Source organism: Pyxicephalus adspersus, chromosome 1 (genome assembly GCF_032062135.1).
Source record: "Pyxicephalus adspersus chromosome 1, UCB_Pads_2.0, whole genome shotgun sequence".
In the NCBI taxonomy this organism is placed as follows: domain Eukaryota; kingdom Metazoa; phylum Chordata; class Amphibia; order Anura; family Pyxicephalidae; genus Pyxicephalus; species Pyxicephalus adspersus.
The window spans coordinates 97570013-97709088 of record NC_092858.1 but is presented as its reverse complement, the minus strand read 5'-3'; the positions used below and the strand labels follow the sequence as shown (position 1 = coordinate 97709088).

Genomic DNA, 139076 nt, shown 5'->3' with positions numbered 1-139076 from the left:
CCCTCCTTTTGCTGAGCTCATCTCCCAAATAGTTTTTTGGTAACCTTTGTTATCAGTTCTCCCTTGCCACTGTTGATAGCACAATAAATCACAAGCATCAGCTCCTATATATTGGGACTTCTTAGTTTATATCACTGCCCCTCACCCTCTGTATCAGTACATTGGCTTTAAGGAATAAGCTGCATTTATCTATGGACCTCCCTGAAAACAAACGATCAACGGTTATTCCCCATTATTTTGAACAATCGTATTGTGCACAATTCTGTACATGCTGTAACAATACCTTCATTCAAATATAATCCACCAATAATGTACACACTAGATAGGATCGTTCAAACCATGCAGGAAGTGACATGTACAGGAGAAAGTGTATCACAGAACAATCCACAATCACTGAATGACTGTACATAGATTAGAAACGATTGTCGTCCAATCAGATCCGCTGGGACGGTAGTTTGTGTTCCAGCGAGATTCCTCCTTCGTCTGCGTCGTTGACCAGTCGTTTTTTTGTTAACAATTATCAAATGATCTGTCATTGATCGTTCATTACCAACGTCAATAATTGCGTACGAAGCCTAAGAAACATACACACATCAGGATAATAATTACTGACTGACAGGGTAAAGAACAAACATATAAAAGGGAATAATCAGAGAAGCATGGGATGGGGAGGAGTGGGGGCTTTAGATGACTGGTGCAGCTTCTAATGCTTGTATAGTTGAAGTTGCAGTGTGTAGGGAAATAGAAATAATCATTTTTAGGACAGCTGAGGACTATCTACAAATGTACAAAAAGTATGGCTAGATCACAGTTTATAAAAATTGCAATCACTTTCTCAGCTTTAATTTGGGAACAAAAAAGCAATGCCTCCATGTCTAATGTAGATTAGGCAAGAAAGGAATGTATTTGAAGTATAAATAAGCAGAATTCTCCACTGACTGCTCCACCACATATACAGTGCAGTAAGTTTGTTTGTGAGTTTAGATATGCTTTTATGTTGTAAATCAGGGCACCAATCAAGGTTGGTGACACAAATCAGACAGAACTACCAAAGCTCTCTTGATAAAAAGACTTTCTAATTATCAGGAGAATATCTGGCTCCTAAGTTGTGCATCCTTCGAAGTTAGTTGTTACCTGGACACTTGATACACAACCCTTACTACAAAATTATGTTATAAGAATAATACTGTTATAGCCTATTAAAAATTTAATGCCACCACTGCTGACTGCTATGGTTCATATATATGTATATATATATTTATATATGTGTGTGTGTGTGTGTAAAGGTGTGCAAGAAGATCCCATGCCGAAATAAGTACAGCTTTTTATAGTTTTCCCACTTGATGGTTTAGCCTGTCAATTCTCAATTTCTGATATTGGCCACTTCTGAGCTCAGCCTTTCTCTCAGGCTCATCAATAATCAATCTGTCACATTTGTCCAGGTCACTTCTGGATTCACAATCCACAATCCTGGGGCCTAACTCACCACAGTGCCAGTGGAGTTAGTTGTATGTTATTGCTAGGTGAATTGAGATGCTGCCATGCACCTAAATTTAACATTACTAAACCTCTTAATTAAAAACTATATTAGTGACAATTTTGTAAAATATTATTTCTTTATAGGATTTACCATTATTTGATAAAATAAAGAGGGTAGGTTGTGATGTTTAGATACCAGAACACCCTTATAGTCCCAGTCCAGGTCAGGTAACGTAGCAAATGGTCTTTTTTGGAGCATATGTGTTAAAACCCTAAGAGAATTCCTGTATTACATCAACTAGACACAGCTATTTATTTCACAGGCTTGATAGAATGAATGCATTTAACTTGTTCAACATCTACACATAATCTGCAGCAAACACGTAAATGTATTACATGGAAGCCTTATAATCATAGCCTGTCAATATTCTTGAACTCAACTAAGAAATTCAAATGCCATTTGTTCCTTCAATGTTTTTGTATATCCAGTAACAGGATCCCTTTTATAACCCAGCATAATAGTCTGATTGGGAGTTCAAGATCTGCAGCAAGATGGGTGGGGAGTCTGAAGGCCTGTAAGGTTGCATCACTCAAAAATAACACACACACTAGATTTGTACAAACTGCCAATCATACTGTAGCTGGGAATTTATTAATACCTTGTCAAAATGTCATTTGTATGTGTCTTATAAGCATGGCACAGCGTATGATAATAAATCAAATGCAATGTTTTCTAACCTTATAGTTGGTAAAATCCTTCAATATTGATTAATTTATTCTCTTACTCTTTTTAAAAAAAAAAAAAAAACTGCTTTTCATGTACATTAAGTAATGCAGTCTTTAGGTTAGTCATATGTTGCCACAAGTCATTCCTCCTTGGATGGAAATAGGTGGTCCTTACTTATAGACTGAGCATTACTATTGTTTCAATGTGAAAGCACTGCTCTGTACAGGGGTATTGTGACCCCGCTTGGAATGATCAGATACCTACAGGGAGAGCGTCCATGACACCTGGCCTCACAAAAAGCAGGATGGATGTGGTTAGACTTCATTTAACTAGGAAGAGGTCTGATGTTTAACTTTTAAGTTTGTGGGGGGTAGCAGCAAAGCTTTCACAATTATTTGATTTCACACTTTTCAGCCTAGTGTATGCTGGACACAGGCCAGAGGGACAGCAACACTAAAAATAGCAAACAAATATTTATGTAAAACAAAATAAATTTTGCTAGTTTATCCAGTATTCATTTGCATAATAAATAATTGATATACTTGCAAACCAAATGGGTTACAGTTTTTTTTTTTACTATTACTAGATAAGTCTAATTGATGTATGTAAACTAAGGGCAAGTTGCTTATAAAAAATCCTAGACTGAATATTATGATTTGCAATGGCTTTAATTATCTTAGAAACTAACCTAAAATGACATGTTGAGTATTGATGGGTATTATGTGGCTGAATCACCATTAGGGTCTAATGTCTTTGGCTCTCCATTCCTCATCATAATATGTTAAGTCCTACTTGTTCTGTTTCAATACCCAAAGTGAAAAATGATTAAACAAGTTAGACTAGACTGCATTGAGTTTGAACGGTGCACAGATATAAGAACACAAACAAAAAGGAGCTGAGAGACCCCAAGAAAGAAAGAAGAGGATACAGGGTATATATTCTTGCCATAATCCACAACCTGACATTTGCTCAGTCAAGGTTGTAGAACACACAATATAATTTATTAGTTGCCATATTCCTCTGGTTTTACGTTAACCAGCATTTAGAACTAAGCCCCATCCCTTGAATGAAAACACAAAAACTTACTTTTTATTAACACAGATGCCTCTACACACTGCATGCAACTTTCTAACAACTTTGCCTAACTGTTGGGAATGTGGTAAACATTGGGCCAATCTGGGATAAATTATTTGATATGTGCCAGGCATACATTGATCTGATATCCCTCATCCCTGAACCCAATCCTCATATCTCTAACCCTTTTCTACACTTCTTCAATGCTGCAAAGTTTTTCACTGTTTGGGTGTTGTACTATTGGCTGAGATGTGTTGGCAGTTTCTACTGGGCGCCAGCATATAACTAATGAATGGAAGGAAATTAAGTATAGAACTTTGTAGAGGAAATGCTGGACTTAGTATAGGATGTGGCACCAACCCTTCCTTACTCATTCTTCATGCTAAGGCGATCACCCATGTACAGCTAACCCTTTCACCTACTTATGTAACCATAATATCATTCTTTTTTCCTTCTAAAACTGTTACAAATATGATTTCATTTTCTCCTCTTTTTTTATATTCGTTCACATTGTAATGCATATGCAATGTAGTACCCTCAATATGAAGACAAACATTTATTTCTGTCTAAACAGTAACATTATTAGCATAATGGCAGCGTAGAGGAATACTGGAAACCATATATATATATATATATTTTTTTTCTGTCCAGTGTGCTTTATTAGTTCTGGACAATGATTATCAAAACATGATTTATTATTCTTTACTTCATCACTGACCTGAAAACTCATTACATGCATCTAATGACATAAGGACATAGGAAAGTTCAAAAAGCAGCTAAAAAAAAAAAAGTTGTATTAGTGTACCAAACAATATATTTTTAAAGAAATAGTAGTGAAACCATTTAGGTGCAACGTGCAAATCTTTCACAAACTGATACAAACTTCTATTACTTTGCAGCCTGTTAAATAGATGATGCCCTCTAGTGGTCAAGTTATTGATGTGCTCCTGACTAGCTCCATGATAATAGCTGCTGAAGAACTAAGAGCTCCCATAAAACGTTTTAGAAAATTTACATTAAATTACATTGGATTTTTAAATACTTAAAATATACTTGTTTGATAGATATGAATGTATGACTTGTACAGCTGCATGCAATGACAACACACAGTATATAAACAGACCTTTGCTACATATGTGTTTGGAATATAAAGTTACTAGTGATTTGTTGCTTGCAAAACCTTGATGCCTTAAGCTAAAGCCATGTATTTGTTTCCAGCCGCTTCAGCGTTTTTTCAGCACAGGGCTTGCAGCTTGCATAGTTTGTAATTCCTATCACAAATAATAATTTAAAGAACATATAAAATTAGTTGTAGAGCTGAGTGGTCATATGCAGAAATTTACAGCACATTCAAAATGTTGTAAATTAGGCAATGTTTCTTTTTTTATGATCACAATCCTTTTCAAAGCACTAGGAATTGCTTGCAGCCACGACCCAATCTCATCAAAGGCCTCTACTATTCTCATGGGTATCTCTGGACGCAAACACATCATTACAAGTGATTGTAAACACTCTTCATGGTCTAACATGCAGAAAAACACCCTCATGGGACATCTCACTTTAGCACAAAGAAACATTTATATCCGCAGGCCCAGACCCACCCCAGACTCCAGAAGGAAAGATTTGGATAAACTTTAGCTTTTGCCCATGAATCAGATGGTGTATGACAAAACAGTCTTGTTGTCATTATTTGTAGAGTTCTTGAGTGACACAATGTTAAATCACAACATGACACAATTGTAAATGGATCTGTGGTATAAACTAGGGAGGAAAATCATTGGGTGGATTGCAGTGAACATAGTGGTGGGTCTTTTACTCTGTGACTAGTTCATTATTATGAAGGTAAGTGCAGATGGAAAGTGTGCTGCAATGTTCCAAGGTTCCCTCCCATACATTGCCGTATACATAGCCCTTAAAAGATTTTTTTTTTTCATTACATCAAGGTTAACCTGGCACGGCTTACATGCTCAGGGGTAATGTACAAATAGTTGTGCTTTAGTTAGGCTTTATTCCCTAAAGAAAGGTAAATTCAAAAGGCAATTATCACAAAGAACAAGGATACCCTTGTCCTGCCACACGTCTGGCCAGTGTTACACATGTGTGGGTTTCGTCAACCAAAATCCTTAGAACAAAGCAGAAACTACTGAAAGGTTAACTTAAACCAAAGCTTGCATCGTAGCAAAAGGGTTTTTTTTTTATTAACTACTTAATTCTAGAAATACAGTGAATATTATAAATGAATAATATGTCACTGTTTTGGAGTATGAATATATGTGACTTATGACATTTCACTCAAAGATCAAAGCCTTGATCTTACATCTAATGTGTGCAGCCTATATGCTACTTGTAATTTTTCCTATTCATACGTCTGCTCTGTGTGCTGATTGCCTCTATACAGTTGTGCTAGGATGCAGACAACAATAATGTCCTCATCTTGCTCTCACTGATGAATTATAGCATGCTATCTAGGCAGTAGTTCCCAGCCAAGACACAAACAGTTAAAATTAGGTTGTAAGCCACAGAATTTGATATTCCATGAGAAAATGTACAATATGAAATATCATTATATTAGGCTAAAGTCAACTGTCCTGGTACAGCAGTTGTGCAGAGTTTGTAAATATGATGCAGATATGCAGGCCCGAGGAGAGGGGGGGTGCAGCCGGTACATCGCTCCAGGGCCTATGAAGCTCAAGGGGGCCCATGAAGCCCAACGCTTCCCATAATTTTTATTATAATTTGAACATTTATTTATTTATTTCATTAATTTAATTGTATTGGGAGAACTTTTGCGTACAAGATTGCAAATTGATGAGTGAGCGCAAAGCAATAGAAGTCCCTGACAATGACAAAATACTTTTAAGTGACATAATATGGTACATTCAAGATTCAACAAATAAAATCTTGTGGAAGTGACTATCAACGAGTGTTCTAACGTGTTCATTTCTAGCTTTAAACGTATTGCTCAGATTACTCCTTCTTGCTTTCCCAACGAATCCCGCAATGAAGAAGAAAACGGGACACTAGCCACGCTGATTTATTGTAGACTGCAGCAAAGACTTTACAGGACAGAGAAGGAAAAAAAAAATTCCACAGGTAAAGGTTGTTGTATATGCTGTAATTGTAGCATAAAGGACCCACTGACATTGCATGCCTTTTTGTCTACAATATAGAGAGATTGGAGACTATAAACGGCTTGATGGTTAGTGGACTTTATTATTATATTTATACCTATACATACTTATCTAAATGTATCAATGTAATCTACGGTTGTTAGAAATAAATAATAATACTCACACATACATGTGTGTAGAATTTTGTATAAGGGCCCACTCACCTTCTTTGGACGGGGGCTCGAATTTTCTCTCAGTGGCCCTGCAGATATGTGCAAAGATCAACGTGGTGCTCTCAGTAATCAGCACTTAATATTGGACTTGGTTAGACGCACCCATTTCTCCTTCTAATACAAGTCTGTGTAATGAGTTGTGTGAGTTGTAATGAGTTGTATAGATCACTATAGTGTCAGTAAAGTAAGCAGCATATTTATTAGGAGAAAAAAGGTATGTCATTTGCAAGTAAAATCTGTCACAACTCATAATCTACAGGGACAAAAACAGTAAAAATGTGCAAGACTTTAATTCAGATTTAAAAATAATAGCCTTTAATACCATTTACATTGTATAAACACAATTCAATGGCTCTACACACTCATTGAAGTTACCCTATGTCCTGATTATGTACACTAAAACATATTCCTAACAGGAAATAAAAGCATAATGAAACACTCCTTCATTCATCTCTGTATATAAAGGTATTGTAGGAGAAATTTGATTTTAAAAGTCACTGATATCTTTGGTATTTTTCGGTGTGAACAGATTTCGACAGCCTGCCAAACTATAATGATTCAGATACAGTGCCACCTGCTGTTGAAATTTAGTATTGTGGCCAATAGGTACTTTATATTGTAATAACTTATATTTTATCTTTTGTAGCAGTGTTCCTGGATGGTGTTACTAGGGCTAATTCACAGTGAGGTTGTGGTGCGTTTGTGGCTTCTTCACCCCAGGAAAGGCTGCTTCTTGGGGGGAGGGGGCACTGCATGTAATGTCTCCCTGCAGTAGCCCCCAGAGGGAATAAATAGGGGCTGCAGTGAGTGGTACTAGTACCGCTTACTGCCATCAGCTGTCAAATGTTCAGATGCTGGTTCTTATTGAGCCAGTGCTACCAGGCTGGTGCTTGAGCAGCTGTCAAGGTGCCAGCTCTATAGAGTCATGAGAAATCGTGCACTAAAGAGGCAGGTGTGAACCTGCGCCTAGTTGGTTTTGTTTTAATTTTGAATTTGTAAGTCAATTCTGTTTATATTGTTGTTTATTAATATTGAAATTCTAATAGGAATGTATTGAAATGAAATTTAGTATTCACATTGGAAACATTGCATCTTCACGATTAGATCTTAGTCCTCAAATAACTTCTAACAACTGCAGTTTGTCTTAAAAAAAAACATATTTTTATAGCTCCAAACTCTATAAATATACCTTGTTCTTCTTATCTCGTATCTGTATTACTGTACTTTATATTATCCCATATCTTTCCATATAGATTTTCCAAAAGATGCCTAGAGTAGCTGAGCTTCAATGGGGGCATGGTACATTCTATAACTTGTTCACCAGTAGAAGTGTCGAGCAAAACCTTGACATATCTCCAAACATGGTACAAATAGGGGTGTAGTTTTTGTGTATACATTGAAAGGAAGATGAGCATGTAATTATGGCCACAACCCCATATAGTAAATTAGAAATAGTACGAGAGGATAAGCCTCAAAGAAAGGATATAAGGGTGAATCCAACAAGTGGCCTTCCAGCGTGAATCTAAATTATCGTCGTGTCTGAAATGATATAGGGTAACAGACTTCCAACTACTTCCAGGTATGATATAGATGAAGTGTTTTGTAAAGAAAGGCAATATTCCATAAACAGAGTTTAGTTGATACAGCAAACAGACTGCATGTCAGATTGAAATCTAGCCAGGAGGCAATTGATGCCAAGAGCTTTAGTAAACATCATTCATTCAGTTTCATGCCTTATCTTTTCCTCCTTTTCAGGGAGTCCTGAAGGTTCTCAGACACTTCTGCTTACAAAGGGAAATGTTTTCATGTTTGCTGGCCATGGGATGTCTTCCTTTGTTACATTAACACCTTTCCCTGCAGACAAATAACTCCCTTGCCCAGTGGATATAAACATCTATAGCAAAATATAACTGATTAAAAAGGCAGTCAGGTCATTTTGTATAAAATAAATACAAATAGAGATCTTCAACAGGTTTATTTTAATAAAAACAACTAAAGCTAGTCATACATGGGTCTATTTACTAGTTTTGACATTTGATCTTAGTATAGATTTGGCCACAAATGAATTCTTTTTTCAGAATTTGATCAACCATGTGATCATTATCCAGATCAGAATCAAAAGAACCTTGATAGGTCCGGTTGGAAAATTCCCTTTAGCATACAAGTTTTTGAGACCTTTTCATTGCACACATATGTATATTTTTTTTAATTGGTTTAAACAGTGAATAATTTTCATTCTGATCTATTCCGGAAATGTTATTGTTTTGTGTGATAGTATCATCAACTGTTTATTAAGTTGAGGGTTGATATTTTTGACCTGGTCAATCAATCCATATAAAGTGGTTCTTTGTAGGACTAGTGATTGCATTTGTAACAATGTATTATGCACAATCAAAATATCTCTCCGTATGTATTTCAATATATTTTTTGTCCGAATAAAATGTATTAACACTAATATACCACTATGTTTTAATGGAAAATATTATCAACAAAAGTAAATTAAGCATAGTATTTCATTGATTTAACCAAATGTTAACCTATTTTTTAAATTACTTGGGTACTTATGTGTCCCTATAATTATGATCTTTTTACAAATATACTATAGGACTTAATAATGTTTGGAACCCTTCCTCCTCATTGCTTCAATACGATTGAATCAGCATCATTCTAGAAATAACAGTTCTATTTGCTTATCCCCCCCAACATTGTTTTCTAAGTAAGTTCTACATATTATTATCTTCTTGTCATGTACAATGATGCACTATATCTCATACTGATGTATCTATATCCTATTAGGTCATTTATAATCCTACCACTGAACATAGAAGGATAGAATTTACCTCCAACCACATTGCAATCACTCACTACTAGTATTGCCAACCAATAATGACTCATTACCAAGTAAGTTGAATGTTTTTATTCCATGCTGAGTTATGTTAATATGTTAAGTTGAATTATGTTCATATTTGCACATTTCGAAGCAAAATCCATCATCATATTAAAATACTATTAAAATGGAATCTTTAGTAAATTAATCTAGCAACTATATAATTACACTATATCTCATACTTTTGTTGTTAAGGTGATTGTTCTCCAAACCTTTTTGAAAACATTGTTTTCTATATTTTGTCAACCAGTATAAGTCTCTAGGAATGCCCTGAAGAAGCCAAATGGCGAAACGCGTCGGGGTAGAGACCTTAATATGAGTTATATCATCAACCAATCTGATTGTTAAGATTGGTACTGTTTATATACCCAATATACCACATTATTGTTATATATCTGCACATAGATTAGTTGGGCTTGGTTTAGCCTAGAAGGCTTTAGTGAATGATTTAAGTAAACTACTTTATTGTTCCCTATCTATCTTCTATTTTTATTTTATGTGATATCCACAAAGGTAATTAGGAATTGTCCGATTAAAAAGTTATCAGTCCTTTTGAGAGATGCACATTACGAGAGTGTAGTGAAAATAGTCTGAGAAAGGCTGCCATATTGTTAGAAGATTTCATTGAAAGACATATGTTATCAGAAGAGACAGCTATGAAAATGATATGACTCCAGGAAGTGCTGTGGATTTTCATATAGACATGCAGGAGAGATGCACATTGTCAGATGAACTGTGCACCTTACCAGGCAATGTGTCTGAATGATAGCTTACATTATTGACATATCTGTCAATCTAAAGTTGCTACTGAGCTGTGCTGCAGCAATTCTCAGAGGCTACCCATGAAGCTCTGGAAGAAATTTAGTGGCTCTGGTACACTCATAACAATCAAGATTGTGGCATTTCATTGTCTAGTAAAAACAATAATGTAAATTTACTTGCATAGCTTTACTAGTAACTACAGGCGGCTTTCACCCAAAACAAGCCAAGTTTAGAAATTCGAATTCCAAAAGTAAATGCTAGATATGTATTAATAGTCCACAATGGAGAACTTCAAAGGATGATTAATAAATCTGGCTAAGGGCCATTGACTTCTACTTTATTTAGTCGTTAGTAATAGTGGTGTAATGACAGAAGGCAGCCAATGGCTAGAAGCTGGGATCTGCTGCAGTACCATAATAGTCCAGCCTTTTTTCACCCTTTTTTACCTGATTTAACATCCCAGGTTGCCATGCCTTCTACACACCCATTGGCCCAACCTGTTGGTGATCAGTAATCTCATAGTTAAAAATTAAAGAAAGTTTACATGTTAACACTAATATTCATTCAAGGACATTAGTATATCATAAACCATACAATCATCAACTACAAGGTGATGTGTACCAAGGTTTTACTCTAGTATTACGATGTAATCCATCACAATGGTAAGCTAAAAGTGAGCTAAGCAGAGAACTGATTTCAGTAAAATATCCAGTCCTTGCAATGTATATCATGTTGTTACATATATCCATTTAGGCCATTGCACATGGCTCTTTAGTGTATTTTTTGGTAAAGTGCTGCTACCAAACCACTGGGTCATAAGACCTCAAGTGTGGGGTGATTTCCACATGATTTTCTGTTGATGTATCATTTATAAATCATTAGCATTGAACATTGCACTCGACTGGCTAGTGATGTAGCTAAAAATTTTTGGCCCAGATGAAAAAACTGAATCATGATTGCAAAATTCTCAACCTACCATATACACAAATGCTTACATTAGGTTACCAACTTGTTCTCTTCATATAGCTTGCATTCTTCATATAATAATGATGCTTTCAGTAAGGGAGTACATTGTTGGAAAAAAAGCTCTTAGGAAGTAGATGGTCCCTCTTTTGCCTACCCTACAGGTACTGGCATATCTGCAGAATCAGGCTGACACACTTGCTTCTTGAGATGTTGGAAAACAAGCACAAAAAAGGCAAAATGCAAAAAAACTACTACTGCAAATCACACAGAGTTTGTTTTTTTAGGTATTGGTCTCTAGTTGCAGGTAAATACATGTCCAGGTGGTTATGCCCCTTATATTCCCAATCTCCATATACATTATATACATTTCCTTTTCAATTCATAGAAGGCACAACTGAATATTGAGAGTTAGATGCCCTTTCTAAGTAAATCTGGCAAACTTTACTTCCTATTGCTTGGTCTTATTATTAAATGTAATGCCAACTGGGGCTTTTCCGAACTTTCTTGGAACCAGCTGAGCAGATCATGCCAACAAGGGAGAGGATCAGAACAACAGTGAGATCATGGCAACATGCCCAGTCTCTAAAACTGGAGGAAAAGACACACCTTACCATAGGAATTATGTCCTTGCCTTTAGATGGCTTACTGCCATTATTCTCTTGATTCTTATGACAATACTGTTTAAGGTGACCATACAATTTGTTCAGAGATGAGCCACACCAGTTAATAATAGATTCTTCCACATAAGGACAAGTATTTATAATCATGATAATAGCATTGTATACAATTATTTTGGAATTTATTTGTGGCTACCTGCCATTTGCATGAATATGGATACATTTGTAATGTCTGACCATTCTCATTTGTTTATGATTTGAAATAAAAATGGACAGCTTTCCCTACATTTCTTCTGCAGGTGCAGATATGTCCTAGACATTTTACTGTACAATTGCCATGAATTTCAGCAGTAGAGCTGGACTCATATTTCACTTGATTAGTCAGCTTGTACCCAAGAGAGGTTTCAGTTGGTTACATAGGGAGCCAATTCTTCGGTGCTGCTGCCAAGACCTGTCTGTGGAGGAAATCATACCAAATTCCCTTACAAATTAAGGTGGATAGTTAAAGAACAATGGAGACCATTTAATGGTTAACCCATGGAGCTTTCAAAGACCTTCATATGTAATGCTGTTCATATTGATTAAAGTTTGTTAGATGTCTGGGCTTGTTAAAGTGTTCTCCCCCACTAAGCCTTTTAAGAGAATAAAACATTGTAAAATTGTTATGCTGTAACATTAATATGTTTATGTATATTCAAAATGAATTAGTTAAATGAACATGTTTTATATATAATGCCTTTGCTTTTTTGTATGTACATATGACTGATTATCTTTTCTCATTAGATTGGTTACCCTAGTCTATGCATGGTGTATTTAAAGTGCTGTCCCGTATACACTGCATTTACAGATAATCCAAACATGCTACATAGAACTTTCACTGAACTCTGTCTTATTTAACCAGAAGTCACTTCTGATAAGTCTCTGATTTCCCCAATCTGCAATTAAAATGCTGTGATTCTTGAATATTTGACACCCACTAGAGAAGCTAATGTTTGGTTTAAACCTTTAAATATGACTTTTCCAAATGAACATATTTCAAGATAAGGGCATTGATAAACACATTTTACCCCCTGAATTAAACAGGTTTACAGAACACCTATTGAGTAAGCAATCCAGAAGATGACTCTTGAGACTGAATCATACCAGCCAATTAGATTAGCTAAAAGTATATACTTACTGTATACAGTATACTCAAGTATAAACCAAGATTGTTATTTAGCTGAAACTGCGTTTTGAAAAAAAATATTAGATTAGTTTACTTACCAATAGATGATGCTCTGTTCTCTTAAAAAGTGTGTAAAAAACTCCTGCCAGCAGTGCAGTGCAAGTGCAAGATCTTGCAGTGCAAGATGAGTTGACGTAGCAAGGAGATCGAAGACGATGACGGTTGGGTCAAAGGAAGATTCCAGAATGGCGTGGGAACGATTCAAGACCAGGTATGGAGGGATCAGGGGCTCTGCGTAAGTAAAAGTAAGCGGTATTATTTTATTTATTTTTATGACAGTTCGACTTTAAGAGCAAGTGACCTATCATAACCAGCTGAAATGTAAAAACTACTATAACCTATAGAAAGAATGATAAACAGACTGAGCCCAAATGTGAGTTAAATTCTTCCACTTTCAAATAAATGTTTTAAAAATAATGCACCATGGATGTATTAAAGTTCAATGTTATTGATTACTGTTTGAAAGTAAGTAGCAATGGTTGCTCTAGGGTTATAATCAAGTCAGTGTACTTTTCCTGTTTTTTCAGGTAAAGTAGTTACCTTAGTCTATATTAGAGTATATATATGGTAGCCTTCTGGTGGCTTTTATTCTGAAATGTTTCTGTGATGCTGCTGCCTGGCTGCAGCAATTTTTAAAAACTTCCAAATGAGTGGAATACCTGTTTCCTTGCTGTACACTGTGATATCTTGCCAGTTTTTCAGTACAGGATGAATGGAATGGCCAAAGAATGCAGGAAAGTGTTGCACCTAAACAGGTATTTAAGTTATTTAACAGGTTAAATATGTACAGTAGTTGGGGAGTGGTGAATCAATGGTATTTCAACACATGGGCTTTCAGCAAGGTAAGTATAGCCCTCTCCTTTAAGTAGAGTTGAATGACTGTGCTGACCAAATACAGTCTGGTTATGGACCTGTCAATTTTTTTTAAAGAATAGTAAACAGGCAGTGGAATGCTAGTGAAGTCATCTATGTACATTCTTTTTCTATAAGTGGTGTCTAAATGCCAGAAGTTTTGCATAAGGACTGAGAATCATAGGAAGTCACTCACATGCCAGGGATGTGACAACATGCTATGTATGATCACTAATGTAGCAGCACAGCGATTATGATGTGGTCGGCCATATACAGTATATCATGTGTAATGTATTATAGGTTTAGAAAACAAGGGCTTTCAGTGCTCATTACAAGTTCATTAAGAAGTAAGTTAGAAAGATTTGAGGCGTTACCTAAGCTTGCCAAGGCCAATTCTAAAGGGAAATGAAAGCCACCTCTATCAGTGACTAGTTCACTCATTTGAGCATTAGAACATCAGTTGTGTGCTCAGTGCTGTAAATGTTATTGAATCCAATGCTACCTGTAAAGTGAGGATTAAATGATTTATTGGGATAAACAATATGTATAGATACCTCACCTGCTCTGTCTTCCAGTTGATTGTAAGCTGTGCTTGTGCAGAAAATTAGGAATATTGATCCCCAAGAATAAGAATTGACCCAAAGTTGTTGTGTCAGAGCAGAGGAAGTCAGCCCTGTCACCTGTGTGGAGATGTAAAAATATGAAGAGGTTGTGTGTTCTACTGCAGGGGCAAGAATCATATCTATCTCCTGGTAAAAAAGGCCAGAGATAGTGGTGGAGAAAAGTGTGCTTCCATGAACAGAAGTCCCATCATTATTACATGGCAACCACAAGTGCTGCACAGAATTAAAATGGACTGTCACTTCTCCAGTTTGCACAGACACCCTTAGACAGTCAGCATGACCATACAGACTCCAAAGACAGGTATTTTGGATTGGGAAAAGTCAGTGACCCAGAATACCGGGAATCACCCAGAATACCATCTGTGTTGTCTATTTTATTTAAATGTAAAAGCAGAAATGAGTCATAGAAACATGTTCAAGGACAAAGTCTAGGCACTAATTCCTAAATAAAAAGCTACACAAATTGAAAAACATACATATGGTAACAGACAGGACCAATTAGATGCAATGATCAGATGACTTGGCAGGGTCTATTTTGAGAATTAGGCTCAGTAGGAGGAAACAAGGACTAAGCATCTGACAATAGGCTGAATTACAGTTTACCACAATGCTTCTTGGCAATATAGTTTGAACTCACAACCCTCTGTCAACCTAAACCTGACACAAAAGGTTTAGACTTTCTTGAATCCTTTACTTATAGCATACACGCCAACCTAAATTTTTGGAAAACCCATGCTCAACCAACTTCTCAACAGACAGCCCCAACAATCTACTGGCAACTTAGGGAGGAATTTGGGTATAGTGTACAGTATGTTGGTTGTCTAAATATGGTCACATGGAGGAAGAATAAAGTGAAGCTCTACGGATTTATTTTAGGTATTGGAAGATGTTACCAAACATACATGCATTTTTAGATAATCAGTGAATATCATCATCCATTCATTTGAGAGGTATTTGTTTGATGAAGCATTCTTGTCATTTACTGGCACCAATCCTTATCCAGGCTTACAATGTAAGGTACATGTCTCTATTACCTAAAACCAGCATATTTAAGACTTCCCATTGTTATTTTAAGCCCAAGTACAAGACAAGCTATATGTAATACTTCCGTAGAACAGGGTGCATTGATCATTATGCTTTTGTTTCTTATCTCTGCACAGTGTCAACAATCACATACTGAGTGCAGACTTGGCAGTTGGCTTGGCAAGGAAGTTAACATCTGTCTTTGAAATCTATGTGATTCTATTGGAAGTGGATATGAGAGAAAAGTTGCTAAATGAGGAGCTGAACTTGACCTAAGTGGATATAATAAAAAAGTGCTAAACGAATAGATAAACTTGACCTTAAACCTGTACATATAATACTCATTGAGATGACAGTTACACTTACCTTTATAAGCTTGCTCCATAAGTTAGTATTTAGTACTTTTTCTTCACCCAAAATGTTCTGATCAGGTACATGCTGTAGTGCTTGGTGCTTTAAATTTAAGGACTTTAAACTTAATTATCAGATTTTAGTGAGATCTCCAACGGCCTAGCATTGTGTTTTTACTAGCGCCATCAGGCCGTTCCAACCACATCAATATTTCCCATGGCTTGACCGGTAATCTATCTGCTGCCAATTCAAGGCAGCATCATACATAATCACCACTCATGCCTAGAAACCTAGAAAAGCTAGTGATGGCTTCACATGGCAGATGTGAGTTGGGACTACTGAGTTGCTGGGGAAGTATACAGAAAACAGATGTGCCATTGGGTGGATAGGTTCAATGTTAAGACTGGATTGGAATTCAGTTTTAAGTCTGTAGACATATAAGTAGTTAGTATTAGTTATTAATACACACACAACATTGGGAAAAATAAAAATTACATTTTACTTCACTGATAACAGATGACAAGTTACAGGAAACAGCAGACTCAAGTCTCACAGGGCTTTCTGCACCTGCAGACATCTCGTACTACAGGCTGATGATTTCAGTGTTCATAACATGTCACCAATCCTTTAGCCGATACCCAGGCAAGGTGTGAATTTCCATTTTATGCTTCTAGGTTTATAACTTAACAACCACAGTGTGCCGTACTGGGGCTGTGGAGCCTGTATATAAAACTGTCAACTCCAATTCTTACTTTTAATATACTATTTATGTATTTTCTGCGTTGAAAGAAGCATCACTTCCAGTGTCTGTGAGTGATTTGTTTATAACACTCTGCTCAACAATTTTACATCCATATGAAAATGGTGTTTGCTTTTGCAGGACAAATTTCCACTGGGCTTTTATCTGGTGCTTACAAAGGCAACTCTCCAAAGACAACCTTTATCCTCCAATAGTTTAGCTGGACTTCACACTAGCGAAATAACTACTTACTGGGCTTTATTCCTATAACATCCTTTATCATGACTATTATTTGTTAAATTGGAACATAAAATAAATATAACATCAACAATAATAAAAGATTGCATTATTTAATTACAATTTATTAGGAGTTGGAGTCAGTGTATTTTTGCTGACTCTGACTCCAGGCACCCAAGAATTTCATTCTGACTCCATGATTCTGACTCCATTTCCATAGCCAAGTGATTTTACTTCCAAATTTGAGATACTAATCCAGAATATTATTAAAACAGTGAGCTACAAGATCAGAGAAGCCACTGCTAATTGTGTTTCTTTGAAGTAGGCAAGATTGTTGCTCTATGAAATCGTCTACTGGCTTCAATACCATCCTGCAATCCAAGCAAATGACTTGATATGAAGACTAGATATTAACCCAGCATCTTTAAAAGACTGCCAGGTTTTACCTCTTATGTGTGCAGAAGCCAAGATGGTAGTGCCAATTGGGGAAAACTTGTGGGCACTACTAAAGCTTTGAAATATTTCATTTTTTTTCTATAAAATACATTTATTAAGATGATGTAAAATTTGTCACAATTGCTAGCCTCTATCTAAAAAGGCTTCTTCCCTGGCTTTGTCCAAGTTTAGTCACATACCGGTATTTAGACACCATTAAAAACAAAGTATCAGCATAGCAGCCAGGGAACTAGCATTCTAAAAAAGAGGTCAGCAATCTGGTTCTCCTATATCTCAATACATTTCACATAAAAAATATATATGGGAAAATACATACAAAAAAATTACCAAAATGCCCAATGCAAGTGATATTGTAGTGTGTATATCACTATGATATCACTATAATAGTGTGATTATAAATCTTGGAGTGACTTAAAAAAAAAAAGCTGTACCCAAGGAAACAGAAAAAGTATCTTTGTAAATTATATAAATTTATGATGGAAATGAATCAAGCATGTTATTGCACCTTGCGCAGAGGAGTAGTTTCTCTATTTATGTTTATAAAAATACAAAATGTGTTTTTGGCATAATGTGATTTTTATTTATTACTAGATATACAATATTCACTTGTAACTACAAATCATCTGGTGCATGCACACACACAGCATTGTAAAATAGGGTAAGTAATCCATATATACCGTAATCTAATTGATTGTTGAGGTTGGAATATATCTGATGGGCATTGATAAGGCCTTGATTGTCACATATACAAAATTGTTTTATAATATATGGGGCATTTCCCATAGCAACCAGGTTCCACCCACTATGTTTCAAGTGCAAGTTGGAAAATAAAAAAGTGACTCTATGCAACAAGGACATTATTTTCTTTTTTATTTTTTTGGCATTGTGATAATGAGGTTTAGGTAACCAGATTTCTAGTGCATTAGCACAGATTATAAAAATGCCCTTTCTGTGCCACACTAGGTTGTGTGGATGACATCAATTCTCCATATAAATAAAATGTAATGGCTTGAATCATTTTCCTTTTTTTCTCTTTGCAGTAACTGTGGACTACATTATACTGCTGTATTTCTCATGTAAAGTCAGATCTAAATTTATCCAGCTTTCTGACATTACACCTTGGGCAAGGTCATTTTATCCCACCCAAAACCACCCTACTTCAATATTGTCCACCCCTCCAGCTCCTTGTAGTCACACCCCTCTTTTAGAATTTTGTTTTTCCTAAAAAGAAATAACAAGAAGAGGGAAAAAATAAACTTTTGGGTCTGTGAAACTGAAAAGTAATCTGGGGGCTGGAATCCACTCCAAACCTCCTGGTCTCTGCCCCTTCTCTCTTCTTACACACTCCCACCCCTTGGTCTTAAAGAGAATTTACTCATCCTGAATATTCACATGTTATAAAACTCTCTCCTTTGCTGAGCTGGGCTCAGCTGACTGCTGTGAGGCTGCAAGGTGCCACTAGTAGCTGAGCAGACATCCAGCTGTTCCTGCAGGAGACAATCACATCTGCCCTCTTTAGGCACCACAACTAACCTGATGCCACACTGATTGCTGACACTGCAACGGTAAGCTCCAGCTATTTTATAACACTTTTACCCAGCATTTGGGTTTAACCATATAAGTGTTAAAGCACTGATATGATGTAGTAACCGACAGCAACAAAAAGGATTTTAGATTTCCATAGCCATGCAAGGTTGCTATGGGTTACTGCTTTTTGTAAAATAAGATCAGTTTTTGAGTATTTATTCTTTATTCTGTGCAAGAATGCAGACTGAACTTTTTTTGCCCCAAAGAGAGGGACACGGAAAGAATAGGAAAAATTACAAATAGGGGCTAGGAAAAAAAATGTAGGAAACAGTTGCTTCCACAACTGTGGTAGACGTTTTAAGTAGAAACTTGTGTTTTGATATTATCTTGAGACCACATAGTAGTCTAGATGAATCATCAGGCTGAATTTGGAACAGGTGCACGGATCCTTACTATAAACTTTTTTTCGGCCAGCTACCTGTTTACAGCAAAAGCTTCACATTCCAAGGGCAAGCGGGCTTTTAGGTAAAAGTAGGAAGTGCCGTAACCTATAGCAACCAGATCTTATTGTGTTGAATCGATAACAGATAACATCTCATTGGTTGTTGTTTGTGGGAGATGCTGCTTATTGTGGTACTCTCTGCACTTACATTAAATAAATGGAAAACGGGTTCTGATTTACCTAGCTACCTGTCTATAGCAAGAATAAAGCAAATAAAAATGATAAGGCTAAAAAGGCTTTATCTAAAAAAAAAAAAATAGGTGGAATCAGTCTAGTCTGTGAAAAGCTGGCCACTTGTGTTACAATCTGATTGTACAATCACAAAAAGGAACGATAGTGACTTACCTAAAGAATGCTGAGTATATTTCTACTCAGGTAGGCCCTACAGAAGATTGTACAATCAGGTTGTCCAATGTGTGATACTCTTAAGAGATCCTGCAACATAGATGATCCAATACCTTTGTATTTTCAGGATGTTTACTGGTAGGTAGGTATCCGGGAGTGCATTGGGACCTTTAGTGCACTTGCTAATCAAAATCAATTTACCAAAATTTGTTCTTGTTCTGACTATTTGAAACTATTGAACACTGAATCTGGTTGCTCTTAGATAATGCACTTTTTTGCATTACCTTGGAAGGTTTGGTCTGCTAGAAAACTGAAATATTGGTATGTAAGGATGATGGTTGTTCCAGTCAATTATTGGCTTCTTTTATACCATTTTGACACTATAGATGATCTGAACTCATACTATCCTGGTTTTGCATGACCAGCCATGGAGTTTCACTAATTGTACTACATCCTGCAATATTCAGTCCCTCTACTATAACTGTGTTAAGAAACATCAAACATGATGGCCAGGGCAGGTGGGTACAACCTAGATCTTGCTACCTTATTCTATGAGGGATTGAGGAATCTGGTAAATGGTCCAATACTATTTTCTACCCAAAAGGCAAAAATATGTTCTAGGTGGATGAACCCTTTAAATATGCCCAAATATAGTTAGTTATGTGCCGAGTTAGAAGAATGTGGGTGAATCTGTATATGTTACCAAATCTTTGAAGCTTGAAAATGGACGATATCAAATATACTTTGTCTATAAATGTACAGTCAGCAGGAAAAAATGTATACATAGGATTGAAAAGTGACCCTGAGGACTATGTGTTGGGCCAATGATGTATTTTTATTGAGTTGGAGGATATTAGCTGTCATATTATATTCTTATCATTTAAATAAAAGGTACTAAAGTGGCTTCAAAGAGAACTAATGAGATGGCCAGATCTCTTCTAGAGTCTGTCATTTGTTCTCATGGGGTGCCCTAGGTTAAAACAATTGAATTGGAAAGTTGGAAGACAGACAGTGTTTCAACTCTGACTCTACTGACCCCCACTCCTCTACTTGATAAATGTCTGTTTTCAGATTTCTATCATGACAGGTTCTTTTTAGGGTTATTTCTTAGATTTCTTGTAAAATGCTATATTGGGTTTCTGAATTTGATTGCACAAATGGGGAACCAATGCACAAGTTTAGGATACCAGTACCTACCATATGTACCTATTTCTCTTCATTTGTAAGCTTAATATATCTATTTAGACTATACAGTACATTTAGTCACTATTATAACAATGTTTTGGTGGAACATTTTCCATCATGGACTTTTAATCATATTAACATGGACCATTTATGCTGCTGGTCCCTACCTTCTCTCATTTGCTTTACATGTCCTTTCAAAGGTACCGCCCATGCGGAATCATAATAACATTATTTCTTTATATGCTTATAAAGACACTCGAGCCTCATGCTGCAATACTAATTTAGTGTTTATTATATTTAATATGTTTATTAACCGCTATTTTTTGAAATATAAATATCCTGCTGTTAGTGTACTAGAAATAAGAAATAAAGGTATTTGGTCATATACTTTATATATATATTTAGAGACAGGAATTATGTTTGTTGTATAATAGATGTAGGTGAGAAATACTTGACAAATGTAAATCTTTGTCCAACATTGATACTGCCACAATCTTAGTTTAGGTTTACTTATTAAAACCAAGTTTCTAATCTTACATTTTTTTTTCTTTATTTCTACCAATCATATATTCTATTTTGTCAGTGCATTCAGTGTGATGTTTATTAGTGTATTATGAGGGAATTGGGTAGCTCAAGCTTTTTTTTTTGTTAGCTTTGGGGTAAGCAGTGCAGAGAATTGATCCCAAAACTAAGGTCATGTCTCCATGTTCCGCTCCTCCTGGCCATTCACAGTATGAGACCTGGGGCAGTGGATTTTATGAATGGCCTGGAGGAGGTGGAGACACAACCATAGCGATGGGGTCTATAAAAAAATGAAGAGGCTACATCCCATTGGCCTGGAAATACAGCGGGAGCTGTAATCATGTTGGCATGTAAACAAGCAGATTTGCAGGATGTAGGAAAAAGCCTGCTTGATAAGAGATTGCTGTTGAGGAATGTTTAACTGCTTTTGCCCTGGAAAGGTTATTGTGCCTGGAGTTGGGCGTAAACTTAAGCTAAACATGAAAAAGAAATAGGTTGATTGTTCACATCAGTTTTAAGCAGTATTCTACATAGTATACCCTAGGGCACCAAAATGGCAGTGTACCTACGGTATATCGCTGTCCATTTACAGGATGTAGTGGAAGCAAGACTACGTCATATTTTACAGCACTTACTGTACATTGTTTGTAATACAGCTTAGCACCATAACCATTTGCTGTTTTATGGCTCAGAATTCTCCACACTTCTCCCGATTATCATATATATTTAAAGCTTTTTTGTGCCTTTTTTCTTTGTTTTTTGGGCTTGTAGGCAAAATGATAAGTGAGAAGATATTTTTACACAATGAGGTAAGTCCTCTTTTGGACAGATCTCACAGAAACCAAAAGATTTCTCCTCTATTTCTGGTTTGGTAGCAACTCAAAGTTTTGGATTTTACCTCTAGCAGTTATAGGACAAATAGAGAGGTTATATCTCCCCAATGGAACTACTGAGAGCATTAAAACCTGAAAAAGGTTCTAACTCCTCCATATTTTAAAACGGGAACAAAAACTTGAGAATTTATACACCATTAAACTGGCCCTGTTGCTTTTATTTATTTACAGTCCTCATAAGATGTTAATATGAGTATTAGGATAAGTTAAACAACAGCAAGTGTATTGAGCGCTCAGACAGAAAAGGGGAACTATAGTAACAATGCGTCCAGCTGATCCTCATAAAGCAGCTTATGCCACCTTTTACCCTAATCTGAATACAGTGCCTATGTTGTGTTTCCCATGCTGACTGCTTGCAACGTGATTTCTTACAGTGCTAACATTAAAACATTAACACTTTCAAGTGCTGAATATAAAGGCGGAGGTTTGTTGACCATAAAAAAGTTAGCAGAAGTTTAAATACAAAAGAAAAAAAGGAAAGGATAGAGAAAAGAAGAATGAAAAGCCTAATGTTTGGGCAGACTGAATGGAAATGTGATGATAAAAAAGGTTGGGTTGTTTGTCCCAGTGTCCTGCTCCTATTCTGGTTGCCACGTGCTCTGGAAGGAGTCTATGACCGCTTTGGCAAGGACATGGGAGGAGGTGTTCATTAGGAGTCTGGCAGTGACAGGGAGGCTGTGAAGTTATACAGAGGAAACTGTGTATTCAAACTAAGGAAATATCCCTAGCTCAGCATGTAATGTACAGTATAAAAGGAAAAAACGTAAATGTTCTCAATGACGGGAAGCATCATAATATGCTCCAGTATCACATTTAACTGAATTATAATTATTAGAACATTATAGCCCCTCGCTTGTATAGCCTGCAGGTACCTTTGTGCAGAATGGGCTTTCTGCTGTTTCATTTGTGGTGTGTCAGAGCTATAGGAAATATGTAGTAAAGGCTGGATAGGAAATAAAAAATTATTACATTCTTTCCTATGTGATGTTCTTTTTCAGAAGGACCAAGATTTTTTACAAAGTCCTGAAGTTAACACTATCCAAGTGAATATTTTACAGTGAATACTGATTAGTTGTGATGAAAAAAAAACACACGATAACTCAATAGTTTGCTAAGATTAGAAAGTCCCCAAAGTTCCTTTGTTTCTCACCTGTTGATTTTTTGAACTTCATTGGACAATTTATGGCTCACTTTAGGTTAAGGTTAAGTGCTAGGGAAAGGGTAAAGATTACTGTAAGTGCTCAAGGGTAAAGCAAACCTGTCCATGCAAGGTTTATTTTAAAACCCTTATTCCAGCAGCACAGCATTAATTGGTCACTGCCCTATTCAGCCACTGGGAGTGATGGCTAAATCTGTTACTTGTTCTGGGTATGGAGGAGCATGGGGTTTGCCCGGCCATGTTTAAGCTCTAATTGGAAAACTGGAGTTGTGTTTTAATACTCCCATCTATGTTTTAGAAGAAGAGCAAAGGCTAGGTAACAATGTGCTGCTGTGTTGGGGGAGTTTAGGTTTTAAGGCATAAATTTAAGGATAAGTCAAGGGGAAACATAAGTGGCAGAAGAAATGTTAGTGTTAGGGACCCTTTGCAACAGAGTACATAAAAAAAGCTCAGGAAACGCTCAGAATTTTTACTTTTCTTGGTGCCAATACCTTGTGGCAAAAACTACCAGCACTAATAAGTAACAACTGTAACTCGCTAAAACATATCACTGCCAAAATAACATGCCAAACCGCATAGAGGCACAAAGCAGTAGACTCGACTTTAACAAGACACGAGTAAGTTATGGCAAAACCTTTATTACTACTAATACCTATCACAGTGGCCAATTCTGCTGCCCCCTGTTTATTACCAATAAAATCTACAGGTACCCAATGACACAAAACAGCTACACAGCCATTAAAATAGTACATTGACTAGAATATAAACCTTCATGATAATATTGGCATTAGACCAGTTGAGTGGGATTGAGGACCAAGCTATGATCTTTTGTGACAAATATTGATTTCACAGGGCAATCCATCCCAAATAATCATCTTTACCCTAAGACCCGTGGCTAGGAGTGTCTGCCTAGGTTAGAAGTAGTTCATTGGAAAAAGATTGTTCGGCAAGGATGTCATTTTGCCATGTTTGTCATGTTTTTTGTTGTGGTAAAGAAGAAGTCTTCCTAGTGCTAGTGTTGTGCCACATATGCTTCAATTACACTTATCAATCATTATAGACACATGCATATAGGCAGCACAGAAAAATAAAGTAGGCTGTTTTTGTATTATTACTTGTGAATCACTAGTGGGTATATTAATTTTATAAAATTATAGTTAGACTAAGATTGGTGGTGGGAACAGGCATTCACAGGCATCTCAAGGTCATTGCATCAACTATTGCACTGGTTCTTAATGAAGAAGAGGCAGCATACAGAACCACTAATTACTGCTCCCATTCATACCCTATGGGCAGCCACAGGCTAGACAATACATGTAGTATCTCAACCATGGGCATGGTTCACAGGAATTAAAGTAATAACTACACCACAACCTCACTGCACATCTGAATTGGCCCTACTCAATATTCCAATATTCTAAACCAGATCCAGACCAGAAAAACAAGGGCATGTCCTGGTTATCCTAACAGAAGTGCTAATTAAGGTGTCAAACATAGTATGCCTACAGGCTCTTAATATTAAAATCGACCTATGAACGTGCACTAAACATATGTAGCAAATAAATGCATATGAAGCAAATAAATTGATATTTTGGTCTTTTTTTTAATATTGTACGCCTAATCTGAATTTTCAAACACGTCCCCTGTGGGTATACATCTGCTTTAAAGATGGTAAAAAAAAAAGTAATGCTTTCCTATGCTTTTCCATTCTTTTAATAAAAAGAATGACAAAAAGCATGGTCAGCTGCTACATTAAGCATCACAACAGCACAAGTGGGATGGGGTATGTTGGATATCAATAAAAATAAATATGGATTTTCTTTTTTTTTAGACTGTTCAAGGTTCTTAGAATTTGAGGAATGGGTTTAATGCCTAAATATATGCATTACTAAATATATTCAATTAACTAAACTTGATTATGTAATATATATTGAAGGGTCATGTTCTATAAATAATGGTTGATATATAAATAAATTTAACAGCCTTGTTTGACCTTTTTAACATGATGAAACCTTGAAATAACTTTTAGGGCTTAGGAAACCCCTGATAAAATTATTATATGCACAGCTCACAGTACAGTAGTATGATAGTCAGAGGAAGAGTCCCGTTTACATTACTGGCCAGTGGGAAGAATGCCATCTCTACAGATAGCCAAACATTTCACTGGTGCCAATTAAATTGGGTTCAGGGGCACAAATTGCTCATGGGACAAGGAACCCCTGGCAATCTCTGGAGGAAACTTAGTTGAGAACCACTGATCTAGTAGTCTTATGTATAGTTCCCAATATCTACATAGTTGTCACTCTTGCTATGCAATGACAAGACACTGGGTCCCCTTTCCACTAGGGATGTTATCTACATAGATTCATTTTTTTAAAGTATCTTTAAGTTTAAATTTGTTCTCTTTTTTCTGATTTCTTTTAGAGCTAAACTGGTAGGTTTACTAACTACTGATTACACTAATCCTAAAAAAATGTCTGTGTTTGTTTGACACCAAGCGCCAAGTGGGCAGAGATTGTGAATAGGTATGTGTTAAGTGCTATGGAACATGTTAGTGCCTTTAAATGTGCAAAATGCTAATATTAAAACAGTGAAACTACTTCTTTGAAAACAGGGAAATGCATTTTAAAAGCTGGTGTCGAGACAAGCATCTAAATACAGAGCTAAAATACATATATGGCAGCTGTTTGCATGCCAAAATGATTTGTCATATTGTGCAGTTTATGGAATTTGGGTAAAAAAGTTTTTTTCCAGTTGAAGAGGAAAGACCAACCTCTTGCAAATGAAGCTTTTTTGGACATCACGGGGCTGACAGTTAGCAATTTAATAATTTGAGAGTCAAGTAGGCCTAAAGCTGAACAGCAGATTACTAAAATGTACCAGTAATGCAGTTATATTTTAATATAATATTACATGTATTTGAATGCAATTAGTATACATACCGTATTTTTCGGCATATAAGACGCTCCGGCATATAAGACGCACCCAATTTTAAAGGAGGAAAATCTAGAAAAAAAAGATTCTAAAAGATTATTCCCCTTCTGATCACCCTGTGCCAATTTATCCCCTTCTGATCACCCCCCCAGTTTTGGGGAAGAAAAAGTGCGTCTTATACGCCGAAAAATACGGTACTTAAATTTGACTTGACTTCACCCTCTTGTAAACCTCTGACCAACAGCACTCAAACTGGAAGAAGTATTAACAGTGGGGTAAAGATATCAGTCTACTGCTCCTTCTCTTTCCTAATAGGCATAGATTTTTAAAGTGTAGATGTGTAGGCAGCATTAAAACCATTCCTACATGAATTCACATATAGTGCTGCAAGCCATTTCTATACAAAGCAGTAAGCCTAAATGAAGAGTGCCCCACATGTAATATGATGCCCTTAACAGTCTCCTATTTTTCTTATATACAAGTCTGCAAAATGACTAAATTGTCATACACACACCATCCTTGCAGGATACACTGTTAAATAAATGTTGCATAACCTTTGCTGATTGTTATTGTAATATATCAAACGTAATGGAATTCCTGCTCAGTCATTAACATTTGCCAACCAGCAATAATTTTTTGTAGACCAAATTAAAGGCAACAGTGTGCTGGAGGCAGTTAAATAAAACCTCTGTAGTTTAAATACCCATACATTTCTTGGATTCCACATTCACATTTAGCTAAGATTAATGTGATTGCTTTGCAAAGGCTAAATTACATTTGGTAGGGTAATCCATGGCAATTCTAGTTGACACAAAAGCACAAATGAACACATACTGACACTTACTCTAAACTACATTCCTCCAACTTATTCACAAGTTGAAGGAGCAGTTCTATTTCCTCTTCTCCAAATGTACAGCTTTTTAGAAAAATGTAAATATAATTACTGAAACTAGACAAGAATATTTATGAGCTTTTGTAACATATGTGCAAGATTTGGAAAAAGGAGAAGCATAGGGATCCGGACTGATTCTTGTAATGTTGAGGATGTTTTACAGTTGTGAAAAGCCTTCCACATTACAAGAAGTCCAGGTAAAGGAGACTAACTACTACTAGATTTACTGTACAATGACCTTGATGAACAAGAACCTTCACAGGCAATTTAAAAACTACCAATTTGTTTATTTTATGTGTCATTAGAAGTGCAAAGTCTAACTTTAATAGTGAAATGACTAAAGTATGGACTGGCTGGAGGACCTCCAAAGCAGCCTAATACAGCTGGGTGGGCATACCAATAAAAATGTGATCATTATTGACAAAACAGCAGCATGGAACCCATCAGAGAACTGAGAAAATTAAAACTCAGTGATTAAAAAACTGTGTAGTTACTGAAATTAAATATACAATTAAGTTGTTAACCAGGTCAATAGAAGTCATTAAAATATTAATTATTAATTGTAGAAAGAAAAAAATAATTTTTAAGGAAGTTTTGTAATGACATTCTGCTAGTTTGCTAGAAATCGTCATAATTAAGTGGTATAATAATAATAATATTAAAAAAGTTGATCTTTAAGAACAAGAGAAAGAAAACAGAAAATATTATAAATAACAAGTAGAAATCTGGAACATTTTCAGTAGTATTCTCAATCATATCCCTCCCATAACAATATTTTAGAATTAATTTTAACTCTGGGTTATCACTATATAAGAATAAAAAGCTTAGTGAGTGTAGAGCTACAAATTATTATTGCCTCATGATCATCATCAGCTGCCCACCACAAGGTATCCCCAGTCTTAATACAGAGGAGGTGTACATAACGTGGGCAGAGAGAAGTACTGGGACCTGACTTTACTCTTTTCAGTGTAAATGTTGAGGATGAATAGCTCCACAGTGGCTGTTACTACTTAAGGTTTATTTGAAAGCCTTTATAGTTCTTAGTAATATTCAAACATTTAATTATCCACAGCCTGGCCACAGTTACACTCTGAATTGCTGACCATTTTCTGTCATTCTCTTGAGAATGCAAAATGAATAGAATTTCTTACTTGTACTTGTTTCCTTGTGTTAGTCAGTTCGTTGGACTGTGCTGTGTCTTGGCCAATTGCAAAATCTGTTTTTATTAAAGCACCATTGCTTAGTGAGATACTGTAAAGAACTTGACATGAACAGTCCAGAACAAACAGAGCTCCTACTGACCAGCCAGAACATAATGGGAGAGTGAACTAGAACAGTGCAGTCTTGCAGCACGGTAGTAACTACTAACATGTAGTAGTGATGCTAACCTTAGCACCACCTACTGTACAGCCAATGTAATCCTGGATAAATTGGGACTCTTTAATTCCAAAATGTGTTCTTAGATGTGAAAACACTTCTTTATATTGCAGTGTACATGAGATGGAACAGACTGGTCTTTAATTCTATTGCATTTCTACTGCTAGTTCTGTAGCCAGCAGGTTTAGAGATTTAGTTCTATACAGCTCTCAATAAAACAGCCCTGGGGCATTTAAAACATACCAGCAAATCCTCAGTGTTCTTGGCGGACCACAATGTTTTTTCTGTACTGGCATATTGTGAAGCCAAATGTCAGAAGTGTACAGACTGCCTTTAGTTTTGCTGTAAAACAGTGTTTGCATGGCTTATCCACAGGAGTTCACGATAACTTTGTATTCTTGACCTGTATTCCTGCCAGAATGGTCAAGTGGCAAGTATAGGTTGGAACTACAATAAAATCTACTACTGTGACCAGTTTTAATAGGCGCCCTGCTTGTAGGCAATGTGCAGGGACATCAACAAATTAAATCTACTTTCACACCTTTGTTATATAGCACAAGGACTAATTGTTAATTGATTTGTTATCTCTTTTTTTATCAGTTTTTTTTTCCGTTTCCAAACTTCTAGATCAACAGTTGTTCTCCTATTTCACTTTAGTCATTTTTCTGGACACACACTGCTAAAAGTGCAAGGGTTAATGTCCGCTTCCTAACAAAAGTATGTGTTTCAACAGCATATAATACATGCTTCCTCAGTTTAAAAGTCACCTAACCATGACATGTGCCTTGCCTAGCAAAGACAGCAAGTAGTGAAAAAGGAAACTCACTAATAAGTTCATCAGCCTGCACTCATTTGCACCTATAAGTCTTTCCTGTGTGATAAGTCACTTACTGACGATATATTCATAGCTACATAGTAAAAGTAATGCCCAGCATCAGGTTTTCTGGGCATTCCTGTTTCCCACTTCTTAGACTAGCTGCCCACCTCAACGACACTCCCTCTCCTTCCTGTTACATTCTTTTGTGAAATGTCCTGAAGGGAAAAATGACTTTGTGTTGATTTGTCTGGGTTGTGTGTTCACCTCCAAATTAGTCTTTTATGAAAAAGCTGGGCTCAGAAGACTTAATTTCATTAAAAACATTCTTTTCATATTTTTATAAAGCCCGGAAAATCCACGGTGCTTACGCAGGGAATGCAGTCGGAATGTAAATGGGCTTATTGTGTATTAGGTACTGTATCATATAAAGCAAGTGGGTTCAGGAAGCATGAGAGCAGAAAAAAATTAACTATATGGAGGTCTGCATCTTAGAATGTCAAATGCTCTTGGTAACACCCTTAACACCTAATGCTGATAACATAGCCATATCTACACAATTTGCCTGAATGTTATTGATATACATATATATGCTTGTAAGAAATGCTGTATAAACAGCAAACAAAATGAATATGATGTGCTACAATATCTACTAAAAAGTCATGAAGGTCAGGGCCTACTAATTTATTGTAACTTTCCAATGTTTGTTATCCAGTGACATTTCTTTTTAAGGTAAAACTGCACAGATGAAACTGGAACCTGTAATGGGGGACGTGTAGAGATGCCTTTAAGCTCTATGTGGTGTTACAAAATAGTGAGATTTTCACATACAGCGTCAGCAACACCTTACATTGCAACCACATATTTTGGTTATGTAGCTGAGTTTTTAACTTTTACATTTAGCTTGGCTTAAATACAGTAACAGCACACAAATTAGATTCATTTGAGCTTGAAAAAAAGGCTTTTTTAGGTAGTTTTACTGAAAAAACAAAAACAATTTAGATAAGAAAATGGTAAAAATTGGCTTGCGTAGAAAGTATGCAAGCACTTATATATGCAACAAGTAGAAGAAGGCAAAGGAGGTTGAAATAAAATGTAATATTTAAGAGACAATATCTAGAACATTGTTCTGTTTATGTACATTGTTCTGTACCTTGTTTCAGTTGTAATAAAAGAGAGGGAAACAAGACAGGTTTTAAGTTTAAATAAATCTTGCACTGTATTGTTTGTGGGACAATAGCTACAGATATTGTATATTAGATGGACAGCAGGTAAACAACTTGGTAAGGCTGCAATATGGTGGGTGTGACAAGGTAGGTTTTGTCTTGGAATAAATATTAGAGTGTATTTTTTGAGACAATTGCCACAAATATTATGTTGCTGCTAGACAGTTTTATCTTGAAATAAATGTTAGGATGTATTTTTTGAGACAGTATCCACAAATATTGTGAAGTAGTTAGACAGCATGTAAGGCTATAACATAGGTGGGGGAGGCCTCAACTTTGTTATTGTAAAATTATATTTTATTAGTACATGTTTTATTTGTTTTTATAGAAGATTGGTTGCCACTTGGTTTTGCAAAGACAATTGGTTGCAAGGACAGACATTAGGTTGCTAAAACCAAACAAGGGCCATATATAACTTGCAGCTGACCACAGCACTCTACTGCAGACTCAATCACAGTCTCAACCACTCTCGTTCAGTTGACATATACAGTATACAAAAACAACGACACCAGTATTGCCTATTGTTCTAGTTCATGGAGGTATAAAGGTTTAAGAAATGAACTGGCTATGGTTCCCAGCTCAAAAAACTATTTTTTGCAACAAAATATCCATAAACAAATCTTTGTATGTAACTTAGGTTAATAGAGAACAATAACTTCAATATATCATAAAATTGTGGGCTTTTGATTTCAGCTGGGATTTGGAAATCTATATTTTGATATTAATTCTCTTTTCAGCTGAATTAATCTAATCAGATGCCTAAGCAAATATTTATTTTGCCATCTTCTGTGGTAAACTTTGTCAGTTTTAGTAAGTGTTACAAGGCTTTTTTTCACAGTTTATCATTTGATCTAAACAGACTGGCCACACATAAGACAAATATTTGGGTAATCCAATAAAGATACAACAAACCTTATTTACTTTCAAACATTCAACGCTCATGAGAATGGAGGTAGTGGCAAAGTTGTTAACACCCTTACCTTGCAAAGCTAGAGTCCCAGGGTTGCACCTCAGCCAAGTAACAGAGCTTGTATGGTTTCCATGTGTAGGCTACTTCTGGGAACCAAAATAACATACACATGACTTGAGTCTCATGAGGGAAAATGTACTTTACAATTATTGGTTCGGCCCAATACTGGCAAATATTATTTGTAAGAAAATATTTGTAAGAAAATGCTTTACTTTTTCAATGGTGATAGTTTGTGCTATTCAGTGTTTGATTTAGTTAAATTTTCATTAGATCAAACAAAAATGCACCCACTCTATATTCTACAGTTCTAAGTTTATGGGTCTTCAAGAGAAAGATCAGTAAATGAAACAAGTACTGCAAATCACTTAATCCTTAGCATAGCTTGAATCAATTCAGATGTAATTTTTTGAAGAAATGTCTTTAACTATGTGTTCTTCTTATAACAAGATGGGAGTATTTGTGGGACTGTAAGTGTCAGGAAGGGTTAAAGAACGACACAAAACACTCAGGCTTAGCTTAATGAAGGTATTACTTATCTTTATTGGATGCGACAATGGTCCAAAACAGCAAAAGTTCCATCAGCAAGATCACAGGACTCGGTTTACCCCAGGGAGTGTCCATTTCCATATCATCTAACGGAGAAGAGTCAGGCAGGGAGAAGCTGGCATTTCTTTACACTTATCTAGAAAATGTCAGCATCAGCACTCAATTCTATAATGACCTGGAGTTAACAAATATACACTAATCTCAACCAATCAACTCGTTACACAACCATTGCTAGCTCATTTTGACCTAGTATGAGAATATATATATATTTATATATATATATATATATATATATATATATATTGTATATTACCAGTTTCTTTCTTTCTTATGACCCATCAGGGCTTAACAGCCATAACTTTCTTCTTATCAGGTCACTCCCACCCAAACTAGGAAGGATGTTCACAAGGGCACAGACCAGACAGTTTACACAAATCCACCTGTACATTCACATCACTCTCCAGGGGAGTAATCTGAAAGACTCACCATTCCAGCTACATTTCCTGTACATTTTACAGTCCTACAAATGACAGTAGGTCTCCTATATTGTAGAAAAAATTGTAGAAAAAAGAAATGTTGTCTAAATTCTTTCAGGTACCATTTTCTAATACCATTTTTTTATATTTGCTTCTGATTTGTAGATCATTACCATTTATTATGGACACCATTATTCAACTATACAAAAGCAACTAAATGTTTATGTCAAATCACTTATCACTATTGGAAACCTGTGAAATGTGGAACCTATCATGAATGACAACTTTTTGTAAATGCTAATTGCTTAGATGTGTCTTGTTCCAGTGTTTTCTGAGTTACTGACCTGATACTAACATCTTACACTTATTTCAGCCCAGTGTCAGTGGGCCTGATTTAATAAAGCTTTTAAAGACTGAAGAAGATAGACTATCACCGAAGAACGTTTTCTGTGTTTTTTTTCGAATGTACTTCCGACCACAACCTTCCTTGTAACCTTTCTAACTGTGCAGCTTTAACTTGTATTGAGGGATGATACTTTGAAATACCCAAGTGCCTTTCCCTGTAGACCTTCTGTAAATGCTTTTTCAGGGCCAGGTTTTAGCAATTAGGAGATAAGAGGTCTATCAGTGTCTCTGTGTAGTTTGTTTGGGTGTTTAACCATAAATCATATGGGCTAAAGTTGAACCACACATTTTCTTCAGTGCAATACTCTAGGCCAACTTTTCTTAACCTCTTTAGCATGAAAGGGCTGTTGAAAATATCCCTCATGTCTTCTATAATGCTATAATTACGGTATCCATAGCTCACAGTACATTAGCGTGACACAGTAGGAAGAATGTCTCTTACATTTTTGGGCAGTGAGACGAATGTCACCCTTACAGATAGCCAAAAATCTATTTAGTGTCAGTTAAACTGACCTGATAGGCACAAATTGCTCATTATTAAAGGACCCCTAACAACCTCTGGAAGAACCATAGGGTTCCATGAAACCCTGGTTGGGAAACACTTCTCTAGGCCAAAGCATTCCCCAACACATTTTTAGCAGAGAAGCTAAACCAGATGACCATATCCCAAGCTATAAAGCAAACAATTGTACTGTAATTACCTGTATGTCCCTAGATAGCAACAAAATACCATATAGCAATCAGGATGTAACTGTACTCACATTGGCATGTTTAATAAAGCATAACTGCTAAACTGACTCTTTATTTTAATTGGCATAAGTCCACAACCTGATAGTGCCATTTAGAATAGAATTTATTTAAACACATTCCTAAATGTAGACCTTATGCGCTTAAATGCATTGGTATATTTAAGCAAGTGATAACAATTTCATCACGTTAGTAAATTTGGCAACCACAACCAAGTTCAGAATACATTGGCAAATGCTATCTTGGATGATGACCTTAAACCGGAATCATGTGTAGCTTTTATAATCCCCAACTATTTCCAGGCAGCCTTAGCATACCACTTCTCACTCTCTTCCCAGTTATATATGCCTAAATTGGAAATTTACCCACCCTTTTCTATTATACAATAAACATATCTTTTGGAGGGCATTCATTATTTCCTGAGACGTTGTCACCATGTTTGCTTTAAGGAATGCATTCTGTTTATAGTATTTGGATATTCCATGAGCTACTGGTGATAGTGTCACTGGGTTTTTAGTTGAATATCTAAAGAGATGTATGGGGAATGCATTCCACAAAAGGTAATAATAAAGTAAGCTCACAGGAATGCCTAGTGGGTCATTGAGACAGGAAGTGATGGGAAATCTCTCCAGTGAGATAAACTACTTTTCAAACTATTTATTTTGTGTGTAGTTCTATTTTACAGTCTAATACCTTACATCTGAAGTTCAGGTGAAACATTTTTAAATAGTATTCTTGCGTGCATCTTGGTGTTTCTATAGTTCTCTGTTTTCTGCATAGGCAATATGCTCACTACTTTACATAGGGTTTGTAAAGACATTTGGCCTTCCCAGTTTCTCTTTTGGAGATATTGAGTAGGGATGAGCGAGAATGCCTCTGACATCTGAAAATTTCCTCGAACTTCCAATGGGTCCGCAAAATTTCGGCGAACCGATTTCACGGACCCATCGGAAGATTGAGGAAATCATTACAAGATGATTCTCATGGCTGCTTTCATGAATGCAGCCGTGGGAATCCTCCTGTGTGCAATCCCTGTGCACTAGAGGTTAAACGAGGGCTTAAATGAGAATCTCTATCCAAGAACACATACTACAGGGCTGCAAGAGCAATCAGGGGAGCAGAGCTGTCAGCTGTTCTGTGAGCAAGAACAGCCCAATTCCCGGTGAGTTCGAATTTTAAAATCTCGCTCGCTCATCCCTAATTTTGAGGAACCTGTTTAATAATGAGAGACACAGAAAACACAAAATCAGCTCTTACAAAAGGTTTTCTCCTACAGGTGATAATTTTCACCTTCCCTCTGGTAATAGGCCTATCTAGAGGACTTGGCCAGGAAGGCTCTTTAGAAGATAGGCACACTGGATACATAATGTCCTGACATTGGAGAGTTAAGTCTTGCTCATGATCAAAGCACTAGCCTCTGATTCCTAGAATGCTGACCAGGGAGGTCAGATATACCTGCTTCACAATCATATGGGAAATGGTTGGCTTTCTGGTATACAAATACCTAACATAGAAATGAGGGAACAAATTGTATTTCTCCCCACTTTTTTGTTCCTGAGTTCCCACCAATGTTTTGCCTTCCAGCCAACTTAATGAGTATTAGGGTAGAAGTGCAAGGTAAAACTATTAGCATAAATTTATTAGCTTTTCTAGTGTGAATTCTAAGCCCTCCTACCACCTCTACCACCAAAGAAAACATGCTGGAAGAAGTAGTCTACTAGTTACTTAAAAAAGGAACGAGCTGTTCAATATGTAAAGGTTAATGCTTATGTACACAAATCTTTTATAACCCCTATACAACCACTATACTTGGCTGGGCCAAGCATCGATAGGATCAACAGGTATTGTGAGCTCCTATAAAACAGCAACTACAATAAGCTATATTAAAGAGATCAAGAGGCAACTCATAAGACAATGTAATTGCATGAGATTACATACACTTTAAATGTTCTTTTAATAGAGAATGTGACAATTGTATTCTTCATTTAAAGCAAAAAGAGTTCACATTGTGCTGATTTGGGCTCGTGGTGGGTATTAAAAATACCTTCCTGTTCTATGGGACAGACGAAAAGCAGGTACTGTTCTCAAGCTGAAAGAGAGATCTGATGAACATATTAACAAGCATTTTTTCAAAATCAACAATCGTGTTAAGATTTATAATGTATATACACTGCAAGTAACATGCCGTACTTGCCAGATAGGTCGATCATATTCATACACTAGCACTTTTTCTGTCCATTGGTTTTGGCTGGAAAGACCATTATTTCACCCTAAAATGTTCAAGTAAAATGAGCCTGCTATTTATTAAAAAGAGTTTATAATGAAAAAATAGCCAATTCTAAACCCAAATTAAATGAGAAACTCAGGATTTTCAAAACCTAGTGTCTCATTGTCCTACTGATAGGACACCACACCTTGCTTTCTTTTTTCTTTTTTTTTTAACAATTTATTGTAAAAAAAAAAGTGAAAGAGTTAGGTATAACTTTTTTTCTTGTTGTGTTTTCTCTTCGTTTTTACAGAAGTAACCAGTTGCTTACTTTGGCGTTTTCCCAGCTGGTTCTTTCAGAGTTACAATAAAGCCTCATTTTGCTGCTGTTTTCTTTTAATTCAAACCAGAAAACGCCAGTCATGGGTCTAGCCAAACAGGAAAAAAACGTTCCGATAATTGATCGACTTTTACTAACGGCTGAAATTAACCCTCCAGAATCAAGCCAGTACAAGCCAGCCATTCTTTGGTTCTTATAGCTGTTTTTTAAGTTGCATCTGTAACAGCACACACATATATAAATAATGGCAGTGATCACAGTAAAATAGTGGTGGTTGGTGCTTAAGTAGAACTAGGCCAAAAGTTCTTCATACTCTATACAAGAGCGTAATGAAGAGTTACAAATCATTTTATTGTTGTCATTCTTCTCTTTTCTTTTACTGATGACCAAAGGCAACAGAATAGACTGAGAATCAATAGGATATTGGAACATCTTTCCTAAAAGTCCCAGTTTAAAGCTAATTCACAGGCAGGAATACATTTCTGTTCTTCCATTTCTTTGATTTGCACAACTCTGGCACACAACAAAGCCCCGTTTGGCAGAGCAGGGTGCCTGATTTTTCTTCACACTTACACTTATAGGTCATCCCCATCCTATAACCTGGACTGCAAAAAGAGAAACAGCAGACTGATTAGCTCATCTTGCTGTCACATGCAAATAACAAGTCAAATGATTAAACTGACTATTTTGAAAAATGTATCTTAGGATACATTGGTAATAAGGAGCTGCACCAATTAATAGCTTTTATAACTGAATATAATTCAGCCAGTGTTTATTGCAATAAGTATAACCTAATTCCATATGGTATTTTTACTAGACAATGTATGGCAAAAAACTGTAGACTAATAGATCCATGTTCCTGATAAAAGTACCTGTCAAACCTGTGGAGCTTTATAAAGTCACTAGCTGTCAGGTTTTGTTCCTGACAGGTGGTAGCTTTCTGGTCCCTTTGCACTTTGCCATAAAAATACAATTTATAAGACATGATAGTTTCTGTCCACTTAAACTCTCACTGAGCTTTACTCCATACAAACTCCCTACACTATGCCCTTTCTTTTCAATGCGAATAAAGAAGCTGTCTCTTCTGAACCATATGAAGCAAGACTATGGGTCATAATGCCAACATTTTTGTTTAATTAAAGCTATTTTTCCAAATACAGTATGTTTTGCTTGGATGCATTATGGATGTATGGATTCTGCACAACACTACTTCTATTGTTTTGTATGCTGTACGTAATATGCCAGTATTCTGTTCATATGGACGCTAAATGGTACCATTATCCTTCTTTCTCATACTGGTGTAATTCTCAGAATTTGTTCTTGTTCAATGTGTGCGGAAGGTAAACTGTGCCATTTCTTTCAGAATGCTGGAAATGATTCTCAGTATCTATTATTTGTATGGCTTCTCTTATTCTGTATCCTGGGTATAATTTGTAGAATTTGTATTTATGGACTTCTTAACATCTGTTATTAACTACGTAAATGTTCTGTACAACTTACCAGGTTGCTTAATGTGAATCTTGGCATTTACATTAAAGGCTAACTTACTTAGGTGTTGTGGTGAATCACAACCACACACACCATACCTTATCATATCTTACAATAATGCACAGGTATAAAAGGACAGAATGAATGTCACCCCTAACATACATATGATACAGAAAAATGCACCTACCCTATAGTGCACTGCTCCACATGGTTGGAGATCATCCATTTGTACAATATTTGTCTATGTATCTGTTCAGTGTGTCAAATCTTATCTGGAAGCAGTGCAGTCTAAGAAGCAGAATAAATAGGTGCAACGGTTTTGCTGTATAAATAGGAAGCTTGTAGTGGTTTTTTTTACTCTATTGTCTAGTTTTTTTCTAGACAGTAAAGAGTTATTACTCTTTTTCATTATTTGTTACTAATGCATATTATCTATACACATATGAAGTCCACTTCTATGCAGGGTTGGATTTTGCCTCTCCCTAAGCAATGCTCTCTTTAAACGTTCCCCATTATATGATGATCAATTTGGCCTGGTGAGTCACTGTCCTTTTGCATAGTGCAAAACAGAAATGTCATAATGCCCAACTTTTTTCTGTCTACCTGGGACTTTTGGGTGTTCCCTTCGGGTTTTATATGTGCCACATTCCTTCTGTTCTTTAAAACATAAGGGAAATCCGTCAGTTATTAGGATCACGCCAGGTATGAATATGGCCACTTACATTTACTTTCCAACTAACTTCAAATATTAGACCATCAATCTTAAAAAGGTCTTCAGAAAAATGTACAATGAATGTAATACCAACATGGATTGTGTGACAATGTTTGAATAAATGGTAGCAGTCACAGTAATTTCTGCTTCCTCTTCATACACTTATCCCAGGTAAAAGTTTTCATACTTAGTGATTGTTTATTGGGACTGAAGGAACAAACAAACGCTATACAGACAGTGCTGTTCTATGAAGAGGGTAGTGGAGAAGACAACCCGAAAGCTGCATCCTACCCAAAAGTCAAGAAGAGTGGTTATTAATAGTCTTTTATTATATGATCCAGCAGAGTGGATCACTAAACAACATTTTGGGAGAGATGTACTAGCACTAGATTTTACCCTAAGAAGATCACAAATGATTGTCATGGGTGATTTAAATCTAGCATATGTAAATCTGGTCCCTTATGAGCCTAATGGTCATACTTGGACACCATAAACGACTGATATACCAAGAAAGTGGCAGTAAGTCCTAAACTATGTTAGTGCAATGTCTGTTTGGTTATCTCTAGTAGCGTAATTTCTGTTGGGTTTTAAGCATTGGAAATTGCATTTCATTTACGTGTGTGTAACAGCAGGCAGCCACTCTGTGTATTGAAAGTTTGATTTGAAGGAAACAGTATTTTAATAAGTGAAGGTCAGTGGAAGTTTATTTTAACAGTCATATACCAAGTAGGGTTTGTGCTTTGCTAAATGTTTGTTTTATTTTTTTAAGACATTGAACAAATAAAACTTATGAAAGCCACCAAAAAAAGTGTCATAATATGCTTACAGATGGAGAATAAAGCACATTAACTCAATCAACAAACATAAAATGTCAAGTTAATTACAAAGCAAACATCCTGGCAATTTACATAATATTCTTCCTAGAGAATGTAAATATACAGAAAATCACTAACCCATGATGGGCTACATAACATCTTCCTAACAACTAACCATCATTCCCACTGACAGAGGCACTGTTGGGGTGAACATATTAAGACATGTAAAGAATGCTATGCCATTAAAATGTATTCAGCTGGTACTGAATCAGCAGAAAACATTGCATTTCAATTGAACCTAAAATTATGTTTTCTTTCTATGTGACCTACTTACCCTGGAATGATTTAGAAAATAGTGTTATAGGTATAGTGTTGGAGGTATTGATAAAGTAAGGTAAGGGAAGGTCTGTCTCTACCATAACAATTTAAACTAGCAGTTGTGATTTGAAAAGATTACTGAGGATCCTTGTATATATTGACTTCATGCTCTTCACACTTCTGAAAAGGAAGCCAGCCACTTGGTCAGGTAATTGAAATTTCTGAAAAGTTATGAGTACTTTAAGTACCATTGCTATGCGTGCGAGGAATAACCTTTTTTTTAATCTGTCTTTTGTCTGTGCCATCATGTTGCATTTTGCCTAGGAATAATGACAACCACCACTTTTTGATAGACTTACCCATATTGATGGCTGGTATAATGATACAATAGACAAGTCTGGATGTAGTGTGCTATTTAAATTTACTGTGTCAGGTTAAATATAAAAAAATGAAACAAAGGCTCATGCAATATAAAGATTATATATACACACCCCTTCAGGAACTTGTATCACCTGCCCTAACTCCATTAACAGTGATGCAACCTCTTCTAGAAGTGGCAGAAGCCCTTGTCTCTGTCCATTGTTTAATCATTTAGGCTTGGGATCACAGCTAAGTCTAGTAATAGGTAGGGATTAGAGCAGCCTTTCCTAATCTTTCTAGCAACCTCTAAAGGAACCCTGGTTAAAAAACAATTGGCTAAAGAACTGAACCATAGTGAGATTTGGGGGACACAGGCATCCATAAATCCCAAATGTCTTGAATGCAGAAGAGAATATTGAGGGCTACAAAACTGTTATGGGCCCCAGACAAAATGATACTTGCATTTGTCCTGTAATTAAAATATGTCTGAAAGAGAAAACATTCTCACAAGGCTACACTATTGCTCAGGCACTATTTTCCAGGAAGATTAAAAAAATTAAAGAGAATGAGATCCAGAGAATAATAAAAATGGATGAAGGGTTTGCTTTTGTGAGTGGAAGAACTGGTAAGAGAATGGTTAAGATATAGGCTCAGTGCAAAGGCATGTAGGTCTTACTGGATTGGTGGTTAAAGTTGAGGGGAGCGGGGAAAAGCTACAAGGGTTGTTCCCCTCTCCCTACTCTCCCTTTAGGTAGGGAGAGGGGAGTTTTTGCACTCACCAGTTCTTTAAAATGAAAATAAAAAGGGTGCTGTGGCCCTTTGAACCCATGTAAGTAAATGTCATTATTTTAGGAGGACTAGGAATGCCAAAAGACAATCTAGTTAATTAAGTAAAGCAGCTTACTAATACTGTGAGTGGCCCTTTTTATCTGCCTTTTAGTCTTGCCTTTTTAATGCCTTTAGTCTTTATATATATATATATATATATATAAAGACTATATATATATATATATATTTATATATATATATATTGCAGCGCAATGAGGTAAACAAGATAACAAAATGGGAAGGTGACTTTTGTGTTGAATTCCAAGATTTTGTTGTCATCATGCTTTAGGCCTTCAGGAATGCCTAGCCTTAACTTCTAAAAACTAATGCCTTTTTTTTTTTTTTGGAAACTCTTTGTACTGTTTTCCTTTATTGCTCTTAAATGTTCCATTTTATCCAAACCACAGGCTCCTAGGTTCTTAGAAGAAAGGGTGAAATGATATTTCTAAAATACCCCAAAAGACTGCAGTATAGTTAACACTTATTTTCTGCCTGGCAGCTGATAGTAAAAGAGGTGTGATCAGATTGCAGGCCCTGTATGAAAGACATACTTCACCTTTTAAAACCGGACAAGAGCCTAAACCAAACACCATGGACATAGTTAAACATTGTGGCTCCCAAGTGGTATTGTTGTAGAAAAAACACTACTTTCACACTAAATAGTTGATGGCCATAAAGGTTTTAAATAATCCCTGACCTGCCAAGAGAATTTGCTGTTTCAATTGAAAAGTTTGGTCCTGTTGACAGTAATGTTACTATGGAGGTGGTTATATGAGGGGGAGTTATGCATGTTTTTGTTCTGTTGTCTGAGATGCAAAGGGTTGGTTGCATGTTTTGTATAGTATTATTTTACAAATAGCCCCTTAAAAAATGTAAAGCTTCTGATCTGAATATTCTAAAAAGAAAAAGTGAACCCATGGTTTTGCTAAAGTAGTTTGTTAAAGCACAATGTATCATATTCAACTGTAATTTTCAAAGTAAAACATACATGTTTTCACATTTTTCATCATTTGTTACATAACGAGGCTATTGATTCGCTGCTTTCTTGCTGTCATGTCACACCATGCATTCATGCATGCATTCCAGCAAAGGTTGGATGGCAGTTCTCTAATTGTGACAACAGTGGATTCAACTTGTGCTGAACGTAGTCTCCATCTGAAGCCTGTGTAACATTGTTACAATGCTAAAGTGCATCTACAGTATGAAGTACTTACCTTGTGCATGCATGGGGGTTGTGTTATCCAAACCCAGCCAATACTGATGGCCAAAAACTTCAAACCTGGTGTAAACACAGAAAACACAATAATGGAGGGTTGATTTTGGTGGGTAAATCTGCCAAAATCTGCAAATATACTATTCATGCATGCAGATAATAGGGATATCTTCTGGGGATCCAGCACCTCTAACTGAAAAAGGTAAATTCTGCTTTAACTATACACAGGTCTTCATTTGCATAGGCTCTCTTATTTGGCAAAATATTTGTTTAGACTTCTTTTCTCCACCAAATGCTCACCTGTACTTAGAATACTCCCTGGCTGTGATGGTGATCTGATGGCTTCAATACATTCCCTGAACCAGAAGTATGCAGACCAGGTGTTCTGACTGATTTTCCCTGTTTGATGGCTTGTTCTGGATCATTTTCAGTTACATACAGGCAGGGAACTAGCAGAAAGCTTCCAAGATAGAGAAGCAGATTCTACAGATAGTAGAGGATAGAGAAAAGGTGGGAGTACGGCAGCAGGGCAGTTAGATAAACATCAGGAGGACATAATGGAAGTGTCTGATGCCTCTTTTTATAAGAGGAGGAAAAATGCAGTAGGTGCCCTCTGTCTAGGAAGGTTCGTAAGTTGTCTCACCTCTCTAAGGCTGGTTACATTTACGAGACACATACTTTAAAAATAAGCAGTGTTTCATTGGTTTCTAGATACACAATCTCAAACATGGGCCTAAAAATATATACAGCAACATTTCCTGAAGATCACTTCTCCAAACATGCAGTGGTATTTAAGTTAATAATAAAAACAGTTATAGTTCTAAAGTGGTAACTTGAGCTACTTAAGAGTAGTTATTTCTTATTCTGCCATTACTTGATTATACAATGCAAAATAAATAACTGGAAAAACATACACAGGTGAATTCTCACATATACTGTAGGCTGTATGTGGTCTAATATATACTGTAGACGTTTATGACATGTTTTATTAATGTATTTGTAAAAAAAGGCACAGAAAAAATCAGTGTCAGACAGTGGATAATAAGTATTAAAATATCTATTTTAATAAAGATCTTTGTGCCTTGATGATAATTATAATAAAATGTTTAGAAATAAATAGGAATGTAAAGTGTTTCTTTTTTAATGTTGCAGTGAAAATCTTGAGAAAGTTTGATATTGGTAGCAATGTTCTCAAATTTTCTCTCATTTTACTCCCTCTAGTGGAAAGTAGGAATAGCAGCAAATGTAAAAGGAAGGCTAGTAGACAAATGTATTAGCACATGTACAAAAACATATTACCTATAACTTTTTTATATATTGAAATATATATATTTGGTTCCTTTTATTATTAAAATATTTTCACTAAATTCATAACAATTTGGGCAACCCAAAGAGCTGTAAACTGTTAAATTGCATTTTGCAGGAATTTAAATGCCAAATAATACTAAACAAAAAAACAGCAGTTCTGCAACTGTGACATCTGGAAGTTCAAGAAGAAAGAATCAAATGACTGCAGACTAGACTGTAAACTGCTAGTCCTGTCCTTTAACTAAGGCTCTTGAACTAAAATACAGTGATTTAATTTTTGCACTTTTGCCATGCAGAAGTATTAAAATGAAAATGAGAAAGTACTGGAAAGGTATAACTGCAAAGCTACCTATAACGGCATCCTTTAGCAGAAGCATTTTTTTTTTTAGCCCTATGATTATATTAAAGAAGACCTGACTTGGGAGAATTGCTAGGTGACGTTGGCATTCATTTCTGACATTTTCAGGCTGATCCCCCGCCTTCCATATGTTGATCTGGAACAAGTATGTAGATAAAAAACACAGAGTATTATCGGGGTCACCAATATAGTTCTCATATGTCTGCTCATTTATTTTTTATAGTTTGGTAAGCAGTTATCATGACCATATTAACATGCACCCGGCAATAATGGGTGTTATGCTCCAGAGTGTTTTCTTTAGCTATTCAATCACTTATTCTCCACCCACAACACAAACTTTCTCAGGAGGTCCAACAGACATATTTACAGAAATCTGTCATGATATTAGGAGCTGCCATTGCCATCCCTATCGTTGCCTTCCGCTTAAAATAAAAGATTTTTCCATATTTGATGCATGTATGGCTAGCTGCCATCTAATGCCTGTAGGCATATCATCTGTCAAGTACTCTGCGAAAAATCATCTACCATTGACCCAAACTTTCTTGCTCATCAATTACTAGTCATGTGCACTTATTATCTGTCACTTTCTTCAGCTGGTTGGCTGGCTGAAAATAAGGACTGTGTTAATATTTGGGCAAGGGGTTTATTTACCCCATTGCCATCATCTTGCCCAATACTCTAAGGCAAATCATTTCTGAAAACCTGAGTTACTTTAAAAAAAGTCGCCACTAAATCATAATTATTTCCAAGATATCCTTAGCCAAACACAGGGAAGTCGGTTTAATGCTTTAGAACTACTGTATAAACCTTTGACAAAAGCTTACCAAGCAAGTATCAGTCTGTCCTAAATTCTCAAGATCAAAAACACTTTTAGTATAATTTGTTCAGAGGCTATAGCTACCAAGTTTTTACTCATTTACTAGCTTGGTATAAACTGCTTGTGTCATTTGTTACACCTAGAATTTAGTGCAACCAATGTAGTAAACATGAGTAACACATACCACACATAAGCAAAAACAGCTTGTTCTGAGTGCAAAGTTCTGATCTACTGACTTCTAGTTGGTTGCAAAAGTTTGCTTTACTTTGTCTTTAAAACTTTACTCCTTGCAGTAGTTATTAAATAGGTATGTTGATATATTATCAGAAGTTATAGTATGCCAAATTATTAAGGTAAAATGGCTTGGTATCAGTCTGCACGTTTGTGGCGCGTTTGCTATGGGGATATCAGCAACTCTGCTTGGTATGAGGCCTACGGTATACTCAAAGAAAGTGCAGTCATTATGTTTTCTTTTTAATAAAAGATAATAATGTATTGATATCCCAATCCTATCATTTAAGAAAGAAGGATCAGCACTGGACAGCTCAGCAAGTACAGCCCCTTATTGTTTATTTTAAAGTGGAAGTAAAGGTTTGTACACACCAGCTGTCTGGCATTGCCCAATGCAGTGCCAACTTTGACTGCAGTTGGTGTACAATGAAACAAAATTAGGACGTGTCATATTTTTGCAAAGTACATTTCAATTTTTATGAGCCAGTTTTCTAACCCAGACATCGCAGTCACACAGCAAAGCCAGGATCTGACTTTGGTTTTCACTGTTGCAGTTAAAGCAAAACATGTTGGTCAAGGATCAGCCTAGACTGTGATTGGATAACACAGAAGCACACTGGTGAGGTCTTATTTGTACTTATCCTTTCTATCAATGAACCCCTGGTACATTGTACAATATATTAAAGCCTACGTGGCCTATGGTGCAACCTATTCCTTGCACAGTCTAAATCATGCTGTGCGCAGGGTACCATCAGAAGCTAAGATAAAAGACTAAATAGTTTAAATTAAAATATATTTAGGGAAACTTGAGTATTTTATATGTATCTACACTAGTACTTTAAGCATGGTACCTTCTTATAGAAATCAGGGTTTTAGATGTAGGATCAGCAACTCTTGTTGCTTGCACTAATTTATTTTATTGCGCATAGACTGGTAAACAGTAATTGCCAGAACATATACCAGTCAGCTTACTGCTAATACATTTACCCTAGTTTATGGTTTACAAACTAGATATCCTCCAAAAGTGATTTCAAGTGATTGGATATTATTTACAGTTAGAGCTTACTGTGCAGTTTAGGGTTTTGGAAAAGTAATGTTTCCTGTGCACCTAAGAAAATCTCCAAGACCAGATACAGACATCCAGTAATCTTCTTACTAATCAAAGTTCAATGTTTTTCCATGGGCTTGTGTACATAGGTATTTGTAAAGCAGCTTAAAAGGATTTGGAATGCAGTGTTTGAATTTTGATTTGTTCAGTTGCAGGTATTGCTTTATTTGCAATTCTTTTTGTAAGAGTTTTGGTTAATGCAGCATGTTCTGAACGTAATGGTTCTGAACTGCTTCTTCCTCCCATAGCAGTCAATGTTAATGCAAACAAGTAGCTCAGAATGAACTGAAAAACCTGAAAATTATTGACTTGATTCTTAGTGTGACAACTGTATCTGTATAACTGCATAAAACCTTTTGGCCTTTTAGTCTATGTAGATGTCAAATTACATTGCAAAATTGCAGGTAGACATGCTAGAGCTTTGAGCTGAACTAAAGTTCAAGGATTTCTAAAAGTGTAGTTCATGGTTATGGGGCTTCCTGAGCACCCAAGGGAGGTCTTAATTCAAAATACTGCCACTGGTGTTACCTTCTTTGATGGTTTTCCACTAAACTTTCTCTCCTTTAAGGAAATGCAGCATACACTTGGGCATAAAAAAAAATGATCATTGTATTTAGAACCATTGGACCAATGATTTTTTTTATATATATAAACCATCTCTCTTGACTAAGCACTTAAGATAAAGTACCGTACTTTCTTTTAGAAATGCTGTGGCAGCCATACTAAAAATACTTTCCACTTGAATGCTAAATCTATTCAAAATGTAATTTCTACTGGTTCATTCTGCAGGTGTTCATAAACAGCTACAAAGGCACATTCTGAAATTCATCAGTGTTTCAGAGGAGCAATTCCTGAACTTATTAAATTTACATGCATTACGCTTATACTGGACAAAGAGAAGCACAGACAAAAATGCATATTTCGTAAATTCCCTGACTTACGATGAATAGGGTATTATTAAGGGCTGGCTGGTTTGGATTAAGGAGTTGTTGGAGCTAAATTGCCAATAGTAGGTAAATATCCAGTCTGTATATTCAGAAACAATATGGGGTTGTTAGGTGTGATGGTTGAGCAACTTTATCCTCCTGTAGAGCTGTTGTGTGATATTAATTTGACCAATATGTAAGCATACACTGTTGAAAATTGTGAGCATGCTACATTGAAGGGGGGCTTCCAAGTTCTTGCCCCCACTCTTCAAAGTGTACCCTAACCTCCTCATGTTTCAGAGCATCATAATAGCTGAGGTACCAGGATAAAAAAAATCTTTTAAAAGTGTCATCAACCTATATATGATTATTGATACTGTAATATATTATTTTTATCATTTTTTTGCTGCTTGGAAAAAATGGCTGCCCTGAATGGCGCTACTTTTACTACTTTTTGTAAATCATTCACATCAAGTCACATTGTCTTGCTATTCGAGGTGACAAAAAAATCTTTAGCACCTGACAGTTATGTTGAATCCCAGCATCTTCCAACAGCCTGCTGCCTCCCGAACCCCTCTAGCCACTAAATCACTGGTTATTCTGCAGGCAGCAAAGATTTATTTCAGTGAAGGGATTGATAATGCTAAATATTAATATACATATATAATATATGTATTTTACAAATCTTTTAGCTCTTCTATTAAAGGGTCTGATTTATTAATGCTCTTCAAGACTGGAGAGGATACACTTTCATCAGTGAAGCTGGGTGATCCAGCAAACCTGAAATATATCTGGTCCAGGATTAAAAACATTTGCAAACAAGTAGTAAATAACTTTTAAGAAATTCATTCCAGGTTTGTTAAATCAACCAGCTTCCAGCCTTGGAGAGCTTTATTAAATCAGGCCCAAAGATGGAGCTTTACTTTAAACATTCTTTTAGAGGTGCAATAATGCCAGCAGGATGGGGAATTAATTTGGCCATACCTTGACTTCATTCCCTTGTAATATACATTTTTCTGCACTAAGATCATTCTTTCCTGGATCATTGAAGCATGGGTTTTTAAACTCAATTGATACTGGTGTGTATTATAGTTATACATTAGTAGATGATCCTAATGCCAAATTGTGGGTGAACAAAGCTGTACCTTCTTTGTGGTTTGTTTAACTTAGAAAGAGAGTGTCCTGAGCTAGGTTAATTTTCTATTGACATGATTTTGCAGTCAGGATACTGAAATAGTTTGTTTGCAGTCTGTGAGCTGCAAAATTCAGCAGCATTTTTTAACATAATCAGGATATAGGAATCATGTTTATTGCATCTAGCTGTATTGCAGAATTGTATTATATATTGCATAGGGCATACTGAGTTGGCTCCAACCCCACATTTTAATCTCATACACGCCAACAGTGCACAAATGCACTCACAGCCACCTGTAATGTATTACCTGATGTTTACAGCAATACATTACACTCAAGGGTTATTAACAATCAAGTACAAACTATTCTTGGAATGGGTTTTACAAGCTGCAAAGTATGGATAATTTAAAGGCTAAAAACATTAATTAGAACCCTTTGCCCACCATGCCACCTTTACAGTTAAAGTGACCCTTTAAAAGTCATGCCACCAGTATATAAGTATATAAGAAAGTACCAAGTTTTACATTGTGAGAAAAAGGAAGCAGCAATCTAGGAAGGCTTTACTTTACTGTGTATAACCTATTTGTTTTCTAACTAAATCTACCAATAGAATGTCACCACATGATTGGGAGTTGTTCTTTTTTTAAAATGTAAATGTTTTTTTTTTTGTTGCAAATTTACAAAAGCATTTTCAAACTTTGTCTAATTCCCATGTCTCTGTTCTTGACAAGAAAAAAAATATTCTTTCCTTTATTTCTCTGGAAAGAATTTTTCCCTAAAAAAAAAACACATTTCAGAAGTACACGGTATAGGTTTTGGCAAATGAAATGTCTTTCCACGAGCCGAGGAGGGGGTGAGAAGCAAAGACCTAGATTTTTTTTCCTGTTAACATGCTGATTGAAATTCCAGAATTTTCCAGTCCTACTAAGTTTTATGTTGTGGTCTCTCCCGGACACATCAGGGACTTTAAATGCATTTCCGTATTTTTTTGCTTTGTCTTTGAGGTCATTCCCAAAACCGATTAACAAAAAAGGAGTGCTACGGCATATAAAAACACGGCGCATTTAACTGTGAAATCCAAATAGTATAGAATGTTCAGACAAAATTTATTTAAACTTATTTGTGTTTTATTTTTTTACATACACATCTTTGTTCAATATGGAGCTCATATTCTAAAGTTAAAGTGCATTAATCTTTAGCAACAAATCAAAACCCATGTTGAACTAGACAGACTTTAGAAAACTAGTTGCTTTGGTGATTGGTTGCTCTGTGGTACTTCAGTTAAGAGAAAGCATTTTAAAGGGCATTTTTTCATTTGTTTTTTTTTTTTATTCTTCACATCTGTACAGAAAAAAACATTATAAATCTGATTAGATTTTATGTTCATCATAGACTTTATAGGTTTTATACCTCACTTCAATGTAAACAGTTACGCATAATTGTACTTATATGAGAATAGGAACGTACCGCTCAGTAATGTACATACGTAGGCCTACACTGTTTCCTGATGCCTTGCAGTAGGTATAGAAACCTTAAAAAATGGGGGACCTCATATCTTATCAGTGGCCCGTGTTCAGGTAACAACATTGGTACCTCCACTGATTTTCATTGTTTGGAAACAATCATTTTTTTCTTTATTTCACCAAGAAAAGTTTAGGTTTACACTGTTGAACTAATGAAGGCCTGGTCTGGTCTAATCCATTTCTCTAGTTCAATTCTAGATACGTCTTTTACATGCTTTCTGCTCCGAATTACACCAATAGCCTGCTTCAAATTCTACCAACTTTTTCAACTTTATTTTCTGCACCCATTCCACCTTGATCACACTTTATGAGCTGATTTTATTTCTTCACTACATCTTTCAAGTTTTCTGTGTGCACCTTCTTCTGTCCATACCACCTCTGGCCTCTTGCTGTTCACACTACAACCATATTCTGTTTATTCTCACCAAATTCTATTTCCCTTCACCTTTTAACTAATGTTTTGGCTACAGTCTATAGCAGGTCAGATGAAACTACTTGATCTTGCATGACTTGTTGACAAAGTGTGTAGTAGGCCAGCAGTAGGCTTGGATTTGTTCAGAGGAAGCTCTATTGGTGGCCTGCAACTTAACATTGTATGAGTTTTCCTGTGGCAGGTGCAGTCAGTTTATAGAGCACCAGTGACCAATCAGGAGTTCACAAATGGGCAAAAAAAGGAATTGCTTACAGGTGGAATATAGTTTGGAGTGTTGAAGATGACTCTCTGAGAAAGCCAATTAGGCCCCTTTATATAATGGTCTTCCAGGATAATGAGTGCCCAATGCTATGGACTATATATGCATATCATGCAGTAGTTTTGCTAAAAACATCTCATTGTCTTTTTTTAACAGATCTGAATGCCAGTTTGGTCAACCCAGAAGAGCACTATAATTAAGAGTGACAACACCAGGTAAGAGTAATACATTTGTAAATGTACACTTCAAACAAACAAAGCAATTTACAATTGAAAAAGACTTACACGTTTACAGATATCACTGAAATGGTTCCATAATAGTTTCTAGGAAGTAGAAAATTATATTTCTGATATTAACATTGTGGCATTGTTTCCTAAAAATCAAAATCAAGTAAAAAAATAGTTGTTGTGTTAAAATTTTTTTAACATGGTCCTGTTACCACAGTACAAAAATAGTCCTGTAACGGAATTGGCTCTCTCCCTACTTTTCTGGGAGCCCTTTTCTGGGTGTCTTGAAACACCTCTGCCTCAGTGCCCCCTGGCTCCCGCAGAGTACAAATTTCAACTCATTTCCATTCTGTTTAAGCAAAACTTGGCAAACTCTATCTATACTTTGTCTTTTGCAGAAAATATACATTTATGCAATTGAGGACATAGCTTGCTTTTAGAACCAGCATTTGAACATTTTACAGTGTGTGGCAGCAGGAGACACTTAACTGCTAACTGCTGCCCTGATTCATTCTCATCAGGGAGCCATAGGGGATACATTACCTAAAGGGCCCGATTTATTAAAGACCTCATATAAGGTCATACTCAAGACAGAGCAGGACATGCTAGTAAATGTGTGTAAAATAATTTTTAAACCAAAGACCATTTATACCATTAGTCTGTGATGAACTCTATTTATCTGATCTGAACCAAGTTAAAAAAAAAAAGATCTCCATTCCCTTAGAAGAACTTAGAAGTCAGTTTTTTCACGATCTCTTAGATTGTAAGCTCTTCGGGGCAGGGTCCTCTCCTCCTCCTGTGTCACTGTCTGTATCTGACGGCCATTTGCCACCCCTATTTAATGTACAGCGCTGCATAATATGTTGGGGCTATATAAATACTGTTTATTATTATTATTATTATTAATAATAATAATATTAATAATAACAATAATAATAATACAATAATAGTAATATTTTATTGTGGGCATTTGTTGACTTTCTTCATTGTCATTACTGGCCTCAACTCTTGTCAAGATATGACCAAAAATGAGTCAAAATCCTTAGAAAACACTAAAATATTTACACGTTAACATCTTTCCAGATGTCTGTACTAGCGCATGTGAGGAAACTAAACAGGGAAAATTTAGTTCCTAAATTTCCCACAAATTGGAAAATGTCACAATTCATAGTGAAAAGCAAAAAAAGGTGAGGATCAGAAAGATGTCTGGTAAAGCAAATTTCCAAAAAATATTTACTCACAGTTACTTAATTTTTTTTGTTCCATATACTGTGTGTTTACATATGTTAAAATTCTCTGTACGAGTGTCAACAATAGATTTAGAGATATTATTTCCTATTGGTAACATGTTCATCTCAAGGGTCCTGATTTATTTATGCTATCCAAGGCTGGAGAAGATACACTTTAAACAGTGAAGCTGGGTGATTCAGCAAACCTGGAACGGATCTGGAAGGATTTGCTAACAAATAGCAAATGACCTTTAAGGAATCAATTCCGGGTATGCTGGATCACCCAGGTTTACTGATGAAAGAATTGGCATAGGTCCTCATTGATGTCCATAGTGAATATGCCATGCTTAGTACCTAGCTTATTACTATACCACAATATCTATCACTTTTCATATTCCCTGATCTACCTTAAAAACGAGAACAGCCATCAAGAGGGGCCCCAATCAAAAGATCTTGACTTTTGCAAGGCTGGAACTTTCAGACAAACTATAGGGGACCTAGCAAGTTTACCTAGTATGGGGCCCAGAAATATCTGATGGCATTCTGTAACAATCAGCAGCTCTCTGCTTATACATGTTGCAAGGAGGGAGCGAGGCTGGTGTGGGCTGCCAACGTACATTGAATGGTGGTTGAATGTTGACAAGAAAATCCAACCCAGTCAGTCGACTTTGACCAGTGGATTTATGTACAAACAATTCCTCCAGTTCCTATGCCGATTCCTCCAGTTCCTATGCTTGTATGAACAGTCAAACTGAAAAAAAAGGAAGGAGAATCTGAAAAAGGGGCTGCCCTGCACATACATATCTGTAAGCTCACATGTGACAGTTTATATGAACACACTTTCACAACTGGACCAAAAAATCACAGAATCACCTGCAGTCCTTACATGGCCCAAACACAAGGTGACATTTGAAGCCGATTATACACAGATTAGACCTTAGACGCAATTCATCTTATGATTTGGGTAATTAGCATAGAGTACTGAATGGATATTTAGGGTCCGTAGAATTAAGGTGTAGCCCCATAGAAGTATAATAACAGAACAACAGTTCTAACTTTATTGCTACATGTCTATTCCAGATACATGACTCAGAAAGTACCTAAGCAAGAGATTAAGTAGAGAACTACCATTTTTAGAAAAAGGCCAGAAATATTTTTTTAATATTTCTCCTAGTGTAGGCTTTATTTTAGATACAGATTTTCATATTCTAATTAGTTTAGCACTTAGAATAAAGAGAACAAAGAGCATACTGAATAATTTGTGATATATGGAGCCTACTTTACTCATCTGATACATGGAGTCTACTGTACTCTTCCTCTCTATAAGTATTCCTCTTTGTGCCTTAGATGTTCCTTAGGATAAGGAGACTAATCCATATCATCCATATCATACCATCCATTTTGGAAATACCCAAATATAGCCATGGTTATACTGAAACATCCCTCAGATAATCTCCATTTGAAACTGCAGAAGCCAAAGCCTTATGTTTAACAAGAAAAATCCTCCATATTGTCCAACAAATCACCAGTGGATTGATACAATAAATGCTCTCTTGCACTTAGAAAAGCTCCCAAAAGGCAGTTCCCTAACATTTTTCAATTCAGAATAACTGATCTCATGTAATTTTTCAGTATAAGGTCAAATCAGAACCCCAGATAAACAGCTAAAAACATACATAACAACTGTTTTACAGGCTAATTTTCACGGTAAACTGATAAAAAAAACCGTGTAGTTTTTCTGAAAATCAAAATTAAAGTGTAGTTGGAAAATACAGTTTAAAAATGGAATATTTAGTTAACTGCAAAGCCCCTGGACAAAGTATTGTCACCAACATTTCTGGGGTAGAAAGTCAGGGGGACCTATGGGAACATGAAAAGCACAAGAAAAAAGCTGATGGTAGGGGCTAATTTGCATCAGAATTTAGCTAATTAGCATTCCAATATTTTAATTAACAAAGATTTTTGGTCCTAAATAAATTATCAGTTTTCCTTTGAATTTGACAATATCAATATTGCATACATTTAATTCAGGAAAAACGTCTCCCAAGTTTAAAGTATCAGTTCACTTTCTTACCAGTGTGCTGTGATTCCGCTAGCCTCTTTTATTGGTTACAATGTTTCCTATAGACAGTCTCCCTCATCTCAACCTTCCCAATATCCTCTTACCTTTATATCTCACATATAATCTAAGTTCTGCACTTTTAGCTGTCACTTGTGTCTGTTATCATCCATGTAACATCCTGTGCCAAGAAAGGGTCTAATCATATTTTTTTATGAATACTGATCAACAGGTATTCATAAGTAGGTGACAGACACCTTACACATTATTATTATAATTGCTACACAGTATTTATTTAGCGCCAACATATTACGCACTGCTGTACAAAGTCCATAGTCATGCCAGTAGTTGTCCCTCAAAGAAGCTCACAATCTCACAATCTAATGTCCCTATCATAGTCATATGTCATTAATACAGTCTAAGGACAGTTTTAGAGGGAAGCCAGTTAACCTAACTGCATGCATACACAAATTTGAGATAATATGAGAAAGTAAACAATTATAATGCACAGTAAGTGGCATACGTGTTAGTTATTAGTTTATAAGTATATCTAATATGGTGCTGTATGCATGTTTTATGTATGACTTAAACTATACCTGAGGCCATTTTTTGTAGCTTTGATAGGGTGGGCAAGGATTAAATGTTTAAATTGCTGTTTGTGTACCTGCTAAGGGGATTCACCATCTCTAATATACATTGGGACTGTTGTCAAAGAGACAAAAAGTAATGGGTAATTCTAGTTCCTACTAGAACAGGCGGTAAGGGGAAAAATTCCTATGGGGACACCTGTTCTGGTGTGATTCTCTAAGAGTGAATTCTTGGACAGACTGAGAAATATTCCCAATGGAATACAGCAAGCACAAAAAGACATGTCAGAGGTTATACATACATACAAAAAAATGGTGTACATTTGGGTGTATATATACTTAAATAATGCCAGACACTCTCAGTATCAAGTTATGCTCCAGCATTGCAATATTGTAATATGTAAATAATCTATGAGTTGCTGAGTGATATTGTACACTACCTACCAAATACTTCTATAAACCAAGAAATGTAAGAGTTTTGGCAGTTATAAATTATAATTTCAGATTTTATAAAATCAGAACAAGAATTCTACTGCCAAGACACGCATGCTATAACCTTGTACATGCTACTTTTCTACAAGCAGGGTGTGTACAAAGCATTAGAGGATAGCCTAATATTTTGATGCTGTTTCCCCTGCGCTCTCTGACCCCAAATATGTGCTTTTGTTGTTATGAAATAGCTGGACAAGTTGAGTGTTACTTTCTCATTCTGAGTTTACACACCTAGCAGCAGGGCAGCCTCTCCCTTTTTATGTCTCAAGTCCTCCCAATGCCCAGCAGACCGTATTGTCCCGCAGAAACTTATTTGAATGTAAACCGAGTTCCTAGGCAGCTTTTTCTCATTTTCAAACTATTTCATATCAGACCTTGGCCTGCCGTTTGTTTTCTTTGAATTTGGTGGAGAAAATGGTCTACATTTTTAAGGATATATCTGCCTAGGAATCTTGGCAGCCGAAGAGACATATATCTAAACACACAGCAAATCTGAAACAGGAGGCGCCTATTAGCAAGGAATAAACAAGATTTTCTGCTAGCCTTGGAACAGGAGCATGATGGAAATAGATGATACTGACTATTGACAGATGGTTGGTTCTCTTTAACCAGTTCTTACTTGATTAGAAACTGGTGCATGTACACAGCTAGTAGTAGACATAAGTGAGAGCAACACTTTTTGAAGAGGCAACCTTGGAATTTTTCTAATGCTTGTTTTTGATCCACATGTGCACACTATTTTTTATTTGTGCCAGAATCCCTAAAGTGTAACAGGACACAGGCTACAAAAAATTACGGACTGGTATTTTAACCCTTCCCTATACCAATATTAAATAAGGTTTTTGCTATAAACATTAAACAGGAAAACATCATGACTTGAATTTGCTTCTAAATGCAACTGACGATCTATGAGAGGTCTTTCTATCACAGATACCTTAATAGTTAGGGCCCTATTTATAAAACAGGAAATCAGACATTCCCCCAAACATTCCCTGGTTCATGTGTTTCAATGGCAGTAATTGATTCCAACCAGGGAATATTTGAGGGAATGTCAAATTGCCTCTTTAATAAACAGATCCCTTACAATTATTTTGCTGGATTCACATAATGAGAATGAATGGGATGTATGTAATCCATTTTTTATAATAATGTAATATTTATTATATTAGCCAATTAATTACAAATGTGCATCACACCGATATTACGTTATTAATGTTTTAAGCCTGGTGTTCATTTGAAAATACAATTGTACCTGTTATATCCCAAATATATTAGATGAGAGATAATGGTGGTGGGCCAGTCCTTTGGCTTAAATATTTCCCTTGGCTAAAAGCTACTCTAACTGGTTGCATATGAGATTCTATTTTTACACCCAAAGACCAAATAAACCATCTCTTTACCACTATACAGGACAAGTCTTGCTTTTCTGTTGACATACTGTTATTGGTAAGATAAATATAAGACTGTAGTTAAGTTATTATCAAAAACATTAGCCATTTATCATTGTGGATAAATGCTGAGCCCGCCCTATGTAGAAAGAGTTTGTGGGTTTCTATTGCATACTTTAAAGGATGAACTTAAAGTTATATAAATAGTCAGGATGAAGTCTATCAAGTTAATTCACAAGGAAAATAAATGAACATATTATAAAACCTGCATGTTCTAGACAGAAATCTACATGCACAGTTATATGCATGGGTGATCCAGAGGAAGGTTAAAAAACATTACAAAGCATGGGTAAATTTGCTCCAACAGGGAAAGAATTCTTTCCTGATTCCCCAAGGCAATTGGATAATCCCTGGATCAACAGTCTCTAGTGTCAATACTTCTAAAATGTAATACTTAATCATATTCTGTGCATCTAGAAATATATCCAGCTTTTTTCTAAAAACAATCAATTTGGGCTTGCTTACGGAGTCTGTTCCACATTTTCACAGTCTTTACTGTGAGGGCTTCTTACTGTATGTGGAAATTAAATCTCCTTTTCTTCAGACACAAATAGCGCCTCATTGCCCTTTGCTTTACCTTTAAAATAATTCTTTTGAGACATGTCAGTATGGACCATTTATATATTCTTCTGAAGGAAAAGTAAATTCAGTTCAGCTTATCTTTCTTTATAGCTGAGTTCCTCTATGCCTATGCCTTATCAGTTTAGCCGCCCTTCTCTGCACACTCTCCAGTTCCATGATATCGTTTTAGTAAACTAGTGCCCAAAACTTGTTTATCCCAAAACAGCAAATCCTACATATGGTCTGACCAATGCTTTGTACAGGGGCAGGATTATGTCTCAATCTCCACAGTCTATTCCTCAGCTTTGCAGCTTAGCATTGCATGCTGTTATTAAGTCTATGATCTACCAGAACCCCCAGATCCTTTTCCATTTCTGACTCCCCAAATGTATTCTCCCTAGAGAGTATGAAGCATGCATGTTGTTATCCCCCAAGTGTATAACTTTACATTTATCTATATTAAATGTCATTTGCCACTTGGCTGCCCAATCAAACAGTACATCCAGGTCTGTTTGTAGATTATAGACTTTCTGTATGGACCTAATTCCATTACATAGTTCTGGAAACACGGAAATGATACTTTTATTCCCAAATTCCATATCATTTATAAAGATGTTAAACAGTAAAGGTCCTAACACTGAACTCTGGGGTACACCACTAATATCCTTATACCAGGGTTGTCAAACTCAAATACACAGAGGGCCAAAATGAAAAACTTAGACAAAGTCTAATAGCACCGCTACTACAGTTCCCAGTTAGAGTCATGAATAAAAACAGTCCAATGTGGCGCTTAATGTTATGAGTGGCTGGAACTCCCTCTACTGAAATAGCACCGCTACTACAATTCCCTGTGTCTACAAAACAGTCTAATGCGGGGCCACGCATAGGCAGAGAGACCACTGGTCTATAGAGGCGAGTGATGCCCAGAATTGTAGTAGCGGTGCTATTTCAGTGGAGAGGTGGGCAAGCTGCAATTCAGATTTGGGATTCCTTTCAGGGCCAAAAAAAAAGGCGTTGCGGGCCAGAGTTTGACACCCCTGCTTTAGACCATTCAGAGTATGAATCATTATTCACTATTGCGTCAAATGTTTTTTTTTTGCAATGTCCAAGTATACTATATCCACAGTTACTCTATTATCTAATTGTTTACTTACTCCTCAAAAAAAAAGATGAACACTACAGTGTTTTTTGAAGCTGTGCTATCACTTTATTTCTTAGCAAAAATTATTTTAAATTTATATGATTCAATAGTATCTTTCCAACTACACAACTTAAACTCAATAGATATAACACATTTAACCTGTCAATATGGTCATTTAATATCTACTGTATTTTTATCGCCCTATAAGACGCTCTGGAATATAAGACGCATCCAATTTTAAAGGAGGAAAATCTAGAAAAAAAAGATTCTGAAAGATTATTCCCCTTCTGATCACTCATGTGCCATTCAATCGGGTATCGGGTGAGTATCTTATTTTAATTATTTTATAACACATTTGTCGTATAGGACGCACCAACTTCCCCCCCCCCCCAGTTTTGGGGAAGAAAAAGTGCGTCTTATATGGCAAAAAATACGGTATATGTTACTCAATTTATGCAATAAATCTTCCCGTAGTCAAGCACTGCTAATTTTTTGTTAAAGCTGAACTCCAGCTATTCCTTTTTTTTTTTGGACATTTGTAAATAGTCCTTACTTTTGCTATGAGTAATTACTCCCATTACCTTGCACAATGTGACTTCCACATAACAAACTTCAGTATCTTATGTCCTCATGTGCTGTCTGCTGTACAGCCCACACTCTCCCCTCTGTGTTGTGCTGGCCCTTCCCTTTCAGCTGTTTTATTTCTGTCCTGCCAGTCATTACTATCCTCTTCATGTGTGGGTATTATCTAGGATGTCTGCATGCAGGAATGTCTTTTCAGGAATGGTTATGACCTGATACAGTGTGTGAGATATGTCCCAGCTATATTGTACTATTCTGCTGTCATTGTGTTTATTTTACATAGAATGTCGCTAAAGTTACAACAGGGTTGTACCTTGTACCTTGAGGTTTGCTGTCAGCAGTGGCAGAGGAGAATTGATAGCAAAGGTTTGTGAAAGGAGACTAGCATAGCATAGGTAAAAGGAGTATTAACACAAGAGGAAACACTGCCAATGTTGAAGGAAGACAGAGGTTGGGGGTTGGTTTTCCAAGGGGAAGAAGGCTACATTTTGCCTCCTCCCTGTTTTGGCAAACCAGATTCCAGTGGACCCGTTTATGGATAGGAGGGGGGCATTTACACACACACAATAGGTGTCCCATTGGTCCTGATTCTACCATAATTCTACTTTTAAAAAATTACCAATTTTACTTTCAGAGTGTTCTGGATTCTGTATCGCTCCACACAGCTACTTGATTCTGCTGTAATTTAATGTAAATGGTTAATTAAATAAATTATTAATCCTTTTAATGCAATTGGCACAAATGTTGAATCAGATTTACTCAAGTCCAATTGATAGACCTTTTGCAATTCCCATAATGACCACACAGGGGCAGAATGTGGATTTACCGGTACTTGTTTGAGATATTTGGGTAAAATATCAATCATACATTTTGGGAACATTATTTTGTTGATTGGTTAACCATTGTAATAAAATAAGAGATTTTTTTTTATTAAATCTGCGTTTAATTTGCCAAACTTAGTTCATGCACAAATCATGAAATCTGTCTGTCTAAGTGATTGAAGATTAGACAAACATATCTCCTAGGCCTGATGTGTAAATATGTTCTAAGAACTGGACTAACTATTGTTCTGTTATGCAGAAACTTTTCACTCTGAACTTTACCTGAGCCTTTAAAAAATGAAAAAGTTTCAGACAAAATGCATATATTCCTTTAACAGACAGTATTATACAAACAAGGGATGTTTCTAAAATGAAATATTTCCAGTAGAAGAAGATAAAACATTGCATTTTAATGCTTTATTAGGTGAAAAAAGTGCTCTACTTTATTGGATAAGACCCTATATATTTCCACCCCCGTTAGGGAAAGAAAGCCAAATGGCCCATACAATTTTAACCCTATTTTGGCCACGTGTTCCAGAATATGGATTACTTGGTCTGGAGTTTGAAAGAACAGTAGAGCTAAGGGAGTATTTTGGCTGCCTACCTTCCCTCTATGTAATCTTTGAATCATTGTTCTCTGCACTGAGACATGAAAGCCATACGGCAAACCTTTCCACATTTGTGCCGGATCTCTTCCACTGTAAACAATGGAAAGTATTCTAAGTCTTTGCAAGAGAGTGTAAATATGCATGTGGAACACAGAGAAGGTCTTCTGGCACAGCCTGTACACAGGTGAACATAATTCACTGTGGCACAACGTCTCAAACTTTTCACCTAATTTCTGTATTCAATACAACAGCACCCAATATTAATGACATCACTGTGGCACAATGTCTCAAACTTTTCACTTAATTTCTGTATTCAATACAAGAGCACCCAATATTAATGACATAACATAGTTTATCAATATCAATAATAGGCATGATATATTTCAGTACCTTGCTTATAAGCAACGTGTCCATGGAGAGTATCACTGTGATCCCAAGGTCCATAATAAGATCAAAGGAATTTTATCATTGCACAAACTACATAAGATCTAGCATATGAAAGTGTTGTGTCTTGTAACCTGGACTTCAAATATTTAGAGCTCTTCCTTACTCATACAGGTTCATTTACCAAAGGGTGAGCGGTCTGTTTATAATCAAATAACATGTTTTTGTTCACTCAAATTTTGAAAGTGATGATTATCTCAAAAGTTTAACACTTCCTAGTTTGTCAGATAGTGATGAACAGCTTAGGCTACAGTGGAGATTTTAGGTGTCTGTTTTAAAAGTAGCAATAAATGGCAGAAAAGTAAACCTATGGCCACTTATTGCCACTTTTTAAAGTGCATATAAGGCAGCTGGAAAAAGTGGCAATCAGTACTCTATTCAAGTGAATAGGTTGAGCAATCAATCACTAATGGCTCGTGAATTCAAAGAAAACCCCTTCACAAATGTGGTCATCAGGAAGAATTGGGAAGTGATTTGCCAGTTTTGTTTACAGGAAAGCAAGACAGCGCTCACGTATTTTCTTCAATTGTGTATTTATTGTTTCTCAGTAGTCCAGCTTTGATATCTATAAATATAGATAAATATAGATATACATTTCCCTGCTCCTTCTCCTTGATCTTTCCTCTGCTTTTGACACTGTTGATCATCCCCTTCTAATACAAATCATGCGCTCCATTGGTATCTGTGACACTGCTCTCTCTTGGTTTGCTTCTTATCTTTCTGACCGCTCCTTTCAAGTTTCTTTCAATGGTAATTCCTCCTCACCCACTCTCCTCCCTGTTGGTGTTCCCCAAGGGTCTGTCCTTGGACCGGTTCTCTTTTCTCTGTACACCTCCTCTCTGGGTAGTCTCATATCCTCCTTTGGCTTGCAGTACCATCTGTATGCTGATGACACTCAAATCTATCTGTCCACCCGTGACCTGTCTCCCTCAGTCCTGGATAAGGTCTCATGCTGCCTATCAGCCATCTCATCATGGATGTCTGACCGATTTCTGAAACTAAACCTGAATAAAACAGAACTCATCATCATCCCCCCCCTCAAATTCCAAATCCCCCCCTGACATATATCTAACTGTTAACAACACTGTTATTCGGCCCTCCCCTCAGGCACGTTGTCTTGGTGTCACCTTTGACTCGGCCCTCTCATTTACCCCTCATATTCAGAACATTTCCAGGTCCTGTCACTTTCACCTACGCAACATCGCCAAAATCCGCCCCTACCTGTCCCCTGAGACCACCAAACTCCTTGTACATGCTCTCATCATCTCCCGTCTGGACTACTGTAACATCCTCCTCTCTGGTATTCCACTTACCCGACTCTCTCCTCTACAATCTATCATGAATGCTGCAGCCAGACTCATCCATCCTTTCCTCCGCTCCTCTTCCGCTGCATTTCTTTGTAGTTCTCTCCATTGGCTTCCATTTCACCTTAGAATCAAATTTAAGCTCCTGTGCTTTGCCTTCAAATCCCTACACAGTTATTGTCCCACTTACATTTCTGACATGGTTAAAAAATACTCCCCCTGCCGCTCTCTCTGCTCCTCCAATGACCTACTAATGACTTCCTCACTCATAACCTCATCACACACACGGATACAAGACTTCTCTAGAGCTGCTCCAACTCTCTGGAATGGTCTTCCTCGTCCTATTCGGCTTGCTCCTACTTTCTGCTCATTTAAAAGAGCACTCAAAACCCATTTTTTCAAACTTGCCTACCCATCCTCTTCTGTTAATTGAAACCACCACTACTTCCCACAACTACATATCTCCCATCCTATTGTGTGTGAAATTCCCTCACCTACTAGATTGTAAGCTCTTCGGGGCAGGGTCCTCTCCTCCTGTATCACTGTCTGTATTAGTCTGTCATTTGCAATCCCTATTTATTGTACAGCGCTGCGTAATATGTTGGCGCTATATAAATCCTGTTTAATAATAATAAAATAATAATAAAATAATAATAATCTATAAATATCCATGGATAATAAATTGTAATTAGAAGTCCATCCTTTATTTTAACTGGTATTCACCTTGTCTTACATTTGTTATTTCTGTAAGCATTTTACCCCTAACAAGTATTGCATTATTTCTACATAGTGGATGTTCTATTTTTTGTATACGCATTCCCTTTTTTCTCAAATATTTATTGAACAAGTTTCTTTTCTGCAGTTTTAAACTTTATCTACCATCATTACTGATGCAATTATTTTCATACCAGGTACATTCATATCTTCAAATCTTTAATATGTTTTCTTCTAGTCTAGTGTTTTTAATAAAAATATAATATTTTTCTTGATAATTGGGCTTTCTATTCCAATGAGGTTGCCATTTTTACTTTCTTATACTTGAAAAGATCACTCTTAATTAACTTCAGTCTTGTTTCTTTTCTCCTATACACAATTTTCCAATTTTTTTACTTCCATTATTCCTGTTCTGCTACCCTCCAACCCTCTTTACTTTTAGCTTCTCTTCTTGTCGCTCTTTATTCCTTTATATTTGCCCTGCAACACCTGTTAGCATTTTCATAATGCCTTTCTTAAGATCATTGAGATATATATATATATGCGTGTATGATTTATGAAAGCTCCTAGTTTAGTCTTTGATCTTTTTTTTTTTTACATTTTTTCATATGTGTTACCTTGTGTTGTGTTGTTTTACCTTGTAACTGTAGGTGTAGTTTGTGGGCACAAGTGTAACACATGTGCTATACATTCCTGGATACCCTTTTATGTAAGTAAAACTATTTACATTACATAATTTGCAAAAGAAGATATGTGCCCTGATTTAAATAGTACTTTAGTGGGATTGGATACAATTTTTCAGTCTACCAAAACATGAAATTTCATGCAGGGATGTTAACAATTATGCCCTTGCTTTAAACAATGCCATTTGAAGCTATTTCATATGATACTTGACTATAATAGTGTTTTGAGGTGCTACAGATTTAAGAATGCAGATTTTAGCTTTTGATGATGAATAAACAGTCTGTTAAGAGAGATTAGGAAATATAAATTACATGTAAAGTGGAAATGTTAGAACTTTTATGAAAATAGTGAACTGATAAATCATTTTTAAAGCCAAATAAAATGATAAAGCCCCATGTTGAAAGAGCAAGTGATCTGAGCTGGCCAATTGGGACTAAATACAACTGTTGCGTTATACTGAGTTGAAGCCCAATATACTTTTTTGTAGATTTATTATATGCTACAGGAAAGTATTTTAGTTTCTGTTTTATGTTTTAATCTCATTATTATGCAGATATTCTAAGTCCTATTAATTAAAATGTTAACACTATTATACACAGCATGTAGACCTCAGTAAAGCAAGTTCAACAGGGATTAAATGCTGAGACAGTAAGACACTTTCACAGACATCTGGCTGCTGGCTGAGAAAGGTTAAGAGCCTGCTGTGGAAGAAGAATTGAGCATAATGAGACACTGGTAGGCCTGCCAGCAATTCAGAGATGTATAACAAGTATATAAAAATAGAGGTTAATTTAGGAAACCTGTTAGGATAAAAGTGTGGAAGCTGCCATTACTAAATTTTATTTTAAGGATGACAGGTCCATGTCTGTCAATGAATCTTCCTGGTTAATTCTTAACATTGGTCCAGCATGCAGTAAGCAAAGTTTGAGTAGTTCAAACTCTCCTGATAAACTTTGTTTCAAATTATTATTAAACATGACTTATATAGCGCCAAAATATTAAGCACCGCTGTTTCAAATATGTGGCTCACTAGGTTGTGACTATAGGATAAGAATGACTTCCTCAGAGCCTACATCTTCTAACTACAAATCAGCAGTTACAGTTCACATGTTTCTTTACTGTGTCTTTAAAGACTGGTAACATAGAACAGGACTTTAAATGTTTTTTACATATAGTCATTCTTGGCAGTGGTAGATTAAGAAGTCATTGGTAATTGAGATGCATTTGCCAATTAATTTAATTTTTAACTGCACTATATTGTGCAAGACACCGGAATGGAACATGCTTTATTCTTTTTTTGTTCAATGCAATTTAGTCAGTGCACTATTTCCTAAACCATAGAGATTAAATATTCTTTTCATGTCAACCAAACCTAAACTCATAAATAGATTATGCAGAATAAAAGCACCCTAATTAGCAGCATGTTTATACCTTAATGCTAGTCACTTATGCATATAGGTGACTAGCATTAGGGTACACGAGCAATAAATAATAATTACCTGGTATTGCCAAGTCACGCATGTGTTTTAATAGTAATATATTTTTAAAAATGCACATACTACCCATACCATTCTTTGCTGGTTATGAAAACTGACATCTGTGGCTGTCTATACTAACACAGCTTTATGATGAGGTAAGTATTTAGCAGGCAGGAAAGTGTATTGTTTTGTGTCCAGGCACCAATGAGGAAAATAAATGTGTCGGTGTTTTATATTGTATCGCTAATTTATTCTTAGTAGTATGTAATGGCGTCTTGTATGTTCCCAAATGTGCACATGCTTGTCTTTGCCCAACATGCTTTTACACTGTGTCTGATATGCCCACACTTGAGACGTTTTAAAACTTCTGTGGCTCCATCCATTAATCCCACAGACAGTACCTGTCCTCCTGACATCCTGAGAGCTAAAGTAGTAACTGCAGTTTAAGCATCATTAATGCTAACTTTGGAAAGTGTTCTGACTTTATACAATTGGGTTTTCCTGTCTGAATGTCATAGGATCTCATCTTCTATTATTATCATGTATTTATATATGGCCAACACATCATACAAAACTTTACAGAGTCCGTAGCAATGTCATGTCCATGTCATGTCCATAGCAATAATTAAAAACTAACAAGGACCCTAATTCTTCTTCTGGACTTATGGCGGATGTTGGATCTACCTTCGGCCCTTTCGGTGTCCAAAGCAGTATATTCCATTACTCAGATATTAATGGGCAATGAGATGAATATATACTATGTATATTTATGACACTATTAATATACAACTAATACCTAGTAGTTAACATAACCTTAAAATAGGAATGTGCAGTGTCTTGGTACAGCAGAATGTTGTGGTGGCAACATGAAAAGCCCTGTTACATGCACATCTTATGTCTGCATGAGCATCCAGGTCATTAAATGTCTGCTCGGCTGCTTAAGTAGACACAGAGCCAAGCACGGGGCCCTGTTGCATTTTTGTGGCTATTCAGACCTCCATGTGGTTTGTCTGCGGCGGCTGCCTTCACAGATGTTTTTTTCATCCAGTGGTTACCTTTCCTGGCTCTTAATTAACCCCTCTTCTGTTGGAAACAAGCCAACTGAGGTTTGCCAGGCAGAAGAAAAAATGCCTTAGTCGTTAGGGGTACAACAAGGAACCAAAGGAAGGCTCAGTACCACTGGGCACCTTGGGAGCCACTGATCCAGCAAGTGATTTTGTAGAATGTATAAAGCAACCAAGCCTAAACATTTCTAAAATTCACTAGGGCATGAGATTAAAAGTCCCAAACCTCAAGCATAGCTCTGAGTGAAATGTCTGGTATGGATATTCAGAAATACCCGGCAGTAACACAAGAACATACAGACAGAAAGATTGAAGGAAACTAAAATGAAATTTAACATCTCCCTATTGAAATCATGTCTCTGTTTTATGTGGAGATAATCCGCAAAGTATTTAGTGTTACCTGTCACTCATTTTCACCTCCTGGTTGTATATCTTTTTTCTGGTTTCCAATGTGTTGAGGCAAACTTAAGTCATTTTTTGCATAGAAGTTCCTTTATGTTTTGTACATGTCATTGAAAAAGAAATATACAGTCATGATGATAGCTGACATAAAAGGCACACTTTTAGATTGCCATTATGATACTATTGCAGATATATATGTAAGTGTAAAAACAATGAAAACATACACAAAAATGGCACACTTTTTTCTAAAGCATTCCTACCCAACATACTAACATATGTGTAAATATTCCTTATTTCCTTTTTGCTCATCTACTTCCTAATGGTGCCATTATAGATAATTCTGAAGTTATATTCAGGGTCTTCAAGAAACATTTTGACTACATTGTTTATAGGTATGCAATTGTGGGCACATGAGCTGCTTAAATGTGAATATTTTAGGGCTCTGATGACTGAATGTAACTGGATTCCTTGGTTTAAGGTTCAGAAAAGCTTTACTCCAGCCTTATCTTTAAACCCCACCAACTGTATAACTTCTCTCTCTTAAAAAGAATCCATCATCTTTCATGACAATAGAGGCAGATAGTTATATCCTTTCCTATTTAGAGTAGATGACATATCATGCGGCCAATTCCAATTCAGCCTGGCTGTCAATGGGCCAAACCTTTGAGATAATTGGACAGAAGTGGAGTCAGTAAAAGGAGGTCAACATCAGACATGGGTCTGTTACCAAGTGGTGGGACCCATTACCCGGATGGAAGTGGCCCAAATACTGCACCTGCAAACAATGTGGGGGTTATTTGTTCATCATAACCACTGATACCAGTGCAGATGGTAATATAGTGGCAACTGACACCAACAGAGTTAAGGCGCCTGATTGATTAAAGCTAATATAATAAACTTTGTATTTACTAATCACAGGCTTTACCTTCTAACATATGACGAGGAATAGGAGCTCTACCTGCTAACTGCAAATTAATAATTACCAAGTGTCGTCTGGCCAGCATGCATTAATGTATTACAATAAATACATACAAAAGCATAATTGTCCTGTTTTGGCATCAGGAATAAACTGGTGAACCCCAAGTGTCTCAGTCTAATGCAACCCATGGGGACAGTAGTTAGATATCCTGTTGTACCCGGAAGTTCTTAATGGGTGGTATTGTTGTTGAATCTTTCCACATAGGCTTTTTACTTTGGAAGGATATATTTATAATGTTTAAATGCTATGAGAAAGTTTCATCCTATACATACTGTTTTTGATCTGTGTCTACTCAACAATATCCTATATTACTAGTTCTACTGAACAATACTCCTTTTAATAATGTCAGTTTCCGACTATTGCTATATTTTAATCAGAGAAATTCTTATTATCAAATGTGTTTAATTTGTTTACAAAAGGAGTGTGCAGGCAACAGTTAGATCCCCGGGTCGTCAAATGACTTGCATTCTCTTCTTAATTGCATGTGCTATTACTTAGTAAGGATCGCCTTTCTATAAGGTCATCAAGGACATGCTCTGCTGCTTAATACTTAGCTTGACCCAAGGCACCCAGTCACTGCAGATTCCAGGCTGAGCTTACTGAATGTAGAAATTCCAACTATGCAGACAGCATGTCCCAGTCACCTTTGCAATGGATGATGTCGGCATGTGGCCCCTGAAAGGCTTTACTGTGTAGCTAACCTGCCACCTATTGTACAATAAGAAGTCTTTTTGTGTTTGCTAATAATTCCTTCTCAGACAGGCTATTAACAGTTTAAATATACAGTCACATTATTGTTTATGATATAAATATTGGTGCTTGAACAAGTGATACAAGTGATGATCTTGGGTGTGCTAACAGGGTGAAGTTGTTGAAATAAAATTTTGATGGTATGACTATATTAGTAACAATAACATTGTTACAACATGATGGTAAAATTTCCTAGGGGACCCTAAGGGTTTAAAGTTTGGTCACACATGGTAACACATACATCTTTTGGTAAAACAATATTTGCACTTCTTGAAACAGGACTGTCTCTAAAAATGCATACAGCTGGGAGTAAATGAGTAACTACAAGCAAAACTGTGCTTTGTACATGAGGAGTAAGGTTGTTGGGTTCTTATTTAGTCTATAAAGACAGATTCACTGTCACGTCTCCCAGGTTGCTATCGCTATTAGTTTTTTTTTTTCAATACAGGAAATTTCCCAAAAGATAACTTGTTTTATCAGCAGCTATCCAAAAAAGGCTTTATATTATTTTGGCGAGGTTTTGATTTAGTTCCTGTTGAGTCTTCTGGAGAAGAAGTGACAGTAACTCTCCCCAATAGGGACCAAACAGCAAATGGATTTTTTTGTAATCTATGCAAAACTTCTAAAAAAACATGTTTTCAATTAACATGATTTATTACTGACTCTGTAAGGAAGTCTGATAAACTTAAGCTGTCATTTTTGGAAGTGTTTTTTTGGAAGCAGTCTTTAATGCATTGTGAAAGTTGCTAACTGAGGAGTTGCAGGGAAAACTGAGGTTAGCCTTCGAGCACTCTATTAAGTAATGCCAACCCATAAAATAGGTGAAATGTCTTTTTACATTTTTTTTTCTTTGTACTTCCTTTATACAATGCATTAGAGGAAAACACCAAAGAGAACACAAACATGTGACCATCTGGGAACCCCAAATGCATTGACTGGTTCAGACACGTTATTTATCCATTTAAAGATTTGGATGGAGACTTTTGCATGCTATGCTAGTTGGTTGAATAATTTCTAGGATATAGCTGTGTAAAATGCATCATTAAATAATTTCAAGAGTTAAGTCTGATGGTAGTGCAGAGGTCTAGAAAATGTTACCAGCCATATACCAGTTTATAAACGATTATTCTTATCAGTCAGTGTTATGAACTGATAAACTAGGAACTCCCAGGAACCCTGAACCCTCAGTGTCTCCAGCATATAATGTTGGGTACCATGTTTCATACTGAACAAATGGTTTTGTGGGAGGGGGAAGGCAAAGACATTTGGAGAAAGTTGACAATTGTGAAGCATTTACATGTTGATATATCCAGATAGAAAGTTTTTGTATTGAGCTGAAAGAATCTAAGCCTTTAAGGTCAGGATCAATTGATTATATATTTTGGGTTAATGCTTATTATAATCATCTTATGAATGAACTAAACCTTCTCTGTCGGATTCTTTAAAATGCTTTGGAAATCTACTTTGAAATTGCAGGGTTTCCAACCTAATTTCTAATTTTTCATGAGCAGAAGACCAAAAAACTCGGGACACTCACATTTGTTTAATGGGCACAGCAACACACTCTATGGGGCAATTATCGGGAGGATAAGTTATGGGCATGGACACACATTTTGCATTTTGTTATCCCTGTCTGTGTGCACTGCTACTCCCTTTGTTACTATCCTATCCTATTAAAACTTCATTATTATAAAGATCAATTTCCCAAAATGGATGCAGATACTGGGGACTGATTGGGCCAAGGGTCTCCTTGTAAATTGGTCAGGTATAATCTAAGTAATGCACCAGGCCAGCAGTAAATAGCTCGGAAATAGAACTATGTGAGGGTTGAGTTCTGGGCTGGGGGTGCTCCCATGCTGAGAAAGATTAAAATTTTATCCTTTGAGACTGAGACCCGTAGTGCACTTTTCACATGTCCCCCTTGGTTTATCAGGCTTAGACAGGCCACTCAGATTCAGTATTGTAACAAAGTCAGCTCAGTGTTTCCTAGTATTCAGTCGTATCATCCTGTCATGGTTTAAGAAGTTGGCAACCAATGTCAGAGTGTGGCAGCCTACAGGCAGTTTGTGGCACTGTGCCAGTTAGTGAATCTGGTATAAAGGTTGATTCACTGGAACTGTAAGTGTCTAGTTGCTTTGTCTGCCCTTCCTCCTGACTTCTCATGATTGACTGATGATCTGTTATCTTCTCTCTTACTAGCACCTATTCATATATATATATATATATATATATATATATATATATATATGTATATTCCCCATGCAAATGATATCATCAGTAGGTGTCGAATTAGCTATAGACAGGAACCACAGAACCCTGAAAAAATGTAAAATTTTTAAAGTGGCAGAGTGATTGTAAAAAAAAAAAAATCTCCGTGGCTAAAATATAAATTAAAATTTATAAAAATTCAATTTTTTGCAACTTCCCTGCAAAAGAAGATGCATTATTTAACTGTCCTACTTCCCATCAGTCAACAGTTTCAGACATTCAACAGTATCAGCTGCCTTTGGTTCCACTGGCTAGCCATGTTCTCACTACTTTCCATACAACAGGTGAAAAAGGAATCCAATACTCCTGAAAGTGTGTTAGGTGCTTAGATTCTCCTTTGCTTTACAAGAGTGAAAAAACACTGAATGGGTGGTGGGAAAATATTTCTGTTCTTTTGCAGAGCATTTTTTGTTGAGTTTCACATGTCTACCTTTAGCATGCACAAGTAACTCTACCATATAAAATATAGTAAGGAAGCAATAAAAACAATATAAACATATTGCCACTCTCTTCTCAAAACATGGCATCAAAATAACAGATTGCCAGTCTGTATGATAATATAGTAAAACATATGTACGGTATACAGCTCCAGATAACAGTGCATTCATATGGCAAGAAAGAGTTAATTGGATTGTTAAAAAAGCCTTTGAACCCAATGAGCTACTCCCCCCCCCCCATCATTTCTTATGTACATATGTGTATATTTATGCATGTGATCATGTTTGACAAATGTTTAATTTGAATTGTCTTGTCAGCTGTCATTTGCTTATTAAACAAGTTGCTAACATTTAAAGACCCAGACTCCCTTAGACAGTAGAAAAATATTTTTCTTTTTCAGATTTTTCTAATTCTCCCACCACACTCCCTCCTTTTTTCTCTTCCTTTTCTTCCTGTCAAGTTCTCCGTCAGGCTCCAGTTTCAGAGAAATATTGATGTCAAATAATTTTACCGCTGGGGGCCTTTGGCATGAAAGAAAATTAGGTTTCTGTTTATGTTCTCTCACTATAGACTTGAGAATAAAACAAAATGATCTAAACGAATAGTTAACAGTTTGACTGCCAGGAGTACCAGCCTATGCCCACTTTTTCTCCTTTGTTGTAGTGACTGAAAGTCATTTGGAGACATGGATGTTTGCCTTTTTGTTATAGCACTGGTGGCTTTTTGTTATGTCAGAGGTTTGGCAGATGTGTGAAACTTTATAGTCAGAACATAAATATTTTAGTTAGAAGAATCTGGAAAGTGTTCATACTTAGTAAATATAAAGGAACAGGGGCACAAAGCAAATTGCTTGACACTATTGACTCCTGGAGCTGGGATGGTTACCTGGCAAGTGACCATGCAATCGTTTATTGTTATTGGTATATCTTAAAAGTGTGTTCAAGGTATCTAAAAAAACATTGGACCAGATTTATCAAAGCTCCCCAAGAATGGAGAAGATAGACTTATATAGGTGAGCCTGCTTGATGCAACAAACCTCGAATGGATGTCCTAAAATAATTTGCTATTTTTGGCAAATGTTTCCAATCCTGGACCTGATCCATTCCAGATTTGCTAGATCACCCAGGTTGGTCCGTGATAATCTACCTTCTCCAGTGTTAGAGAGCAGTGATAAATCAGACCCAGTTAATGAGACCGTCTTCAAATAGCCCTTCTTCCCAACAAAGTATACTCACCAATCCATGGTCCTTTACAACCCCCACATCAGGAGTTTATTGTTGATGGTGGCAGCACTTGATGGCAGTGATCAAGCCTGGCGATTAGTTACATTGGGGGGGTCACGTGCATATATTTGTTTGAGACCAGTGGACCTTTTTTCTCCAAAGTGTCAGTATGTCTTGAAAATTCTTGATGCCATATTGGCTCATTATGTCGATAAGCTCTGTTTCCTGCTTTGCAGGTATACACAATAATGCTTTACTACATATTGCCCATGCAAATATGTGAGTGGAATGACTTCCTAGAACAATGTTCTTCCTTTGTGGCTGATACTGAATTAAGATGCTGACAGCTCCTTATGACTAATTTACTTATCTCTCTTAATGTACCAACTTTATGGAAGAGCAAGCAATGGTAATTTTCTTTAGGGTAAATACAAACTAACCTCCTTACTAAGGATCATTCTATTTAATCAGACATAGGCGAGGACTTTCTAGCATGAACTAGTAAAAGAAAAGCTGGATTTAATGCTGTAAGTAGCACTGTCGCTTTCTTTAAGACAGTTTTTAGGCAACGGCCATTTTGGGTATGATTTAAAAGCTAAAGCGCTAGTAATAAAACTAAGGCAGTTATATGCAAACCATAAACAAAACTGCAGTTTTGGCAAAGTCAGCAGGGTGCTACTGGTTTACTTTACATTTTTACTTTAAAAATACAAGTTTACCAGTAGGAGTGATCATAAAAATGGCCATATATACTTATATGATTCTCAATGCACAAACAGTTAGCTAAGGGGGTATATTTCAGCCTAAATATTAGACAAGTAAACAAATAACCATTTACTTGGAGTCAGCAAGGAATTATGGGAAAGACACCACAGCAGCAGACACTGGCTGCTACAATGGCTAAAGATCTTACATGGAAGTGTAACTATTTAAAGCAAAACATCGTAATATAAAGATCAAATATATATCATTATTTTACCTGGCAAAAACATTAAAATTGAATATAGAAATTCCCTGTCTGTCAGCTCAAATGATCTGTGATTAGACAGTGGGAAACAACTCGTTGATGAGCTCATCTCTTTGTCACTTCTTTGTCGCCTCCAATCGGAATGATCCTTGTTAGCATATGATTGTCCACTTGTGCTGTTTCTCCCTCCCCCAGCTCTGCTGTGCAGAGACTGCAAGAGGCTGACACAAGGTCAATCTTAAGACAGGATGATTGCATTTAAAATAAAATGAAAGCTGTATTAATGCTTACAGAGTTGCATTAATGTGGAACATTGGGCCTGATTTATTAAAGCTCTCCTAGGCTGGAGAAGATAGTAAAGCTGGGTGATCCAGCAAATCTGGAATAGATCTAGGTAACAACCAAGAACAAAACAGAGGAAATACTTAGATGACTGCTTTATTGAAAGAAACAGTTGACCAAGGCTAAAATGGATCCTGTGAAGCCCAGCTACAAAATAGGTTATTCTTTGGTTATTCCTTGATGCAACAGCTTTCAGTCTTATTTTTCACTGTGCTGTTTGTAAAAGTGGATACATATTGGGACTCCTCCTATTTCTGGTATTCGAACAGTTGCCAACCTTGGATCCTAAAACATTACACAGACTTTTCCCAGATGTAATATTTCAACCACAACATGTATGCTTTAAAAAGTTAAAAACACACATATATTTTTGCACCTCCACCCGACCATACTACAAAGCTATTTTAACTACATCCATGGCTTAGTTCACTCTTTTTTTACTCACTCTTAAGCAAGTAGGATTTACTGGACTTAGTTTAATGTTTTATAAATTCTAAAAGAACGAGATTTTACTACATTTATTACTAAATGAATCAAAGCTATGACGTCTTCTTGAATGGCCATTTAACGAGCTGTAGGGGTTGAGTAACCAGATATTTAGAAGTATTGACTAGCTTAGTGCTAGTAACATTCAGTTTTCAAAGAAACCATGGATTTCAGTATTATAAATGTAATTATGAAACTGAAGTAATTTTAGGACAGAAGTATTCACAGTTTTTAGTCCATATACCCCTAAAACTATAGGGCAGATGTTGGGGCCCACACAAGAAACTCACACCATGATTGGTGGTTGAGGAAAAAGGGCCCGATAACACTGGTGGTCAGTGTGAAGAATGTCCCATTACAGAATATGTGCGAAGCAGAAACTGCATGTTGCCAAAACAACCCCTAGCAACTTCTGGAGGAACCTTAACATTCTACAGAACCCTGGCTGAAAAATTGTGCCCTAGACTGTGCATTCGTTTTTTGCAAACATGTTTATTTTCACTCCAGTTTATTGTATGTTATATTATTTTTTGTTCAATGTATATTCCTATATTAAATATAGGCTGTAAGTTTTAAAAATAGCAGCTGTATTACAATGACCACTAGAAAATAGATATTGTTGACCTATATAAAATATGCAAATCTTGGTCAACAACAGCGGATTTGGATACAGTAAACTAAATTTGCTGTATTTTGCTTACCAACATTGTTCACTGTCAAATATTGTAAATGACAAAGAGTAAACTGATATTGTCTATTAATAGTCCATTCCCCAACAAGTTTCACTCACTGATTCATGAGTCCACCATGGGTAACCTTTGGTGTAGGGTCATCCCAAAGTTTTGCCATATCATGTCAAAACCAGAGTTTACCTATGCTGATGCTATCACTGACCCATTTCCCCACCTCAGTTTAATGATTGGCCACTAAAGGGCAAGCTCCGTCACATGGTTGAGGTCACATGTTCTCCCATATTAACAACCACTCTCCCAATTTGGACAAAAATAAAAATAGGACAAAAGCTCTAAAGTAGTGTAAAGATGGTATAATGGGCGTAAAAAGGGCAAAGGTGTGTTGGCTATCATATCTGGATATCTTTAAGTGCCTCCAGTCTAAATCAGATCAGGAAGCTATGGATAAAGGTTTTTGGGATCCTCAGTTTGAAGCCTCATTAAAGCAGACACTAATGTCAATGTTTTATTTCATCTTCCTCTACAGATTTTATTCAAGATGTCCCTGGGACGTAGCACTTTATTCCTTTTGGTGGCCCCTATGGGATCTGTGTCTGGAGGTGGACCAGCTGGAGGAGCGTATCCTCAAATGAAATATATGAATCCAATGATGAAAGGGCCATTGGGTCCACCCTTCAGAGAGGGGAAAGGACAATATTTAGGTAAGATGAATTTGGAATCGACACAGATACTAATATTAGTAATAATGCTTAAATTAGCCTAAAAGCTTGCTTTGAATAACTAAACTATTTGTCATGTCTTACTTTGACTTTAAATAATTTGATTTGTAAATAATTTTAATAATGTATCATTGGTTGTATTGAGGTATAACAATAGCAGGCTCTTAGTAATATTCCAATTAAAAAAATGTATTTTATTTGTTTGAATCAAAACTGTCTTAGGTTGAGATAATTGAATTAATTTGGGTAATACCTACATCTTTAGCAGTGATCCCCAACCTTTTGGCTGCTCACAGACCACTAAATACACGGACTCCGGACCGTGCATGCGCGGGGAGCTGTGTGTCACTCAAAGGGGAAGAAACTTCCCCTAGAGTGACGTCATGATGCCAGAACCCACTCACTCTCCCATCGCAGGTCTGAGCCTGTGTCCAGAGACACAACCAGCCCAGTGCCCTGAGCCTGCGATGAGTACGGGAGATATTGTCTGTGGCTCTGGCTGGTGCGCCCCCCCCCAGTAGGGTCCTTCTCCTGACCCCACTGAGGGGGGGTGCACCGACCATAGCTGCAGCCCACTAGTGGGCTGCAGACCGGGGTTTGGGGACCCCTGATCTATAGTATAAAAGGAAAGATAAAATTGGCAAGATTTCTTTTTTCTCTTTTTTATTTCTGTAAAAGCAGCTTAAAGTGCAGTAACAGTAATCAACTTTTTTTATTTTACATAAATCAAAACAATAAAACACTACTTCTGGTTTGTTGATCTGGCTTTTGGTGCTTTGCTGTTTGTCATAAGTCCTAATTTATTTTGTTTGGTTCATGTTTGCCATTATTTATTAAATCATCCCAGAATCAACAACCAAACATTCAATAATCAATTGTCATCTTCCAGTGCATCTTTGAACTTGACTGCTTGGAAATGGGAATTCTTAGAAATCTTAAAACACTTGACATTTTGACATCCTGGCTTTACATGTTTGCAGTTCAAATTATCAGTCTGGTGCCATCTGCAGGACATCACCATACTTGCATGTTCTAAATGTGGAGGAGCTTCTATATGCAATAGGTTCAGTTTTGATGCACTGGCCCTCATTTATTAGTTCTCCAAGGCTGGAGAGAATACACTTTCACCAGTGATGCTGGGTTATCCAGCAAACCTGTAATGGATCTGGTCCAGAACTGAAAACATTTGCTAACAAATAAGTAATGACTTTTAGGAAATCCATTCCAGGTTTTCTGTATAACCCAGCTTCACTGATGAAAGTGTATTCTCTCCAGCCTTGGAGAACTTTAGTAAATCAGGGCCACTGATCCACATCTTTTCTGTATGTTTTAACACAAAACATGCCATCAAGAACGAAAATGTGAATGCTTGTTCAAAACATCACAAAACAAGTTAGCAACAGGCCAGTTTGTAATATTAAGCATGTGTACTGAGATACCAAGCATGCTAATGCCAAATAAAATTCCATGTGCCCTGGCTAAATAATTAAAACTTCTAGGGAAGTCAAGCGTAGACATGAAACTAAGGAAACACAGTTACAATATAGAAGGGTATCCCAGAAAGTTTAAGTTCAGTTAAACAACATTACAGGACAGAGAAAAACTAAACCATGTCTTATAGAAAGATATTCAGAAACTTGTAAAACAGGGAGAGTTTTATTGTGAATATTCAGTTTAATAATCAATTACTTTTACCTAACTGGTCAGTTTTTGTCCTGTAAAGAAGAAAACAATGTTGAGATATCAGACCTTAATAAACAGGAGTAATTGGAGTAATAAAGTCTCCAGTTCTAAAATATAACTGGGAAAAAACTCCTGGTCTGTGCAAAATATCTGAGGATCCAAGAATGATGTCATTCTGATGCACATGACCTGACAAACATGTGGAACCAGAAGCATTTGTAACTTATCCAATTCATAATCATCAATAAAATCCTTCTGCCAGTGTAACTAATAGTAAAATGTACAAAGTTTTATTCTCAATTGCCTTGTACACATGTAACAGAAACTTGCAAACCTGTATTAGAAAATTATAGTCTATCAACAGGAATGACCCTGCTACCCATAAAGGCAACCAACAGGGACTAGACATGTTTCAGGTATGCTTTACATTTGGATAACATAGATTTAGGAAGATTAAAAACCTCATTCTATCTTGGATATAGGTGGTCTGGACTCAATTGCTGAAAAAATTGTTATGTTGAGAATTTCAAAAGTTGTTGAGAAAAACCTGTTTACCTGTTTTGTCAGCCAGCAGAATGTCAAAGTTATGTTCCAAAACACAAAAAAAAATTGTTCAGATAATGAATAAAACATATTTAAGACAAATAAAAAAAGAAAAAGCATCAAACTAGTACAATGAGGAAAAACCCATATGCATGATTCTCTCAAAATAAATCAAACTGAAGACCATGGTAGATAAAACTTTGTGGCTGTATGATTCAAAAGCCATATACAGATGTATTATCTTTGCGATTAATGGTCACCTGCTAAAACATCTCAGCAAAACAAGGATTTTGCCTCAACAACCTCACCATTAAGAGCATTACCTATGAGAAAGGAAGAGTGCTCTTTTCCTTCTGAGTAACAACTGTCTTGGTCCTCATATACGGTAGTAGCAGCACTCCCGAGGCAACTTTCCTCCGTCTGTGGGTATTATATACCAAAAACCCTTTGCTTCATAATTTTAAAAGCCCACTGCTGCCTTTAAGTATACAGAAGCCAAGCAAACAGGATTAGATTAAAATATTGATTAAGATTAACCAATAAAGTGCATGTACAAGATACATTTTTAAAGCAAACGTGTCAATTACATAAATTTATACCTATGTTGTTACCTATGAACTAGCTGTGCTTGCTTGTAGCTGTACAACACACAGCCAGACTGACCACAGAGAGGTCCTACAATTGCTCCTAACCTACTTTCTAAGACTTCAAATCTTCATGTGTTTTCCACTGTAATGCAGGGATTCTCTTACTTGGGTGTTGCATGGTCACATCTGATTAACCTACCCACTTATTCCACAAATTTGAGGAAATAGGCTGTATTGCGGTGTACAAGCACATTTGGCCTCTGAAAGAAATACTCTGTCAACCACATTGCTTCTTTACACTGTTTGTAACTACTTATCAACCAAATTACTATCAGATTTTGTCTTGTTCAGTCTCAGGTTTATTTGAGTTTTAAACAAGTATGACTATAAAAGTATGAATATTTAACAGCAATGTTTTCATATATTTTCGCTTTACTCAAAAGAAGAGGAAATTCCACTTTTTTGTCTGGTATCTGGTAAATGCTCCTAATCTGCAAATAATGTAGGGGAGTGGAATCTGAAAAATGAGAAAAACAACATTGTGAATTACTCAAATGACCACGTTTATATTATGTTACATTCCCATCGTGAGCTGCCTGTCCAAATGCTTCCAGGGTGAAGTATGACTGTATGTCTGCGTCTTTCATAAGTACAGGATGGGAATGTGAAACAGCAGCCCATTCAAAATCAAATTATATTTAGCAATTAAATTCAAATTCATCACATATGTGGATGTGTGCAGTGGTGTTTATTTGGAAAATAAATGGGAATTTTGAGCAGAGAAAGGCTGCTTTCCTTTTATGGGGATTTAAAATACAAACAGCTCTCACATTTAGTTTTATGGCTAATTTGGATGTACAGCAGAATATGCAGTCTTGGCATTCTTTGGAGACTAGTTCTCCATTTGTATGCCTTGCAATCTATATATAGTATGGTGGGCATTAGGGCCTCCTTTTTTAAAGGATTAATACTGTCATGAAAAGAAAAATAGCTCTGAGCATGATTCATTTATCATCATAAATGATCCCATAATATGAGAGGAGAATTCTTCATCCTGGTATTGGTTATATACAACGGATATCAGAGGTGTGCATTCATTACATTACACCCTAATGTCAAATGTATTTTAGGAATGCATTGGGTTGTTGTACACTGCGTTTTTGTTTTCATTAAATTTAGGATTATATAATAAAGTTAAAATTATTTTCTTTTTAATTAAATGTGAAATACTACAAATGAAATAATAATGTTTACCACTAGCTGCCAGTAGATGGCACATTTGAATGTTGACATAAAAAATCGTTCAGTAAATGTTTTACTTTATTTTATCCTGCGTCATATTAAAATAAACTCAAACTGCAGCACTGGTTGATTGATGTTGTAGTCTATGTTGTTTTTGCATCTATTCCCTAGGCTGGCCTCCTGCCCATGAGAGATTTTAACACAGACAATAAATCAGCATTTTTTATATATCGGAGCTGGATACATGTATTTGTCAGGGTTGTATGTGTACTACGCATATGGGCATTTTTTGTTTTTATAAGGCACATGTCTAATATCAAACTATGTAAACAATATTTTATTTAATTTTATTTTATTAAGTTACCTATTGGGCCAGATTACATTAGGCTTTACATCATTGTCATGTCATGTCAAAAGGTAGATGTGTACTGCTCAGAACAAAAACAGCTTGAGCAAAGGCTACAAATAAGCATGTGACATAACTTTGTAAAAATGGTGAACTGCAGAACTATTCTTTATGCATAACATAAATTTATGACCCATTTTATTTACTTGTGTCTCATGCAATGTGACCCAATCATAAATTACACAAAGTTTCATTGTGCTTTACAACCAAAGTACACCCCAATCAAAAGGTTTTAGGGGTTACATGTTTTACTTTTGTTCATACAATTTTTATACAGCACCTTTTTTTCCAACTATAACCTCAAGCTTGAATACTTATCCTTAACCATACACAATAACCTGGGCACATTCAAGTATTACTCAAATCCAACCATAATGTATTATATAATACTCGAAAAACTAAATCAAAAGTTATAAATAAATATATTAATAAATAAAAGCTTGGTTATACAATAAACTCATAGTCAGGTATACTATTTACAAAAGGAAGAAATTCAGCACCATTGCAGTTCTTTTTAGTACTGTTCTACAATACCAGTACAAGAGAATTCGTTACCATCTCAAAATATTTAACAGAGAACCTAAGGGTGACACCTGAAGATCTGCTCATGCAAGTTTATGAAGAAGAAAAGTGTTGCTCTAAAAACATTTATGCCCTTCTTAAGAAAACAAACTGTTAATAATTTGAATTAACATTTCCCTAAAGGAGAACACTGAATGTCAACTCAGTATCAGTGTCAACACTGAATGAAAACTCTAGGAGAACACTGAATGTCAACACAAACATTATCCCAGTAGAAAAAGTAAAAGAATAATAATGGTGTAGTTTTGTGGTCAGTTATTGAGGATCAGATAAACTCCATCACTTTCTTCATTTCTGCCAAAAATCCACAGCAATGGCCCTGATTTATTAAAGCTCTCAAAGGCTGGGGAGGTTACACTTTCATCAGTGAAGCTGGGTGATCCAGCAAACATGGAATGGATCTAGTCTAGGATTGAAATCCTTTGCTAACAAATAGGAAATTACTTACCAGCTTCACTGATGAAAGTGTATCCTCTCCAGCCTTTGAGAGCTTTAATAAATCAGGCCCAATGAATTAGAAAAATAATGACTTAAACTGAAACGACTTTAAACATGGCCACATCAGAAGCAGGGTTTTTAGGACACAGTATACCAAAATCAATAGGCAAAAATGTAATGGGTTGGAAAAACTCTTAACCATATACCATGGCTTCATTAGTCACCACAGAAAGATATGAGCTGAGAATAATGAGATAGATTAGGTTAGCTAATTTTAACTACTTTACAACCAAAGTTTCACCCAATTAGAAGAGATTTCAGGGGTTCATTGTTCTACACCCTTAACCTATATACAGTAACCAGGACACATTCACTCACCTCTAACTATAGTGTAATATTATGATGGCATAATGAGTATTTAATATTCTTACCCATGAAAAGTTTCTACTGTCTGCCTGTAACATGCCCTTAGGTAAAATGAGGACATAGCAGCTCATAACCATGGTGTACAGTAAACATACTTTGTTCATAAACTGCAAAAAAAACATTATTTCTGCTAAATAGAAGTAAAAAAAAATATATGTATTAAAAGACAAAATTTTGTTGAAAAATTGCACCCTTTATAGAGCTTTGAACAAGTCAAACTTAATTATGCCTACTTCTATGTCCATGGGGTTTTATATCTGGGATATGTTTATTTCCCTAGTGATTGAACTTGATGGACTTATGTCTTTTTTAAACCCGACTTACTATGTAACTAATTAACCAACAAAACCTGGCAAATAATACAACCTGTATTTGATCCACTTCCAAATTTGATAAGCTGTTCAGTGTTTGGTGCCAAGTATGCAATGTCATATTTGAAGCCTAGTCTAGTACAGAATCATATCTGATGATCAGTATATTTTGCAGCACCTTATCAGTAAATTGATTTACTGTACACCTTTTTAAACTAGTGAATAACAAAACATCTCTAATTGGTTAACATGTTTTATCTTTACAGATATGCCCCCCATGCTTCCAATGGATCTTAAAGGAGAACCTGGGCCAGCAGGACAACCAGGACCAAGGGGACCCCAAGGACCACCGGGACCCCCAGGGAAACCAGGAGTTGGAAAACCTGGCTTACAAGGACAACCAGGCCCTGCTGGTCCTCCTGGCTTTTCCAGTATTGGTAAACCTGGTTTACCTGGAATGCCTGGAAAAACTGGACCAAAGGGATTACCCGGCACAAAAGGGGAGCCTGGAATGAGGGGTGAGCTAGGGCCTAGAGGGTTGCCTGGTTCTCCTGGTATTCCTGGTCCTTCAGGAATCTCTACTAATGGAAAACCAGGTGTGCAAGGTGCTCCTGGGCAACCAGGTATTAGGGGTGAACCAGGGCCAAAGGGTGAACCAGGACTCCGTGGAGAGAAAGGAGGTAAGGGAGAACCTGGAATTGGCAAACCAGGCATACCTGGAACTAGAGGACCTACAGGCCCTTTGGGACCTTTAGGACCACCTGGCCCACCGGGAAATGGAAAACCAGGTCTTGATGGATTACCTGGGGCTCCTGGAAACAAAGGAGATGTGGGTCCACCTGGGGCACCTGGAGTAGGGGGACTGCCAGGACCTCAGGGTCCTCCAGGAAAACCTGGAGTTGATGGCATTGGTAAACCTGGCTTAGATGGATTACCTGGAATACAAGGACCATTAGGTCCTAAGGGGGAACCAGGCATTCGAGGTTTGCCAGGTTTACCAGGATCTCCAGGATATGGAAAACCCGGTCTACCTGGTTTGAAAGGGGATAGAGGACCTTCTGGGATGCAAGGTGGAATTGGAGAGAAAGGAGAGCCAGGTTTAGATGGTGAACCAGGTGAACAAGGGCCACAGGGAATAATTGGGCCACCAGGGCTACCTGGGGTAATGGGATTACCTGGAAAAAATGGATTGCCTGGCCTAAAAGGTGACGTAGGACCTTCTGGTCCTCCAGGATCACCAGGCCTTCCAGGAAATCAAGGTCCCAATGGATTTGTAGGTAAGCCAGGAATACCTGGCGATAGGGGTCTTCCAGGTCCCCAGGGACTGCAAGGACCAACTGGACCAAAGGGAGAGGGTGGGTTGATGGGACTTCCAGGTTTGCCAGGTCAGGTAGGTAGTCCAGGACATAAAGGAGAGGGAGGCATTCCAGGACAGCCAGGTCCTAGAGGTCCAGCAGGTATTCCTGGGCTGCAGGGGTCATTGGGCCCTTTAGGCCCACAAGGGCTACCAGGTCCAAAGGGGGAGCCTGGTTTACCTGGCCTTCCAGGAAATAGCATAACTGGTGCACAAGGTCCTATTGGCCCCCTGGGCCCACCTGGAGTTCCAGGTGCTCCTGGTTTAAATGGGCAGCCTGGGCCACCTGGTCCACCTGGGCCACCTGGTCCTCCAGGAATATATGGTGATGGAACCATTGCTGGTCTACATTTGCCTGAAGGAGGTTCTGTTGGGATTGAAAAACCTGAAAAGCCTCAGTATGGCACTGGAGAACTGTCTGCTAAAATTGCCCCTGCATTCACTGCCATCCTAACTACACCATTCCCTCCATCCGGCATGCCCATAAAATTTGAGAGGACTTTGTACAATGGTCACAATGGTTATAATCCTCTTACTGGAATGTTTACTTGTACAGTTCCCGGAATCTATTACTTTGCTTACCACGTACACGTAAAAGGCACCAACATCTGGGTTGCTCTGTATAAGAACAATGTGCCGGCTACCTACACTTATGATGAATACAAAAAAGGTTATATGGACCAAGCGTCTGGAAGTGCAGTACTAGAACTTAAGGAAAATGACCAAGTTTGGGTTCAAATGCCGTCAGATCAAGCCAATGGATTATACTCAACAGAGTACATTCATTCTTCATTCTCTGGCTTCCTTCTCTGTCCTACATAATGAACAAATATTTTCACCCTTAGTTATAAACTATCTTTTAAAAAATTACATGCAAAACAAATGAAAACGTATCTATGCATACATATATATCCACTGGGAAAAAAGCACATAGAAGAAATGAATACATGTTTGAAAAGGTCAAATTGAAGCAAGATCTTTTAAAGTTCCTCTTCTGATAAAGTTTGCAATAAGGCAACATTCTGACATAGTGACCTAAAACAGCACAAACCTGTGGCACAGATGGCCATATCATGCAAAATGATGCTCTTCCGCATAAACATTATGGAATTTACAGATGTTCCCAAATTATTGTGTTTTGTCTTTGTAATTTATCTGTATCTGCAACATATGTTGATTAGTATTGTAGTTGTGAGAACACTGCACTTACTCAATGTAAGCTCAATGAGGATGGGTATGCCAAGATGACCATAGTTTCAAACTTTCTGTATACTGCCTATTAAGAAATGTACACTCTTTATATTTTATTTTTCATGTTTTTCTTTTTGTATTACATATGTAGTGTTGTGTTTGATGACATCATAAAAGGTATAAAGAGGTCAGAATTACTTGGGGTTTAGTTCTCTACAATACAAAGATTTAAATAGAATATTTAACTAGGTTTTGTTTTTTTTACATTGTAAACTAAGTAAAAAGTTACTTTATGCAAATAAAAAAAGATAAAATGGAAGTTCTGCTGTGACACATTTGGCCTAGGTGAGAGCCTTTAATAATTTTTTTTTGTATTTAGATGCAATGCTCTCCTCAATTGCTTAAACTTAATTGCATGAAACAGTACATTCTAAATTATTACAGCCCTGATTGATTGATCTTTCATTGATCTTCAGGACTCATGTTTAGCAATAAATTAAATGGCTGAAAATCAACAATATAAGGATTACAAACTCTATTTAGCACCACAATTTACTTCTTGTTTGTGTTGTTTGTAGTGTTACATTGGCATTTTTTTTAAATAAATTGGTCAATTTTATATTTTATTGGTGGATGCTAAACGGTATTAAAATTTGCTTTCTGTACAATTGCACCTAAAAAATGAAAATGTGAAATATTAGTCCATGCAAAAGGCTTTGCCTGGCAGATAAAAATTATTTTTTAGAGGGGCGAGGAAAAAAAAGTAAAATATTTAGATCAAGTTGCAAGATGGAGTATACTGACTGAATAAATGGAAAACCTGTATTATGCAGGCCTCATTCACAACTGTATCATCTTCTTGCAATAGAACGTAATTTGTCATTCAATGAAACCCACCAAAAAATTTCACATCACTGAACTCCTGTATTTGTAATTTTGTTTTTATTGTGTGTTTTACAAGCATTTTTGCTTCCATAAATGTTTTCTTCCTTTGACATTTCCACTATTGGGGTATACTGAAAACAAACAAATATATATTGTACGTGCATGTTGCATGTTTGTATTTTTTTTTTTTCATATGGGACGGAAACATCATTATTTAGTAAGTTTAGGGTTGAATTCACTTGTGAAATAGGCATTTTATTTCAAATATTTAACTTTTTTTCTACAAAATCTAATCAAACTGCAGTGGTTTTACATTTTAAAGAAAATCAAAATAAATAAGGGATAATCCCAGGATTTTGTAGGGTAAAAATTGGGCAGAAGTTTACCTAATCATAAGGTCACATCTTTTTCAGTAAACGGGATTTTTTTAACCTAAAAGCCTTACTCAAATAGATTGAGCAGTTTGGTTCATTTAACAAATCATCAAAACATTTTTTTGTTTTTCTATTTGTAGTTTTCTTTACCTAAATATATTTACATAATCAATATAGTTAGAATCTTTTATGTTGCAGCAGTGATTCCAATATTAGGTCTACCTGCTCACTTTTTAAAAGAATTACACTAAGAGAGTAAACATTTTTCACACTTGACTTTCTGCTGAAGATAGGCAGTGACTTCCTACTTAGAATACCAGCTAATCGGTTGTTTTAACAAATCTGCCCAATGACCCCAAACTATTGGCACTTGAGGCTCCCTGGCTTTCTTTAGCTACCTTTAGAAACAAACAGCTTTACTGATGCTTGGTAGCTTTGCTGTTATACAGTATAACTAATAAACTAGCTGATCAGTGTTCTAAGTGGATCCCTACTGGCCACCAATACCTGCAGGAAAAGTATAGAGGCTTTTTACTTTCTTGTAGAAGCAAGAAAATTTTCAGTTTATACTAAGCACTGTGTACTTTATTATATGAATCCCATCTGCTGATACAATCACTCGCTCGCACTATTTTATGGCAGTTGTTTATAAAGGCTGATCAGCTTTTTCAACATTATTATACTTGTTGTCTATGGTACCTGGCCTAGTTTATAAATTCACTTTTTGAATTACATCCTGAGGCACATAGTCTTTTTATTGTATTCACAAAATATATGGCTTCCATGACAATCAAGTTTTAAAAACTTTTAATCATTAATTGCATAAGACATTTGAAGCCTACTTGACTAACTTTATGTGAACGCTATTATGTTTTGCACCATGATAGAATCTTGACTGTTGTACAATGCATTCTAAAAAAAAAAAAATAAGGCAAAAAAAAAATTTAGCAGATGTATGTCTCATGTAATTCTCATGATTAGATGTCTCATGTTTAGATAATTCCATTGTATGATGCTTATGTTATTTTATTTTTGCGTGGGTGGGCAGGGACCTTCTAATGTTTCTTTTCACCATTCAGTGCCTTTTTTAAAAAAAAAAATAAAATACTGTTTATTGTATTCTTCTTTTTATTCAATTGTTTAAAATGGTGCTATGCCCTACTTAGCAATGTTATGTATTCATTTAGTGCAATATTAATCTCAATATTGACATTGTTTTTAAATATATCATTCCTGTTTGGTCCTGCTAATAGCTTTGGATTTGTATTGATTATGCTTGAATTGTAATTGAGTAATAAGGTTTGTTACTTTGCATTTGATATTAGCCATGTCACTGCAGTTTCAGGCTGTGAATATGCCATTATCACAAGTATATGTCTCTAGAACTACTCTGGTGGTGTTCATAAATGTGTCTCCATATAGAGTGCAGGCACGGTGCCGCATAGAGCATCCAAAATCTATTATTAGAAATAATTAATTTTCCCCAAATCTAATACAGGACAATTTGCCTACAAATCCGCATTCTTTCTGATTCTAAAGAGGACTGTAGCAACATCAATCAGAGCTGACAAGCTTAAACTGTTGTAGTCTCAAGCTGTTTCTTGGAGAGTCCTTACCCAGATAAATGTGCCTAATAAACTCCAATAATAACCTCCAAAGTCATCTGTCTAATATGCCTGAGCATTCTCACATATTTATTTACATGTCTGTCTCAGTGATAATTTAGGAATTTACTATGGTAATATAAATAAAGGACAACTGCATCTAAAAATCAGCTTTTCAAAGAGCCTAACACAAAGAAAAAAGGCAATAAAAATGCTTTACCTTTTTGTCCACATACTACAGTCTTCTTTTTAACTAAAATCAACAAAATGGTGGCTACTTACATCCTTACTAACTCACCCACCAGGCTCCTGAGGAGGAACAGGTACACAGGAAGTACTATTCTTTGCTCTACAAGTCCTTATATTCAATGACCTGAGGAACTGCCCTCTTCCGGCTGTTTGTCCTGCCCACCTGTTAGTTTATTGGGGAATATATGGAGGGCATTACTGAAAGATAGGGTTATGAAGATAGAGAGGTAGAGCTGGAAATACCTACTAAACAAGCAATATTTTGAATTTGAGTTTGTCACCTCCCCCCCCCCCACCTTAACTTACTCATTGGTCAGCTGAAGTTGGTTGAGCTTCTCAGGTGTATTCCATGCTAGGACTTGTAAAACACAGGATAATACAACCTGTGTTTTTCCTCGGGACCCTGAATGGTCTAGTAATGGTGTAATCCTTGAATAAATCTTGTGCTAGGCTTACTACAATATTGATTTTTAGGTCAAAGGTGCATTGTCTATTATTTCTCTAAATATTATAGGAACGTCCTAATTATAGTAATTGGTAATGCTAGTATTTGGCTTTCTTGGTTTTATGGTAGCAAGATTTTTGTATTTTATAATCAACTTTTATTATCAGGAATATATGAAGATTGTTAGCTCTGCGAAATGTGTAAAAATATGTGCAACACATGAAAATTAGCATTTATTTAAACATACAAACATTAGATATTGATTTAAACAGTGTCAAGAAATATGGGCACCTTTTTTCATTTAGTTCAACAAAAATATAAATATATATAATGGTACACTCTAGAAGAACATACATTTATGGCCCCATACATTTGGAGAAAATAGATCTCATTACAACTGATTAGACCAGTCCATAATCCTCCATTTTATTTTATTATTGGAGTCATTCTTTGGTAGATTTGCTGCCCAAAATCACAATTGTTTTATTACAATGCAACTTCCTGTGGTGGTTCCTCTCCTAAAATACTGTGTTTGGTTCTTACCAAATATATCTACATTTATAATGGAAAAACTACACTCTTTGATTCACTAGTCCGCAGCACATAATTTCAGAAGGTTCCGTGTTTGATTTTTTGTTTTTTGGCAAATTGTAGGCCAAAGATCCAGAACCCAAAAATGGACCGGGACAAAATGTTGAAATCCATGATAGATCGAGGGAAGGTGAGTGCAATTGCAATCAGGCAGGGACATCACCTGTTCCTTCTACAATAAACAGCCTGCCTGATTGCAATTTTCTTACTGGTTTGGTCCTCTTTAACCTGTGGGCACTGTTTCTTTGGAGATCTAATGTTTGCATTTTCAAAATTTCAAAAACAACAATTTTGATGACATGTACATAATTTTTCATATGGCTGCAGCTACAAAAAAATAATGTGTGTTGCAAAATATCCACTATCCCATTGCCAAATATATTGGCTATATATTTTTGCCAATGTCTGCCAAAACTGCAAAACTCTGCAGATAGCCAGGAACAGCAGAGTTATAGATATTGCATGCTCTGCTCCTAATTGAAAAGTTAAAAAGGAAATAACCAATGCTTATACATAGTTATTAAGACTGACCAAGCACTGCAAGATCTTTATTTTTGTATAAGGAAAAAGACCCAGCTCTACTTATTGTTAGTACTGTAAGGGCTGCATTTTTTCTGCAAGAAATACTTTGTATGTTTGAATTGCTAAATTTGCACATTGGAAAAAGATGTTGTCCAAACATCCAATTGTAGTTGTTTGCTATTTATTTTTGATACTTACATGAATATTGAATAGTCATCTAACAAGCTAGTCTTGTAACATTTCTATTGCATTGTGTTTTAATAATAAAAAAAGAATGAAAAAACACACACGCAAATGATAAGACTGTCATCACAGCTGCACTGTATGAACTTATGTAGGAGCTAAGCTTGCCAAGTAATAATCAACCATCATTAATCAAAAAGACAAATATATTACTTGAAGCCGTTCCCAACAAAGAGTGATACTTGTTCACTTTCCACCAAAAATATTAAGACAATTATGAATTGAATCATTCTAAGAAAACCAATTAAAGTAATGGTTTGAAAAGCAATCTAAAGAGCAGTTCGGCAGAACTCTAGAAGCTGTCGTCTGACACATGGTTATAAATGGTGTTCTACTGAGGCTTTGCCCTGTTCTGCACACTATCTGGGCCCCCTGTCTGTGGGTGGCTGAAACAGTATTTCTACTGGGGGGTTTTCCTGTCCAGCCAGAGCCGACTGCCTATGTTTTTGCTGACTGGATAACATAGAGACAGTTTCCTAATAAAATATCTGAACTCTTTCCTGTCTGCAGTTTTCTTTGTGGGAATGAGGTGTGTGTGAGAGATGTAGGCAGCTGTTAACTTATTGCAAGCCTTGACTGCTCCATAGGTGTTCTCAGTCTATAGGGGTATGCATTATCAGAGTGCCTGAATGATTCAGTGTATTATTATAATGCAAGAAAAAGACTTAGCAGCAATGCGTTCCACTTCAGAAATCTGAAAAATAGTGGAAATGACAAAATCAAACAGTGATGTTGATGTGTATAGTCATCTTGTGAAACCTCATGTCAGACTCTATAATCACCATCAATAGCTTGGATTGTCATATCCACTTCTGGGCTCCAAAGAGTACAGTACAAAGTTGCACCTTTATTGAACGAACAATAATATCTGAAACATCCTAATGAATGAATGGATCAGACCAGCACACAGCACAAACTATATCAGGTTTTATGGCTTTCCAAGTGAAAAATTACAGATTTTGCCGCACTTCTGTAGTGCCACCCTTCCTCCAACAGATCTGTCATCCATTATTTGTGAGGCTATCCCACAAAGGGCATAAAAAACCTAGTAATGTGTAGCTCTATGGCTTCTGTTAAATTGGATGTTTAAAAAGTTGTCTTGTAAACGTGCATTTGATATGCCTTTAAGGACTAATTTGGGGACTATTACTTCTACTGACACCAAAGATGTGGCACTATTCTTTCAACTCACACCACACATGTCAAGGCACTATTCCCTTGCCTGAAACCATTATTTATGGTACAAATCCTTTCTTTGACACAATGAATTGGGAACTACACTGATCACATGTCAGTCAAACTCACCTGCCTAGAATTGTTTGGATTGTTTTGGGGCCCCACAAGGCATAGACTCCACAGGCCTTCTGAAGTTGTCCTGTGGCATTAGATGTTAGCAGAACATATTTTAAGTCACACCATTTTTGCCTCCACCAGCCTTCCTTCTTCCCATACTTCATCCTGCTGTCACCTCTTTGCCAGGTAAAGAGACACAGACAAGATTACCCACATGATCTAAGAAAATATAATTCATTAGACCAGATTGTGCCATAGAATGTGAGAGTACCAATGTCAGAATTCCACTTAAAGATACGCCAGTGGAGGGAAGAGTTTATCATTAGGTATGGACACAAGAACATAAATTCTTCTTTTACCAAGAATTTCCATTCACCAGATCAGATAAGACAACACACCCAAGTACCACATGAGCTACTTTATTATATATGTTGTAAAAGTAGGGGCAGAAATATAGACTTGCAAATTCTATCCAGATTTCATTGACTTGAAACTGAGCTTGTGGACTCCATGCCTCTAGGGTCAGAACTATTTTAATGGCACGAATAGAACCTAAACAATTCTAGGCAGATGAGTTTGACCAATTCAAGTTGCTAGGTGTAACCGTGCAGATTAGTGTAATGAGGTGACCTTTGAAATATAAGATATTTAAAATTCTGTTTAACATTCTATTTCAAAGCTATATACGATGTAGTAGATAGCAGTGCTATAGCCAAACCATCATTACAATCAATAAGAGACCAAAAATCATTCTGCTAGAACTCAGGAGTGCCCCAAAGCCCACTTTTGCCTGTACCGAAACAGGCTGAAATGGGCTTTGGGGCTGTCCTGGGTCCTAGCAGAATGATATCCCCAACATGTCTAGTTTGTGTTCACTGGACTACACACTGTGTACTAACCTATAATCTACTGGTTGTTGTGCAATAAACCTTAACCTTCAGAGTTATTATCTTAGCTAGAATTTGAGCATTCTATGTGTGTTTGTGGAGTATCATAACCTACATGAAACCCTCCCTATGTAATGAACTACAAGAGCTCACAGAAGGAGTATGTGTGTGGTAAGGAGGTTATAGATAGGTTAATTGGCAATTGTCTGACAGGTCACCTTTCATTGTTCCATGGTCCAGTCCTGACACTCACATGCCCTTGTAGGCATTTGACAGAGGTCAGCATAGGAACTCTGACTGGTTTGCGAGCCTCTGTGTTCCTGATACTCTTCTTTTATTCTCACTTTAAGTATTTTTTTTCATTAATTTGTGCTACAGTAGATCTTCTATTAGATTGAACCAAAAAAGTTAGCCTCTCTCCTCACCACACATTCATACCATTAAACCTTGGGTGCCCATAATACTGTTGCCGGTTGATTGGTTCTCTTTTCTTGTGGCGGTAATAACCACTGCATAGCAGGAACAACACACAAGGCCTACTCTTTTGAAGATGACCCAATCCTTTATCTGCTACAATTTTCCTTTGTCAAAGTTGCTTTGACTTTTAAATTTGCACATTTTTCCCGCCTTCAATGTATACCACCCCTTGTCAGGTGCCACTGTGTTATTCACCAATCAGTTTTAATCTTTTGGTTGACTCCTATTTTTGACACACTTACTTCTATTGATACAAAAGTTGGGCTTTACTGCAACTGATCACAAAAAATTATTTTTTTACTTACTTTTTTACTTGGCCTTACTGACTACCAACCCTGGAACAAAGTTTTCTCCCTTTGACCACAAATGCTAAAACATTAAACATTTACTGTTCCCACTGGCTATGGTACCTCTTTCCTCACACACACAATCTGAAGGACTGTTGTCACGGTCCCTTCCGTGACGGAAGTTTGAGGATCTGTCAGACAAGCTGCATGTGAGATTATCTGATAGTCTCTTTGTTTTTACTTGTTTCTGTGTTGTTGTTTGTAATGACAACACCCTTGTATCAGCTGCAGCTGGTGGTCATTTACTGCTCCACCATTTAGTCTGGCCTCACACTTCATGCTATGCCGTTGATGTTCATGCTGGGTTGTGAAGAGCTGGAGTGTTGTGCCATCCTGAGTTCCAGTTTATATCTGCTAATAAGATAAGTTGCTTTACTTTTGGTGTTTTGTGGTTATTTAGTTGTTTACTAGGCCTCAGGGAGACACTGGGTCCTTCATAGGGGAAGGAACCAGTAGTCTCAAGCCAGACACTACTGCTAGGGCTATACAGGCCTAGTGGGGCCTAGGTTCCTGTGTATGAGTATTCCCACCCTCAGGGGATACTCATACTGTTAGGAGTTAGGGCTAGGTTAGGGTGTCTGCAAGGGGTGACCATTCCCTTTTCCCTAGCCACTAGAGGCCTAGTAGTGAGTAAAACCTTTCTGTTTCCCTCCCCTCCCTGTTATTCGTGACAACTGTAAATTGTCCCTTTGTTTAGAAGGTTTGAGGTCTCTGTTCTAAAGCTTTATATACACAAAAGCTGATAACATAATACCATACTGATTCTGATTCACAGATCAGGTATAGGCAAATAGGTCTGACACTTTTTTGACACATTAACTGCATGTTTATTCTGGCTCTGTGACTGAAAGTCAAGACAGACATAGCTGGACATCTCACATTTTTATAAGGAGGCCTACAATGACAGTCCCTATTTCCATCATCACAGTTTAAAAAGGCAGTGTGACATTCAGGGCAATGCACAGGTTGCCTTGTAAGAACAAGTCCCTAACTTTTGATATGTTACCTGTGCTTCCCCAAAGTCAGAATTTATTTACTATACACCAGTGGTGGCGAACCTATGGCACGTGTGCCAGAGGGGACACTCAGAGCCCTCTCTGTGGGCACACGCTCCCCGCCTCTGCTGGCCTTCCATTGGCCGTGCCACTGTCCTTCTGTCAGCCCATGCTGCCTGGGGAATTTCCCTTTTCTTTGAGTCATCAGTTAAGCCTCAGAATACCAGGCAGCTGATGAGTATTGAAGCTGATGTGTCTTGATCCACAAATGAAAGGGTGAAAGTAGAGGGAGAGAGTAAAGTAAGGGAGGGGGTAGGCAGACACAGAGGGGGGATCTTGTTTTCCTCTGTCCTGGTTATGGGAAGTACAGTATTAACTACTAAACTGAAGAACGGGCTACCTTAGCTGCAGTTGTATTTGTGATAGATTTTCTTCCACTTAAGGAGAGTGCCTGTTGAATGTAATAGCTCTTTGAAAATCCATGAAGGCTCTAAATAAATTGTACAAACTGGCAACCAGTTAGTGGAGACTTTTTATATAGCTAATTGAAGAAATGCAGAAGAACCAAATTTTAAACAAATCATTTGAACTTTCAACAATTATTAGCAGCTGGGTTATAAAGCAGCAGTATAGTTGTTCTGTGGTTACAGTGATACCTAATAAAAAAAACAAAACATTATTCTTTACCCAATTTGCCCTCAGTATGAATACCAACAAAACATGTGTCCGTCTTCTATATTTATAATAGAGACCCCTTTATGTCTCCATGGTTTATCCCCTTGTTTGGAAATTACTGTTAACTGCCTTGGCGGTATTCCTGAGTGTGGCTCAAGGTGAACTTTACACTCGGGGTAGGAAAAAAAAACCTACCTGCTTCCCTCAATCCAGCGGCGTCCTGTGTGATCCCCGGCCGGCTTCTGCATCACATGTCCCAGGGGTTGGTAATTGTATTATTGAACTGTTTTGACCAAAGTGTAGCTTCTGCACTATAGGTGTAGGAAGCACTGTGGAAGTTTCTATAATAGGTTTATCATATTGGCAGAACAGAGCCATAATGGAACTGATAATATGCACTATTATGCAATGTTGTCACATATATGTAATAATTGGTCAATGTTTTTTCTTGTATACATTGGTGTATTGGTGTGAAAAAAAAAACCCCAAAAATATATTGAAACCAAAAAATACACCCCCTGCATGTTTATAAAGAGCTTGTCACTTCCAGAAATACAATGGACAGCACTTATGTTTTTATGCTGGGTTGCCATTATTTGTTAATGCCCCCTCCAAACAAACCTTTGAAATGTGCTACTGGGAACCCTGTAACTGTGTGTTGCTGTCCACAGTGCTTTAAAAAAACGTGTGCAATGTGCTGCATAGCTATGTAATTGGCATGTGTTTAGTAAAACTCCCTGCATTCCTGTAATGTGAGAGAGCTCTTAAAGAGGAACTAAACTCAAAAGTCGCCCAAAACAAAAAAATACACCTACCTTTAATCCCACACGGCTGTCGATCAGTCCGGAGGTCTCTTCCATCGGGTCCCGTGTCGTCCTGGCATCCATCTTTGGGCCGGCGGTCTGGGTGTCGCCATCTTCTCCTCTTCTTCTGGGTTCTTGTTCCTATTTCACCCGACCCAGGCAAAAGATCGGATGACGTAGATGGGAAAAAAATTTGCCCATCTCACTGCGCATGCGTGAGATGGGCAATTTTTTTCTCTTTTGACACATGCGCATGCCTGAGATGCTCGGGAGGCTTTGCGCTTCCATCCATTCCCATTCAGAACTAGGGGGTGGTGCTGCACCCTTTTTTTTTTTTTTTTTTTTTTTTTTTAAAGGATGTTGCACTCAAAAAAAGGGTTGTCTATGCTTTTATGCTTTTAAAATTCTGACTTTAGGTACACTTTAAACTTCACTCTGGGCTGAATTTTGATTTACCCAGTCATGTCCTCTCGTGCACAGATTAGACTGAAAGTAAATTGAAATATTTAAAGTGTATGCTAAGGCAATATATATATTTTAAAGTCTTGCATAGATTAGGGAAAGATTAAAACCCCTATGAGGTTATATTTTGAGATACCTACATGTCAGATGGACATATTATGTGCATTAATATGTAACAATACATGCATGCTTGTACATATGTGCATGTATTTTATATGCTAGTCTAATATTACTATCTAAATTTTCACAGTTGCTGGCTGTCCTTTGCCTCAGAGGACTAGAGTGTTCCGCAGATGCAATCCATTTGTTGGCAGGCATGTGAACAACATCTGAGACTATCTCATCACTAGCACTACCCCTGCTGGTGGGTTTGGTGTCCACAGCTCACATGACATCACATGACATCCCTTTTTTAAGGAAGTGACTGGCAACAGGAAGTTGCCTGGACAAGGAGTTCCTTGTGGTTCTGCTCTTAGATTTCTACTGCTCCAGTTTATGTGTTCTGTTACTGATCTATCCGTGTACCGACCCCAGCCTGTTTCCTGACAACTCCTGCTGCCTGCCCTGACCTTTGACTTGTTCAACTATTCTTTGGGTCTCACTCTGGCACTACTTTCTGTTCTTGCTAGTTATAAGTCACCTGCCTTGGTGGCAACGGGGGTCGCAGCCTGGCAGCAGCTTGCCGCTCAACAACCTCACCACTGCAGGCTTTGGAGAGGACCGAGCTACTGCTTAGACCCTGGGCCCTGTGCACATCTTCACCCACTGGGTTGGTGACACAGAGGGACCACCACTTTGCCCTGTGGATCCGTGACAGTTCAGCTCTTTATGGCCTGTGTGTGTGCTAAATAAGATGGCAGGACAGACATAGCACTCATTGTACTGGGATTGTCAGGGGATACCTTGTATTGAAACCAACCTGGGCTCCTGTTAATGAAAAAATGAGAGCTTGTATAGATGATTGAGGTCTGGACGCTTTCTGTGTATGGGAAATGTGCACTACACCTCCATTTTATCCTATTTTTGCAAATTCCTGAAGAAGTAGGTCCCAGGCATGTACAGAGGAAATGAATCAAAGGTAGGAAATGCACTCAGATGCATAGCCATTTCTTTAGTGTTAACTAATAGTGTTAGCAAATTTTGGTATGGAGATAGATTTGTATTGGGTGCTCCATTTTTTTTTTAATTTTATGTTTGGAAGACTCCAAGTCTTGAACACCCAAAATTGAGTACAGCAAAAAAATCAAAAACAGGTAGTGGAAGATCATTCCAAGAGGCCTGGACAGAGTCTTTTGGAGTGATTGAACGCAATGACAAAGAGTTTTGTAGTCTCTGTAATGGGAGTGTTGTGTGTCGCACATCAAGTGTCAGATGGCAAAAAAGTGTTGCCTTGGTGAAACTGATAAAAGTTCTTTGAAGGGAAATTGAGGGAATATCATTCCCAGTATCTTAGTTTTTGCAACTATCTTTCTAGAACAAAACATCTGTCAGCTGCCACTATTCAAATTTCCCATGCATTTCCCGTGCATAGCAAAACATGGTAAGCCCCTCTCTGATGGGGATATTATGAAAACGGCCATGTTGTCCGGGAGCAATTCCCTTTTTATGATTTCCCAAACAAGGATAAGATTATTCAACGCATCTCTGAGATGTCACTTAGCAGAAATACTGATAAAGATTGAGTCCAGAGCATGGCAAGTGGTGTTAGTCAGCAGGTCACCACTGACTTACAAAAGGCAGCCTGTTACTCCATGTGCTTGGATGAAAGCACAGATATAAATAATCATGCAAGGCTAGCAGTAATTTTGTGGTATGCTGTTGGTGACATCATGAGAGAAGAGCTGGTGAAAATGGTGTCTTTGCCTGAAAGAACACAAAGGATAGATATATACAATGCTGTGATGGAGGCTTTTTTGTCAGACATAAGACCAGAAAAAGTGGTTTCAATTTCTAGTGATGGACACCTTGTATGGTGGGGGCAACATCTGGTTTCATACAGTTTTTTGTTAAAGAAACAAGTCAAGTCATTCAGTTCCATTGTATTATACATAAAAACCTCTTTGTGCCAGGGAAAGCAGCAAAAACTTTGACAATGTCCTCAAAGATGTCACAAAAATGGTGAATTACATCATGGCTTAAAATAAATTTTCCACAGTTTGAAGAACTTCTTGAGGGGGTTCAGGTACAGTATAATTGTTATGTACAATGTTTTCTGGTGGCTGAGCAGAGGACGAGTCCTGGGGAGATTTGGAGCCTGCTTGGACGAAATTAGGCTGTTTATGAATGAAAAATGCCAGGAATATCCACATCCACATCTGATATGGCCTGGCTTACCAACCTCATCTTTTTTTTACAGATTTTACACTACACTTCAATGTACTGAACAAACAACTACAAAGTGTAGGGAAAACAGCAAAAAGGATGTTTTGTGATAATAAAAGATTTGAGAGAAAACTGCAGGTTTTTGAAAGAGGTCTTGAAAGTGGGCTGCCGAAATATTTTCCAAATCTAAACATGCATTTAGAAAATTCTACAACATTTGCATACAATCCTACAAGTCATCAGGAAATCAAGGAATTTTCTAGCATTGTAGAAGCTGCGAACGTGAATTTTAGTAACAGATTTTTACAGTTTCGTAAGATGGAGACAAACCTGTGTTTTCCTATTTCTCCAGATAAAGTCAAGTTTGAAAAACTTGATCTTTCCTGCTTACACTGGTTAGATTTGGGAAATCTGGAAATGGAGCTATTGGAATTTCAAGAAAGCTCTATCTGGAAAAATAAATTATATGACCTGCGTGAAACACTTGAGAAGATTAAAGCAATGACAAATGACAGCACAGTTAGTTTGAAAAATGAAATTCCTAAAGTGTGGAATTCTCTGCCAAATAATTTTAAGACAATGAAAGCACTTGGGATTGTTTTCCTTACTTTGTTTGGATCATCTTATGCTTGTGAGCAGCTGTTTTCAGCTTTGAATTAAATCAAATCTGACACCAGAAACAGACTAACAGATGACCTGAGTGCTGCACGTGTTGCTCCCAAACAAAGTATGAGTCAAGGTTAGACAAATTATCAGCATGCATACAACTGCAAAAATCACATAAATCACATTGTTCAAAAGCATGCCAAATGCTAACATTTACCATTCAATAAAAAAGTTGTTTGTATCATTGGAAGCTCTGGTATTGTTTTTTTTAAGACAAAAGGTATTAATGTATGAGTTGTTTTTTTTTCTAAACTAAAACCTCAGTTTTCAGGTTAAATTGCCGTGTTGGCACTTTGCGATAAATAAATGGGGTTTGGGTTGCAGTTTGGGACACTATAGTCAACATGTTGTACACACCTGACCTTCACATGTATTTGAGCTTGTTGGACACCCCCTCTAAAATCTTGGGTTTTAATATGGTGCCCATGGAGGGAATATAACAACCAAATAAGGTAATCAGATGTAAAGAGGAATCCAAATATATTTTTATATGCTAAATAGGTAACAATGTTACTATAAATATTATGTTATCCCTGCATCTGTTCTTTAGAAAATAGGAAACTAATACAGCTGAATATTTGGTAGAATGCAGCTTAATAGATCAACTGAATAATATACCTCTATTTCAAAATATTTTAAACAGCTCTTAACTATTATTATGTTTTTCAAGCTCTAGCCCACTGATAGAAATTTGCATACGTGCAATAACTCAATTCGGTTATAAATCCAGAGTAAAAAGTTATTTCAGCTTCCTTAAATTACAAAACTATTCTCCTTCACAGTTGGCTGCAGTTCTGACAATGTAGCTCATTGTCATTTTTCTGTTACAAAAAAAAAATCTATAGGCATATAAACTTAAGTCAAACAAATCAAGTGTTTTGTGGTTATTTTCTTTGGTGTCTGTTTGATCTACCACTTGGAACCACTTTAGAGAAGTGTAATGTAATTTTGAGATAGTTTTACAATTAGACAGATCCATTACAAGTCTGACAGAGTTTACATAGGTTTCCAGCTGCCTGCAATACATGACTTGGAGAGGTGCTGGAGACTGCGGCTTATGGCGTTAAATTAGGATGTCCATGGCTGTGGATCAAATGACAAATGTATGTAAAGAATAAACCCAGAATATGTGTCACCATCCGGTAGTATCATCTGGCAAATTCATTATATTTGTTTTGGGTCATAAACAGGTAACTAGCAGTTGTATGTATATAACATTATCATAATAGTGTCAATATATATATAAAAATTAAATAATCTAATATATAAAAGCTACAAACAACAGAAAGTAACAAAACAAAATTGTAATATGCTTTAATATAGCCTAACAATTTTGCACACATATATCTAAGCTTGCTAGGAGGACTGTTAGTGCATCAGGAACTGATCCTCTTTATAGAGCCATCAGTATATCCCTAATGTTTCACTCATGATCCTCAATGGATAGGCTCGCTGATGTCTCAATTCATGTTCATATTGTTTTGCAGTGCCTTAGAGAGAATGGCCTGTACCCTACTGCTGAGAAAGGCCTTTTCGAGCTCCACAGGGTTACATTGACTCGAAGGATAGTATCCCCATAGACCCAGAGAAGACAGCAATCATTTCCAACTGCCCCCCCTCCACCCTTGATTGCATGAATAAATTCCTGACAGGATCTAATACACAATAACAAAACAGTCCCTTTTATCATTAAAAATAATACACACAGACTGTGCCTAGGTTCTATATGAAGTGAAATGGATTTATTATTATAATTTTAGGCAGATATTGTAATCATATGCCCTAATATACACACTGAGCACTAGATGTTACAAAATCACTCTATGTGTATATTACAGGAAAAATGTATTTGTTCTCACTTATTTCTACACTATAGGACTCCATAGGTCCCACAGTTCTGACAAAAGCTATTTGTTACTCCATGTCTTCTAGGTCTTCTAGTGTCTCTTTTAATGGCACAGCCCCACAAGGTCCTCTGCTTACAATGCTCCTACTATCACCGGTTCCATTGTTGGTCCAGGAGTTATTTCTGCTTCACTGCCAATAGTGAATAGATGATCAAAAGTCTTCAAAAAGTTTTCACCCCTGTCTGTATTGTCACTCAAATTATGGCGCTGGGTCTAAACTTTCTGGTGGTGTCTGAGAACAGGGTGGAAATGCAAGTACTCCGTTTTAATAGGGAAGAATAAACCGCAGGCGATGAGAGCAGGGGAATGTCAATTTTTGTTTGGACCTTGCTAACAGCAGGATAGCTAAATCACTGTTCTCCATCTGCCAGTGTAGATGGCATTGATTAAAAAAGGTGGGAAAACTATATATTTAAATTATGTATTTATTTTTGTTGTGTAAATTAAAAATCCATTATCATTTGTATGTAAATGTATTACCAGGGAACATGTTTCTTGTATGCTGGGTGTAAATCCTTGTTGGTGTGTATAAGGGCTATATAGAGCCCTATGTATGTGTTGTCTAACTGGACAACCTATTTTCTTGCAGATCTGTTTACCCAGTGATGGCATGTTCCTACTGTTTTGTTGCACCTTGACTTTGAGAATTGCCTGTATTCCAAGGCTGAGGATTGCTTGTTTAAGGTCCCCGGGGTTCTTATCTTAAAATACTATCACAGATCCCCCCCCCCCCGGGACCAGGGGATATGTGCCTTTGTCTGTGTCAACTACCTCACACTCCTCTGCAGTCAGCAGCAGCAGCAGCTCTGTTCAGGAATCCTATCCCCTGGTTACTTCATGGTCTGAGCCATGTGATTCCATGAGAGTTGTCCCTTTACCTTAGAAGTCCAGAATATTCCGCAGAAGCGCTCTATCTCCTGGCGAATGGTGTGAACACCACCTGAACTGCCTCTGCTCCAGCACTCTCTGTGGTGGTGGGTTTGGATACCTGCTGGTCACATGATCTCCATTTGCTAATTGACCTTCTCTGTATAAAGAAGGGGCTGGTAACAGGATGTGGCCTGAACAAGGATTTGCCACCTGATTGCTGCCTGCCCTGACCTCTGGCTCATCTGCCTACAATCCGCCTCACGTACCTGTATTACGCTTTGGTCTGAACATGTCAGCACTTATCAGCCCCTGTGTGCATGGGGGCCGCAACCTGGCAACAGCCTGCAGTGCAACATCCTCACCTCTAGAGGCTCTGGAGAAAACCAGGCTGTTGCTTAGACTCTGCACCCTGTTTTTTTTCCTTAACCTCCCAACCGTTAAGCCCGTACTTTTCCCATCTAAAAAAAGTTGCAATTATCGATAAGCCCGTACTTTTCTCACTGTATGAAAATACAGTGAGAAAAGTTCGGGTTTAGTCACTGGTGACATAAGTTCTTCCAGCATCACCCATTCTTTCATCTCTCGACTATGAAACCAGTCTGTTAGGCGTACTAAGACAGATGCTCTATAGTAGGAAACAATATCAGGGGCCCCCACTCCTCCTCTACATTTAGGTTTAACCAGGACGCCGAATGCCAATCTGGGGCGCTTCTTATTCCATAGAAATTGTATAAACAACCTATGTATTTTGTGCAAATATACTGATGGCAAGAATATGGGAACCGTTTGGAAAATATATAACAATCTGGGGACAATATCCATTTTTAGAGTGTTTATGCGAGGGAACCAGGAAAGAGGCAGGGAGTCATATTTCTGAAGATCGTATTGAAGTTTACTATATATAGGGGTATAATTAGGGGAGAACAAATCAGAAGGGTCGGATGGTATCATTATACCCTAATACTTAATGGCGGTAGAACAAATCCGAAGGGACACATTATGGAGTATAGTGGACATTTGAGTCGAATTTAAGGTAATATTTAGAAGTTCGGATTTAGAGTAGTTTACCTTGAAATTGCTAAGTAATCCGAATTCGTCAAATTCCTTCAGTACCGAAGGTATTGTGACATGTGGAGACGTTATATATAGTAAAAGATCATCCGCATATAGTGAGAGTTTGTAATGGGTATCGCCTATCCTGATCCCTTGAACATCCGGATTGTTGCGCAAGGCTACAGCCAAATGTTCCATAACTAGGGCGTAAAGCAATGGGGAAAGAGGACACCCCTGTCTTGTACCATTCTTAATCTGGAAAGAGTCAGAAAGGGTGCCGTTAACCCGCACTCGGGCCCTAGGTAAGGAATACAAAGCAGCAATTCTAGAGACCATATTGGGGCCCAGGCCTACCTGACGTAGCGCTAGATACATGAACTCCCAACAAACCCTGTCGAAGGCCTTTTCCGCGTCTATGGATAGCAAGCACATAGGAGTACCTGTAGACTTAGCAAATTGGGTCAGCAATATAGTCTTAATAGTATTGTCCCTGGCTTCCCTTCCATAGATAAACCCAGTGTGATCCAAATGGATCAAGGAGGGCATATAGGGGGATAACCTGTTGGCAATCAATTTAGAGAAGATTTTTGCATCAACATTGATCAAGGATATGGGTCTATAATTAGAGCAAACAGTATGGTCTTTGCCAGGCTTGGGAAGGACCGTAATATGAGCCTCTAAACTCTGCGGAGGAAACGGCGTGTCAACGGATATGGAAGAAAACACCCTAGTCATAAAGGGGACAAGATTAAGGGCATGGAGTTTATAAAACCGGTCAGGGAAGGGGTACCGGACAGGCTAGGCGGGCTAAACCTAGACCGTGAGGTAAAAAACTAAAGCAGGATCCCAAAGATCCCGAATCACCGCCCGGTAGGGCCTATGTGGGGGAAGTGTCCGTGCGCGGAGTGAGGCAGGCAGCAAATACACCCTCCGGTCCCGCCTGGGGGAACCCACATAACCAAGAATAACATAAAAAGTTGAGTGAACCCCAAATTTCCCTGAGCAATAAACAGTCCTATAAGCAATATAACCAAAGTGTACAGTATATATCAAAAAAACAACTAAAACAGGCTAGGGAAACAGGGTTACTACATCCCAGGTCCCAGAATATGGCCAACCAGGAAGGCGAGAGCAACAAGGCTCACGCGTCCCCGTTAACCCTAGGCATAATCAACCACCGGATCCAGAATGCATTCAAAATAACAATACAACTATCAACGGAATCTGCAGCAGTAAGCCCTAAAAAATAACGCTCAGCATAGCTACCAGTATATGGTAAGTCCCACCGCAGAGGGGATACAACTTGCACAGAGTCCGATAGAGTTCGGTGATAAAAAAAAAAAATCATTAAAACCTGTAACGCTTTTGGTACAGAAACCTAGACATCAGTGTAACGCCCAGGTGGTTAAGCATTTGTCTCTAATGTTTACCTTCTATTTGTTGTGTCTTGTCTCCAATCTTTCTCTGTATTTCTTAACCAATATTCTATAGGCAGAAATGGAGGCATTTGAATATTGGTTAACATAACTAGTTGCGGTGCCTTTAAGTAGAAAATCATGCCCTCATTATGAACCTCTTTCTACATGTGAAATGATTATGCAGCAGGATCTCCTTCTTTTGCCGGTGCTGTATTTCCTCTCTGTTTCTTGTATTCTGGATGTGCTCTCATACATGTCTTTATACTTAAAGCCTTAGAATTATTTTCCCCAACTTGCACTTCTTTGATGTTTATAACTGCAGATTTGGAATGGGAGGAAGTTTGATAACAAGGAGGAGAGGGAACATACCCTATTATTACTGTATGACAGTGTGTGTCAGAACAGGAGAATATGTTGGTTCTAATACTTATGCCTGGTCTTTCTAGCTGGAGTGGATTCTTTGGTATACACATACTACAAAATCAACATAAATATTTCTCTGAACTATAGAGAAAAAAACTGTAAACGGCAACACTTGCATGTTGCGTAGTTATGGGACTGTAACATGGAGTGATACTGAGCCAACTACTGTAGGTGCTGCACCATGTCCCATGCTACGAGCAGGCATCTTTTCTCAATTCCTCAAAAGTGTAACTCCAGGGTCAGTTCAATAATCAGCCTATAGAAAGGCATCATGTAACTATTATTCCGTTAGGTCACACTATACCAATCTGTAAACCACACCAAAGCAAATTAAAAGTAAAAGCTGGACCAGTAAAACCCTGGTCCAGCAACAGTACTCGCCAGATTTCCCCAATTTAATGCTGCAGTCTTCACCTATAGCAAGCCCCCGCTCAGCCTTGGGAGACTGGTTGCATTTCCCAGCACACAGTTGCCCCCAGGACTTAGTGCGCAAGGGATGGTGTCTGGGGCTGGCAGAGGACCAGGAGCCCACAAATAAAGCAGTACAAAGATTCCAACAGAAAAAAGTCCAGAATACAGAGCTGAGGTCATATACAGAATATCCATCCACCAAACGAAGTACACAAGGTTAAAACACAAGCAGAGTTGGGGTCACAAGAAAAAGGTCAGTCCAGCCTGCGTATACAAATGATAGGTCAATAACAGGCAAGGTCGGCAACAGTAAATGACACCAAATTCACTCCAGCACAGCTTAGCCCAGCCTAATGCTACAACAGGCCCTCAGCAGTGGGAGCAGAGAGGCTATAAAGCCCCAGCAGCCAATAGCAGCACAGGAGCAATAATCAGCTCCAGAAATCCCCTTCAGCTGTGCAGAGCCTCAGAGTGTGTGCTGGGGATGCCAAGAAAGTACATTTCAAGCTGCACGGCTAAAGGGAAGCAGAAGATGCTGCCATTTTCTTTGCTGCTGCAAGTGTCACCATTGGACAGGATAAATGAGAAGAGATACTGAGGTTTGCTGACCCCACACCAGCATCTCCTAACACAAATTTACTGAATCCAATCAGTCATCTTTTACCCATCGATCCAATCTATTTAGTTCATTTGAATTAACATATTCATAAATATGGGTAATGTTGTATGAAACAGTGATACACTGGTGATTGTTTTTATTAACTATATTGTAAAAGATAGCTTAAGTGTTATCATAACAACTTGGAAATCTCCCCTGTTTCTCATCATTTTGTTTTTTTAACCCCAATACAAAGAGTTTGTTGGGTAGTTCAGTGATGTCATAGATCCATTCTCTTCTTCCTAGGCAATAGTAGTATAATGATGTTTAAATGCTCCTCAGTCTACAAGTACAGTGGGCTCGGAATAAATAGCTTATTACAGTAAATACCAATACATTTATTTGACATCTAAAGAATAAGGGTAAAGTAAGAATTTAAGATACAATCTTCCAAATTTTGAGTTACAAACAAAGTAAACAAACATCGGGGAGTCTTTTACATTGAGGCTTAAAGTTCAAGTTTTTTTAAAAGCTGACTGCCACACCGGCTTTTTGTATTAGCTGTTTATGTAACTGCCAAAGCTCCCTGTCACTTTAGCTGCATGCTTCCGATCAGAAACTGATTGAATTAATTTGAATACTGTAGGTCCTATGTTTTCATGTTGGCTTTGTTCCATACTGAGTACATTTTACACAGTGTCAAGGAAAATATTGTTATCTAATTACACCTCGCTACAAGGCTCACATAGGCACATTGTTGGTTGCCCATTCCTCTAGAGGACAAATGATCTTTTTTTATATCCTGCAGGAATACTAATATTTTGGCCATGTATCCAATGTATTTCAGGAAGAGGTTTGGCTGCTTCCAGAAGGAGAATAGGAGGCTCGAGCTAATTACGGTATGTGTAAATTAATATGGGGAAGGCTGCCAGGAAAGTGTGAATATATTGTGGGGTAAAGTCCCATAAACTAATAGTACATTTCCAAGAATTTTGGAAACAAAAAGGAAATTATTCTTACAAATGTTTAGCATAGTCTAACTTCCTCACTCAATGCTCCCTGATGGTAAGAAGTATTTAATCACAAATTATAGCTGTCTGTACAAACTGGTCTATGTTATATTTCTGGTTGCTTGTACCAGAACCCATGCCAAGCTTCCGATACTTTCATTTCTCGGCCTTTTTTTTGTTCAGTTCTGTTACTAAAGTGTATTGTAGAACATTTCTAACATTAAACGCATGGACATTCTTATAATTTGAATGTACTCTTTGTGTCTGGATCACATTTGACCAATACGTTTAATATTAAGTTACTTTGTATATGTTGATATTCTAACAAAAGATAGTGATAGGATGTTTTAGGAAACTGCAAATGTGCTGCTTTGAGAACTGGGAGCTTGGTGCTCTTGTATTTACAAGCTATTTAGAACCTATTGCAGACAGGGGCTCTAATCCATCCTATTCATAAATGCAAGGCTACAGTGTGCATCAAGCAAAACACCCTGGAGTTCTCTTCCCTTTATAAGAGATGGGAAAGCTCGCTCATATGTCCTGCTCTCTTCCATTCACAAAGCTTTCTCTGCTCAATGGAGCCTGAGGGGAAATTGTAGGGAAGCTGCTTTCACCCCTTGGGTTTTGCACACAGTAATCCAGTTGTGTTGTTATGCACCTGCTTCATCCTGCTGAATCCGGCACATCAAAAAGCGCATTTGCAAAGCACTTAAGCGAAACTATAGTTCCACATACAAAAATTGTTGGCAGGCAATGCCACTTCTGCAATAAAATATGCTTACCGGCCTGTTTTACAATCTTTTCACAGCCCCCTAGTTTAAGACTAGGTAAACTCCCGCATACGTTTAAGTGTTACATTATCCCGCCCTGGCCAATCAAGATGGCTGAAGTTCTGACTCCTGGAAGAACCGTGAAACAAAATAGTGGTACCCATGATGAAGACAGTTGAGTTTGAATAAAAGATTGAGATCAGACAGGTAAGCTTATTTTATTGCCAAATTTGTTTGATCAGTGATGACTTAGTTCCACGTTAATGTGCAATTTTAATTTTTAAGCTGAGTTATGGTGCAGCCCCTAAATTGTGTGCATTTGTAGTTACACAATTCGTACTATTCTAAAAAAGGACTGTTATTCCAGTGGGTTAATGATGCTGGTCATTACAAAGCTAGTTCCAAAAAAAAGTACATTTAATGAAATTTTAGGGCTGACAATGAGTACTGTAGGAAAACCTGAAGTTGTTTATTGCATAATGGACAATTTTTATCTTTAGGTATTTAAAGTGTTACCTAGAAATATTTTGTAATTTTAATAGCTCCTTATTTTCAAATTACATTTTCTCCCTTTATGCATTTGGTGACATGAAAATATTGGTATCCAACTTTAAATTGGTGTGGTTTTGGGCGAATTAGCATTGGCAGAAACTAATGAACTGCACGGCTACATGGTTTGGTGCCGATACACATTCTTGTAAACCGTTTCATAAACCTAAACCTAAAGAGAACTGGTCATGATAGAGTGATCTAACTAAGCCAGAAAGCTGAGGATTGCCATCTGCTACATAGGGATGAGCAAGCAAGATTTCTAAATTTGATCTCCTGGTGAATCAGGCCTTTCTCGCTTACCGAACATGTAAGCGAGAACGGCCTTCTGATTCAGCCTCTTAGTTCATTGTTAGCTGCATAGTTCAGTGTTTTTTAGGGCATTTACTTTTACATGAGCTACTAGCTAGTCAGTTTTGTTAAATTGTCAGCAGTCAGCACATTTAGTGCAAGTTATATTGTGTGTATTACACTCATAGGTGCTGTTCACTGACTCCACATGCACTGAAAGTACAATTGTGGTTGCTGCTACTTGTAGTGCCACACATAGCTAGTCATTTTTCTTAAATTGTCAGCCGTCAGCACATTTTGTGTAATCTATATTGTGTGTTAGTGAAGACACTGTTTTTCATCTTTTTTTCACACTGTACATTCACTAAAGCTAATTAAAATCAATTGCAGTTCCTATTTACCAAAGAAGACCGTTTTGCACAGTTAAATTTCTGTGCTACTGTAAAATTAATACAGATATTTTAGTGTTTGATACCTGTCCTGATTTACCAAAGAAGACCGTTTGGTCTGTGCTACTGGAAAATAAATACAGTTATTTTATTGTTTGATACCTATTCCTATTTACCAAAGAAGACTGTTTGGTACAGTGAAATTTCTGTGCTACTGTAAATAAATACAGATGTTTTAGTGTTTGATACCTGTTCCTATTTGCCAAAGAAGACTGGTACAATTAAATTTTTTTGCTACTGTAAAAAAAAAAAAGATATTTTAGTGTTTGGTACCTGTTCCTATTTACCAAAGAAGAATGTATGGTACAGTGAAATTTCTGTGCTACTGTAAATTAAATAAAGATATTTTAGTGTTTGATACCTGTTCCTATTTACCAAAGAAGACTGGTACACTGAAATTTCTGTGCTACTGTAAAATACTGCCGCTATTTTACCAGTGACCAGTGGCTGTGAATGGAGATGCTGTACAAGGTACAGGCCCCCCTTTGGGCAGGCCACAAACATTGTGAGTGGGGAGTGGTCTGGCTGGAACGACGTCATACCCATCATCTTTCTGCTTGATAATACCCTGATGGAAAGTGGTGATGGAAGAGGAGGGGAAGAAAGCGGGGAGGAGAATGAGGGTGACATTACACTCCATAGCACACAGCCAGCATCTGGAGGCGAAAGAAGGGACACTGGCTAGCATTAGGAGTTCCAAGAGGAGGAGGAAGATGATTAGGATGATGATTATGAGGGAGACCATGTTGGGGCTGCTGGACCCATCCAACCTGAATTTGTGCTGTCACACCCCAGGCATTGTGCCGGCGATGGAGCAACAGGAACTGCTGCAGCTTTAAGAGGAGGTGGGTGATGAGGAGGAAGATGTTTTGGCGCCTACTGAGGAGGACAGGAGGAGGATGAGCCCAGGGAACCCCTTTCATATGTGTGTCCACAATTTTTCTGCTAGTTATCGCAACGTACAGGGGTGGCATTCATCGCCAATGTCATGCTTGCCATTGTGCCAGCTAGCAATATACTTTAAACGTCTGCTGCTTCAGGGAGGCCAACAAGCAGCAGATGAAAACCCCTACAGTACTGCCAGACTGATACCATTGCCTTTGCCCATTTTTTTATCTAAGTATTGTAAGATTGAGGGTTGGCATTTATGTCATCCACGTCATGATGCAAACTAGCAATATCGTCTACCTTCCTATCGCTTCCGGCACCACGGACCACAGCAACAGTGCTGGCGCACAAAACATCTTGGTCTGGCCCTCCTAGGCTTAACCACAAATTTCAGATATTTATATTACACACTTCTGGGTGGCATTGACAATGCACTACACCCAGCTCTAGATGGCAGTTACCATTGCGGTGCCCGCTCCTTCTCAGGCCCCACCGCCTCCTCCTTCTGCTGCTGCCTGTCAGTATCCCATTCACTAAAATTGTATTACACACTTACTCCATTCACTAAAATTGTATTACACACTTCTGGGTGGCATTGACGATGCACTACACCCAGCTCTAGATGCCAGTTACCAATGTGGTCCACGCACCTTATCAGGACCTACCACCTCCTGCTGCTGCTGCCACCTGTCAATACTCCATTCACTTAATTTGTATTACACACTTCTGGGTGGCATTGACGATGCACTACACCCAGCTCTAGATGCCAGTTACCAATGCGGTCCTCGCTCCTTCTCAGAGCCCACTGCCTTCTCCTCCTGCTGTTGTTGCTGCCTGTCAGTACTCCATTCACTAAAATTGTATTACACACTACTGTGTGGCATTAAATATGCACTACACCCAGCTCTAGATGCCAGTTACCAATGCAGTCCACGCTCCGTCCCAGGGTCCACCGCCTTCTGCTACTGCTGCCGCCTGTCGGTACTCCATTCACTAAAATTGTATTACACACTTCTGTGTGGCATTGATGATGCACTTGCACCCAGCTCTAGATGCCAGTTACCAATGTGGTCCCCACTTCTTCTCAGGGCCCACTGCCCCCTGCTCCTGCTGTTGCTGCCACCTTTCAGTACTCCATTCACTAAAATTGTATTACACACTTCTGTGTGGCATTGACGATGCACTACACCCAGCTCTAGATGCCAGTTACCAATGCAGTCCACGCACCGTATCAGGGCCTACCACCTGCTGCTGCTGCCACCTGTCAGTACTCCATTCACTTAAATTGTATTACACACTTCTGAGTGGCATTGACGATGCACTATACCCAGCTATAGATGCCAGTTACCAATGCGGTCCACGCTCCTTCTCAGGGCTCACCACCTCCTCCTGCTGCTGTTGTCGCCGCCTGTCAGAACTCCGTTAAATAAAATTGTATTACACACTTCTAGCATTAATGATGCACTACACCCAGCTCTCCATGACACTTACCAATGCAGTCTCCCTGGCAATAGCCACACACTGCTACTGCTGTCGCTGACCCACACTCCGTCTCACAACTTATGGGTGGCATTCCTAACACGTCATCCAGGTCATGATGCCAGCTAGCAACTAGGTCTCCTGCTGTTTTGACGGCAAAGACTGCTGCTATTGGGTTGAGTTCACACGTAGCTCAATGTCCCAATGTTTATGCTGCCTTCTGTACGCTTGTCCATCACGCAAAAATCCTATTTGCCTACTGTCACTTTACCTGCTATTTTCTGGAAAACCACAAGGTCTTTTGGAACTTTTTGTATTTTTCTCTTGTTTGTGAACCAAATTTGGTGGTTCTAACATTTATAGGGGATTTACTATTAATGTTGGCCTTTTGACTTTAATGGAATTCGCGAAATCGGTGTGCCGAAATTTCACGGACCCTTCGGAAGTTCAAGGAAATTCAGAGTCCTTCTCGCTGATCCCTACTGCTGCATTCTAAACCTGTTTGCCCTTCCATATAACCATTGATATCAGCTCAATACCTTCCAGAAGCATCAAAACAAAAAGATGCCTAAAGCCTTGGAGTTATTTTCTTTATAAAGGAGCCACAGTAGAAAAGCCTGGCTCTTGCCAAAGGCTACCCCAAGGTCAAAGCTAAAACTCTGCAACCAGAGAAGCCCTGGCTCTACATAAAGGGTTGCTGACTACAGAGTTATAGTTCTGACTCAAAGAGAGTGCTGGATCTCAGCTGCAGAGATTGTTGTTTGCACACAGAGTAATGGTACTTCTCTGCAGCATGAAGCTCCATTATTTAACGCAAAAAAGATAATGGTAAGTCATTTCTAAGATTCATAAAAGCGGACATAAACTCAATGTTTTACCTTTATATAAAAGGATATAAAAATAACGTACTTAAATGCCTCTCCTGTCTTGATCTCCCGGCACTTTCGCCGGGACGAAGAATTCCAAGACGGCACAGGACAGGTCCAGCGTGATGAAGGGATCTGTGGGATTTTTTTTCATTTTTGGTTTAGTTCCACTTTAAAGTAGAGCACACCTAAGTAAATCTATTTTCTAAAGGATGCCCTATAACTTATTTAAAAGTGTTTACTTACAAGTAATTATTACAATAAGGTGTTTCCATTAATCAGAATTCACAGAGCATTTTGGGTTTTCTGAAGGGAGAGTCTGCTTATAGGCCCTCAAATTATCCATAAAGTCCTGCATGAAGACAGCAGAGAAAGGGGATGAGTCAATACTTTGACCGAGTTTGGGTGTATATCCGAGTTTAAGCGTTTAAACTCTGTACAACAGGCTTTTATCAGTAAGGAATAACTTGTAAAACATCCAAAAACCAGCTAAGTAGAAATGCATACAACTCAATACTTAAAATTCTTCCCAGGTTTAGTACTAAAAAACATAAGCTTTGCATAAAAATGTAAAATGTTTTTGATTTTTTTTAAATTTGCTTGTTGCTTTATTATTTAGCATCTGAACTCAGCATACAACTTCTGCTGAACAGAGGACTGAAGGCTTTGACAGTCACACTCCCTAAACAACTATCCTTATTCTGTCACCTGGCTGGCCACCAGAGGGCGCCCATAATCTGACAATTGGAACATTTGGAACTTTCCTAAATGTTTTTTAATACATGCCGAATGTAAATATAAGGCTGTACTGATTAGGTCCAATAGAAGTGTGGAAAAAAAATACAATGATAACAAACACAGGTTTTTAATTATTTATTCCAAATATACTAGACAAATAACTATGTAAAACTCAAAATGACGAAACAATAGAAGAATAACGCCGTAACGATGCTTTCAGTATATAAATCAGTTGAAGAACTACACAGATACATTTTTCACCTGCTCCTATTCCGTAAAACCCCATCATATCCTAGCCTGACACCAATTGGGGCTTTAAAGTCAATATTAGCTTTATACCACTGTATATGTAAAAGTGAAAAGGCAACTAAAGTGTGCCATGTTGTCGCTACAATAACATAATGCCAATTTGTTATTATGAACTCTTACAGCCATGTGGGATCTTCCCAGACACTTGAACCTTCAAATGAATCCTGAGATGCATGAAAATAAAGGGAGACCACTGGCTCATTTTGCTATAGGGTGCGTAACTCTGAAATCAAACACTGTGACACTGCTGTTCCTGCTTTACATTTCTAGATTTTTGCTGTGACTTTATCTGGGGCATATAGGAGTTTAGCTAGTTCATAATAGTTCACAAAAATATCAAATGGCTCCTCTAAGCTAAACTGCAGGCACAGCACGTGTTACAATCATGCATTGGGAATTCACTGGCTCACATAACTATTTTCACACTTACCTGTTCTTGTACATTGTGTTAAAACAGATGTCACCTTAAGCCTGCCTATATATTAATAATGGTCTAACAACACACAGGAATGGACCAAAACATGGACAGAAATATTTTTCCCCCTACACGGTGCACCACACTGTAGCATATTACTGTGCAATGTGCAATGCATGTGCTTCAGAGCAATGTTGCAATTATACAACATATTTCAGTGAAGACATCTACTTGTGCCCTCATTCTGCAGGTCCATAACCAAACCTCTGAAAAGTCATGTGAAAAAAAGCAGTGAGGCAACCATTTCAGTTTTGATCAAATGATCGCTGCATCCCATTCTCCATGAGCAGGCAACTGGTGGAGCTGGAGTCCCAATGTATTAAGGAATATCAACATGCATGTTATCATCCTAGCCTATGGGAGTGGAGCCTGCCTCTGCCTACTTTTCTATCTCAATCAATTTTCCCCACAAAACATCAATACAACTCTAAAAGTTGATTGAGGTAAAAAGGTCTTCACCAGATGTGACATTCAGTGGCACAAAACACTCTCTCAATTTCCAGCTATAGTGAGGACTTTGGCCTCAACATGAGCAAAGGATATTGACTTACTTAGGGGGAAGGGATGATTGGGTTAAATTTAAGGTGGATTGTTCATTAGAATATGTTTTTCTTTCTCTTAAGAGTTAGGACAGTAACTGCCAGACATATGTTTTATCAAAAAGAAAAAGATTGTAGGTGAGCCATTTGCAGTTTCCTGAACCCTCTATGATGTGATAAGTGGATGCAGCAAATGTGCAATTAGGTTACCCCTTTATTTTCTCAATGAGAAATGTGGAATTGTACTGTCACACCATTCTTTCACAAGCTGTAAATTCCTATGTGATATATTAGAAGCCTATCACAGCTGGAATTACCCTTTATTACTTTGTAGGGAATCCCTAGAGGTACAGCCCACACAGCACCATCAAAGCTGTACATGGTCACTGTTAGCCATAGAAAGTATATACACTGCAGACATGCTGCAGCAATCTGCTAAGGAATCACATACTTCATATATGTCTTCAGAAACATGGTAAAAGAATGTCAAAATGTCACATGGAATTATAGAAAAAACGTTTTCTGTTTTTTTTTTTTTTTACATTTGTAGAGAATCAAGTATGTTGGTCTAAGACTTTTGTGTCAAAATTATATGAACAGAAGAAACATCAGAAAGTTGGCTGCAAATAATGCTTTCCCTTAGAGAGCAACAAAGCCAATTGAGAGAGAGTTCCTGCATTCATTCCTCTCCTGCAGGTAAATTGTCCTCAATCCTTCGGATAAACTTCATTCGAATTTCTGTAACAGTGTCACCTTTTAATGTGTCCTGAGCAAACTTTACATCAACCGCCATCTGTACCTGAAAGAGAAATTGTACATACGTGCTTACTGAAAATCTTGGCACTTCTGTGAGAAAATACAGAAAGAAGGTAAAAGTGGGAGATGTAACTTAAGTGTAAATGCCCAGCTAATAATTTAAAGTGACCCTGTCACCAACCCCCACCGGATAAACATACTAAATAAACGTACAGACGGGCTGGCTTTCTTCACTTCTTTTGACTCCCACCCCAAGCTAGAAAAGATCTCCTCCAGCTACCTCAGAGGCTCTGAATTCCATCAAGACCCAGCTGTCCACCTTCCTGAAAAAAGCAAAGGCTCTGGAAGCACCCTATTTTTCTGCAAAGATGTGGATGGCATGAGGCTTTCCTGGTCAAAGCATGAGTCTTGCCTGAAGGAAGGGTGAGTAACTGGGTCCATTAGGAAAGCAGAGAGAAATTAAAATCCTGGCACTTTTGGAGATGGATGAAAATAAAAGGCCTATTTCAATCACAGCGAGTTATGTAACTTGTTTTGTTATTCAAAGGGTGGTGACAAAGTCTTGACTGACTTAATGTCTCACCCTGCACCCATCATCCACTATACCTTACAGTGGAACTGAACACTCAAGATTTAAAAAATTGAAAGATGGCATATCCTTTCTTCAAAGCAACAGGTAATGAGCTTCTACACTAAATTAAACGTATGTGCCTAGTATGATTTATTGCAGAAGTGACATTGCCTGTCCCTTCTGCAAAAGAAAAAATGCATCAGGAGACATTTGGATTTTATGTTGAAAACTGCAGCACCCTCTAAGGAACACTCTGAAGACTAGGAAGGGGTTGCAGATGGTTTTAATTGTTAACACTCTGTGTTACAGCGGAACACAGGTTTGATTTCAAGTAATGCTGCAGCCTGTTGTGTGTGTTGACTTCCCACCAACCCCTGTGCTTCCTGGACCCCAGGCTTATTTGGCTCCCTCACGAATGCATTTTTTTGGATAGAAAGTCAGTGAAGACGATAAGCAGCATCTGATTCTGATGTCCTCCTGTTGAGACTGAACCCAGACATGTCAAAGTTTCAGAATCTTGTGCTATTTGATAAGCAGGACTTGTGTAGTCTTACATAAAAGGAACTATTGTGAAGGAAATATTGTGAAGATCATTTTGTTGTGCAAAGATAGTAAACCTGATTGTTGAGAAAATCCTTGCATATAAAGTACTTTTAGTCTGGCCACAAAGGTTTTGATTGCCCTAGGACTAGGAAGTGTTAAAAATTATGCAGTGCATGACTGTATTTTTGAAAAATGGAAAATTATGAATGGAAACACTTACCATTTCCAGAGCTCCTCGTAAGACTCCGCACAGCATGCTGGAGTAGATAAGTGTGGAATGGTTATCTGGCAGTTCAACAAAGTCTACAAGAGGGTTGTTTTCCAAAATGAGGGAGAATTCATCACCTGCCGGGCTCCAGTTTGTAATAGTGGGTGTGATACCCAGGTACATTTTAAATGCTACCTGAACCAACACAGAGAAAAAAAACAATATATAAGACACATCATAACAATAATGTACATCTTCCCAAAGGCTATGTTCAGACTTGAGACAAAAAAAAAAAGTTAAATTTGGACCAAAATGGGTCTAATTCAGTGGTTCCTCATTTCAGGCGGAAAGGCCGCAGCATTTCCATGAAATTTTCTGGACCCTCAATGCATCCTCCAAGCACGGTTTGCCACCACTGCCGCCTCTATTGAGTTGAATGAGAAGTGTTTAAAAAGGCTTGCACAGGCATTTTTTTATGCCCAGTTCAGGATTTCTCAACCAGGGTTCCCCTGAATGTTGCTAGGGGTTCCTTGAGCAATTACAATTTAGCTTTTCCTCCAAGAAAGGAAATGGGGGAGTGAGAAAATGTGCTTCCTCACTTATCCATAAAAAGGTCCTCAAGAAAAGGATGAGGGCAAAGAGCGTGTGACAGTGGTGATACAGACACAAATCAATAACCTAGTCCTTCAGGTCTAACAAAGAACGAACAAAGAAAAAAAAAAAAAATGCAACGGTTGTGGAACCAAGACCCTTAATAAGCTGTCAGGAAGTATTATTGGGCAAGTTAACCTTTGTTCTATAATCAGTGTGCAAAAGTATTGTATCTGTCAGTGCTCATATGTAAATGTGGTTATATTTAGTAACAGCTGTATCAAAGGTATATAGACTCACTAAAATTAGAGACATGGAGGGAATGTTGCAGCATCTTAAAAGGCTGTAGTTTAGTCTAGGGTTAAAAAGTAATGCATAAAACATGAGAAGTGTCTGTCCACCAGATTTGCTTATTCAGTAAGGGGTTAAATTCAGTCCAAAGAATTAGGTAGAGAGACTCAATTCAGATCTGTACTTTACAACATATGTTTGAGCAGAGGTCAGTCCTTGTATGCATTATTGAGTAAAAATACGAAACAAAAAATCTAATGCGGACATTGACAAGGAACTACACAGCAGCAAAAAATGAAGACGAAGAATGCCGCAAGTGTAAATAAATGTTCTGATCTTTGAGAAAGCTGCCGGAGTTCCTGGCAGACAATTACATGGCCCATGATGGAAAACAGACTAAACCCCTGCCGATCTGGCAGTGAGATATAGCAGTATGTCATGAAGTCATTGAAGGAGAAATAAGGGGGAGCCTTGGAGGACACGTGTACTGCAAAGAATGCTACACAAACAACTTTCACAAGAACCTGAGGGGCAGAAATATTAGCACATGGAAAAAATTATTATTACAGTTTTATGTGATGCATTCCTTGTTACAAATCTGAGACAGGAGACCCTGTGAGCAAATCTGAATGTCTTTCTTAATAATGATTCATACAGCTTTAAGCAATAACTGATTTAAAAACATGGCAGGGCACATGCTGGTCAGCTAAAATCGGTTCATGAAACTGACAGCCACTTACAGAGGTCACATGTACTTCAAAAGGTCAGTCATACTGACTTGCAAAGTGAAGTCAGCACATGTTTCCAATATATTCCAGCTTTTTATAAAATATGCATGGGACTATACACAGAAATCAGTCTGTGAATACCAATATTATACGCTGTCTTAGTTGACGCTAAAGGAAGTTGCTAGGTACCTGAACCACAATTATCAGTTAAGCAAGTGGACAATTTCTGATGAAAGTTGTGGTATACTATAATGCAGGCTGGTATGTAAGATCGTTGGATGGTACATGCAGTATGCGCTATAGAACAACACCAATAAGACGCAATAATAACAATTTGCATATTTGTATGAATATATATATATATATATATATATATATATATATATATTTAAATAAATATATTTGTCTTAATTTTTTCTATGTATCCATTTTAAGTGTTTCAAATTAAAATATAAAATGCTGGCTAGTAAGCAGAATTAAAACCATCTGGTTTCTTTTATTTGTCAAAAGGGCCAAGAAATAATAAAATTAAAAGGTAAAGTCCACCTAGACTGTATTCCAGTTTCATGTGTCTGCCAGGAAGTTTGATCAACATTATGTTTCCTACATTCTTAAAGAATAAAAATATCAGTTTTGGAGAGAGGGAAGATAAACTAGGTTTAGGTTTTTTCTTTCTTAAAATATATCACCTTCGCAATGACATCTGCTGTTTCTCTAAAATCATGACATCTTCCAACATTTGACCGTGCTAAGAAATCTTCAATCAGCCTTACGCCTATGTTGTATCCCCTAAAAGAAAAAAAAAGAATAGAAATATACAACAAGAAAACTCTACTGCAGGATACACATTTCAGTAAGGAAGGCAGAGCACAGACACCATGAACAATTGCAATGTTGATACCTTTTGACACTATCTGCCCTTGTCAGACCGCACCCTGGAACTGTTCTGCACTACTTGGTATTTTTTAGGGTTCCTTCCGCAATGCCCATGGCCCTCCTCTGCTCATATGGTACAGGCTAGGTCCCAGCTACTCTGGGATGATGGAAAAAGGAAGGTGGGTGAACTGGCTGCACATTAGGTGAACATCAATAGAAATGTTGAATATCACAATTAGATAATTTCATGAATTACAAGAGCTAAACAATGATTAAATATACTAGTTGAAGTAAAAGTAAGAATGACATCCTTTATTCGGGGATGCCCTGTACATTAAGAAGCTGGAATAATGTCTAGTATCTAATACCTATACTGAAAAATACATTAATGCTTATAGCAAACTTGTCTAAACATTTTCTAGAAGAGAAACTAGACAGCAGCTAGTGTTTAAATGATATTTTAGAATGCTTAGTTAATCTCAGTTTGGCAAGTTTACAAGGAGACACATCATTTACACTGCCTTGACCTGCTCTAACAGCTTCTGTGGGAGTTACAACAATGCTTCCATTTAGGCTTCTGTGGTTACTTCTGTGGTTACATCTGATCTGCTTTTTTTTTCAGATTCCTGGGAATGAGACACCTACTAGTACAATAGGAAAGCACTGCACCTGATGTAATTCCATTTGGAAAATGCCAAACTGGAGCGCTCAACAGCTTCATTTCATTAAACAAATTGAACGTGAACCCTTTCACAGCCGAAAGTGTAAAGAAATGTCAAAACTAGTAAATACCAGCATGCAATAGGCAATACACTAGACCTATTCTTTTTACCTAATTACCTATCATAGCCAATAATAGAAATCATCTCTCTGACCAAGCACATTATCAGATCACTTGTAACAAAACAACATTTGGGGAGAAAAGATTATATACCAGTATACTAATTAAGTGAGCTGCACTATAAAATAACTATATAAAATGAGTTCTACTTGCAGACCACGGTTCACACAAAACCACAAAAAGGCTTTGCTGAGGGTGATCTTTTCCTAAACCTAAATTTTTTTTTGTGTAAACTAGTTAAAGCAAACCTAAATCCTTTTATGTAATTTAAAAATTCTGTTTGTATTTTTTTTTTAGGTGCAACACCTCATTTTTGTGCACACCGCCTCTTAATTCTCGATCGCCTAGGCGATTGAGAATGATCGGAACCGCAAAGCCTCATGGGATACCTACGTCACGCATTCCGGAAGGCTCTTTGGTGCTCCTTCTGCATATGCCCCAGCATCTTGGGCATGTGCAGAAGAAGCCTTTTCATGAAAAGGGAAAAAAATTGCAGATCTCACGCATGCGCAGCAAGATCTGCAAATATTTTTCCAAGCTACATTACTCAATCTAATGCCTGGGTTGGGTGATGTAGGAAGAAGAACCCGGAAAAAGATGCGAAGATGGCGGCACCCGGTGCGCCGACTTGGAGACGGATACCCGGACCCGATGGAAGACACCTTTGGACGGGATTGAAGGTAAATAGATTTTTTTTTGTTTACTTCTTTAAATACTTTTCAAGTGCACAAAACAAAAGTTATGCCATGTCTTTGGGCCCAAGTAGACCACCTGTCATACGTTAATATGAATGGCACCAAGCTGGCAAAGTTACATAAATGGGTTTTCTCTGCACCAGAACAGGCAAAGCATTGGTAACAGGCACAGGTAACGCTGTCAAGCCGCAACTTTTGTAAGTAGGGGAAACCTTTTGGCATTGTATTTTGGGTTGTCCCTGCATTAGTTACAAGACATGAGCTGTAGCAATCCATCTAAATTATTTCACATTATAGGAGCTGCTATATAGGGAAACCTAATATTCATATAATGTCTGCTTTTGACAGGTTTGTGTTAAAGTTTGCATGTAAAAACAAAATCCACACTAAGGACCAGTGTATAACAACATATGCAGTGCAGTGCAATTTCTGATGTGAACCTTTAAGTAATGGTTTTCCAAAAGACAGGATAAAAATCATAGCAATATAGACTGCAATGTGCATTATTGTACAACAAACAAATAAATGGTTCTACCAGAAAAATAATACAGAGAGGTCAAGCCTTCATGCAAAAAAGTAATTGGTTAGAAACTGGTTTCTGTGTAAATCTCTTTACCTTTTTTTTTAAATGTGAAAAAGAAAATAAATGCCAAGAATGTATACCAACAAATAGATTAGTAATATCATAAACATTATTTGAACTCCAGTCTTGCACAGTTGTACAGATGAAACAACTCACATAGAGCCTGCTTCATGTCTTGACTGGAAGACATCCAGCATAATCTTGCCTTTTCCTCCCCATTCTGAACATCCCTGACCCTCTCCTTCCATTCATTGGATTGGAGCACTTTCCATCATGGCGGCTCAGCATCACGTGTGCTTTATCAAGTGCAGCCTTCTGTTCTTTGACAGACCATCCCACTAGTGGTAATCTGCCTGCACTACAAAGAATGGCACAGAAGTCTGAGATGACATTACTGGGTCTAAAATTGAGTTAAAGTTGATTTTTTTTTTTAATTAAAAAAGCCCTCAAAATGTTGAAAGCAGAAACACTAATTGGGAAGTAATTCAGCCAACCTAATGAAGTACAAAGCAACAAAATTACAAGAAATCAAACTGAAACACTTACATTTTCTCCAATTGCTTATTGACATCTTCATCATTTTCATAGTCCTTACAAAGTTGTGCAACAAGGGCTCCATAAGTTAGATTGAAGAGCTCAGAGTTCTAGAAAGAGTAAAAGAAATAAATTAACACCAGGAAATGAAGCTGTTATCCTGATGCCCAAACCTGAAGGACAGCAATGCCTGTCTGATCCATTTACCTCATTCACAACCATTTGCGTTACCAGAAATAAAAACAAACAAAGACTGTATAACATGGATGAAAACCTTGCCTTTCTGTTCCTCCGGGTTTTAAAAATAAAACACCTAACATGCACAATATAGGTATGTGGAAGATGCATCAAACATGGGATAAGAAAAAAACTTTAAATGCATGCAAAAAAGTAGAATTCACAACACACGTTTGTTGTGGAATGCTATGAAGAAAGTTTACATTGCACATGCTTAACAGCCCAAATCCAGCCGAAGTTTTAAAAGGTTAGATTTTCTGCCAACTTTTAATTGCAGTCTGTGTCGATATTTGGGAAATTTCTCCTAATGTTTCAGACAAAACAAGAAGTGAGTAAAATTAATGAGTTACAGACAACAAAAAACTTTTATAGCGGCTGGGAAAGTTAGGACCTGACAAGATTTTATTAGTGCTGTTTTTTCCACTCTCCGCGAGACTTCCTGTGTGGGTGGTGGGGCACAAACAGGAAGTGAGTGCAAATATCCATAAAAGAGACATTATTCAAAATCTGACAGAAGTTCTAACCCATTTCATCAGGAAAATAAAGGTTGAGCTTTAAGCATCTTCTAGCTGGTGAAGAGATTCTGGCTTTCGTGTATATTGATATTAAACATAAACCATTCTGATGGCACTACAACCCTCCGCCACATCCATAGTTCTCCCCAGAGGTTTTTAGCCGGTTGCTCCGCCCGGCTGATTTGAATACCCCGCCCAGTTCTCCTCGGCAGCTCTCATCCTCGGATGCACGGATCTCAGTGAGGCTGCTCTGTGTCATCCATTCAGAGGATTGCTGCTGGGATGAGAGGTGAGCACACAGCTCAGCCTTCATGTGAAGGAGACACAGGCAGCCCCGACCCCATCTCATAGCACAAGCTCGGATTTCTATTTTAAAAAAAAATCTGCCTGTGAAATGTATCCAGTGTGTATAAAGTCTGCATGCCATTCTGCATCCTCCCAGCTCTGTGTGTACAAACCTCCATATCTCCTAATATGTATGTCACAATGACCTGTAATTTTCAGGGTGTACATGGGACCCTCATAGATACTAGCTATTACAATTTCAGGCCCCCAGATTTAAAGAATTTCAAGATATGGGGGTCACAAATGTAAAAGTACACCAATTTCTCTGAGGGTGGGGGTACAAAACTGAAAATATAGGTGCAAGTGGCGGGCACATTCTCCCCTTACAATCTCATTACTACAGCATCATTAGAACATAAATCACTCTGCCCATCAAATTAGGCCTCCCTGCCCTGTTACACATTCCTGTCCACTTATCTAACATTCTGAACTTCAATTGGGGAATGGGGAGACGTAAGAAACCAAAAATATAGGTACAAGTGGGGAACATCTGTGACTAACATTCCCTAAAACGTCATCACTTTGGCATCATTAGAAAATGAACTCTGCCCACTAAATTTTATTGAGGTTGAGGTACTGGAAGGTTACAGTCGTGTAACAAGGAAGTGCATTTTGATGGACAGTTTTTTTTGTAATGTTGGAATGATGCCATGGTGATGAAAGGTGGTAGCCACACGTGTCTCCCACTTCCACCTATATTTTTGTTTCCCTGCACCTCTTAATTCTGGAGAAATTGGGGATTGAGGGAAGATGCAGACAGATATGTGTAACAGAGCACGCAGCACATTTTGCTGGGTAGAGATTTATGTTCTCATAATGCCATAGTAATTACATTTTAAAAAGGTTTAGCCACAAGTGTCCACCACTTGCACCTACAGTTTCAGTTTCCTATGCCTCCACGTGTACCTTAAAAATTTCAAGTTATTACAACCAATGGTTTAGGAGATCTGAAGGTTTGAACACAGCGAGTTGTTAGGCTGCAGAATATGACAAGCAGCTTTTACACACACATAGCGATCACACTGCGCTGCCGATGACATTACACACTGCGGATAAACGTCACAAACTGTTTTTATATAGAATATGGGCAGTGATAAGAGGGGGTCACTGTCTGTCTTGTCCCTATCTGATATCACATGCATGATGCTAATAAAGCATCTCCACATTTTTAACATTATATTAAAGAGTGACTTTCTCTGTTATGTATGGAAAAATGTGCGTTTTTTGTTTTTACACTTTTGTGGAGAGGACCTCTCCCCTTCAGTCTTTACTGCCATTTCGGTAAAGACCGAAGGGGAAATCCGCAGCCTCCTGGGTTATTTGTGTTGCATATCCCAAAAGGCTCTGCACTGCTCCTTGTGTGCATGCACCTTCAGAGGATTTCTTATAATGTAAAAAAAGTGTTCAATCTAATGCATGCGCAGTGCAAGGCAGCATTGGAGGTATAAGTGAGCATTAGAGAAAAGGTGGAAGCTGAGCCAGCATGGGCCTGCTGGGCTAATTTTGTAAAAGAATCAAGTGAAAAAAAAATGTTTTAACAAAAGTTCACTTTAACTAAATATAGACACAGGAGCACATCTGAAGTTAGGCTGAATTCACACCGGCAGACGGGACAGGCATTACAAAGTTGTAACAATAAATTGGGAGAAGGTAGAACACTGAAACAATAAGAGGTTACTGGATACCCATGGCATAAACAACTGGGAGCACTAAATTTGCCGTGTTTTGCCACACCCCCTTTTTTACCACCCGGCTCAGCTTCCTACCACCCGGCTGAAAAAAATTTCTGGGGAGAACACTGCACATCTATAAAGATTTTCACACCCAACGCAAAAGCGCAGCCATATTGTGATGGGCATAAGGATTGGTGGATCAATGGCATAATCCGGTGCTGCGGGTTGTATAAGCATTAACCATGGTTTCCACAGTATTGTGAAGGCACTAAACCACAGGAAGTTTGTTGATAGCATTCAGAGGTACGGAGCTGCATCAATATTACTGATGCAATGCAATCACAAATATGTTAAACTATTATATGAAAGTGTTTGCAGAAACATACCATGAGATGCAGAGATGCAGCAGGTGAAATGAATGGCAAATACCAATACTACAGAATGAGTGAAGTAGGCAGATGGAGAAAAGGAAAAAAAAAACGCAGTTAGGCGATACAGGTCTAATATCGGAGACCACTATCTGCCGAAAGAGAGTACAGCACTTGTAAATGGCAATGTGAGATACAACAAAGCATGACAGAATATTGGTGCAGAAACATGCCAAGCGCAAACACAGCCCAGCTGCCCTTAATGTTCTGTCAATATGGATGGAGACGTTCCAAGCTGAGCACCATTGCTTACTGCTACACATGATGGACAACAGTGGAACGTGTCAGTATAGTGTGCGCCTGTATGGCCCCTTGTAGACTCTTTGTAAGAGCCATAGACGGAGTGACTAAGAGGGAGAAGAGATACAAGAAGGGGCAAAGCACTGCCACCCTAGAACATGAATCCTGAACGAGGATCTTCAGAATTATGGGTAATTGTTTAAAGAAAGCTGCAGGATTCAAAAAGTCAATACCTAAAATGAAATGAAAATATATAAAAGATATATGTTGCTTCATTTTGCCTTTCTGCAAGCCCTAGAAATGACCTGATGGTGATGGAGGACCTCCTTTCTAAGTGTCACTTTTGTTGCTGGGTGTGGGGGACAACATTTTGTCCTCAGAAATCATGATGGGTTGTCTGCGTCATGTCAAGGACTACAACGCAAACCTCACCTGCCATGCCTGCTTCTTTGCAGGAGTCACGGCTGGTGGCAACCAATCAAATGCTCCCTACATGAATAATGTTCCAATCCTTATCCTGTGGTGACAAGCAGGACAATAATACCCTCCGCTAGGTCTGCTTAGGAGGCACAAAGCATAGATCCCACAAAGGTGGATGTGACATACCCAAAATAATGGCAAGGCATTAATATTTCCATATCATGATTCCTAATGACAGAACTCACAAAATGTAAATATTGGTGCAACACACAGCCCAGGGGGATGGTCCCTGACCCTAATTCTGGCTATACTGCTCACCTGTATATGTTACCCCTGCTTTCCACATATATATATATATATATATATATATATATATATATATACATATATATATATATATATATATATATACACATATATATATATATATATATATATATATATATATATATACACACACACACACACACACTATAGTCACACACTCTCTTACAAAGTATACACCAGGGCTACCAGGAGATGTGTGTGAGGCCCTGGCATAGCAGTGACAGAAGCCTTCCTTGTAGTGACTGCTCAGTACGCCTGCCTGTATTGCCCACTACAACACCAGCTCCATAATCAGCCCGCTCACCATCTTCTTGCTCTCCGTTCCTCTGTTAGCTTGCCGGGACATGGTTCACAATTCTGACCGATATTACAAGAAGGAAAAAACAGGCACTTTTTCACACAGGGCCTTGGAGTACCTCTCCAGCTAATTTTCTCTCCACTGACAGAAACGACCTCCACACTGCGCCTGCGCACAACACCGCCAAGACTTCTGGGAAATGTAGTCTTCTATTTTGTGTATGTCAGCGGCCGAACGCCAATAGCGAACTACAGCGATGCCCCGGCAAACTTCCTATCAGGAAATATTCTGCGATGAATCACTTCCACCCAACCAGAAACCTGTGACTATAAACCCCAAAATCCTTTGCGGGGACATAGTTCTGTGCAGTAGAAGGGTGAGGTCACTAGAGGGCACACTCCCCACACACAAACCACCATAGAGACAGATATATCACATTATGTTGTGTCTACTGAAACAGAGTATACGGTTTGCGTTTATTATGCTGCTGACTATCCTTCCTAATCCCTGCCTGGTCCCTGTTATCAGGGGGAGGTGGTGAGAGGGGTTAGACAAAGTCTATTGCCTAAATAGTATTATTGTTATTACACAGTACTTATATAGCACCAACATATTATGCAGCACTGTACAAAGTCTATAGTCATGTCACTTCTAAATAAAGCTTTGTGACTTCAAAAAAACCCAATGTTGGATATGGCCATTGCCAACTGGGATATCGTAGCATACAATTGGCTAGGAGGGCACACATGATCACCGGATTGTAAGGTCTTGGACAGACAGGCTGCTCCATGGCAATAACTGCCATTTTTCAAAAATGTCCATTGGGATGACTGGCTATTGGTCAGTTAGGTGTGTTGTCATGGACTACAGTTTGTGTACATACACTGAAGCTGTGGCTTTTCATTGCTTGCTGAGGAGCCTCTCTGGAAGCATCTCCAAAGCGATTTGACTGAGAATTTGTGCGTATTGCAGATTTCTATTTGCTTTTTGCTGACTTACTCTACACCTCATTCACCTACAGCTCAATTACCTACACCTCATTCACCTACACTTCAATTACCTACATCTCATTCACCTACAACTGCATCACATACACCTCATTCACATACTCTTTAATTTTCTACACCTGAATCATCTACAAGAGCATCTTACACCATCAGGATGCCAAGACGAAATGTCAGAGGAAATTCACGGCCTAACATTCATGAAATGCCATCACATGAGGATGAAGGCCGATATTTCCCAGTGGCTCACAGGACCCGATCCAGAGCTGCCCTTCAAAATGGAACACCAGAAGCAGAGCTGTCTCAAAGATCTACACGACGAAGACGTCGGAACGCTGGCTACTCACAGAGGGAGAGAAGCCGTTCGCCAGTCGTTCCTGAAAACCACCGAGTGCCAGAGAACATGCCACCAGCCAGTGACCAGCAGAGGGAGCAGCAGCCAACCTGCAGCATCTGCCTCGGTGAGTTTAACATGGGTGAGACCTTTGGTCAACTAAGCTGCTCCCATGCATTCCACAATACCTGCATCCTGACATGGATAGAGCAAAGGGCTACCTGTCCAATCTGCAGGGCGATTGTTCCTCGACTCATTCCTTCACAGGGTGAAGATACTAATGGTATGCGTCGAGTTATGATATGGGTTGATGAACTTCAACAAGACATAGAAATCAACGTCCCTGAAGAGGTCATAACTCCATGGACAAGGGTCTCTGCAAGGGTCATTGAACAGACACAGCTTGTTGTGAACTTTGTAGTTTTTACAGCAGATTGAAACTCAACAGGCGCTGGATCGATCTTCGTAGGATCTCAAATGTCTATTTGGACATCGCTGGACTTAGCAAAGGTAATTATTTTATTTTATTTTATTTTATTTTAATATTATTATTATTGCAAGTCCACACAGACTTTTATGGCTAGGAGGGGGGCACACAAGCTTGCTGCCCCCATCTCCTATCTACAAAGTATTCATTTGAAAATCAACCTACCCGTGAGGTTAGATGAGCATGGACCCTGCCAAGGTAAATATTACTTTAAAAAAAAAGTAATAGAGACATTATTGTTATGTACTGCTGCCTATTTGTTGACTGATTTATTCTAATTATTTTGGCCAGGTTAAATGTATTTTGTGGATAGGAAAGGGGTACGGCTATATTGCCTGAACATATGTGAACTATGTAGGTCTTTGTCCAGCTGAGCATAGCTCCTGTCAGGGACAGCCAGGGACAGCTTTCCTCAGCTGGCCTGGCTAGTTTTGCTGTGTTCAGGTAATGTAGTTGGCTAGCCAGCCAGCTGCACTAGTGGCAAGAAAATAAACAAGGCAGCACCCTGCACAGGCAAGTGGCAATCCTATCATTGTGAACATCCGGAACATCGCAAAAATAATTATTTTATCAGTTAACATTAGTGTTGTCTCATTATTTCTAGGGTTTATTGAACTCTTCCAGGAATGGTATAAGGGGCACTACATTCCCCTATAGTCATTTCTGAGGGGCTAAACATCTAGTGTTCCCCTTCCAAAATTCAATTAGCTATTCGCCCACAGACCTCACAACACTAAGGTCAGGATGTGAGGACAAGGCCTTAGGTTGGGCACAGGACGGTGTCAGATTTTGCCAAGGTAAAGTTGGCTACACACCTTTTGCCCCCTTTTTACTATTGCAAGTCTACATTGCTTTTTTATGGCTAGGAGGGGGGGACACAAGCTTGGAAAGGAAATTATTTTATCAGTGTTGCCTCCTTATTTGTAGGGATGATTTAACTCTTTGTGGAACTGTGTAAGGGGCACTACATTCCCCTATACATATTCCTGAGGGGGTAAACATCTGGAGTTCCCGTTCCTAAAGAGGTTTCCAAATTCCAATTAGCTCTTCGCCCACAAACCCCACACCACTGAGGTCAGGATGTGGGAATATACGGCTATATTGTCTAAACATATGTAAACTATGTAGGTCTTTATCCTGCTGACCATGGACAAGAGTCCAAGAAGTCAAGCTTCCTGCAGAGATCATAACATGACGGCCAAGGTTTACCATTGCCAGGAATGAAGATGGAGAGCATTATCATATATTCTTTGACCAGATCCTGTTCATCTGAGCAGGATGTGGATTAAGATAAAAAAACTTCGTCGATCCTGTGATCTGATCCTCTCCATCTAAGTAGGATCTATGAGGACAGGTGGGGAGGAGAATTGGGTAAGTATTTATAACTGGGGACGACTTGGACTGGACTGATCTTTGCAGAATTTTATTTAAACTATGCTGAATCCTACAAAGGTAACCATTATTTAATTAGTTAAAAAGGAGTGTTGTCACCTTATTTCTAGGGCTAATTTAACTCTCATAGGGAATAAGCAAAGGATTTTTGGGTAGGAATTTCTTTTGCACTGGAGACAACCAGCGCTGGATCAGTCTGCCTGGGATCTCATCTTTGACAAACGCTGGAGCTTGCAAGGTAATTATTAGTTTGTGTGCTTTTGCACAGGGGAAGGGGGCTGCACACTTTTTGCCCCCTACCTTTATCAAACTGTATTCTAGGAAACTATTTATGGTTAGGATAGGGGCACACAAGCCCCAATTTCTATCCACAAAGCTCCCAAACCTATAAAAGTGTCTGATTACAGGATAAGGGGAGACACCAGACATAGCAGCATAACTGCTCACTTCTTACTTTAGATCACTGGTCAGTAGACACTCTTAATAAACCCATCACCTGGTAGGAAGTAGCAGCAACCATTACAAATCTGTCCTTACATTAGGAGTCTTTTACCTCTACAAACAATAGAGACACTCATGAACTAGTAACCATACATTGACAGACATGCACTAATTACACTTAGACGGACAGACGTCTAGACATACACCAGCTGTTGGATATATACGCTAGTGAGATCTACACTGACAGACAAATTAGCCTGAAGTAGGTCACACACACACCCACGTACACTGACATATGTACACACGTTAACAAACAAAAACATTTTATATACACATAAACATACACACACCTACATATATAAAAACACACATGCATACACACTCCCACACCTAGTCACTAGATGAGGCCTACAACCAGCATGCATCCAACACTAGAATAACGATGACAAGCATCGAGTAGGTTAGCTTAGTGTAGTTTAGTGTAGGTCCTGCCCTGAAAGAGTCTACCTTGTCGTGGTGGGCAGGCTTGTAATCTATTGGCCAAAATCATGCCACAGATAAAAAAGCGGAATTATTTCTGTTTCATTTTTTGGCCAGTTGATTAAACCAAAAGACTCTTGATCAGTGATTACACTACACACATGAATAAAAGATATAAAAAAAACATAACCAAGAACCAAATGGAGACTGCTCAAAATGAGTGCATTTTGTGAAAAGAACATAAACAACTTTTTACAAATCATTATATAATAAATTGACTGCAGCACGATGGTAAAAGACATGAATTTCTTGGTAAGTTGAGCTAGCAGAGTAAGGCAAATATGAAGAGCATAGTTCCCCCCAGCCCCTTTTTGGTGGGCAGCCCATCCGACTGCCCTGCCACCTTATCAGCAGCTCCAATCCCACTTGGACAACGGAGAGGCTGCTCTGTTCTCAGCTGTCACCCATTCAGAGGATTCCAATTGCAGATAAAAGCCGAGCGGTGAGAACAGCACATCTATGATGAGATCAGGACACAGACTGCCCCTCCCCCATTCTCTAGCTGTGCGGAGTTTTCTATTGAAAAAAAAAATCATTGTGTAACAATGGATCCGCTTGAGTATATGAGTGTATCTGCATTTTGCAGCCTTACAACTCACTGTATACCAGGCGTTGGCAAAGTTTTATGGTCACTAGGCCATTCATGGGGTGGGAAGGAGCAAACTAGGCCACACCCGCCCCAATGGCTCTGCCCAGCACCAGGGAACGCCCCCTGTAGTGAAATTCTTCTCCTCCGTATGTATTGCGGAGGAGAGGGATTAATCCTCAGGGAGCTATCCTTATTTACCACGGCAGCGGAAGTATCAACCCTGGCTGTGGTAAATAGGGGAGCAACTGCAAGGGGAGCTCCAGTTGCTCCGGTTGTTCCTAATGCCCCCTGGCTGATCCGCCGGCATTAGGCCGGATCAGCCAGGGGGCGTTAGGCTGGAATGAAATACCGGCTAGGCCATATCTGGCCTAAAGGCCGGAGTTTGCCTACCCCTGCTGTATACAAACCTTTATATCTTTTAAACCGTATGTCATAGAGACTTAAAACTTTCAAAGTGCACATGGGACTCTCATAGCAAATCACAATTTCAGCCCCCCAGATGATAAAAATGTAAAGATATGGGGATCACAATTGTAACAACTTGTAAAAGTATAACATTAGGGTTTCTGTTTCAAAAGCAAATGCGCCTAGGTGACCTTAATTAATATAGCAAAATTGGGAACCCCTGGGGCCACTTACATAGCAAGGAGCATTGGGGTGGGGCCCCTACGTTGATACCTACCTGTCACATATCTATCACAAATCTGTCATACTGTCATACCTTGTTTGCTTTTTTTCTGTGTATCCCAATTTCTCTAGAATGGTGGGGGGTACAAAACCGAAAATGTAGGTGCAGTAGGGGGGAGCCCTTTGGCTAATCCCCCCCCCCCACACACACACACACTAGAATTTTATTACTATGGCAAACGCACTGCCCTCATCACAATGGCATCATTAGAACATAAAACTCTGCCTATCAAAATCAAATAACGGCACTGGTACTGGTAGGGTACAGTCATGTGTAACAGAGCATCATGTTTTGATGGTCATTGTTTTAGGTTGTAATGATGCCATAGTGATGAAAGTTTGGGGGGTGTTAGCCACAAGAGTTTCCCACTTTTATTATTATTATTATTATTATTATTATTAATAAACAAGATTTATATAGCGCCAACATATTACACAGCGCTGTACATTAAATAGGGGCACCTATAATTGCACCTAAAATTTTGTTTACCTGCACCACTTTATTCTGGAGACATTAGGGTTCAAGGTAGGGAAGAAGACAGTTATGTGTAACAGAGCAGCATGTTTTGATGGGCAAAGTTTTTGTTATGTTTTAATGATGCCATGAAATTTCAGGGGATAGGGATATACATGTATCCCCCGCTTGCACCTTCATTTTCAGTTTCCTGCACCTCCCAGATAAATTGGGGTGCAAAGAACATACGCAGATAGTGTAGGGCAGTATTGCAATTATAGTTTTTTTGAAAGGTAGGTAAACAATTTAGGAGCTCCACCCCAACGCTCCTTGCTATGTAAGTGGCCCCTGGGGGTCCTTAATTTGTATTTACAATTTTGGGCTCCTAGGTGCTCTTATATAACAGCAACCCAAATTTTCAATTTCCACAAGTTTTTAACTTGTGATCTCCATATCTTGATATTCTTTAAAGACATTTTGGAGACCCGTGTGTAACAACAGTTCAGGAGATATGAAGGTTTGATCACATCGAGTTGTTAGGCTGCAGAATATGGCAAGAGGACTTGACATGCACAGCTATCACACTGCAGGTAGATACATTTCAAAGGCAGTTTTTTTATTTTTTGCCCATAGAATATGGACAGTGATTTTTTTTTTATTTTTTGGGGAGGACCCCTCCCCTTTTATCCTCACTGCCATGGTGGTAAAGACTTCCCGGTAAATCTGCAGCCTCCTGGGATATTTGTGTCACATATTCCAGGTGGCCTTTTGCGCATGCTCGACAGCGGGAACACATAATCAGGGGCTTTCCTATAATGTAAAAAACGTGCTTAATCCCATACTTGCCCAAGGAGATCAGAAGTTTATGGAGCCGTGAGCAGCGTAAAGAAAAGGGAATCTGAACAAGCTTGGGAAACATTGGTCTCAATTTATGGACAGACAAAAGTTTTGCGTTATCTAGTTATAACGCTAGGAAGCGACATCTGAAGTCAGGCTGAATTCACATCAGCAGTAGGAGGGGTAATTGGCAGTTTTTCTTTACTGCTAATGTGAACTAAGCCTAGTTTGCTACACCACATTGATCACAATATTACACTACTACAAGGAATTACACAAATAAAACATGAAACACTAGGGAGTTGGATTAAAATACACAGCCTCTAACAAGTTAGGCATAGTACCAGGCATTACAAAGTTGGAATGAAGTATAGGGGGTAGGTGGAACACTGACACAATATTAGGGGTTACTGGTTACATGTGGCATAAATAACTGGGACCACTAAATTTGCTGTGTCTTGCCCCGCCCACTTTTTTTTACCCCCGGGTACAGCTTCCCCCACCCAGCTAAAAAAAAATTCTGGGGAGAACACTGCTGATGATCAGGACAATCACGTTGAAGGCTCCAGCAGTAGTCTTCCATCATGTGTCTATCCCATCTGCCCTGATACCTTTCTTCTATCACCTTTATATCTTGATGGAACCTCTCCACTTGTTCCTCACTGAAATCACCAAGCTTTTATGGACATTTTTGCAAATGGCTTGGGAGATAGTGTACCTTTATGCTCATAGTAGCATCAACATTTTTAAAGTTTAAGAGCAAATTTTGTACCAGTTTTTCATAATTTTGTGCTTTATGGGTACCCAAGAATTTTTTGACAACTATGACATAGCTGTGCCAGGCAAAAGCTTCAGTATCAGTCATGTATCTTGAGAAATTTTAATCATTTATCAGTTTCTGAATCTGGGGTCCATCAAAGATTCCTGCTTTTAAATTTTCAGTGCTTAATCCAGGGAAAAATCTACAAATGTATTTGAAGCAATCACCGTCCTTATTCAGAGCTCTAACAAATTGCTTCATTAATCACAACTTTATGTGTAGTGAAGGGAGAATGATTTTTTCCTTTTCAACAATTGGCTCTTTACTGATGTTAGCTGCACCTTTTTCATGTTTTCCTTTGGAGGCAATGTCACTTCTTTCCAGTGATCCTGATTTGATCTACTATCCCACGCTTGTGAAAACATGAAACATGGGTACTTTGTGTATCCACTTTGCTGTCCAAGTAGGAAGTTCACCATTTTCAAATCAACATATATGGACAATTGGTGTCCATGATAGCAAAGCTTCTGTAAGACCATTTGGATATTTTCATATTCTTCCTTAAGTTTTGTTGAGTGACCAATTGGAATTGATGCATAGCAGTTGCCATTATGCAGTAAAACAGATTTCAAACTTTGAGTGGAATTGTCTATGAAAAGCTGCCAGTCTTCTGCTCAGTATTCTGGTACTCCCATATGGGTTTGTAGTCCAGGGATGGGAGTAGTACGCGAAGTCTCCATCTTCACTGAAATATGGTAGGAGTGTCACCTCTCTTGTCCTATAAACCATTATTTAAACTTCTGGTCTCAGACAGTTTCACTGTCACAGTGTTCTCAGACACTTTTCTTTGGTCTGCATGCTAAAAGTTCAGATGCTTGTTTTGACAGACTTAAGTCACGTAATAAATCATTGAGCTCTTCTTGGGAGAACTGCTGGTTTGATGAAACCCTTCCTTCATATTCACTTCCACAGCTAACTCCTTTATTATACTCCAAACCCTGTATATCCTCCATGTTGGATACAGGAATATCAGGGAGTGTACTTGACGAGGGTAGCTCAAACTTTATAGCCCTTCCTTCACCACCACCATCAGAACCTCCGCCTCTCCCCGACCCCCCCACCTGCTTACCAACCACTCCCCCACCACTAAATACCCAGACACCAATCTTGGATTTAAATTGGCTGGCAAGCAGCCATTTATTTAAACACTATTAAATAAATTAACCATTCAAGTAATTACCAAATATCCAATAAAAAATAAATGATAAATAAATACATTTACACTTTTGATATGCAAACATACATTAACATAACATAACACTGCATTATTATTATTATTACTTAACCGGGATTATATAATGCAAACATATTACATAGAATATAACCTATTTAACCAACAAACTAATTCCTCCCTTTTTTTATTACCTTAAAATAATGTTATTACCTTACCTTACCTTACCTTACCTAATGTTATTACCTTACCTTACCTTACCATAATGTTATCAAACTCTATACTCCCGGTTATACACCCAAACAACCAGGCTGCAGGTCTCAGAAGGCAAAATCTGCACCCAACAAGACTTTAACTCTTCCAAAATCTGCACCTTGGCTCCTAACTGCCCAGCACCGTCTCAGGAGCCATAATCATCTGTTCACCACAAAGGGGGAGACCCCACCAAAGAGGATCCCCCCTGCCAAATTCTACCACTTTACCAATGCACTGGATCCTTGCCTTCCAAGACCCCAACTGCCACAGCGCTCAAGTGTGAAACCTCACACTTGAGCGCTACCTCCACACTCACTGAGCTTGTTGAATTCCATCCTGCCAGTTCCATCCTTCCTCCTGGCCGCAGAAATGGTCACTCCTGCTGCCACCTCAAATCAACTTAACTGCATGAATTATGCCCCATTTGGAACATTACTCAAATCATAGCCCACCCTGGCATGGAGCCCTACCATGCCAAGGGGCCACTCACCCGCCACAAACGTGCCAACACATGAAGTAGCACTACAATACCCCCATTCCTGGCCACTGAAATGGCCCCACCACCGTGTTCACCTCACTCCGGGCAATTTTGAAATATGCCCCCAAGCGGGGCGCCCATCCAACTGGTCCTGGCCACCGTATCCAACCAGACCGCAACACAACTGGACACCCACTCCACCGTAATCCAAGTACTTCGATCCAATGAACTGCCACCTCCGTTCCAGCAAGCACGCTGTCCATTGGTCAGCTGGACTGCCGTCCACCTCTAGCCACACCTAACGAGATAGTTCCCAACTCACAACCCGGTGCAAGCTAAATCAACCACAGCTGAACTCTCAAACTTGAAATTTAACCAAAATCATTCCCTCCCAGTACAAAGGCAAATTCTGCCACCCATGCCCAGTAACCACTAGCTGCCCCAGCTAACTGACTGTACCCCCACCAACTCCAGAATCACCTGCCACCGAAATCCACAGCTCATGAACAACATCCACACCCGGTCTACCACCCGGAACCCATTTCAGAAAGTCACCCCACTCACAACACACTCCAGAATACGCTTGCCACCGCACGCCCCCCTCAGAGCAAAAGTGAAGACATTATGTTACCAAAATCTCAACACAAATAGACATAACAGCCAGAGCCGGGCCAGAGGCCAGGGCAAAACCAAACTGTATATCCTCCCACTATGCTGAAACCAGCCACAGTACTGACCCCAGGGGGTAATGAAGCATACCACCCCACTGAACAGCCACGAGGGAGCAACAAAGAATACCATCCCAAAATACTGACATCAGGGAGTAATACTGTATACCATCCAACAATACTGACACCAGGGAGTATTGAAGTATAGCATACCCCCAGCACTGACACCGGAGAGAAATCGAGAATGCCATCCCACCGTACTGACCCAGGGAGCAATATAGTATACTATCCCACAGCACCAACACCCAGAAGAATTAGAGTAGAGCACCCCAGTACTTTCCTCGGAAGTAATAGCGTATACCATCCCCGGCATGCCAATGCCAAAAGAGTATACCATCCCACTGTACTGACACCTGGGAGTAATAGCGTAAACCATCTGACAGCATTGACACCAGGGAGTAATATAGTATACCGTCCCACTGTACTGACACCCGGGAGAAATAGTGTATACCCTTCCACAGTACTAACACCAGGGTGTAATAATAAATACCATCTCACAGCACTGACACCAGGGAGCAAACAGATACCATCAACAGCAATGGCACCAGGGAGTAATAGAGCATACCTTCCCCCAGTACTGACCCTGGGAGAAACAATGCATATCATCCTACAGTACTGACCCCAGAGAGTGGTAGCAAATACCATTCCACCGTACTGACACCTGGGAGAAATAGAGTATACCATCCCACCGTACTCACAACTGGGAGAAATAGAGTATACCATCCCACCATACTGACCCTGGGAGAAACAATGTATACTATCCCACAGTACTGACCCCAGCGAGTGGTAGCAAATACCATCCCGCCGTACTGATACCTGGGAGAAATAGAGTATACCATTCCACTGTACTGACACCTGGGAGAAACAATGTATACCATCCCACAGCACTGACACCAGGGAGTAATAGTATGTACCGTCCTCAGTACTGACACCAGGGAGTAACAGTTTGTACCGTCCTCAGTACTGACACCAGGGAGTAACAGTATGTACCGTCCTCAGTACTGACACCAGGGAGTAACAGTATGTACCATCCTCAGTACTGACACCAGGGAGAAATATAGCATATTATCCCCCAGTACTGACACCAAGGCCTTGTCTTGACCCCAATTTGCCTTCCAAGCGCCATTTCCCTTTTTACCAGTTATTACCTCCGCCACGACCCACCACCTTACTTAAAAAAAGAAAAAACTATAGGCCCGTGTGCCCCACCACACCTGAGCTCTCCTACCTGAACCTAAACCCTCCTCCAAGTTAACAACCTCTATCCTTCACACGGTCAGCTTCTACCCACCTGCTGACCGCCAATCCCCCCTCCGACAAAAGGTATAGCTCCCCGCTGCACTCCCCACCACACCTGTCCTCCCCAACTCAAAGTGACCCCCCACCTACCAGCTTGCCCTGCCTGACACCAACCAAACCCCTTTTTCCATGTTGTTCTAACCTCTATCCTTCCCCTAACGTGATCCCCATACACCATCCCCCCCCCCCCAGGCCACCACTTACCTGGCAGCCCCATTCTTCTAGGGCTTGCCAGCTGGTCCCTGGGACCCTGCACTGCTTGTGGTGCCCGGCCCAGCATAATGGAAGGGAGCTCCCCTACCTAAAGGGGAGCTCAGAGTACTGAGGACCTGGCCGCGTCACCTGTGACGTCCAGCCCCTTTTAGCTCATCCAATTAATCATCCCCTCCTACCCCACGCTCCACACTAGCACAGCCCCCCCCTAGGCTTACTACATTTTATTAACCCTTAGCACCCCTAGGCTAGGCCTCGCAACCCTGTCATGTAGGCCCTGTGCCTAAATTCCTACGGCTATGGGCCTCTCTGAACACTGGTATGGGAAGATCAAATCAGGGTATTCCCACTTGTTTTCCTTGTAATGTTTGAAACCTTTTACATTCACAGCACAAAAATAACAATCATTATGATGCTTTTTGGACTCTCGCCATAACCAAATTTCAAACTTTTCAGTTTTCCAATTTTCCACTGGCGTAGACACTCTTCACAAGTTTTGCATACCATATGGGGAGCCCAATACTTATCTTGGTCCCCCAGTTTAATACCAAAATTGGCAAGATATGCTTGTTTCACAAACTCTGTAATGTTTCTTCTGTGTTTTGCTGAGAATAATCACCACAAATGTAGCAAAATACATTAGGGACATTTAAACAACCTCTTCATAAAGAACTCATATTTCTAATTTGAAAAATGAAAATGTATGAATAAAAAGAAGGCAAATTAAAGTTTCATGAAAATAATGCTGGATTCAGCAGACCTGAAATACACTAAAAATATTAAAAAAAATCCTGGGCAAGTGAAAAAAAAATGTTGTTAAGCTGTGTTATCATTAGTCAGTTGAATTATCTTTGGTATTACTAAAGAAATACAAAATATTTGTTTGCTTTTTCTCTCTCATTATGGGTTTATTTCATTTGAATCTAAGACCAAACAGGAAATGATCGTTATCAAAGTCAAACTATTTGATGCCATTAAATATAACAGTTAAAGAAATTACACAGATAAGGTCATACTTACCTAAAAGAGCATCTGAGAAATAAAAAAAAAAAATAAAACAATCGGATGACAATCGGTATTTGCGGAGCGGGGTGATTGTTGTAATGGTCGAAACAATACTGAAGCATACGGCTCGGCAACAATTACCTCATACAGCTTAAGACACTGACGTCACACTGTGCCTCCCTTGTTTTTCCGTCTCTAGTACAGTTCATGAATTTAGTGCAATATAAAGGCGAAAATTGTCATTCAGAATATAAGAATTTATTAGAATATTATTTTTTTTACTGTTAATAAAACATAAAAATTGTAAATAATGTGCAAATTTTTGTGAGGACCACCAAAATTTTCTCACAGACCAGCGGTTGGCGACCACTGCTGTGGAACTGAAAGGTTATTAGTGTTTAAATGTTTATGTTGTGTAATATTAAACATTATAAAAATATTGCACAGTGTGCGATCCCTGGGGATCACAGTGGAACTGCAGAAGAACTCTCAATGGAGAAACAAGATATTATAACAAAAAAATCTAATCAATAGGTAGTAACTAGAAAAACACAATTGTATAGCATATATAAGTACATAAAGAAATCTATTTTTTGATAATTCCCCTAATGCTAAAAAACTGATAAGGTGTTCCTATGATATATGATTACTGTATATCAATACATCATTAGATAAATCTTTCTAGTACAAACAAAAAATCATATATTCACCAATATATGAAAAGAACATATCATATAGTTATTCATTTGATTGAACCACATTCAAGCACTTCTCATAACCAATAATAAAAGAGGGTTTTTTTTCGGTCACTTACTTGTGGTTTGATGTCTTTGGGTAGGTGAGGCACTCTCAACTCTAGGCTTGGCAAGCTACTTGAAACCTTACCTCCCTGGGTATAACAATATTTACTTCCATATCTATATAATCAATAGTTTATTTATTTTTTTTGAGAACAGTGTGCGATCCCCAGGGCACTAGAGGGTAAATAACCTCTAGTGCCTGGGGATCGCAAACAAGAAGATTCCCAAGAAAATCTTGTGAATCCCCTGTGAATCCTCCTGTTATAATTTCCTCGATCTTCCGTTGGTTTCACAAAATCGGTTTGACAAAATCTCCCGGAACCATCTGAAGTTCGAAGAAATTTTCGAGAGAATGCGCATTCTCGCCCATCCCTATCTGAAAGCCACTCTGCTGAGCAAGGACAAACACATCAGTCACCCAAGGCTGGTCAGATTTACTTTAGTGCAAGACACATGAAAGCTAATATATTAGTTTAATCAGTAGTTCAGTCTGTCCACAGCTTAATCACAATTTTACTTGGACATTTTTTTTTTTGTTTAAGCAATCTTTGGTTTTGCACCTTCAACTTTTTGGTTTCATCATTGCAATGACGAGGTGGGCGTTAATATCGGCAGCCTATTTATGTGACTGGATTTTCAATGAAATACAGTGGGATGAAAATCAGACCATAAAATTGATCAGGTCAAGCACCCCAACATAGTAATGCATTGCATTGCAGGTGCCTCTAGAAAGTGCACTGCAATCATTAGGGGTAGGAAAAAATGCTTTGACATAAGTGGGGGGAGGAATATGCCTGGTGTTATTGGTCAGTGGTATAGAAAAATACTTAAGATATAAGGGGAAGAAAAAATTACTATGGCTTCAGTAGGAGGAAATATTGTATGCCTCAATATCAATGGTCTTGCTCACATTAGGACCCCAGATCTTGCCCCTAACATTTAGACCTGCGGGTAGGCCTTTATTAATTACTTTTCAGACCCTACGTCAGCCCTTTCTCAAACTTTGTATCATATGTACAGAGATAATACAGTACATTCAAAACCAACACTATAATGCTTTATTCATAAGCAGAACCCCACAGTGAAAATCAGGATCATTAGGGGTTTGGACCATTCAGGGCTCTTATTATGCACAATGCTTTTAGTCTACAACTGCAAACACATTAATGGAAAAGGATTCCAGAGTGATAATGTCACCAGTGTGGTGCTCCTTTTTCATTGTCAAGTTC

The 139076-nt window shown here is 38.0% G+C and overlaps 2 protein-coding genes across 2 annotated transcripts; one reads left to right on the top strand and one right to left on the bottom strand.

Annotated features, from left to right (window-relative positions):
- Window positions 1–18738: 18738 nt before the first annotated feature.
- On the top strand, window positions 18739–89141 carry COL8A2 (collagen type VIII alpha 2 chain). The gene is made up of 4 exons (XM_072420119.1): window positions 18739–18926; window positions 50415–50473; window positions 74775–74949; window positions 81452–89141. The coding sequence occupies exons 3-4, from the start codon at window positions 74787–74789 to the stop codon at window positions 83359–83361; spliced, it is 2073 nt and encodes a 690-aa protein (XP_072276220.1). The 5' UTR covers window positions 18739–18926; window positions 50415–50473; window positions 74775–74786; the 3' UTR covers window positions 83362–89141.
- Window positions 89142–111410: 22269 nt separating this feature from the next.
- TRAPPC3 (trafficking protein particle complex subunit 3) lies at window positions 111411–124480 on the bottom strand. The gene is made up of 5 exons (XM_072419930.1): window positions 124320–124480; window positions 119843–119940; window positions 116991–117090; window positions 114704–114886; window positions 111411–113412 (listed from the first exon to the last, which is right to left on the bottom strand). Exons 1-5 carry the CDS (start codon window positions 124359–124361, stop codon window positions 113293–113295), a joined length of 543 nt encoding a protein of 180 aa, XP_072276031.1. The 5' UTR covers window positions 124362–124480; the 3' UTR covers window positions 111411–113292.
- Window positions 124481–139076: the final 14596 nt, after the last annotated feature.

Excerpts from the sequence above, each read along its gene's own strand:
- COL8A2 (XM_072420119.1), top strand. The coding sequence starts at position 74,787 with ATGTCCCTGGGACGTAGCACTTTATTCCTTTTGGTGGCCCCTATGGGA. Across the intron at positions 74,950-81,451 it reads GGGGAAAGGACAATATTTAG|ATATGCCCCCCATGCTTCCA; the intron begins GTAAGATGAATT and ends TTATCTTTACAG.
- TRAPPC3 (XM_072419930.1), bottom strand. The coding sequence starts at position 124,361 with ATGTCCCGGCAAGCTAACAGAGGAACGGAGAGCAAGAAGATG. Across the intron at positions 119,941-124,319 it reads GAACGGAGAGCAAGAAGATG|AACTCTGAGCTCTTCAATCT; the intron begins GTGAGCGGGCTG and ends TACTCTTTCTAG. Across the intron at positions 117,091-119,842 it reads AATAAGCAATTGGAGAAAAT|GGGATACAACATAGGCGTAA; the intron begins GTAAGTGTTTCA and ends TTTTTCTTTTAG.